At 31.7% G+C, this 121,896-nt stretch overlaps 2 protein-coding genes and 1 long non-coding RNA gene across 3 annotated transcripts; 1 reads left to right on the forward strand and 2 right to left on the reverse strand.

Moving 5' to 3' along the window:
- Positions 1 to 8,885: 8,885 nt before the first annotated feature.
- LOC139527871 (uncharacterized) lies at positions 8,886 to 13,103 on the reverse strand. The gene is made up of 3 exons (XR_011665474.1): positions 12,956 to 13,103; positions 10,362 to 10,519; positions 8,886 to 9,177 (listed from the first exon to the last, which is right to left on the reverse strand). It is a non-coding gene; the product is annotated as an uncharacterized lncRNA (long non-coding RNA).
- A 45,213-nt stretch (positions 13,104 to 58,316) lies between these two features.
- Positions 58,317 to 121,418, reverse strand: LOC139526480 (uncharacterized). Its single transcript, XM_071321631.1, has 9 exons — positions 121,370 to 121,418; positions 118,561 to 118,732; positions 110,410 to 110,697; positions 105,804 to 105,846; positions 92,583 to 92,665; positions 73,575 to 73,667; positions 70,514 to 70,738; positions 58,945 to 59,205; positions 58,317 to 58,327 (listed from the first exon to the last, which is right to left on the reverse strand). Exons 1-9 carry the CDS (start codon positions 121,400 to 121,402, stop codon positions 58,317 to 58,319), a joined length of 1,209 nt encoding a protein of 402 aa, XP_071177732.1. The 5' UTR covers positions 121,403 to 121,418.
- Positions 80,409 to 81,339, forward strand: LOC139526127 (uncharacterized). Its single transcript, XM_071321268.1, has one exon. It carries the CDS (start codon positions 80,444 to 80,446, stop codon positions 81,215 to 81,217), a length of 774 nt encoding a protein of 257 aa, XP_071177369.1. The 5' UTR covers positions 80,409 to 80,443; the 3' UTR covers positions 81,218 to 81,339.
- Positions 121,419 to 121,896: the final 478 nt, after the last annotated feature.

Raw genomic sequence — 121,896 nt, forward strand, 5'->3', positions numbered from 1 at the left:
AAATCAAAACTTTAGCACAAAAGAGATGATTTCAGATTCCTAATTGTGAAATTTCCGTTTCTATGTATCAACATTCCCGAAGCGCCTGCATGCGGAGTATATATCTCACAATTGATACGACATTCCCGGGCTTGTATTGCCTATCCTGATTCCCTTGGTAGAGGATTGCTACTCAGAAGGAAGCTATTAAATCAAGAGTTCCAAATGGTGAAGCTGAAATCAACGCTTCGTAAATTTTACGGACGCAACCACAAGTTAGTTGACCATTATGGAATAACCGTTTCACAGATGATATCGGTTAGTTCCATATTTCGAAAAGACAATATCCTTCCTTTTTCACGAAAGGGACCTACTGAATTAGACTATTTACCGGATTTGTAATAAATAAGTAACACGACAAGTGCCACATGTGGAGCAGGATCTGCTTACCCTTCCTGTACACATGAGATCACACCCAGTTTTTGGTGGGGTTCGTGTTGCTTAGTCTTTAGTTTGCTATGTTATGTCTTCTGTACTATTATTTTTCTGCTTGTCCTTTTATTTTTAGCCATGGCGTTATCAGTTTATTTTCGATCTACGAGTTTGACTTTCCCTCTGGTATCTTCCGTCTATATTTTATAACCCCTGAGTACAAGGCAGTCCTTTGTATTGATGGATCCATTTTGCAAACCTAAAATGCGATATTATTTTGTGCTTAGTACTTTTACATACAAATTGTGTGTATCCCCATATTAATATTCCAAACAGGATAACTCAACTTTATTTGGTTGACAAGAAGTGCAAAGGAGCTCAGATGCATTTCAAAATTTACGACATAGAAATTACTTGTTCCCGGCAGCTAAATTGGATCCACGGTACTCTCGCCTCTGTCAAACAGTGCACTTCAGTTGTGCTTTACTTTACTTTTTGTTGTTGGTTGCTATTATCACTTATATTTGGTACCTACATTTATATATAATATATACAAAGAATGACGTGTACTTGTATACATTATTTTAAGTTTTTAATGCATAGATTCAATGACATTATATTTATGTAAATATATAAAGACCCTTAATTGATTCAAATACCACAAATAATATAATATGTCTAATAACTTATTTATATTATATATGTAGAACATACCCCAAATCAATATACAATTATGTAAGAACAATGCATATCAATATAGAATGTCATTAACAAATTAAAAAGTAGTGTCATATATATAATCACGCAAAACTATGACTAATATTTTTGGCAGGTCTACATATATCTATTACCAAGAAGTTACACCCATCAGAAATATCAAGCTACGTGAAGCTCTACAAGCTTTACATACATTGTACATGCCTTTTTATTTTACATGTTACCAAACATTTTGCTGCGAATTATAAGTAGATTGTGTATACATTGAGAAATACTATGAGCTAGAAGTAAAATATCAATCATTTCCAAGATTAAAATTGATAATTCCAAGATAAAATTGATAATTCTAAGATTAAAGTTGGAAATTCCAAGATTAAAATCGACAATTTGAAAAAATAAATAAAAAAAGTATGGCCCTTATATGCTTCCGTACTAATACGCTTTCGTAGATTTGACCAGATGAAAAAAATAGTGCATGTTCCTTTTATTCTGTTCTTTATTAGACACTAGCGATATCAAGCACATACATACGTCTCGAGAAAATTCTGTATTGAACATGGATATTCAAAAAGAATATATATTTGGAAATTATAAATCTTACTTCAAAAGTGATGTTTTGTTTTATGCATTTTTGTTTTAAAATACAACAAAAATAATATTTTGGACTCAAACAATTGTTCGTCTTAAACATCATAAGTTTATTCGGAATACCATTACCAACGTGATACTATTAATAAAAAATTGAGTATGTCGAGTCTGATGTGAAAAAAAAATAAATGGTTAAATCTATTAAGTTTGACAATAACAATAAAGCCGGATATGTTATGATGAAGATTTCAGTAGTTGTTTGCCTCGTCAATTTAGTATAATTTCAATACCACCTCTGTACAAAAAATGTTAAAGATAGTAAAAAGATAGCATAGGGATATTTAAACTAGTAAATAGAAAACAAACAAAATTGTCTTGGTTGTCTTCCATTCTGGTTCTCATACGACCACTTAAGTTAAATTCGATGTAAAGGTTTAATTAGGAGGCAGAGGATGCCGTGTCTGTTTCTTCAAATTCTAGTTATAATGAAAAAAGTTTGAATTGCAAATGGAAAGAACATCACCAAATGACTGAATGTAAAATATCTTCTGTTGTTTTACAAGTGTTTGAGGGAAATCCGACGTATATGAAAGTATGAGAAGTTGTAAAGAAGAGGCACACAGCTTGTTCCCATAGGAATGCCGAAAAAATATTGAATTAGTCCACTGCTATATTCAAAACATGTAACCTATTAATATATTTCTTGAAAAAAACATTTAATGACCTATCATTTTTAAATTGAATCAAAAAACCCTAGAATTTCATTTACAGGGGAAATTAACAAAAATAAACCTAGTTACAATTTTCCGTAACTTATTCACTCCTTGTTCTATGGCTATGTTTTATTTTCTATAGCCAAAAAACCAAATTGAACAAGAACAACGAATGGAAGATATAAACGGCCTCGACTGTCTATACAGCCCTCGCACATTTGGTAAAATAAGAACGAGACGCCTTTGATAACGACTTTGACGCTTCTGTTGAAACTGTCTCGGTGATGTTTGAGAATAAATCTTTCTCACATTCAAGTACATATCAAACACAAATTGTATGTCATTTTGAAACTTTTAGAGTTAAGTAAAGTTTGTATTAGACTGAACAGTTACTGTTTATTTTAATTTTTTTACGCTTATAAATTATATTGTTTTTGCAACCTCAGATTATAAGACGTATAGCAATATAACATAAGCATATACCTTCCAAATCGATTTTGAACATGTTTAGTTCCCCAAATACACTATTGATGCAAGTTAAACGAAATACATATTCAATGAAACTGTTATGTATTCATCTATGCAGAAATATATGTTTCAATGCTGTTGTGTTATGTAAAAGTTACACACTAGAATTATTCTGTTCTATTTAAAGTATTAAACATAATACATAACAGTAAATTCTACCTAGTTATTTGTTCGTTTGTTTTAAAATTCATAACAATGTTTTACATGTTTTACTAAAAGCGAATTGTTAATATTTTAGTCCATACTCAAACGAACTCGTTCACCATCGAATTGGTTTCAACCTGCGTTTTGCATTTGCGCCAATCCGCATTTCAATTGCGCCACATTTCTTTCCTTCACTTGCGCCGCTTTTGTCTTTTATTTGCGCCGATTGTGTACATGTAATTTGAAGGTGAATGTTATTTTTTATTCATCATTATTAACCTTTTCCATTCGCAAGGTGTACATATGTTTTGAACCGTCAATTATGACATATATATAACCTGTTGTCTCCTGCTCATCGTTGTAATTCGAATAAAATGATTCTTGTGCGTTATTCGTCTTGTTACAGTTTTTAATGGGTGCAACTGCCGACAAATGAGGTTGATAACATAAAGTTTTCAGTTCGTAGTCTAATAATGCATGTCATTTGTCATCAGAAGCTTAAGGCCCGTTAGACATAATGTCAAACGTAATGTATCTGGATGATTTGTTACAACTTCGATTCGTACAAACCATTTGTGACAACTTCGTTGGTTAATTTGTTCCAATTTTTTATTTTATTTTTTTATTATAATTGCTTAATGTATTCTAATACTATGCGCTTAACAGTCTTTTATGCATACATTACAAATATAAACCAGGACTCAGCGAGGGTCATAATTTCTTGTACGGAATATATAACATTCACTTGTAATTTACCTGTACACGTTTGGCGCAAATGAAAAAATGAAATCGGCGTAAATGAAAGATTGAGTTATTTTTGTTAAATCGGCACAAATGTCATACATTTTACGTCCGTTTCAAGAGATCCTTTTTTATTGTTTTAAAATTAGGATTTCAACGAGTACCAACATGATTTTCGACTAACCGGTTTCCTGTTAGAACGTAGTTTTCTTAAACCTAAACAGAAAAATATGTTTATTGAGAGTGCCTCCCGGAAAATCAAATATTAATCAAAGTTAATGAAAAATAAAATACGATTAACATTTTTGCGTTAAATTATCATTTAATATTCCTCCAAACAAAGGTAGGTTATGAACAAGAGCATGTTCCCAAGGCTTACATGTTAAGCTAATCTTTACAGTCTACAAACTTTGACAAGATATTATTTTTAAATAAGAACAAATTCGTTGTACCCTCCGAAAATGATTAAAATCATCAGTAAGTTCTTATCATCCCCCTTTTGTTGATCGTTATATATGTTTTAACGGTTCCCAAATACTGTTGTTTGAGCAATAATGTTTCTATAAGTTTGAATTAGTTAATTATTTTATTGCAATTTATATCATTAATACATGCAGCAATTGAGCTACCAATATTGTCTATGAAGATATGCCAGGAACTATGACATGTAATTTTTACCATTTAATAATGTGTAATGATAAATCATTGAACATGTCAAAATTTAAAAAAAAAAAAATTTTTTTGGATTACCCGTCCATCCGTTCATTTCAATTGTTATATCCATATTTCAAATATGCAAATTTACGTACTATGGAACCATTAACATCCGTTCTCGTTCATACATGATTTGGGAACAAATCATTATGTTCACAAACGAATTAAGATAAAGAATTTTAAACTAAAAAAAATGTAAATAATACATCATGATCATTTAGTGTAAAACTGAGAACTAACCACGTGATAATTTTGTTTTTGCATTTACCCAATGGACAAAAAACATAGTCAAAGTCTTCAATGGTCAGCTTTATTTTGAGGCTGTTATGACATAGTTTCTCAAGAATTTCATTATGCATGAACAGAAAGTTTATGAAACGTTTATAATCAATCATGAACTCAAATTCAACTAGCTGGGACATCGTCCTCGTGTTAGTAAATAAAAAAAGCGCTAGCATCCGAAGCGGTTTTCTTGGTATTTTAATATAAGTAACACTAAACATTTAAAATCCAACGATTACATTAATCAAATTATACCGTCCATTGCTTCTTGTGCTGAATGATTTCAACAAAATATATATTTTAAACGTTACAAATTTACTCCGCCCAAGTTAAAAGGTCGTTTCAAAGATACGCAGGTTACACATATATTTTTGAATACAAAAAAAGTACATGCAATAGGTTTAAAATGTTAAAAGACACCTTGTGTACATGCATTGACAATCAAGCCGAACAATCTTTCCGTCTCGTATTGTCTCTATTTTATGTGTCATGTGTTATCCCTCAGTTTTAGTTTGTAACCCGGGTTTTTTTTTCTATTGATTTGTGAGTTTCGAACAGCGGTATACTACTGTTGCATTGATTTATGTCGTGTCGACTTTACTTTAATCTATTTAAACAAAACCAAGTAGATAATGTTAAATGTGTCATAAACAATCTTGAGATAACCTTTAAAATGTACTTCTTTATATACCTGTATACTGTCGCTGTGTACAAAGGTGTAAGGTGTTCACATTGATTAGTTTCCACGTATGCCTTATGCTTTCTAAGAAGCAATAGTTAAAAGATCTAAATTAAGAACGTTAGAATGCGAACAATTTTATGATTTTTACATTCTTTGTTTCCGAGTGTGATACAATACAGACAACAACAACAAGAATGTTCTTTACTTTGTCACTTTTGTCAGTCAGTTATTTAAACATTTAAAAGTTACAATGTACACATGCGTGCAATGCAGAAACAGTTATTATCCCTTTACTGTATTCGCTGTTTACCTATAATGTGCGTCAAAAGAATATAAAGAACAAAATAGAATTAAACTATTGGATATATCATGTTTTAGTAAAAACCATTCAGTTCGCTAGAATATTTAAAAACTGATAACCAACTGAAGGTAATTGTAAATAGAGCACTTATATGGCATGCCAACATCAATCTCAAGAGAAAATCTAAGCTGTTATAGAATTCCAAGAAAGATATAATTACCTTAATGATGAATAGTCCTTGAGGAGATTACTCTATCCACCCACGTAAATCCTTCTCCGTAGTCTAGATTAAAGTGTTTGTCACGTGGCTTTAGAATTGTAATAGGCAACCTAAGGGAGATTGAGTGTTACATCGTGTCAGGTTGATTTTTTTTTAACTTTTTGATATTAAATTTGATTAACTGGTATTATTATTTAATAATACAAATTATTATCTTTGTCTTACAATAATATCTGTGCATTTTGTTTTGAAATATAACTGTGGCCTGTAATCAAAGTAAACTACTATTCAGGTCAGGTCAAGATTTCAAACAGGGACTTATTGCAATAAACATCACCACAACATCGCATAGGTTGTAGTTTAACAAAAAATACACCCGTGAGGATTGCATTGGTGTAAAAATAACAATGTATAGTCAATATGAGCTCTATCTATGTTCATCTAAGGTTCATGGCGAATTAATTACAAGTAACACCATCCGTGATAATTTATTTAAGCAGAGTGTATCAGATAATGCGTTGCTAATGAACGAATGTGGTACTTTCAGTAACAACAAAGGCCGATAAATAGAAGCCGGCATTGCTACAATATTATTTATACATGCGCACTTCAACAAAAGTAGTGCTGCTACAAGATTAATCGAGATATGTCGTATTTCCGAAATTCCGGAAGGTTTTGCAAATATAGCTAAGGTATTTTAGTCCTAAGGTAGTAAATCCTTAATATTTCGAAAAATGGAACGTTTTATAATTATGAACATATGAATGATTCATCACCTCAACAAAATAGCTGCCTACTCGATGTGTTTTTATAAGCAACTCTGTCAATGTCTGATTAAACAAAAATAGAACGGCAAACGGTTACCATCATGTGCTGTAAAGTAAAGCTTTATAAATGATAAGGGAGAAGTGATCCATTAAAGTACATCATATCTTTAATGAAGCTTTTCAAATTTTCTTTTCTTAATTTTTCTGACATTTTCGGGAAAACATATGAAACAATTTACGTTGTATACTCACTAACATAAAGTAAAACAAAATAGGAAAAAAGTATATTGAATATTACATTGTATAATAAATCACTACTTTTTTTACCATTCCCTTATGCGGACATATTTTATCTTCAAATCCTAATTTATTTACATACTACACTACCAATAATTTACCCACACTTTTTTGGTACATTTCTACCCTCGTGCATATCAGTACTGTTAGGAAAGACTGAAAACTTATAATGTTATACTTTCAATGAAATCAGTACTGATTTTGTCAGTACTGTTTCAGTACTGATTTTGACAGTACTGTTTCAGTACTGATTTTGACAGTACTGTTTCAGTACTGATTTTGACAGTACTGTTTTAGTACTGATTTTGACAGTACTGTTTCAGTACTGATTTTGACAGTACTGTTTCAGTACTGATTTTGCCAGTACTGTTTCAGTTCTGATTTTGACAGTACTGTTTTAGTACTGATTTTGACAGTACTGTTTTAGTACTGATTTTGACAGTACTGTTTCAGTACTGATTTTGTCAGTACTGTTTCAGTACTGTTTCAGTGCCGATTTCGCCAGTAATGATTCAATAATGATTTCGTAAGTAGTGTTTCGTTACAGATTTCTTCAGTACTGTTTCATTATAACACTTTTTAAATCAGACTGTATCTGTATAGTGATGCCTAGTTGTTTTGTATATTTGGGGTGGGTTAATTCTTCTCTTTGACACTAACCCCATTTCCATTCATTTTCTATATCGTGACATGTTAATGTTTTCGTTATGTTTTTTTTTTATTTCTCTGATTTTTGTTGTCCTGAAGTGGTTTTGCTTTAGATCCAGCTCTTCGACAGTTACTTTAGCCTTTTTTTTTAAATATTCTGGCTTTATGTCATATTTATTGTCAGAATTGCATCTTGTGTGGTCTATAAGGTTTATGTTTTTAATACTTATTAATACTTCTATTTGACAATACCATATTACATGTATTTATATCTTGCTTGAGTCAAATCAGAACATATTGAACATTGGAACTCGGTATATTACTTTTGAGAAGATGGGTGGATGGATTGATGTTATGTGATCCAGTGGCAAGTTAAGTGCAGGAAGAGGACATGATACTCAGATATAAATACAATGTAATTAACATACTTTGTACAGAACTAGACCAATAATGCACTGAGCTCCTTTTTAACATGCTAGTTCACCACAAGGAGAGAATCTGCTATAAGACATGTCCCCCTACATGAACAAGTACCTTCAGACTGAACAGTGTATGTTTTTCTCCTTTTACTGTGAGCTGAGCGAAGATTCAGAATACGACCACTTTTTTAGTCTAATTTCTCATAAATAAATTTCCAATCATATGCTCATTGTAAGATTTTTAATGGTTAAATACATTTATTGACAGATTTCTTTTTTTTTGTATACATTAATCATGCTGCAATTTCATTCACTTGTAATGAGTGTATTGTGAATAGTAACTTAAATACATGTGTATGCATAACTCTTGTACTCTTTCCTATAAAACTGCAGAGCGTATTTTACGAACAGAATATATGAAATTTGGTGTTACAATATTTAGGCATCCCGTTAACGGGGAGTTGAAAGGGTGAGAACTACATTACTCAGTATAGCATGTTCACATGAGTACTGATGACTTTCAGAAACTCTTGGTTTGTAGTTCCTCAGAAATCTCTGATGGATTTGAATCTTACAGACATACAAACAGAGGTACATTTTGTAAAATAAGTATAAAAATTTAAAGAAAGATTTCCAACAGACTGATTAATGTCTGACGGAGGTCATTTGGTACATAATTAACCTTTTTGATTTTTGAACATATATGGTTTGCTTTTCAAAATTGATTTTTATTGACTGAATAAAAACAAGCTGAAGAACTCAAATTTTTAGTTCTATCTTCTTATCAACTGCAATAACTTCCATTGCAAATACAATAAACAGTAATCTTAAGAATGAACAGCATTAAAAAGTAAAAAAATGTGTTTTTCTCTCTCTCAATTTAATGTTTTTTAAAATAACTGTTTCATAATTCTGCTTCAATGTTATTTTCCACTGCTCTTCCTATGGTACATTTCTACCCTCGTGCATATCAGTACTGTGATATATATCTTTGCCAACTTGTTTCTGGAAAGGAAAAAGTGGATTATAACATTTATCATTTTGTTAAAATCCAATAATAAGATTAAACATAGGTCAACCATGACATAATGTGAATCAGTGTACATGCATTGCTAAAGGTGGTATAACGTTAATTATACAAGGTTTATATTATACAGGGAAAAAAATGAAAGAAAAAAAATGGAACAATGTTTGATTTACCTACTTGAAAACTGGCCTTGAAGTCATTAAACTTTCGAGTCAGTTATTTACTCAAACTCCAAAATCAACAAATCAACCAATCAAAATGCTGGATTTCAATTTTCGACCACGATTTTTTTTCTCCGGGCACTGAGAAATTTTTTTATGACCTCAGGGCCTGATCTTATACGATTTGGAGAAGAAGTTTAGCGTCCCAAGTCTGAGTTCATGGCAAATCTACATGTTTTCAATACGGGCTGCACTTTTAACATTTTTAATTTGTTTTGTTATAAATTAGGTCGTTAATTTTTCTAAATTAAATTGTTTCATATATTGTTTATGTCATAGTCTTTTGTAGCCGACAATACGGTATGGGTTTTCTCATTGTTGAAGTCTGCACAGTTGTATATTATTGTTCACATTCACATCGTCTCAAATTTGGTGGATAGTTGTCTCAGTGACAATCCTACAACTTTTTATTATTTTATATGTGTATAGTTTAAAAAATTAATAAAAGTATTCTTTTTGTGAATTTTTTCATTATTAATACCAGTGGAAATTCTCATTATAATATATTACTATTTTTTAAATCTGTTATTCGGTTACAGAGAAGGAGATGTTTGTTTATATTTCCTTTAGGTTTCTAAGTTCAACTATGTCCTGCTGTAACACTCTGACATCTTTGGATCGGCACCAAAACACATGTGTATTAATATAATCTGATTATTCGAGCACAATATCAATGCAATCTGTGAAACAGTTAAATGAGAAGTTGTGTGTACGAATATGTACTTCCCGTAGACTTTTTTGTTAACTTTAATGATATCTTTCAATTGTTGAAGAATTGTATTTCTACTCTTTATTCTTTTGAATTTGCTCGTTGTTGGTTTGTTGTCATATGAACACACTACAACAGTTCATGATATTGAAATAAAATTATAGGAATAATTGCAAATACTTACTTTAAAAAAATCATAATTGAGTGTAAAACTATATATATATATACCTACCTTTCAAATTATGTCAATGTTCTACTGTCACCTTTCATACCAGTTCTATCTCTATCTCATATTTTATCTGTTCATGACAATTTTTAGTCGTTGATCTAAAACTTTATTTTCCTCATAGACTTAGTCTTTGTGTTCTGGTGGGATCCATTTTTAGATACCTATAACAATAGACCATACTGCATCAAATACTTTGCATGCATTTATAAAAAAGTTGTTTTTCCCAACATGCATGTTATGGTATTAATTATGGACGTAACACTTTGTAAATTGTCCTTTGAAAAAATACATCATGAGATAAAGATTGTATCGATGATTTACAAAATTCTGTAAAGTGGTTCAGGAGTAATTGATGACACTTACGTGGGACATAAGGACAAGATTTGTTCCATATGTGAATACATTCTCACTAAGAAAATGTCACCAGAAGTGCAAGTCTGTCATCACAACGGATAATGTTTATGTGATACAGTAAAAACAGTAAAAACATTGGTAGTAAAATTGTGCGGGATGTTTAATTTTCAACAAATGTAAGATTGGTCACCTTTAATCGGATGCCTCATATAGCATGTATAGAAAGAGAGTGCCATGATCTCTGCAGGTTAATAACTATTGCAACAACTCTTTTAGAGGCCATGGGTGGCCTTTTGTCTGAATATGCAGGAGGGCAAATTCCTGTCCACCTTCAAATTTCAATATGCTTTCGTTGTCCAGTGGCAGTCCAAGTTTCATTGACCTTCTTTCACCCCAGATGACATCTTTTACAGGACTTACCTATTGTACTTATTTAACAATTATTTTGAACATGCATGTAATATTTGCCACTGGACATTAAGCAAATTTTTAACACATGTACTCCAATATGTTATTATTTTGAGGAATCTCAGTAGGATCATTTTAAACTATTGGGATTATCCTCTTGAAATATAAATATTATTCATACAAAGTATTGCTCAATAATTATGTGTCGGATTACTAATATTCGTGTGTCGGTCCAATGGGTCGTCGGACTAATAGGGCGTCAGGCTATTGTGGTGTCGGACTTATATGGTGTCCGAACAGAAAGATTTAAAAGGCAAAAAAAAAAAAAAAAATGTGCAACTTATAAAACGTATATATACCTCGACCTCATTTCATGGATCTGTGAACAAGGTTAAGTTTTCGTGGTCAAGTCCATATCTCAGATACTATAAGCAATAGGTCTAGTATATTCGATGTATGGAAGGACTGTAAGGTGTACATGTCCAACTGGCAGGTGTCATCTGACCTTGACCTCATTTTCATGGTTCAGTGGTCATAGTTAAGTTTTTGTGTGTTGGTCTGTTTTTCTAATACTTTATGCATTAGGTCAACTATATTTGGTGTATGGAAATATTTTATGATCTATATGTCGGTTACGCAGGTTTTATTTGACCTTGACCTCATTTTCAAGGTCCATTGCTAAGTTTTAAGTGTTTGTGTTTTGGTCTGTTTTTCTTTATTTATAAGCAATAAGTCAACTATATTTGTAATATTGAAGAATTGTTAGCTGTACATGTCTGCCTGGCATGGTTTATCTGACCTTGACCTCATTTCCATGGTTCATTGATCAATGTTTTAATTTTCTTGGTTAATGTTGAGTTTATGTGACAGTTGTAATAAAGCTTTATATTAAGGTCTATCAAGATAGTAGCAAGGATTAGTAAAGAGGGCGAGACATTTCAGTGTGTGCACTCTTGTTGTTATTAGTTGTTAGTGGCTTTGAACTAGCTGTCAGTAACTGCAAGTACTCTCAGATCTGTATTTAGTGACTTTTTTTGTTGGGTAACGGTAACGTCCATTATGTTTTTGTTACTGAGATGTATTTCTATTTGCATTCATGTTATTTAAAGTTAAATAAGCCTTTTTCAACTGAATTTTATAGTTTGGTGTTATGTAGTACGGTTACAACTCTGTTCCAGGTTTAGGGGGGAAGACCCTAGCATGTTTAACCTCACCACATTCTGTATATATGTTCCTGTCCGAAGTCAGGAGCCTGTAATTCAGTGGTTTTTGTTTGTTGGTGTGTTACATATTCATTGTTCGTTGATTTTTGTACATAAATAAAACGTTAGTTTTCTTGTTTAAATTCGTTGACATTTGTCATTTTGGTGCCTTTTTTAGCTGACTATGCGATAGGGCTTTGCTCATTATTGATGGCCGTATGGTGAACTATATTTGTTAATTTCTGGTCATCTGATCTGTTGTGGAGAGTTGTGATTATTCCACTCATTTTGGGTGCCATGATTGGCAAATAAAATATATGTTGTTGCTGTTGTTGTTGTGTCGTTGGCAATAATACGGCATCTTTTTTTATAAACAAATATATATATATATATGTAAATCGAATGTTCTGTTTTCCCTTATGAACCACATTTGAACTAAATTCTTGAAGGGAAAGACATTGTTTTTGTATAAATGTCAACAGAATACAGAATGTTGTGTCAACAAAATACAGAATCAACATTCTGTATTCTGTTGACACAGTATACAGAATGTTGATTCCGGCAAAATATATGATCTGACAGGATGCTCACGGAATAAAACTTGTGATGGAAGAAGACATATGTAAAACATACATGAACAATAGCAATCCGTAGATGATTCGAAAAGGATCCGCCATCTCTGACTTGTCGTAACAATCGTCTCTTTCTGTAACTTTAAGACTTTCTGCAAGTGGCTGGTAAACCGATATTTTCTCTGCTGTATCCTATCCTTCCCGGCTGATCTGCTGTTGTCTCAAATTTTGCCGTTGATGTTATTATCGTAATCACAAAAGCGCGTCAATATGGAACATACAATTGCCTATTGTAAAACGTTTATGTGATTGAATTTACACATGACGTCATTCATTGTTTACAAACGTTATTTTTGCACTCGCACTGACATTTCAACAGTTCAACAGTTCAAACTTCTTCTGGATTGAATACCGAAATACCACAATGGGATTGAAGGTAGATCAAGGTATAGTAGTACATTGAATATTTTAAAACTGAGAAAAGTGTAGAATAGCTAATTCAAAACATATTACGTTAGTTAAAGGAGGAGAATACGCGTTACACAGTGGCGGACCCCTGGGGTTCCGTGGGTTGGAACACCAAATTATTTTGGACGTTCAATACATTATTCTATATAATACTACTTTTAAAAAATATTTTATTTCCCCCATTTTTTCGCTATAATTATGAAATCTGTAGGCGACTGTGTTGGGACATATAGATGGAACCCCTTTTTTTCCTTTTATCCCGAGTGTTTGGAACCCACTTTTAAATCAATGGGTGGATCCGCCTCTGGTTACAGAACTTTCTGTAAATGTCAAAATAGGTATAAAATAGCGGGTTGTTTTGGATATACATATTATTACTTCTTTACCAAACCTTATTAAATAGATTACAGTATTAATATTTGTCAAATTCATATTTGAGAAATGATCAGCCTGACTTTCTAAACATATGATTGTTGCAATTAGTTTGACGTTAAACTTTATTTTGACTAGACTAAAAGGGAGGTGCGGTACACCCCTCGGCGTAAGAAGGGGGAGGGGTCCGAAGGTTGGACCCCCTTTTTAACGATAAATGCATAAATTTGAAAAGGGAAATCTATTTGGAAACCCTATCTCCAGATTTGGAACCCCCTTTTAAAAATATGTTTCCTATTTTGATTGGATTTTTTTTATACCAATGCTTCATTTAGTTTGGGAAACATTTTAATATACAAGTCCTAGGTGCCTACAGAATTATTTCATCTCGCCACATTGACTGCTGTGTTTGTTGCTGTTCAGTTGTTGCTGCATATATATATATATTTTTATATATAAGTGATATCGTTTGAAATGGTTTTACAACAACATTTCTGTTACTTCGGGTTTTTTTAAATATTTTTTTAACATGCTATGCGATCTGGGCAATGCGATATATGGGTTTGCTCATTGGGCATTTGATGTGGTAAAAATCATCCAACAGTCTTCCTATTTTTATATTGTAAAGAAAGATGTCTGTGAAATATTTAAATTTCTATTTTATTTTGGTACTGGCTATGGTTACATTGAAATGTAACAGTCATAAAAAAGTTATTGTTACAATGAAGTTTAGGCTATATCGCCGGAATGCAGGCCTAGGGTTGACTAAGGAACTGCATGAATACTTACGAGTGTAACAATGATATTTATGTCTACGGTTACATTGTGTTATTGTTACGTAAATGCACTCAAATGAAAAATTATTTTTTACAATATTTTATACATTTTTTTAATTTTAATTTGATTGTCAGTGTACACACAACCAGTATGTTGTTTCAGTCCGATGCATTTTTGGCCCGGTGTAACCACTCTCAGTGGCGGATCCAGAAATTTACATAAGTGGGGGCCCACTGACTGACCTAAGAGGGGGCCGGCTCCAGTCACGCTTCAATGATTCCCATATATAAGCATCCAAATTTTTTCCCAAAAAGTGGGGGGGGGGGGGTCCCCTGCCTCCCCTAAATCCACCTCTGACTCTAGGCAGCCCTCACAAACGAGTAACTGGGGTGGATGGGTTGGGTGGCTCAGTGTTGTATTAATATATAAGAAGATGTGGTATAACTGCCAATGAGAAAAGTCTCCTGTTCATATAAGTCGTAATTTGTAGAAGTAAACCATTATAGGTCAAAGTACGGTCTTCAACACCCTGCCTGCATGGGCTCTCACCGAACAGCAAGCTATAATGGGCCCCAAAAGTGACTAGTGTAAAACCATTCAAACTGGAAAACCAATGGTCTATAGATATAGGAAAATGTGGTATGAGTGCCAATGAGACAACTCTCCATCCAAGTGACAATTTTAAAAGTAAACAGTTATGGTCAAGGTACGGCAATTCAACACGGAGCCTTGGCTCACACCTAACAGCAAGCTGTAAAGGGCTCCAAAAAATTATTAGTGCCACGGTAAACTATTCAAACGGCAAAACCAACGGTCTAATCTATACAAAAACGAGAAACGAGAAACACTTATAAACCACATATAAAACAGACGACAACCATTGAAGGCTCTCAATAAAATTTACTAGTGTAAAACCATTCAAGCGGGAAAACCAACTACTGAATACCAAACTCCTGACTTAGGACAATAACTTTTTTTGTATTGTTACAATCTCAAAAACGTGTCCGATAATTTAAGAATGTGTCCGGTTAAAAACGCCAGAATATTTCAAAACTCATATACCCCCAATGATACTCTGTAAAGTAAAAACGCAATTCAATATTAATGGTGTGGGATACGATAGAACCCGTATTGTTCGGTTGGATTATGAATGATTAAAAAAAAAAGTCGAAGCAGGTGCCAAAAAAAATCTGGAGGAAAGGTTTAGTAATCAGTACAGACAAATGTCCAAGGTATGCTACACTGTGCACTCTTTCTTCTGCTTGCAGACACAGACTTATAGGTCTGGTTAAAAAAAAAATTGCACAATAAAAAGTTATTTTTATTTGAAGCGCTTTTTAATTTATGATTTTCTTTATCAATATGATTATTATTATAATAAAGTTCAGACAGAGGTACTTCACAATTTAGAAAACTAATACATCATGTACATTTTATATTGTATTTTTTTCCCGGTGCTTGACCATGTAAAATAAATTGTTTACTGTATGTCATCAGCATTAGTTTGTTCAGCATAGGTAATTCATAACAAGCATAACTGCAGGCTAAGTTTACAACACATAATTAACTATTGATTACTTAATGTCCAGTGGCAAATATGTCATGCGTATTTAGAAAAAAACCCATTAACATTTCATTTAATACGTTTTGTAAAGTTTAAATCATCGTTTAATAGTAAGTAAATTCTATTGTTTTAATATTATCCGGTGATGCCTAAATGTCTTTTTACAAAATGTATGTGTATGAGGGTACTGCTCGACCGGCTTCCCGCAGAAGTGGTTTCGCCAATGCAATTTGACATGTTTATCAAATTTTTGACGTCACATTGACGCGTTTTGGAGGAATCGGACACGTTTCTGTGTGCTACCATAGATAGATGTATAACATCTCTGGTGCTACATATATGACTATGTACGATAAATTTTCAATTAAATTGAATTTCCACTTCAATCTATTAAACATTAATGTACTTTTGTATAAAGTAGTTAGTATATATTTAAATGTCTTTTGTCGTTGTTTCACGGATCTTATTATAAAGAGCACATAAATAGACCGATGGTTAAAGCTACACGTGTATGAAATACTTGCCACTGGCAAACACCAATACTTTGATGATGATGAATTAAATTATCATATTTTCCTTTTTTTTTTATTTAGAAACAAATTTCAACTTTGATTGATTATAATATATACATGTAGTATCAGAAGTCCAGTCCATTACTCTGGTAGTATATAAAGTAATCAGTAAATTTTGACGTCAGACCATTCCCTTCCATAATTGTGCATTCTTTTTATTTTTACATAACACAGAAATGAGGAAAGTTTTAACATAAGAAAATTTATAGTAGCCTTTATAAATTCATTACATTTTCTTTCCTCAGAATGATAAACAGCAATGGAGACAGGAGCAGACATGGGAATGTTTAATGTGAAAATTGAAGACCTATAAACAAAATGATGTATCAATATGACACTCATCAGAAAGAAAACCCAACATTTAATCATGAACCATTGAATCCTAAGTTTCGTACAAGTACCAAAACATTAAAGGTGGATGCTTAAAATGAGCTCATATTAGAACTAAAGTGTCCTCTTGAATCACCACTGTACATGTAAAAAGACACATCATATCCGGGACTGAATTGAGGAAAAGAGCCAGGAAACTGACACTCAACAAAGCATTCCAAAGAAAAGATGGCATAGGGGGAGAGCAATGAAACATGATACATGCAAAATTAATTGTTTCTTTGATTGTTTTTTTTAATGAGCTTTAAAGGGTCATAAAATAACCAAGGGGCATGAAAATGACAGAGATTTTTGCCACAAACTTTACATGTTGGTATGACATTAAATGTTTTATTATATATTAAAAAATGGTTATGATAAATAAAAGAAATTCCAGTTATGATTAAAAATAAGGGAATCGAGACATTGTTTTGTGTTGATTATAATGCATTGCCTAACATAGTAACATATGACTGCATTAATTACAACATATTTTAAGCAATAGCAAAATACCAAAAAATGAACAGTATTGAAGATTCTAATCTTGTTTGATATATATATAAATTATGCGCTATTATACACATTGATACTGTAAAATATCAGCCTCGAACCACAGTGTGAATCTCCCTGATGTCGAGTGCGTATTATTTTTATAAACACTGAAAGACAGTCACAATCAAAATCAAGAAGTAAGCAAAGAATCACAAAACGAAAGGGCATTTACAACAACACTTTAAAAAATACATATATAAAAAAAACACGAACTCCATTAAAAACCGGGAGTGAATTCAGGTGCTCCTAATGGGTAAAATCCGATAAACTGCTTATCTTGCTTCATTTCTGTTGTTTTCTCCTTCGCTTCAATAGTTTTTCAATAGACGAGAGTAAGCTTGATAATTTTCCTTGGTCATGTTCACGTCGCTAAAAAAATCTGCGCAGCAGGGTGATATAGTCAAAGAGAAAAACGTAACCAGCTATATATATATAAAAAAGGATAATAATAATATTGTCACAGAATTATCAAACCTATATTTGGATACCAATTGTACTGAGATGCACATTGTAAAAACTTCTCTAATAATAAACACTTAATCAGAGATATCTACAAAAGATACAAAATATGCCACAATTATTATATAGCATACTATACTTACCTAGTTTAAAAGTTTTCAGTTCCAAATATTTTTTGAAACAATACATCTTCAAGTTAAAAAGATTAACAACACCAAATCTACTGAAACAGTACTGAAAATAACAATACCGAAATAGTACTGACAAAATCAGTACTGAAATAGTACTGACAAAATCAGTACTGAAACAGTACTGAAATAGTACTGACAAAATCAGTACTGAAACAGTACTGTTAAAATCAGTACTGAAACAGTACTGACAAAATCAGTACTGAAATAGTACTGAAAAAATAAGTACTGAAACAGTACTGACAAAAACAGTACTGACAAAATCAGTACTGAAACAGTACTGAAAAAATCAGTACTGAAATAGTACTGACAAAATCAGTACTGATTTCATTGAAAGTATAACATTATAAGTTTTCAGTCTTTCCTAACAGTACTGATATGTACGAGGGTAGAAATGTACCAAAAAAGTGTGGGTAAATTATTGGTAGTGTAGGAAAAAAATCGTCGATACGTTATATGCTTACTTGCTATGGCTGTCTCATTATTGTCAACCCCATTAGTTCAGCGGATATCAGAAGAATTGATCACTTTATTGTAAAAGCTTGACACTCAGCACAATGAAAGGTTAAGGGGTATAAACAAAAGTAAGTTATGGTGCCACGAACAAATATCCAAAACGGCCGCCAAATTAAAGATGGCTGACATAAGGTAATATTTTGGGACAATTGATCACTTTATGGTAAAAGCATAAAACTTTGCACAGTGTTTGCTATGATGCTTATAAAACTTTTTGTTTATGGAGCCATAAAAAAAAACCACAATGGCCCTCAATTTCAAAATAGCCACCAACAGTCATGAGGTAGAGTATAAAAAATGATATAATTGATCATTTGGATATAAAGGCACAAAACTTTACATATTGCTAGTCATGATGCTAATTAATCTTTTCCGAATATGGAACAATAAAAAACTTCCATAATGGCCGAAATATTCAAAATGGCTGCCAAAAATCAAAAGGATGAGTCCAAAAAATTGTTATAATTGATCAATTTCTGGTAAACGCATGAAACTTTTCACCGTGTTACTTGCAGTTATGATGCTCATAAACCTTTTGGGATATGGAGCCATAAAAAAATATTCCACAATGGCCAGCAACTTCAAAATGGCCACCAACAGTCATGAGGCAAAGTTAAAAAAAATGGTATAATTGATAATTTGAATATAAAGGCACACAACTTTACATATTGCTAGTAATGATGCTAATTAATCTTTTCTCAATATGAAACAATAAAAAAAATCCATAATGGCAGAAAGATTCAAAATGGCCGCCAAAAGTCAAAAGGAAGAGTCAAGAAAATAGTTATAATTGATCCCTTTATATAGTCCAGCTGACAATATTAAGAAGTTTCATGAATTACGGTTGATGCCTGAAGGCATTTATGTGTGCATTGAAAACTAAGAGGAGGGATACAAAGTATGTTGGCACAAATCTTGCAACTTAAACCTCAACAAAACAAAGTTGAATAGAGCAGAAAACGAACCTCACACGAGAGAATAGATGATAAAGCAACCACATCTAAAAAGAAAACTTAACATTGCTTTTCCGTTCAGTCCACCAATAACCAATCTGTGTGCTTCTTCTGTAATGAAAATGAGCAAGAAACCCTTCATGAGTTCTCAACGTTTGGACAAGATACACGCATGAGAAGATGAGTAGTAAATTAAATGACACGTTGTTACTTGTAAAGTAAAGCGCTGGTGATCTAATTGCACATGAAGCAAAGAACCATTCTAGATATTGAGTTTCATTATATAATCGAGCATCTCGAATTGAAATGAAAAATTATATTGTGAAATCTAAGAAGGAAAGGTATATCCATGGCATTGGATTTTCAGAACTAGTCTCTTATATAAATGAAACAAGGTCATGCGATGAGACCATAAGTGATTAAAAGTTTTCAGATCTATGTAAACTTTATATGGAAAGAACAAATTGTTTCATTTCGAGTTAATAGTTCTCGACTAAGAGACAGAATTGTATCTAATTTCCCTGACTTAGATGCTTACAAACAACGTGAAAACATTCCTACTTTCAAAGATGGTACTGGTTTTGCATCAAAGAGAGTCGGTTCAATCCACCATTTTCTACATTTGAGAATGCCTGTACCAAGTCCGGAATATGACAGTTATTTTCCATATGTTTGATGTGTTTTATCAATTGATTTTATCGTTTGGTCAGGGACTTTCCGTTTTGAGTTTTTCTCGGAGTTCAGTATTTTTGTTTTTGTTCATTTTTAGAAGACTTTGATAATAAATTTGTCAACATATTAAAAGCTGATACGTTTTTTTTGTAAAGATATTTTCGAATTAAATTCGTAATTTAAAGGAACCTTTCCAAAGAAATATCAGGAGGCTTCTGTATCCCATTGCTTTCTTTAGTCAGTATGATAAAATGTGGACCCAACATCCAGGTTTGTTCATATTCAAAGTCTACATTAACAATAGCACAGCTTCTGATATATAGTTGTACAAAGAAACTATCCAACCGTCACATGAAAGATCATGGACATCCAGATTGTGCGTGTTTGGGAATCATGATCCACTGTAAGACGTGATCTAGTAGAAACTTTTTTCAAACTTGGACCATCTGTCTCCTACGACCGAGTGTTACCAAATTCTACTTCCATGAGATATTGTTACTACAAAATGTATTTACTTCATCTGCTGTAGACAACATTGACCAAAATCCAAGCAGTATATCGTCAAAAGATTAATTCCATGGTACATGTATATCTTTACTGAAACATATTTCAGAGGATGTTCAAGGCGTTGTTCAAACATTTGAACAATCTGAACCTAGGTTGAAATTCCAGTCAAAGAGAGTTTCTCTTTTACCAGAGAGTTATTCATATCCTTCACCAGTTGTACTAAGATTATTAAGCGAACCAGATATCCGATTAGTTGAGGGAGAACTTTCAATCATATGTTCTCATTCCCATCTGCATCAAAAGAGGAGTTCAATTGCTGAAACATGTGTTAAGTGTTAAGGCTAGAGTGGTAAATAAAGGCAACAGTAGTATACCGCTGTTCAAAACTCATAAATCCATGGACAAAAAACAAAATCGGGATAACAAACTAAAACCGAGGGAAACGCATTAAATATAAGAGGAGAACAACGACATAACACTAAAATGTAACACACATAGACAAAATCCCACGAGAATAACAAATATAACATATATATATAACATCAAAACCAAATACATGAATTTGGGATAGACAAATACCGTGACACGTCTTATCGCAATGTGAATTTACACTCAAAAATAAAAGAAAACAAACGACACAACGTTATAATGTAATACACACAGAAACGAACTATAATATAACAATGGCCATATTCCTGACTTGGTACAGGGCATTTTTAAATGGTGGGTTGAACCTGCACTTTTATGGCCATATGAAATATAACATCAAAATGACAACACAGGACTACAATATAAATAAATTGGAGAACACAATTGACAAAGAATCACACGAACAACAGCCAACAAAAGGCAACAAGTTCAAAATTTTAATACGCCAGAAGTGTATTTTGTCCACACAAGACCTATGTGTGACGCACAGATACAAAAGTTTGAAAGCCGAAACGAGTACAAAGTTGAACAGCATCGAGGACCAAAAGATCAAAAAGGTTGTGCCAAAAACGGCAAGGGTTTTCTGTTAAGTTACCAGAAAATCCCTATAATTTAGAGTTATTTATACTTTTGCAAACAGTAAATTTAATAAAATGAATATACAAAAGATGTACATGATAAAGCTGAAGTATTAACTAATTACAGGAAACAACTGAAATACATTTACATAACCAGACATTTGAAACACAAAAGTAGACATATCCGAATACGTTTAAACCTCTACGCCAAGTGACGTCCTATTTGAAACTGAAAAATGACGAAAAAATGACGTCATTTGAATTAGTAAAACAGAGCATCAAAAAATGAAAAATGACGTCACATAAGAATGAATAAGATAGAATTAGGATTAATTTAAGATTATATATTTGAACTAAATACTGATATTGCATTTAATAACAAAGCACATTTTAATTCTTATTTATATAAAACTGAGGTAGCAATTAACTATATTATAAAACTTTGTTTGTTATGAATCTAACTTCAAACGTAAAATATCGTACTGATTACTTTGAACGAAATCAAATCTGATAAATGAAGGCGGTGATTAATTTTCTTTACCATAACACATAAATATAATAGAAAAGACGTCAACACATTTGACAAATATGTCATGGTCCACCTATCATGCTGCGGTGCTACCAGATGGAAAAAATACCAGTAGTGTCTGCTCTTCTACCTCTGATCATGAGCAAGCAAAATATGTTGCAATAATTCAACATTCATTGAAAATTATTTGTAGCGCTGTAAGAAAGCTAAATCCAGGCCAAACTCCAGGCCAAACTCCAGTTGTTGTTTTTGACCAACCGTTTTTTCACAGTAGCCTAATTAGTACAATCGAACTGGCCTCAGATGAATGGTGAGGAAAACTCTATAATGATGTTCGGTGGCCTACACATTGAAATGGCTGCGTTCAAAACTCTTGATAGTTGGCTTGAAGATAATGGATGGACTACAATGTAGTGTTTTAGTAAATGCACAGGTTACATTATTAGGTACAGCCGATTCATTCCGAAAGGCTTTTCATGTTACAAAAACCCGTAGAGCACACCAAGTTACAGTCTGCACACTGTTTCCTCTATTGTTAAACGCTTACTGCCAGTACAAAATAAACTCATTATAGATACCAGGACTACATTTTTGTATATTCGCCAGACGCGCGTTTCGTCTACAAAAGACTCATCAGTGACACTCGAATCCAAAAAAGTTTAAAGGCCAAATAAAGTACGAAGTTGTAGACGGTAAGTACCAAAGATGTATTGAGGGATGATGAGGTTATCTTAGAATTTGAAGAGTGGTGTTTGGAACGATCTAAAGAATTTCGTCATTTTAAATTCTTTGTTAATATTTATAAGGTCTATACGTGAGGCTAACTTTAATTATATATTGAAGCCCTCTAAAAGATCATCCCTTGGTTCCGTGTCTTAGATCACACTTACGTTTTCACGATGGCTGCCAATTCATCTGCGTGATAGGCTTCATTTCACCAAAAACGAATCCAGAAACCCACAGAGCATTCCTTTGTGGCAACTGTGTTGTCAACAGGAAAATTGTGAATTTTCTAAGATCAGCACCTGTAACTGTCAAAAACAAGAACTCGCCAAAGACGCCATTTTGAGTTGTATCGGCCATTTGATTTATAGTTAATGTCACATGTTATATTAAATAATAATGTGTTTGTATATACGTGCATGTATTGAAATAAATGATCCATTACTTTTTTTATTAATTTCATCCATACTTTAACAAACATAAAATTTTGACATGTTAAACGGCACCATTTTTAATATAGCCACCATTTTGAAAATATAATCTATGCACCAATGAATTAATGATACAGTTTAGGCCTTTGTCGATATCAAATGATCAGTTTTATGGATTTGATAACTTTCTATTACACAATGATGGTGTGTACATACTAATACTGCCAAACTCAGACATTTTGACGCGACATTTTGAATTTTGACGCCATTTTGATAATTTCAGTATTATAAAGTTTAAGAAAATAATAATTTACATATCTTAATTGTATTTCTATAAGTTTGTGACATCTTCTGGACTCATTAAAATTGGAGTACTTCCATCAAGTGAATGATGTTATACCTATGTCAGCCATCTTGAATTAGGCGACCATATTGGATTTTTTTTCGTTGCTTTATATCTGAATTTTTTCTAAACCCCTTAAACTTTCACTTTACCAAGTTTCATGCTTTTACCATAAAGTGATCAATTATTCTGATATCCGCTGGACTAGTACAGGGATTACAACATCAAACATCTAATGAAGTCTACCAATATGCAAGAGTTCAGTAGATACCACAAAGTTTAGGAAATACATATAAGACATACTACAGATTTTTGGTTACACCGTTACATTTGCAGCATATTGAAATTAATCTATTTCAAATCTTGTAAAGTTATGATTTTCAAACATGGAATGTTGTGATCTTTATTGGTATTATTTCTGCACCAACACTATAAGTACAAATCAAGTACTGTTAAATACAAGTTCTTGAATATTGCAATAATTTTAAAATATAGAAATGATACTAAATATTAAAAGAAAATTTCAAGTACTACATATTTTAAGTACAAAAATAGTACCTTTGCAAATGTAGCAGTGTAATAAATATTGCCGATACCATACAAAATGGCGTCTCTAACAAGCTCTAAATTTTCAGTTTTAGATAGTATTTTTTACATGACTTCCAAAAATGTACCGATGAAAAATATGTTATACACCTTACAAAGATACAAGACAATTAGTATATTTGGCATAACAACTTTATAGAACAGATTCAAATGATTGATAATCAAATAAGATTCAAATTTAGGAAATCAAATGTATCACAGTTTCCCTCTCACAGTCCGGTGAGCGTTGACATAATGCTATGAATTTTAATACTGTTTGCATGACCCTCAAAACAATTTCGTACAGCTACAGTGGATTCGTTCAATATATTACATCGCAGCTTTTACAAGTACTGAACAAAAAGGCACCCATGTATCATAAAGTTTTTGCCAACCAGATGAATCTGGTGATGACATATCAGGATTTGCAACTGAAAGATAACCCAAAACACCATTAACTTGGTAAGCTGCACTTCCTGTGTCATAATAGTGCATCTGGTGTTGGAGGGATATTGTCAATTGTTTTTGTCTTCTGTGTGAAATATTTCTTTTTCTATATTCACTCACTGTATTAAATAAACTAGACTTACCATACAGAATCACAGGATATCCTTCTTAAATTTTATAACTTTTTATTTTTCCACTTTATTTGAATTTTCAAAATCTGCAAAATGATTCTTATGATTCTTAATACTATAGACCATGTGTCCAAGGCTGATTTCTTATCTTTATAAACAAATAACTGACACTGTGTCACAGCCAGTGAAGGCATGGTATATTTGTAAGTCTTTCTATTTTAATGATCCAAGAGCAAGTGATAATTGATGAACTGAAATATCAGTTAAGTCTCTGAAAACGGATTTCAAAGTCCACAAAAAATTCAGATACATTTTCATGATTATTTTCCAATCTATCCATTTGAGCCATAAGGAACGTTCATCTAGCAAGTGCGCCTGGATTTAGCTTTAATAAAATAGCAGGACTATCTGTTTTAACTCATACCATACTTAATAGCCATACCAGAAAATTTCTTCTCTGTTTGGTTTATAACACAATTTCAGTCAAGGAATGCTTTAATAATTTCTTGATTCGTTTTTAGATAAATAAAGCATGAATAGTTGACGTGATTCAAACTAATTTTTGCGAGAGCTTCCCGAGAAACAAAGAAGGTAGTCTCACATATATAGACCTTACAAATACAAATACTGTCAATTCAAATCGCAGGATAACATACAATTACTTGAATTATATTCTTAAGAGCTTTCCAAAGACCACCTTTTGAATTCTTAGATTACCCTAACATCACTTAAAGAATATATGCACCGGCAATAAACGGTCATGCTGTTCTTAGTGTGCTGTACATTATTTTGTTAATTGAGAAGCCTTATCGAAAGAATCTACTTTACCGGATGATGTAATTAATAACATGGGCATATACTAAAACACTAGTCCATTCACTAATTGTATCTCCAAGCCAACTTTTACATCCGAGGCCAGTTCCATTCTATTATTGATGATACTTTGTATTTGTATTTCTGATGTGCCGTTGTTTTCCTCTTATATTTGATGCGTTTCCATCCGTTTTACCTTGTAACCCGGATTAATTTTTTTCTCAATTGATTTATGAGTTTCAAACAGCGGTATACTACTGTTGCCTTTATTAACCTTGTTGTGTTGGATACCCAATCTTGGTTCATCTGCATGTTCGATTAAATAATTCTCCTTTAGATTGACTAAAATTATGTCTGCAGTGAGAGAGGGACTTCAGAAGAAATACTGGGAAACTGGTTAACCGCGTAATGGTATTAAAGTCATAATTTGTAAAAGTTAACCATTATAGGTTATATATAAAAAAGAAGATGGGGTATGATTGCAATTTTAACAACTCTCTAAGAGAGACCTAAATAACAAAGAAATTTATAACTATAGTTCACCGTACGGCCTCCAACAATGAGCAAAACACATACCAGATAGTCAGCTATAAAAGGCCCCGAAATGCCAATAAAACAATTTGAACGAGAAAAATTACGGCCTTATGTTTGTAAAAAAAACGACAACCAATGAAGTACGTTCTTCAACGGAGCATTAGCTAAATGATTTATTGCATGATCCACAACTTTAAAGGATTAAGCAGCGGTCAATTATATTCAACACGACCTTCAATGTTTCGTATACTTATTGTTCTTTATGTTCAATCAGCAAATAGAATAAACAACATAATGGGTTTAAAAATCATTACTTATCAGATACATGATACTTTCTTTACATTGATTTATTTTCCTCTATTTAATACTTAGCGATTAAATCGTGACGTTAACAATTAGCATTCAGAATTCATCAATTAGTAGTATATCGTATCCGTTCTTATAAATGTCAATCTGTTATGACATTTGACCAGAGTTGTTATGTTCTGCTGTCACCCGGTGACAAATAGAGGTCCAGTCATTTCAATGTTAATGACTGGACCTCTATAATTATCATTTGTACAATAGTCACTTAAAAAGCCACATTGTTTTTTACATGTACAGGTTATACATGTATGTTATTTGTTCAAGTAATGTCATTGATTAATAATAGTACATACTCTTTTATCTAATGATTGGAAACGCCTTTTGTGTATTTAAGATTGGTCAGGGTCTTAAGCATTGTATGTTACAAAAGAGATTTGACAATGTATTGTGCAACAACTTAATATCTTCTTTATCGCGTATCTTTTTCTATTTTTTATTTTTTTTAAATTAATAATTATTCAGTTGATTGCACAATTGGTTGTTAACAAATACCCTAAAAGGTACAACTATCCCAAATAGGTTTATCCTTGTGTGTGAATTATCAAATGAACCATATCTTTTTTCTCTCTTATCAAGTAGTCAATTTGAAAATATGAAATTATAAATCACGAATTTAAAGGTTGCATTTCTGTAAACATGTACATTGACAATGCAATTTCCCATAGTAACTCCTTTTACGGCTAAAAATGTACCACTTTTACTATGAAGTTTTGAAAAAAATATAATCCTAGAATTGAAAGTTCATATGCGCCACAATTTTTTTCAAAGGTCAAAATATAGGGCTATGTGGCATATTTTCTACGTTTATATGCCCTGAACTTCTCAAAGTTTAAACTAACACAAATTTTCTTAACTACCCCTACCTTGAATGAAAGGTTACCACATATTTTAATGTAAACAATATGCACGTGTATATTTACTGGTAACATTCCCAAGTTTTGTCTCTGTGATATGGAACACAGAGAGCATAACTGGGAACCACTGTGTAAACAAAATTATTTTCTATAAATATTGAGGATCTCCCCAAAAGAGGCGTGTTTTGAGAAACAGCTGTATTTACAAAGTGCAACCTATAGTCCATATACATGTACATATGCATATGTGTCTTCCTCACATACGCTCACATGAGTATAATCGATTAATATCAAACATGGTGAGATAAAATAGACCTCGCAATATACTACTTGCTTGACAGTATGTTTTTAGACGCATTATAGATATATCTAGTTAACCTAAACGATAGAACAACGCAGCAGTTATAAGGTTTCAACCCCATTATATTTATCGATTTGATGATTTTTGACATTTTAACAGCGGTATACTACTGATACAGAATTGAAAGTTTCAGAACAGCTTATATTTTTTTAACAATAACAAAAAAAAGAGCGATAGATATCAATGCGATAATCAAACTTATTGCTTAAAAACAGTCAATCTCATGGCAAAACAATCGACGAAATACAAACAGCGGTTTACAAAACAATACCTTAAAGTTGACGACTATAAAAACTAAACCAACAGAACAGAGTGGTCGCAAGTGTTCTTTAAGAAAAGCATATCCAGTCACAAATAAGGAAATCGTCGTGCTGGTCATTTAAAGATATATTACAGATTGAAAATGCATGATTATTGTTAACAGTAAACATAGAATCTCCAACTTTTTCACATATATATATGCTTTCCTGTAATGAAATGAAACCTAAGTATTACTAGTATCAATACTAGACTTTAACTCATTTATTTGCAGCTACTTGTATCGAAGATTTCATCGGAAGACAACTCTGTATATTGTAAGATCTATAACTTTGATTATTATTTTATAAAAGCGCCTGACTATTTTGGCTTGGATTATGTTCAGATCAATATATATCGTTACAGGCGATCAATAGGATGGGCAGCATTATATGAGTATTAAGACAATATAGGTGTTTTATGTTTGATAAATTCAAAATTCCTTCACAGACATAGTTTGTTTTTAAACCAAAATCAGCAAGTTATTAACTGAATTCCTTTATCTTGATTACATAATCTATGAATATGGTTATGGTTCGAAGGCTGACGATACTTTGCCGGTTCAGAATCTTATGCATTCTGGGTAATATTTCAAAAGCGTACACCAAAACATTGTGATTGGTTTAAAAAATACTAAACAATGGTAATTCATCCAATGACGCGACTTTACTTTCATGTTGGTGTACGAACAATAAAATTACCTACAGTCCTTTAGATTCTGAAAAGGCGAATGAAGATGCTGTATAGAGTGGTCATATATATAAAGTATATATATCACTGGACCTTGGCACGTTTATGCAAGCAGTTTAATACTGAAAAACTGGTGTGTAACGCTGATACTGAATAGCTTAATGTTTATGGAGAATTAAGAGGGACGAAAGATACCAAAGGGACAGTCAAACTCATAAATCTAAAACAAACTGACAACGCCATGGCTAAAAATGAAAAAGACAAACAGAAAAACAATAGTACACATGACACATAGAAAACTAAAGAATAAACAACACGAACCCCACCAAAAACTAGGGGTGATCTCAGGTGCTCCGGAAGGGTAAGCAGATCCTGCTCCACATGCGGCACCCGTCGTGTTGCTTATGTGATTACAAATCCGGTAAATAGTCTAATTCGGTAGGTCAAATTCATGAAAGGGAAGGGGATTGTAGTTACGACGTGAGGAACATATCCGATATCATTTGTGAAATGGTTATTCCATAACGGTCAACCAACTCGTGATGGCGTCCGTAAAATTTACGAAGGGATGATTTCAACTTCACCATTTGGAACTCTTGATTTAATAGCTTCCTTGTGAGCAGTAACCCTCTATCAAGAAAATCATGATAGGAAATGCAAGCACGGGAATATCGTATCAATTGAGAGATATATACCCCGTATGCAGGTGCTGCTGGAATGTTGCTACTAAGAAATGGAAAGTTCACAATTGGAAAGCTGAAATCATCTCTTTTGTCGTAAAGTTTTGTCTTCAACCGACCCTCATTGTCAATTTCTAGATGTAAGTCAAGATATGAAGCTGACTTAACTGTATCTGTAGTATCCTTTATCTCCAATTCGATGGGATAGATGCGTTCCACATAGTCACCAAATTTTGAATTGTTTAGTGAAAGAACGTCATCTATATAGCGGAAAGTAGAGTTAAAGGATATTGCTAACTTCTTATCTTTCTTCCTAAGAAGTTCCTGCATGAAGTCAGCCTCATAATAATAAAGAAACAAGTCAGCAAGTAGAGGGGCACAGTTTGTTCCCATTGGTATGCCGACAGTCTGTTGAAAAACACGTCCTCCGAACGTAACAAATATGTTGTCAATCAAGAAATCAAGCATCTTGATAATATCGGTTTCAGAGAATTTTTTTTTTGAATCAGAGTGATTCTTTACAAAGTAGGATTTATCCCTCCCTAAGACAAGATACTTGTATCTACGTTGGCCATTCTTTTTTATGAAGCAAAGTAATACCAACTCTTTTAATTTGTCTTTAAGTTTGGAATGTGGAATACTTGTGTAAAGAGTAGAGAAGTCAAATGTTTTAATACTGTTACAAGATGAAAGAGAGTTAGATTGTATGTACTCTAAAAGATCTTTGGAATTTTTAAGTATCCACATCTGATTCACGCCACCTCTAGAATAGGCAGTTTCACAATAACTTTGAAGCCCGTCTTTGATTGCTGATAAAACGGATGTTAATAATTTAGAAAGAGGTTTTGTGGAGCACTTGGAAGACCCAGCAATATACCGCTGTTTGTAAGGACACTTATGTAGTTTAGGTATCCAATACAGTGATGGAAGATCCAGTTCTTCATCTTTGGTTGAAATACCAAAGGAACAAAGAACAGACCTATGATTATCCAGGATTTCCTCTTTGGTAAGTGTCGTGAGGGTATATGTTGAGTTTCCAAGTGAATTGTCTATACCTAATTCGTTTATCAAGCAATTAATGTAATGACTTTTACAGACAAAAACGATGTTATTTGGGGCTTTGTCTGCGGGGACAACAACATATTTATCATGGAGGTCGGATAGGTGTTTAGCAACATTTGGGTCTTTAAAAATTGACGTAGCATGGGCATTGATGGACCCATTTAGTTTCTTAATTCTGATTTGTATTAAGGACCTCACTGCCTTTATCCATTCGGATAGAGTGTCTACGTCTTCCTTCTCGCGCTTAGCCCATTGCCTGGCATAATCCTCGACTGAATCCATCAAAATTTTAAAGTTGTATTTCCAATTGATGGATTTAGGCTCACGATATTTCGGACCTTTCGATAACACGTTTCGTAGAGAAGTGTTATTAACAATGTTAAGGTCACCGGTAATAACGTGGCCAGCGGGATTATATGTGAATTGGGAACTAGCACAAGTGCAATCAGGAGGTTTAGACTTGAAGTCGTCAATATCGAGATATGAAGAGACGTTATGGTAAACATTGACATGAACAAAAAGAGTTTTAAGTATAACTTGATAAAAAAAACACAACCATTTAGCGCTCGTGAATAGTCACAAATAAAGAAAACAGCAAACAGAATTATGTATTACATATCCTTTTCAGGAAAATGTCTTGACGGCCATTTGTGTAACAGAGATGCAATCATTTCATATTGAAATTGTGACCATTTTGTAATAACATCACTTTCTTTAACATATCATGTGTATTGTCTTCTAAATCTAATTTTGAAACAATTGAAAATATCGAACTGAGAAAAGATATTAAATTCAACGTACATTTTATAATTCAGTGTTGTTTATTTGAAGATAATAAAATCATCGTGTAGGGAAATATTATAGAAGTTTTCTGATATTGTAACCACTAGGGGTATTATCAGCTGATTTTACAACTATACGTCCCATGACGTGTACGTTATCAACCATAGGTCTTCGTGTGAACTTCAACAATGACTGTGAACTGGTAGCAAGCCACATATATTCTGTATATCATTCTTTGTTTTTAAAACAATCTCTTTTCATTTGACTATTACAGGAACTCCAAAAATCACAGGGTACAAGTATGATAGGAACTTGACGCTCGATTCCTTACTTAATGGTACTGATGTTCAAGTCGAATGTATAGCTACAGGCATCCCAAAACCCAATATCACATGGACAAAGGAAGGCGATGAACAGTTTCTGTCAGTAGTAAGTTTGTATAGGTAGATTAAGTAACTGCCGGTCGCCATGAATATTAATAGACGACGCTTGCTTTAATTAATTGTTTTTGGTTATTTTGTAAGTTTCATAATCAAATCATTTCTTCAATTCTAATAACTACATTTTCAAGTGCAAACATTGGAGTTTAACTTAATTAGGCTAAGAAGAAGATCAAAATGGTCTTAAAATGAAGATAAACACCAAGACAGATACATAAATAAAAAAAATAAAAAATAAATAAATCAAAAGGATAACCCAATTAGTTGAAACTAAATAGCCATAGGCATCACATAACCCCCTATACGCTATATGTAAATTTAAAAAATGAAAAGAGTGACAATTTCTGCGATATAACAATAGGTAAGGCAATATGATCGGTAGTCATTGTATATTTGAGGAACGACCATTAAAGTCATGATCTATTTAAGAACAACCATTAAAGTGATGGTATATTTTAGGAACAACCATTAAAGTCAAGATATTTTCAGAAACAACCATCAAAGTCATGGTATAATTTAAGAAACAAACATTAAAGATTAATAAAATTATATAGTTCAGTATGTCATACGCTCTTCTTTCTTCATCAAAAACAGTCGCACACTCTTTAAAAAAAAACAATTTGTGACGCCCTAATTAAAACAAAATGACTAGGAAGCTGATTGATCGGCGAAATTGTATTTCCGAATTTTCAAGATTAAAACAGTCAGGCAATTCCTAAAGATTTCGTGCAAACTTTGAAATCTTGCAGAAACCAGAATTTGCATTATGAAAGTAAATTGAGATATCAAATGACCTTGAGATCATTAACTTAAACAACCAAAAAATCAAACCATCAAAGTTAAAACTCAATTATGTTCGTACGGTTTTAAATAAAGATGTATCTCCAAAATGTCAAATTAAGTGGGAGGCAATATTTGGAACAAATATACCTTGGGAAAATATGTGGTCGGGATTGAAATATTTGAAAATTAAAAATAAAGTAAAAGAATTCCAATGGAGATCCTTGCACAATATTTTAAAGATTAAAAAAAATAAAGACATCAAATGGAAAATGCCACATTTGTCAAAATGACAATAATATAGAAACCCTGTATCACTTATTTTTCAGTTGTTGTACATCACAGTTAATTTTAAAAAACCTCCAAGAAATACTGATCAAATCAAACATACTAGGAATAAACAATCCGTTTGGTGAAATGGACGTTTTATTGGGGAAAAACACGGGAGAAATAAAATATGATAATTTTTTAAACATAATTATCTTATATTTTAAATGGACACTATGGAAAATTAGGAATTCAATAAAATTTAAAAAAAACGCCTAAAACACCGCAAGATATTTATAAAATCTGGAAACAAAACTTGAAAATTAATCTTAAATTTGTTTGTCTTTTGAAAGGCGTTGATATCATTGATAAGACAAAATTGGAGTCTGTAATGAACAATGATGAAGAAAATTTAGACATTTGATATAGTATACATTTTTTATGGTTTATAGTATTAGAATATCGATTGTATCAATTTATATAAACATAAAAAAAGTGATAAAAAAGTATTAGCTTATCATGTTTATTGTAGTAAATGTAAATCTTTTATATGGGTATCTTATACTTATTTACTTACTATGTTGTATTTAGTTTAGAGCTGTTAGATGCTTCTAACATTATATGGTTATATTTTTTACACTAAATGTAAATCCAAGGTTAAAAGTGGACTACTTTTTTATTGCCTTCTATTTCCCCTGGATAGATGGTCTCACTTTGTAAACAGGGACCCTTAGCCTGATCCTAGACGACTAAGGTAATTGTACACAGGAAATATTTAAGAATAAAACGTTTATATGTGAGCAAATGGTTGAATTCACCTTTTTATCTGGTGGCTCCATCTATTGAGAAACTCAATTGTCATTAATGGCAATTGGACATAAAACAAGGTAGGTCAAAATAGCATTTGTTTTCAACGGATGTCGTAGATATAGTGTGTGCCACGGTGATTTAAATAAAATGATGATCGTCAATTAATTAAAAGGCATATCCCTATTTCAAATAAACGACCTGCTTTAACCCTAAAAAAATCCATAAGAAATATGTTCATTTACTTAGTATAATTGTTGAAGGTGAGAACCACTCTTAGCCAAAAACACATATTTTCGATTGAACAATTGATGCTGTTGATACTTTGAATCTTTTGTTAAATTTCATGTTGCTTTGCCTATTATGACAGGGTCCCCTGTTAACTATTCCATCAATGATTCAAGGTGAGAATGGAAGATATTCTTGTATAGCTGAAAATAGCGTAGGAAGAACAGAACGTTGGTCAGAAAAGATTGAAGTACACACATTCAAACCGACGATGAAATATGATTCCGTTCCGATTCAGACATATTAAGAAAATCAAATATTGAATGATGGGTTAGATGGAAAAATGAAAGTATTGGTTCATGGTAAGTTTACATAACGACAAATTTGAAATAATATAAAAGGGTTTAAAGTCTTTGTGTTTGCTCTTTACTAATACCAATAGTATGAACAAAATAATGATATCATATGTAATGTATATGTCGTTTAAGCTTGTGTTCCTAATACTAATAACACGGGTTTTAAAAGACACAGGTCGCGTACACAATATTGATTGAAATTCGTTATCAAGCGTACCAGGCTTATAATTTAATACGACAGATGCACGTTTCGTCTACATAAGTCTCATTAGTGACGCTCAAATCAAAATAGTTATAAAGCCAAAAAAGTACAAAATTGAAGTTTAATAAGGACCTAAAATGTTTAAACAAAAAAATAATTGAATAAAGATCTATACAGAACCCAGATTTTCTGATATGAACCTCTTTTTTCAATGCAGTTGGAACCTTAGTTTCGTGTCATTTGTTTACGTAATACTGTGAATTCGTTACAATTCGTTGAATACCAATGTTCGTGTTTATCGTGGGAACAGTTGAACCACGAATTTAAATGTTCATCAACAAATTTCAAATCACACTTTAGAAAAACCAATAAAAAAAATATCAATGAATCCATATTATGCCGAAAATCCGAAATATTATTTGCTTTATTTCACTTGACTTGGTTGGGTATTAGCGGTTCTCTTATCATATATTTTATCATAGATCAGTCTATATCTGGATAGGTATTTTGGACAAATACATCAATGAAGTTTCCAGTTATTGTCCGATAAATATATATATACACCTTATGTGTATTCGCAGAGTAAGATACGACACATCCATTGATTTTCTTGCGTATTTAAAAGTTTAAAAACATATTGTAATTCTTAAACATTGTGACATCCTTTTTATCATAATTTGATTCGTCATGGGAAATATTGTTATTCGAAGCAGGGGATACGTTGCAAATGCTACTTCTATCTTCTTCATAGACTTTCACTGAGAGGCAGTCGGTGTACATATCATATTTATTACATCTATATTTGGAAAACACCTTTTATAGTAATCTCACAATTACAAAAGTTTTAAACAAATTATTTAATAAATAGCTTTAAAATACTTAGCACGTATACACTGTTGCATTCTTTACATAACTTACCCTCAGTTCGAGTGCTATTTGTTTAGTGACAGTTATGCAATCAATAATAAGTATGACGACAAGGAACCTGTGGCTATGTAGATCTAATCATAGGTTCCTCCCGATCAGTTGAAATAACATTAGTAATAAATACGCTGAAACAATAGAAATGTTATGACAAAAAAGGGACATATGTAAAAATCTGAAGAAAAAAAAATTCCGTTAGTATTATCTATTTCCAAATAATGGATAAATTCAATAACGTCATTAAGCAAAATTCATAATTTGGAATCATAAAGAATACATGTCAAAAAGGAATTTAAGACCGCTTTTTGAAACACACGTCTCTGTATCACAAAATGTAGCATATTGTCAATATAGCTGTACCCTTTAATACTTTTTTAAGTTATATTCAATCATATTGTTGTTATATTACTCTCATATTAAACTTGACTTTTCACACTCATTATATATTACTTAGTTATCTATATTTATGTCGAATGTTTTTTATAGGATGTCCTAACCCAACTGTTACTTGCTGGAAGGAAAGTGAAAATGGTAGAACGGAAATAACCGAAGAAAATAATAGTATTGAACATGTCTTTTTTGTTGAACATGGATGGGAATTGTATTGCTTAAAAGATACTGTCGGAAATGATGAACACAGCTTAAAAATGCGTAATTTAAAGAAATCAGATCTTGGAACCTATGTTGCTTAAGCGGAGAGTAGTCTTGGTATAGTTGAGTTCAAGTTCATAATCAGACGTAAGTTTGTCAACAATGTTAACCTGGTTTAACATGTGAAATATACCCGCAATTGAGAGATGAGGACAAATGTATGATTCGCCAGATTCATATTACAAAATATTGGTTTAACACGATTAATTAACTGTAATTTTTCCCAATGGGTATCATTTTCATCACAACATGTATTAACTATTTGCAGAGGCAAACACAAATTATCAGCCGTTTTTGTCATTTATTATAAACGACCATTTAGTGTTCTTTGTATATTCTCCCAATCGACAAGAAGAAAAAATAGCTCTATATTGATACATCACGACGACATCGAGGCTTGGAGTTTTAATTTACTGCGTTGCAACTGTTTAAAGACTTTTTGACTGAGATTTGAATGAATGCACTTCCTATTTCTAAAGGTATAATTTTAATTGAGTGTTTAACATACAGACACATTTGTCTTTTTTTCTTAATACAAATGTCAAAACAGGGTCAAACATATACAATATATAGATATTTATTTAATGTTTTATGCTGTAACACAGGTCTGATAAGCATTGATTTGTTTTACATGTCTTATGATAAGTTAGTAAAACGATTGTATATCTTCACTTATGTGGTTTTATGCATACCAGCCACTATTGACGTAAGTATACTGTGTGTACTAATATTCTTTTACTATTATAATGAACTATGAGAACAGTGCTTTTACCTATAATTGTTTACTTTTTAAAATTGTGTCAGTTGTCTCATTGGTACTCATACCACATCTTCTTATATCTATACAGTATGTATGGTATCATATCATTGTTAAGATAAAAAGTACAGAGCCACGTCAAGTCAAATATGTAACGAAGAAAGACAATTATAAGTCATGTTTTTTAGGCGATTTAATCTATTATCAAAAACAAGTGTTTTGCATTAATCATGTTAATTACTTAAGTAATAATATTTTCTATCTTATATATGCAATACAAAATGACAACTGCAGTGAATTCAAATATTTTCTAAGCTAACACAATATGTGAAAGAAAAAAAATATTGTATATTTTTTATGCTTGGTTTTGTTGATATACCTTTTCTCATGGTTATTGCAAACCTGTTTGCCTTGTTCATTGGATACAAAGTATTCGGCTGGTTAGCATGGTTAATTGATGTTTTTTAAGATTATTCCCAGAATAAGGTCAAACTTACATGAATTTGATATTATGACAGAAGCTGCTTTAACATATCAGTTATACAAAGTTCTAAAATTTATCTCATTTTGAACTTTCTATCTAGAATGACCCAAATTATGTTTCCGTTCTAGTGTATGGAATAGGTTTACCTTATTTACATTCTTTTGTTAACAATGTTATTTCAACTAATCGGGCGGAGCTTATGTTTTCATTTGCACATGGACAGTCTATTTTATGATGTGTGTGATAAGGATGATAACCGTTAAAATTATAATTGATTTCTAATCACCTATCAGTGTCACCAAACTGAAATAGAAATGAACTGAGTGTATGATATAGGACGAAAAACTGGACACTTCATTGGTGAGTTTATTCCGAAACACCTGTCTGTAGATGGGATGGTCTTAAATAAGAGAAACGGCTGAATCCCGCCTAGTCAAGTGAAGTAAATATCATTATCACTAAATGAACACGTATAGATTATTAATCTTACAAACATACTTTTGTGAAATCAGTGTCAATCAATGCCGAAAATTGATCAATTATTAAAGTCTTTTGTAGCTGTATGTTTTGTAGTACGTATCTATCACCGTACAAAGCTACTTCGGTTGATAAAAATAGCGTTTAAATCATATGATTTTTTACTTCACAATCAATTTCTTGATGGATATTAATGCTATGTAACATACGTCTAACATTATAAAGCTATTAAAGTTCTTTGCATTGTGTATCGATTAGAATTAGGAATATAAATGGGGGATGTGTTAAAGAGAAAACAACCAAAGAGCAGAAAACAGCTGAAGGTCACCTATAGCTCTTTAAAAGAGAGAGAAAATCCCGCATCCGAAGGCAGGCTTCAGTTTGCCTGTAACAAAAATGTTTGTTGATTGCAAATAGTCGTCAAACTTTTGTGAGAGCTCAACCCCCCCCCCCCCCCCCCGCCCCTATACCTCTAGCTAAAATAGGTAAAAAAACACATCAATACGCACAGCAAAACTAGCCTAAAAAGAATTCCGAGTTCGATGTCAGAATAGGTAACAAAACACTCACTTATATGACAGTAGCATGTTATTCCATTCGATTGAGAACGATATGTGATACAATAAACCAAATATAATTAAAAATGTCAAAAACAGAAGTACAGAAGTCAACGTTTTCATCCTAACTACTATAAAAAAACACTTAATGATGTAAACAAACATTTACCAAGGCGCAAAGAACACAATGACAACCGTCATTTGAAACAAAGAAACAAATAAATGCATAGAGACAATGCATATTAGCAAAAATGATGGACAAGAATACACAAACTATCGTCAAACAATTAAACAATGACGAGATATATAGGTATATACCCACGATATGTGTAAAAAAAACCCACAAAAACGCATATAGACAAAGCATGTAAGCAAAAAATAAAAGACATAATGCAAAAAAATATCATATAACAATAACACAATGACGGGATGTAGAAGAACAGAGCAATGTCGAATGGATACCACCAAAACAGACTATAAGCAGTAAAACTTATTGTCATAAATACAACCAAAAGAAGTATAAGAAGTTATTTAGGTTACATTTCTGTAAATACAGACAATGTAATTTTCCATAGGATCTCCATTTGTGGCTAAGTACATGTATGATGTGACACGTTAACTATGAAATTTAGTGAAAAGTTATGTCCTAGAATAGAAACTTGATATGTACTTTCATTTTTATTCGAAGGTCAAAACATAGGGCTGTGCGGCATATTTTCAACATTTATATGCCCCGAACTCGTTAGAGTTTAAACTTATGATAACATTTTATACTACCCCTACCTTTACTGTTTGCCTAGTTCAAAATATTTTTTCCCCGCAATAGTATGTTTTATACTTAGTCTGGTAACTGTCCCAAGTGATATCTCTATTGGATGAAACATAGAGATCATATTTGGGAACAAGTATGTCATCAAATCAAATTATCTATAAATATTATATATCTCCCAAAAAAGGCGTGATTTAAAAATGAGTAGTTTTACAGTTGTGAATTTTATATCACACTTTATTCAAATTAAAAACAAAACATCGTTGAAATTCCCGGATACATGTATGTTTCGTTTAAGCTTGGCCTCCGTAAAACGTCGATTATACTGTGACAGTCGAAAATTGAGTTTACCTAGCGACATGTAAACGGATATTCACGACATTAAAATACAGTTGTACGATGTCTAATCTTCAAATACGATAAAGTTATTTCCATTTTTATGCTCCTTTTTTAAAAAGTCCATTGAAATGCCACATCATCCTTGAATTCTTGAACAAAAGGACGTCATGGATATACTTACTTACATTGTCATACATAAACACTAGAGTTATTTATATTGTTGGTGTACTTCTGAATAGTAGAAATATTGTCAAAATAAAGATTTGAGGAAATAATGTGACTTTTGGTTTATTTTTTTTTAGAAATAACAGACCAAACAAAATGCAGAATTCAAAATAGTGACCGTTCTTAAGTGCAGGACTGGAAGAACGTAGAAATCAAACACTTCAAAAAATATTTGTCAACTTGCAATGAAAATTATCGTTACAAACGAGTTGAATTACAATCATATCTAATAAAATACACGTGGTCTCTAAGCATAAAAGACAAAACAGAAGTTTCAAAATGCTTTGAAATGTTTCTCCAGCTACAAAATAGCTTTAATCTCTCACAAAATTTGCATTTGAGATCTGGAACTAGGAAACGTACTTGATTGGGATACATTTGAACACCCTGTATGAGCTTTCGAAACCATGTGGAAAATATGGACAGATTACACATTAATGTATGAACACATTAGCAGTGTTTCTTTTATCTTTTCTTTTTTAATCACGGAATAAAGCATTGTCACTGTTTGCTAACTGGACAAAATAAGAAACAGGTTATAACCCACTTAATGCACTTAAGAAGGTTAGAAGATATCAACGTATAAACTGAATCAACAATTTACAATAACCATTTATTTTGTATAATACACACATTTTACAGAACGGTACAATGACTTAAATGAAGAAACACGTTATATCTAAAACATAAACAAAACATAGAAATCGTATTACTAGAAAATGAATACGTATAATCAATTTGAAGGTAAAAACAAACAATAATTAAAAGAACTGTTACAAAATAGAAATTTGTAGTACAAATAATTAATGTAACTCTTCTGGGAGAAAATAATAAATCAGACTTTGCAGCATAATCGATCGTCAACATCGAGTTCAGATAGGTATAAGTACCTTACAAACACTCTCTTAACACAGTTTAGGTAAATTATCAAACAATAATAATTCTTATGATAGAACAACTATAAATTATTTTATACAAATTGGTTGTTATTTTTATTAAGTCATTTTGAATTTATGTGTTAACAAGTATCATATAAAAACTGTATACAGTAACCTATTTCTAATGCTAACAGAAAGAAAAAGTTGACCAATGAACCCGAGAAATCAGGTCATGGCAATTAGGAATCGTGTAAATAATGGACATGAATTGACTATTGATATATGACACATTGCTTATTGTACGTTCGAATCAACAGACGTTTTATGAAAAAGTAATTTTTTCTTCACTTCAAGCAAAAATTCTCGTTTATTTTCATCAGTCATTAAATCAGTGTCTATTAAAGAAAGATTATAGATTATATCATCTGTTAACTGCCCTGTGTCTGCAGGAGTGTGCCGTGCGTTCGTGTGACGCTCCACATTGCCTTCAAATGAATAGCCATCACACAAAATGCATCTGAAACATTTTACTAACCAATCTGGTTGAAGAATAATATATTTCCTAATTTCATTGAAAAAAATAATTTTTCCAATTTTATGCTGATAATTCAAGAAACGTTCAAGTTCAGTGTTTTCAATGAAAAGATTGCGACCACATTTTGTAACATCATCCCATGGCAGTACATTTTTCTGAAATTTTCTTAACACAATGAGAGCCTGTTCTAGTTCTATCCAATTTGCTGGAAGTTTTTGGGCAAAATATTTCCGATCTTTTGCAATTTCTAAAATTCTTGTTTTCAATTTGGAAATGTCTGTTCTTTCTACTTCAGAAGACGTTTCGTTAGAAATAAAGAAGATCCTTTTTTCGTAAAAATCAGCACACCGACTTCCAGACTGAGTAAGCTTTTTGAATTTTTCTATAATTTTATTTTCTTGTTCTTTAAACTGAAATATATACACATCTAAATACGCATATCTTAATAACATAATCGGTGATAACATAGTGTAGAACATGTTCAATTGTATTGATATAATTTGCTTATTTTTCTCAATTACAAATAAATCTTAACACAACAGATTACAGTGAAAAATGAAAATATAAAGTTGATATTGTAAATTTAAAATCAGCATACAGTTAATAGTGAGGGCATGTGAATTATGAGTTGTCTAATTGTACATGTTGTAAATGTTGTATGTTGTAATGTATTTGAGAAAGATAATTAAACTTGAACAAGAATATTAACTTTAAAAAAAAGAAAAGAGAGGCAAAATAAACAAAAGGATCAGCCAGACACATATTAAGAAGTAAAACAAAACCTGACAATCATGCTTATTCTGTGTCTTTTGGTCTCTTGTTGAGAGTTGCCTCATTGTCAAGAATACCATATCTTCTTGTTTATATTAAATTATATATATAAACACATTGTACATGTCATATGTAGAAGTTGGTGTCAAGTGTTTATATTATGTTTCTCATTTAATGTGTATTGTTTAAATATATAACTAAGTGATAAAAGATATATGTAGTTGGAAAAACATAGCTAATTTTTAAGATGCACCCATTAAAGCTGTCAATTCAGTTAAACAGACACAAAATGTGAAAACTTTAATCCTTCGTCAATTCTTAGTCAAACAGTAGTTTATAACTAGTTCTTAGTAATACTATCTTGATGGACATCAAAATGTTACAATATACGTTCATTTTAAGAACCAATGTGTCATAGATTTGTTTACCATCTACCTTCTTGCAAATAGCTTAATTAAACACTTATGATAAATGAGTGAGCACAATTAACCGTGTCATTTTCCTTCTTAAGCATAACTTCTTATTCAATGATATCTTCATGTGCGGATTTCATACCTGAAAATCGTATCGATCTCATTTAAATGCTACAATTGTTAAATCAAAATGTCAATTAGCAAAAAGTTAGGCACCAATTCATATGATTGGTTAAGATGTTCTAAGAATTACCATGCAATATTAGTTTTTACTGCTGGTTTTAGTATACCTTTGAAAATATAGATGAATACATGTATGTAACTCTTTCTAGACGAATCAACTTAGTTTAAAATATGTTCAATATTACACGAAATAATTATAACTCTTTTATGTTGGTGACATTCATAGAAACAGCGCATTTCCATTATTGCATTTGCTTTGGAAAACCTATATTTACCTTCAATAAATGATAAGGTAATTAAATATTGTAGATTTAATTTTTATAGAGAATGTACCAACTGAAGGTGTTCATATTGTTTGTTTAAAATATCAACCAATCATTAAAAAATATGCATATCTGAAACTAGGGTAACTCTTCAATACCTTGTGAATTCTGAGTCTGCACTGCACTTGAACTTCGTTAATTGATTTAGCCTTTTCATTTTCTTCATTCGATAACCACTGATTAGTCTTTTGTAATCTGTAATTTGGTCTGACGTACAACATGTTTATGTACAACCATAAAATCCTGGAATCTTTTATGACTTTTTCTCCATTTAATTGAGGTTATTTATAAATTAGTTTTATTTAGTTTCTTTTGAGGTTATAACTATATTCAATGTAAATTAAATGAGAGTGGCGGGAGATATAAAAGGGACAAACACAAAGGTCAAAAACAATCTAACAACGTTATGGCAAAAAAACCGGAAAAGACTGAAATACAAAAGGCAAACGACAAACAACAATATGCAACACACAGCTGTTAAATTGATAACTGAAGACCGAGCAAATCTATCATCACAACAAATATGAGTAGATCTCTGGCTGCAACGGAAAGGTAAAGTCAAGTTACCAACATTACACCGAGTACTCAAGCTGCACCTAGTTAGAAAATTAAAAGTAATAGCGGAAATCCTTCAAGTATTCTGAAAGGCTGAACCATTTTTATTTTTATGATTTGATAGTATGCACGGTTTTTAACATATTAGGTAAATACAATTGAACATACACTTAACGTTCACAGTATACATCGACAGACGAAGCATTCACTAGAAAAATTCAAATGCAAGGAAACGTCGCTATGTGACGTTCACAAAACGTTTGTCTTTTAAAAATAAGGAAATGAAACATGTTACAAGCCCCCATTTCTAAAAATATAAATAGTAAGAATAAATTATAGTCAAATTGTTGGAAATGTTTGAAGAAACAAAATATCGAAATTTCAATTGTTTAGGATGTGAATTAAAGCAATCCAGTACTCCTCATTACAAAATCATGGATAATTTTGGGGTCTAATCGAAGGTATACCAATATTAATTGTAAACTTAATTGGCGGAAACATATAGTGATTCATCATACATCTGTAAAATTAACACAGAATGGAAGCGTGTTTGTGGATAATTAATAATTTTAGGTCAACAAACTGTCAAAATAGATGCCATTTTGGGTATCCTAACGTTAAAAAGTACTTACACTACATATGATTTCATTAAAATGTTAAGATGATACAAGAGTGTAGTTAACTGTTAGGCTAACAAAGCAACCGATTAGTAAAATTAATGGTACAAAAGCATATATTATTTTTCTTTAGACATAATGATTTATATTTCTCATTATCACCCGGTAGATCAAACAAGCCAACCTCTTGTTTCATAAAATATTTTATTTTGTTTTTGCAGATAATATCGTTTTTTATTCATTTTGGTAAATAAGAATTATAAAACGAATATCAAATTTTATAATATTTGGTGAAAGGAGTACGGTAAGGGCCCATTTCGGCCTCCAATTTCAGGTTCACCTAACGAAAGATTTTGGACACTTTTTTAAACACTTTTAAGTGTCTATTTCAATTGATTCAATTAGTTTATGTGGAAGATTTATGTGATTTAGTCATTAAAAACGCTCCGATTGAAGTAATTTAACACGACTTGATGATGCTAGAACGCGATATTTGTGCATTATATTGTCAAAAACAGCTCATATGTATGTAGCAGAAGCATTTTACTTTACAAAATATAGCTTAAAGATTACATTTTCACAATTTTCAAAAACTGATATATTTTGGGGCCAAAAAGGGTTCTTACTGAACCTACTCCTTTGTTCAGCTAGAGGAAAACAAAAAAAAATTGATTTCAGAAAACATGTTCAACCCTGCCGCATTTTTGCGCATGTCTCTAGTCAGAATCCTCCGGCTTTTGTAGAACTTGTATGTTTTATTTTTATTTTCGTTCATTTATATGCATTTGAGTGTAAGGTGACGTCCATTTTCACTGACGTTAACATAGTTAACATTTTTCTGCGGGCTTTTTTCACTGTGTTGGCTGTTTTTGGCTTTGATTTGGTTGTTGTCGTTTGACACTTTCTCCATTTCTATTCTCAATTATATTATAACTAAAACACACTCGCGAAATCGCGGACATTCAGAGCGGAGTTAAAGTGTTGTTTGAAGTTTTATACCTCCTCCTTCATTTCCAAAATTCCCAATTTTTGGTATTCTATCAATTTCAATATGATTATACATTAAGTATGTTATGAGCATTTAAGAAAGGAGCCTGTAGTTTAGTGGTTGTCATTTGTTTGTGTGTTACATATTTGTTTTTCGTTACTTTTTTGTACATAAATAAGGCCGCTATTTTCTCGTTTGAATTATTTTACATCGTCATTTCGGGGCCTTTTAAAGCTGAGTATGCGGTATGGGCTTTGCTCATTGTTGAAGGCCGTACGGTGACCTATAGTCGTAAATTTCTGTGTCATTTTGGTCTCTTGAGAGTTGTCTCAACATGGCAATCATACCACATCTTTTTTTGTTGTAATCAATGAATTTTGTAAAATATTTAATGAATGGAGAATTCAGAAAAGGTATCAAAAGTTCACATTAGCGCTTATCTGTATATTACTATATAAATAAAGTGTATTTACTTTCAATTCTTAGTTTAGTAATCGATCCATGGTGGTCAATTGACATAATATACAGCCCCTCTCCTTTTAATAAACTCTGAACAGAATTAAAATACACTTTATTCGTACTATTTATTTGTTCAAAGTATACAGAAAAACGCAAACCGGAAGTTTTATCTGACTTAAAATTTCGTCCAATGACGGGACAATATTCGGATGCCTTTTTTCTCGTTTTTCTCCCAAAATAACTCAATCTGAATAATCATTTGAATGGATTACAAATGCGACTATGCACTGTATATATAGGACACAGAGTCGTGTTGATTAATTTATTGTGGAAAGAAGAGAAGCGACACCAAAAATGAGGTCTTCTCGTTTAATAGTATAGATACTTGTTTCTTAATATGATATACGCTCGGAAAATGAACGACAAGTCATTTAAAGTCAAGATGGTAACTAACAATCTCTGCTGCTATTCCGGTATCGGTAACATGAAACTGTTGGCAAAGATTTATAAGTTTTTATTGGCGTCATTAGTAATATGGCCATATCAAATATATTAATGTCAAGAGAAATATGCTGTCTGCTGGGCCAATAGTACGTTAGACGAGATGTACAGGGTATCAGCATTGGCATCGACCATGTAACTGTAATTAAAAAATCGGTACACCAAACACCTGATTTGTGTCTATCAAAGGTTCACCAGTAACGACCGAACAAAACATTTACCTGTTGCGTTTAAAATGTAATTTCGGGTCCTCAATGCTTTTCATCTCTGTACTTGATTTTTCCTCTCAACCGAGAATAGTAATTTATCGTCAGAAATTACCTGAATATATCACTAATATTAGTTTGTGTTTAAAAAAGTTCGTTTCTTTATAATGAACAGTAAAAAACATTTGTTAGATTTGCTTCAAAACACAAACAAATTGATGAATACTAGCATAGTATACCTTTTTCTCAGTCCCATTCCTATCATGATTTTTAAAAACCATGATTATGGTAGGTGGGTTGGATATCTCCATTTCTGATTCTAAATACATACTGTTGAGACAGTTGAAGCATTGATCTAAATGTTCTAAAAAGAAAAACATAGTAATAAAAACTACCTTAATCATCTTAATCATGTTTTGACAAAAGACATACAAAGACAAGATCCTGTGAAGTTAAAGGATTTTTATATCAAAAGCTCAAGATTATAATTGTATGGAGTAAAAATAAAGTTATTTTTTTTTAAAAGAAGAAGATCCACAAAAGAATAGTTTTGACCTTAAGTTTGAAGGCCATCTAATGTAAAGTATCATGTTATCAAATAATCAATTGTCTACTTCGTTCAATTCAAATAGTGTCTCAAAAAGATTAAAGACTCTCAACTTCATGTCACCAAGATACACTCTCTGACTTCTGGATTAAACTACGGGGATAAACGAATTAAAGACTTCCGAATAACCTTGTTTATTTTTTTGATAAAAAAATATTTTTTTATATTTCAAAATTAAGCAAATCACAAATTTAAATTGTATAATACAATATTGAATAAAGATGGTACGCATATATTGACTGATTAAAACATCACATTAACAATGCATGTGACTTCTTTTAAAACTGATAATAAAACAAGCTCGGTCGTTATACATGCACAGCAGTTATCAGATCACTAGTAGTCCAGTCAATCTAGCATACATTTGACCTTAACCTGAAAGTATTTGCAACAGCAGATTTTTAAGTTCGAATCGTTAGCATTATATCCCAAATATACACAGAAAATTTCCCATAGAATCTTACTTGAGGAAGACTTAAAAATCACCATTTAAAATTCCTATGGAGATTTGCATTGAAAAGGGAGATAACTTTTGCAAAAAAGGCAGAAATATCAATAAAATATAAAATTATAACTTTACCGCTTCTATTCATCAGAATGTATTCATTCTTGATGTTTTAGCGGTCTTTAGAGTATAACAAACAACTCTAAAGGTGTTTTCATATCATTAAACAAGCTATAATCTAGATTTCGTAATTCATTAGTTGATCATTTATTGAATTTTTCAACATGTCAATGTAAAGAATCTCAAATTTAATAAAAAAAATAAGCATGTATTCTTCTTTTTGTGGTTTGAAGTTTCTTTAGACAAGTAAGATACTGAAAAAATATAATATACAGATATCAACAATACCAAATTTTCACATTTGTTTTCAAAAAGGTCACAAAGCTTCAAATTTACAAAACGCATAGTAAAACTCAGTTTAAAAGATGTCCGAGTCCGATGTCAAAATATTCAACAAGCGAAACTAAGCAAAATGACAATTATTCATAAAATAACAAAGAACTACTACTTGTTACTGACATGCCAGCTCCAGGCCTCAATTAAACCGATTGAAAATGGTTTAGATGTGGTATGAGTGTCAATGGGATAACTCTTCATCAAAGTCACAATTTGTAAAAGAAAACCATTATACATTATAGGTCAAAGTACGGTCTTCCACACGGAGCCTTGGCTCACACATAACAGCAAGCTATAATGGGCCTAAACAATAACTATAGTGTTAACCATTCAAACGGGAAAACCAACAGTCTGATCTATATATAGATGAACGGAGGATCAAACAGACTCACAGACCGAAAACCATAATGCCTATAAATGGGACATAAACAATGTGTTGAAAGTGAATTTACATGATAAAGGTCTGGTAAATCTCAATAAGACAGTCATATCCAGATAATTACATTAGATGTATGTTTCATTATAATACTTTATTCTGATTGGCTAACTGCACATCACGTGTTAGTCCTAAGAATTGCATTACTCAATAAAACTTTTCATTCATTATACAACAAGGTCCCACAATAAAGTGGACAAGTGAATTTAATAAAAAAAATAAAATGATAAAATTCGTGTTTTCATGATCCTAGCTAAAAAGTGTAAGTATAAGTATTGAATGTTTCTTTTTGTAACTTCATATGGTTGTAAAAGTGTTGAACGTGGGCACATTTTTACATTTTTAGAAGCGCTTCATACAAAATGTACTTCGATCATTGCTTTTACACCCCAATGAAGTTACAAAAAGAAGTATTCAATTCCTAAATAAATACTCGAGCCACTTGAATTTCATAGCTCATAATTAACGTTTTTACCCAATATTTTATATAATGTTTTAATAGAGTTTAAATAGAGTAGTTCAAGATTATTTGCTTCTCAAAGTGTACCCGTACGAAATTATAAGGCGTATTACGCCTGGAAATAAGGCGTAAACCAGGCGTAAGTGGTAGTTACGTGTCTAGATCCAGGCGTAAGGGAGCAGGAAACGTAAATTTGTAGTCCTTACGGGCGTAGAAAAAAGCAGTCAACCTGGCGTAAATTGAAATAAGCAAGGTTGAAGTTTTCTTACGGGCATAAATTGAAATAAGCAAGGGGTAAATTTTCTTACGGGCGTAAAACTGTTGGTATGGCGTAAATAGAAATACCCATAATGCTTTGTTTAAAGGATCATGGGATTTTTTTTCAGAATTTGGCTCTTTGGTTTTAGTTTGCAAGAGTTAGACACATGGCAGCTTCATATATATTAAGGGATAATTAGCTTGTTTTGTGCTTTTTGGAAGAATCTGAAATTGGAAATACTGAATCAAATAGATTAATGAAAATTGTGAAATAAAAGGGAAGTAGCAATACATGGTAAATAATAATAATGTGAGTATAACTAAGTTATTAAGTATTATGTTCTATCAGGAATTATGAAATCCCAAAACCTTTATCCTTGGATAATAACATTAAAATCGTTTACTTGAAGTTAAATTGCAGTACATGTATTATCATTTATATTTTACTTCAAAAGACAAAAATTTTCAAAAACAACTTAGTTAAAATGCTTAACTTTTATTTCAAGATAAAATAATTGTCATAATTCTTATTTCAACTTAAACTTCTTTGAGTCAGTGTCTGCCTAAAATCTATTTATTTCTATATTAGCTAATCTTCAATGGTTAATATTTCAAGTTTTTTGTCAAACAATAAGAAATAAAAGCAACAGTACAGAAGTTTGTATCAAATACACAAAAGTACACAGCTAGGTTAATACACTGAACTAAAATAAGTGTAGTATTATATAATATTACGCCTGGTTTATTTATTGACCAGGCGTACTCATTTGCATATTACGCCTATTTTTTTGTGAACCAGGCGTACTCATTTAAATATTACGCCTAATTTTACGCCTGGTTTACACCTAGTTTACGCCTCAGTTACGCCTTGTTGACGCCTGGACATGCATTTTGTAAACACTGCAATGCCGCCAGGATAAAGCATGATTTTTACGCTTGGTTTCCGTGTCATATACGGGCGTCACAGTTCGTACAGGTAAGACGCAATAAAAATCGTATGCTTGAATCATCTCACCCAAAAACAGATTTAATTAAGTCCTGATCATTTCGACATTTGTTTGTTTATTTTAAGCAAAACCGGTTTAAACAAATCACAAGTACATGTTAAGATCCGACTAAATACCTATTTTCCGATATCGTCAGGTAAATATGCTACATTGTTGATTTCAATGTGATTATTATAAACATGTGTTTTAATTGTATTGTTTGGATATGGACAGTTTTGAGAGAAAACAATACAATTATATGAAACTATACTTTGGAATGGCATCTATATTTCTAATAAACTTAAGTAGTATGTAAATGGAACTAAAAATAAAACTAAAAGAGACAGAGTAATTGAATGGATTAAATGTCAAAATAGTTCTATTTATTTTTTAAAAGAAAATAATTTTGATGAAAACATAGAAACAGAAATAAGAAACAATTCAGAATTTGATATATTTTGCAGTCACGGAACGACTTCTTGTAGGGGTATGGCTATTCTCATTAAACGGTCACTGAATAATAAGTTGATAAATAAACATAACGATATAGATGGACGATTTGTTCTTTTGAATGTATAAATTGATGAAAGCGTTTTTTACACCAATGTGTATATGTTACAGTGAATTTGTATAATCAGGGAATATGTAGAATCCCTGAAATCATTAGTACTTATATATAATCCCTGAATATGGCCAGTGATTTTACATAATCACTGAACATTTTAAAAATTATTCTACATATTCCCTAATATGATTTCAGAATTAATAATAATCATAATTCCCTTTATAGCGATAACTTTACATGTATTGTTTGTTGCTATTTGTAAATCCACAGAGCTTGTTATTTGGGGTACATCTGTTTTGTGGTGGGTTTTTTTTTTTGGTTTTTTATTATTTTTTTGTCAAATGAACAAGAAAATTCAAACTGAGAGAACTTATGCATTTAAATGTCATGATGATAAAACAGGCAGAACTAAGGATTGATAAATAGAACACAATTTTAGAGGAAGCTGGTATTTGGTGTTATATTATCATAGCAATTCCGCAGGGAAAAAAGAAAAGGGAAACCCAAAAAAAATTGGCAATTGTTCACAAAAAGTCTGAAAAAGAATTCCCTTTTTTTTTGGGATACCTTGAGATGGTTTTACTGAACACTTTATTTTTCTTAGGCGTTTTGAAAAATTTGATGCGATATGTGAAGAAAAAGATTTTTTTTAAATGTGAATATTATGATAGAAACAGATGTGAAGCACATTATTTTAATATGAGGCAGGCATTACCTGTGAATGGGGACGAAGTCTGTATTAATTTTTTTTTATTAAAACATGTTGATCATGAAAGAAAGTGAAATACCGTAACGTTTCTGGTATTGGTTCTGTTGTTGGGGATTTAGTTGTGACGTTATTTAAGCTATGACGTCATATTCAATGTAAACAAACAAACTCTGTTATCCAGGTAACATTTTTTTCATATCAAACAATTATTAAAAATGATTGGGTGTTGAATTCCTTCCTATATTTGTTGATATGTTGATGAATATACATGTTATGCAAAATCTCATGCAAACAAGACCGGAAACGGAAGTAGATCTGAAAAAAAAGTTAACACTTTTGAGTTCATTAGTAGAATGACAAATTCGGGAAATTTTCCGAAATTTTTTTTTTCTTTTTTTTTATTGATTTTTCTACCGTAATTGGGGACTTCGTCCCCATAATATATATTGCGTTTAACATTTTAATATATTGTGCCTAACATTTTTTTTAAATGGGGTTATCATTTTGATATATTTTTCTTAACATTGACAATTTATGTTAATATTGATGTTTTATATGATTTTATAGAACAAATTATTTGGCTTTTATTCTTTTTCTTTATAAATAAAACTATTTCTTCATTTCAGTTATTATGTATAATCCCTAACATTTTTCAGGGATTCTACATAATCACTGATTATACAAATTCACTGTAACATATATATGCTCCTAATTGTAAAAGTAATAGAAATATATTTTTCGAAAAAGGAAATAATATATTAAAAGAACAAGGGATAGGAATTTCGATAATGGGGGATATTTCAATGATATGATGAAAGCGATAGACAGGGAAAATACTCGTTCAGAGGTAAAAAAAAATCCAATCAGTAAATAGTTTAAAATCTTTAATAAAAATAAATAACTCAACAGACCGTTAGAGATATTCAAATAAAAATAAACAACAATATACTTGGCGAAGAAAAAATAAATCTCAAGCAAGTAGGATTGATATGATTATGAAAGGTTCAAATTTCATACCACTAGTAGAATGTTGTAAAATTAAGCCTGCAGTTATTGATTATACGGATCATCAAAGTGTTTTTATAAGTTTAGAACTGGTGCATCAGAAAAGAGAAGGGGGTTCTGGAAAATAAATAATTCTATATTAGAAGATAATGACTACATACAATTAGTTAATAAAGAAATGGAAAGCTGCTTTATGGGTAATCGTAATTTAAAAAACCTTGGTTTAGCATGGAATATATTTATAATAAAGGTAAGGGAAGCAACTATAGCTTATTGTAAATCTAAAGCAAAATTTACAAGAGAAAACTTACGAACTCTTGAAAAAAAAATCGAAATAAAATTTAAAATTAAAGATGAACAAGAATCTGAGAATAACGTTTAAGATAAAGATAATGAAGAACTTGAAAATTAATATTGCCAAAATTTACGAACAAAAGGCTAAAGAGGGTCAAATGAGATCTCGAGAGAAATGTGTTGAATTATTGGGGAAAAAATAACTCGTACTTTTTAGGTTGAGAAAAACAGAGAGAGGTAAAAAAGTCAATCAATAAATTAAAGGGGGAAATGGGTAGACTTCAACGAATCAAAGTGATATACTATGTAGTATTAGAGAATACTATAAAAAGTTATACTCGACGCAAAGCCCTGATAAAACATCAAGCGATAAATATATATTTGAGACAAAACTGGATAAAGAAATGAATAAAAATGACAAATCACTCTGCGATGGAGATATTACACTGTAGAAGAATGCTCAGTTGCTATTTATAAAATGAAGCTCAACAAATCACCTGGATAAGACGGTTAAACCGTTGAATTTTATAGAAAATTTTTGGATCACTTAAAGTTCATATTAGTAAACATTCTTAATATTGGATATAAAGATCAAACACTTAATACATATTTACAGCGTACAAGTGTATTAACGCTTTTATTTGAAAAAGGTGATCCATTGTCACTAGATAATTACCGTCCTATTTCTATTCTAAACATTGACATGAAACTTCTATATTACGATGTAGCCCAACGATTGAAAAAAAATCTTACCAAAACTTATTAAAAAAGATCAAACTGAATATGTTAAAAATAGATTTATTGGTTTTAATCTTAGACAGATACAAATTATCATTGATTTTACTGATTCATACAAAATTGAGGGGGCTATAGTCTTACTATCTAGAATGGAATTTTATGTTTTCAGTTTTAAAACATTTTGGATTTAATGAATCTTTTATCAGATGGGTTAGACTTTATATAGCAATATTCAAACATGTGTAATGAATAATGGTTGGATATCTGAGGTCTTTAAAAACACAAGGGGTACACGTCAAGGGTGTCCTTTATCTGCGTTATTATTTGTTTTTTTCTGTGGGAATTATGGCTTCAAGATTAAGAAGCAATACTGATTGTAAAGGTATCAGAATCTAATTAGATTGCAAAAACCATTCTATAAAAATTTCGCAACTGGCAGATGATACTACTTTATTTCGTTGTTCTAAATGTGATGTTTACTTAGCTATGAATGAAATTGAAATTTTTGGTTCTTTTTCAGCACTGGAATTAAACAGAAACAAAACAGAGGGGTTATGGGTAGGAACGCTTAAATCATGTAAAACCAAAATTGAGGGAATCAACTGGAACAATGGACCAGTTAAAACTCTCGGCATTTACTCTGGGCATTGTAGAGATGAATGTGAAAACTAAATTTGAAAATAAGATTGAAAAGATGAATACATTATTTAATTGTCCTTGGCAAAAAAGAAATCTCACTATTTTTGGGAAAAAATTGATAATTAAAACATTAATTGTGCCCATTTTAACTTTTGTGGGATCTGCTTGCAAAGTTCCAGAGAATTTTTTACAAGAAATAGAAAAAAAAGTTGTTTTAAATTTGTTTGGGATAATAAACCAGATAAGGTAAAAATAAATTATTACCATTATAAAATACTTTATTTTCTATTTATCTCAAAATCATTGATCCAAACTATGTTAGCGAAGTATTACTTGAACTGTGCCTGTGAATCTTGTCAGAATAACAAAAGAAACAAAATCAAACGTTTAAATATTTGTTTTTAAATAAATTGTAAACGAGAGGTCCTTTCGTTCTTTATTTGGCCTCTTTAACATTTTTTTTATTCGACCGCCACTGATAAGCCTTTTGTAGACGAAACGTGCGTCTGGCGTTAATTTAAAATTTCAATCCTAGTATCTAAGATGATTTTTTAAATGTAGAAATTGTTATAAAATGATGCTCTTCTTTATTTCCATTAAATAGTTAATAATAAATACATGGTATCAAAAAATGGAAACTTCATGCTAATTGTCTGAGTTAAAACACAAGTTGATAAGATTTTTCGAGTACAATTTTGTTTAAATAAAATAAACCGTTACCGCTGTTTGTACTATACCACTCGGTAAAATAAGAAGTTCATGCAGTCATTTATAAAACTAAAACCAATGTGTTAGGTGGGTGCCTTAAAGTGAAAAATTAAGTGTCTCTTCTGAATTTATATTCGCCTAATATATGCGTAGCATCAGCAACTACCCATATACTTTTACTAAATTTACGGTAGGTATAGTGTCCGGCTACGATCGTGGTTTTTCGGGCTTTTTCGAGTGTGACCACTTTTTTGTCGAGTGAATACATGTATGAACAAAAATGTAAACAAACAGACTTCATCTCTAACAAGACGTGATATAAACGCTTGTGTTTAATATACAAAGTTAAATTATGTATGATAGTATTTGATATAGAACGATATTACTAACCCGACATTATTTTTCGTTAAAAAAGTTAAAATAAGACTTAAAATGCTTTGTTTAAAAAATACAGAATAAAGCTATCTTTATACACATAACACTGATAATGTTAAAGGAAATGCATTACATGGAATCTATATATCCTTAGAAATACAGAAATACAGACACTTATCCAACATTCTTGTTTTTGCATTGAGAACGACATTTTGAGACTAAATTCATCCATTATGTTCGTTTTTTTTCGAGAGCAGTCCGGGCTTTTTCGAGTGTGTTTAATTTTTTTTCGAGTGTTTATACAAATTGACTATAGTTTAAAATGCTATTTGTCAGTGTATTGACGATTAAAAATAAATTACAAGTAAAGTACTTTTTCAGGCATGAACCAATGCATTCGACATTTTGATAATGGTGTTTTAACACTTACATATTATAAGCATTCGTTTATTTGTATATATTTTACTGTCATATTTTAGAACTTTCATATACAGTACATATTCGTGATGTCAACAATATAATGTGCGCATAGATAATTTGGATTTACATACAGATATTTGTATTCCTGATGAGCTATAAAGTTCATTGTTTATCATGTATAAAATCTGATTCAAATGTTTTTGTCAATTGGAATAAAAATCGAGTGGATTAATGGTGTCTGTGCTTTTTTTTTTATATTTTTCATTCATGTATTTTGTGTTGGCCTCCATTTGTAGAATGTGTTTTATTCCATAGCATTTTGCTGTCCAGTACTGAGATTTCTTATTCCGTTTTTTTTAATAAACAGCTGCGCCATGGTCGCATGATACACTTGTCACGTTTCCATAGTACTCTCTTATGCATGGTTGTGTCTTGTTATCTATTTTTTGCATGAATATACATTTCTCGTATCATCACTACACAGAGTGTGATATGAAAATACGAAAATCTGCATTAATTTGATATGACGATATTACGGCATTTTCACTGGTTATTCGTTAGGTCATTGATGACCTTCAGAGGTTACGACAATATACATTTCGTGTGCAAAATGCTAGAACGACGATTCTCGGAGTGTTAGCCGTATTGTTTAATAACTTGTGAGAATGGGATATCGCTTGATATCAACTCTCGTTATTCAATTCAATTAGAAATAATAAACTCGCCAAAGGCTCGTTTATTATTATATTGAAATTAAAAACCTCGAGTTGATAAAAGCAATTTCTATTCTCACTCGTTATGACCTAAATAAATAATTTTTCAATGTCAAAAACTTAACTTTTACAAAAATTTTCTCGTCTGATAATACTTGATCAGGTTCATTATAGATAGAGATAACTGTAAACAGCAAGAATGTTCAGTAAAATAAGATCTACAAACAAGTCACCATCACCAAAACAGATAATTTTGCCATGAATTCTATTCTTGTCTTTAATGTTGTAGAGTGCCTTTTGTTTGGCATGCACTGCAGCATATAGACTAAGGTGAGTGACACAGGCTCTTAAGTAACTCTATAATATTCAATAAAATACCAGAACTCGGAAACGTAAAATCTATTATTTTTAAAAACTCGAAAGGGATAATACCTCAATAGACAATTCACCGAAGTTTAATGTAAATTGGTTACATCATTTTTGAGTTTTTGTCCGACATATGCATGCTGACGATGGACGAATGGATAACGGGATACCATAATACGTCCCGTATAAAAACTCCATGGTTCACCACGAAATTTTTATTTACTTTGACAACAAAAGTACTAAAGTGGAAAAGAATTAATATAAGTTACAATAACTTGCTTCCCAATCAACTATTAATAAATATGTAATTTTGAGGCCCTTGATAGCTTGTTGTTCTGTGTGAGCCAAGGCTCCGTGTTTAAGGCCGTATATTGACCTATAATGTTTTACTTCAATAAATTGTTATTTGGATGGGGAGTTGTCTCATTGACATGCTTAACACATCTTCCTATATCTACTAAAAAAAATATGATTCTCATGCAATTTGTTCTAAATACCTTTTATAAAGGATCTCATAATTTCTAATTTACGTTAGTACTGGAAAGTTGTTGTAACGATTACAGAACAGAAAACTTTAAAACTAAATTCAAAAAGGTTAGTTTTGGTCAATGTAGTATTATGTTTTTATGATGTATTGAGGATAAACAATATTTTCATTCATTAAATTACAGGTATGAACTAGAACTGTCATTTTTAAAGTCTATATATACCTTTTTTCTTATTCAAGTTTTCTGTAAAAACCGAGACCATTTGTCTAAATACACGGACGATTTCACAGTTGCTCTCGAAAAAAAAAACGGACAATAATACACACTGAACTTTTGGTTTAAATACAAGGAAATAGTGCTTCTTTGTTGATCGAAACATGTGAAGTATTCAATATAAGATGGATAGTAATGTAAAAAACTATTATAATTACGAAATAGCAGTGAATTGACCTTATCGCATGTGTTATTACTCGAGAAAAAAACCGAACTACACTCGAAAAAAAATGGACCGAATCACTCGAAAAGCCTAGAGCCTAGCCGGACATTGTACCTACCGTAAAACTATACATGAAATATTCACAATTTGAATTTTGAATTTATTAATACCAAGGACATTGACCGAAACATGCCATGTTAAAATATATTAGAGCATCCTGGATTTTGTTTTATAAAACACGTTCACTGCAGTTTGAACATGTTTTTTCAGAATACACTTTTATTTTACTAGTTAGTTTTTTAACACATTTATATATTGTCATGTAATGTTAATTTAAGGAGACACAGATATGCAAAATGCTTCTACATGTATGAAATAAGGGTATTTTATAGGACAATATGGTACATGGCACCGTCTGCGCAAGGATAATTAACGTGCGATGAGAGTATAACTTTCTCAGATGTAATATCTACATTCTGACTAAAATTGGCTGCAAATTCATACATTCAACATAGTAAAAGGACGCCCTGCTTTTGCAAAACGTAAATTACACGAATGCCGAACTGCGACGACAATTCAAGAATTTAAAGTCCTTAATGAAATGACAAAATGTAAAAGCCCAAACACATACAATAAATGGATATCAATTGTATTATTCTTGACAGGGAACAGGATAAGCGGATTAAACCTGATTTTTTAGCTAGCTAACCTTGCCACTTGTATGACAATCTAATACAATTCCGTTATTTTACAACGATGCGTAAACAAAACAAACAGAAATACTAGGTAAAAATATAGAAATAATATAGGTACAACCTTGTGTTATAATCATAGTCACTACTAAATCAAACACATATATCAAAAAAGAAATATAAAGTCTTATAGACAAAGCGCAATAGTACAAACGAAATGCAAGACTACCAAATATTATGATACCACAATACCACTGGATGTTTTAGTACTGATCTATGTAAAGTTGATATTACTACAAAAAATAGACTAGACAGTTTGGGTATTTATTTCAAAGACGAACTAAAAATTGATATAACACGTTATTAACATGATAAATAAACGGCATTAACTAGAATCTATACTTTTAAAAAGACTGTCGTGTTATATCTGTGAAAAAGAACATTCATCAACAAGGTCTTGGTATCTTCCGATGAAATCTTAAAACAAACGAGACGTGCTTTAACATACCCTGGTTCCTCAACTTTCGATGCAGTCATTTGTGACCATTAAGTGTTTTTATTCTTGTCGTAGGAAAGAGACCAGAAGTCACAAGTAAGACATATTTTCTTTGAACATTGACTTCCATACTGGTTACTCAGTTAATCTGACAAAATTTTATATTGTACAAGTAATCGTTTGAGTAAAAAAAGGCATTAGTAGTAAAATGTTCAATAGTCATAAATCGATTGATCTGAAACAAATCCGGTTTTCAAACCAAAATTGGAGGAAACACATCAATTCTAACAGGAAATAAAAAAGAACAACAGAAATACTACACTGCTACAAAACTAATCGCCAACATACACATAAACGGACTATGAGATAACAAGTGCCATATTTCTATTTAACAACATTAATTGTAATTCTTTTTATTCCAATGAAAGTGATTCTTATTCTATTATATAAACATGTCTTACCTTCATTAGATATAATGCTTTCGTCAGCGTTGTCAGTTATATCTTCAGATATATTTGCAACAATAATATAGATGGCATCTGGATTTAACAATGTCCAATTTGTGAGATAGAAATCTCTCTGGTCGGTGAAGTCCCACAGACAACATTCTAACAAACCGTCATCAATATGTTTCTTGTGTGTTTTTCTAATTTTCTTAAGACAAGTGTCCATGCTTTTTCCCTCCGGTATCCGCTTCCCAGTGCTTTGTCTTTTTAATACATCTACAATATGGGTTTAAAACAATTATTTTTGGCAAAAAGACAACCTTATAAAAGATATGACATATATCAATTATGATCTCTTCATTCAAAACGAAGGGTTATAAATTTACATATACAACTGGCAAATAGAATTGCAACACCTGATTTTTTCAATTAGACAAATTTCAAACCTAACATGTACGTGTACCATTTTTTTCTCTCTAAAATATGGTTAAATGTTCATAGTTTTGGGGTGAATCTGGTCTTTTTAAAGCTGATAGACATGTTAAACACTGAAAAATGTAATTTAATTATACAAAATTTTATTGTTAAAAAGACATTATTTTTTTAGAACAAATGCACTGTTTGCAACTATTGGTCTACGCGATTCCAATTCCATCGGACAACTTCGAATGGATGTCAAACACACCAATTTTGGTCCATTTTGTCAAGTTAAAACCGGAAATTTCAATATTATGTATAACTTCCGTTCACACTGATCACTGCTTCTTGCAGCCTTCTCATATCACCATATACGTATTTGTTGTTGTTTTAACTGTTGCCATTCATGGTGCAGTGCAAGATTTTGCACAGGTGTTGTAATTTTTCGCACTTTTCGACCGATTGTGTCCTAAATGTGCTCTAACGGGTTTGAATCTAGATACGCTCTTACAGCCCGCAATCGATGAGATCGTGCATTATCGTCCATGAAAACGCCCTTGTCCTCAACGGGTGATTGTCAAAATGCGGCACTACACTTGCCTCAAGGATTTCCTGATGGTATCTTTGGCCATTAAAGTTACCACGAACAGTTTTCAGGTCCAACTTGTAGTCATAAGACACGCATCCGACTGTCTAAACAATGTTCCTTCAGCACTGCGGTATTTTGCTACCGCTAAAGACGAACTCCGTGACATGCAACAAAAATCTGCTTTCGTCGGACCAATACACCCTTCTCAAAGATACTAAATTCCAGCGACGACGAGCTAAACACCAACGTAACCGTTCAGCTTTGTGCCAATGGCCTTTTCATGGGTCTTCGGGAACCGTATCCTGCCCTTTTGAGTCGATTTCTCAGAGAGTGCACTATATGAAAACCACTGTCTTTTCAATACTGCACTGTTAATGAAGTGGTTTCTTTGAATTATTTGGCTAAGAGCTCTTTTTTTCACGATCAGAAGTTACTGAAGGTATTCTAGATCTGGGAACGTCCTTCACATAATTTTTATTTTTATGTTTAATTACAGTTCTGCTGATGCTTGAATGGTGGTGGCCCACGCCTCGGGCAATCTGCCTTAACGACATTCCAGCGTCCGCATGCCAATAATTTGCCATCTGACATCAGTAGAAAGTTGAGGAGGACCCATTTCATAAGTTTTCAACAAACAAATTACATACATCATACATTTTGACCCGTACCTTAAACTTGACTTTTGAAAGGTTTAAGTGAGGGTCACGCACGGACAGCACATGGGGTAATGCATAGGCGAAAAATAATTAATTTAAGGTGAGTTCGACTCCAAACTTTTTTTACTAGGATTGTCAGTCTACATTTAAATGGTTGGTGGTTATTTTCGGGCACTCGCTTTCTCCACATATAAAATGTATTCTCCTTTTTCGCATCCATCTAGGATATTAACATACAAAATGTATATTACGGATTACAAATGTGTCGAGGTTTCTGATTGGATAACAACACAGAGATGTCAGTATATATTCAGGAAACTGCCGGGGTATATACGACGTTTTTATCCCCAATTGGAACCTCAAAAACGTCATCATAACACCGGTTACTATGTGACGTAGTCATAAGCTATCAGACTGTCAGAGGTTCACAGAGGGAAAATAATGACGTGCTTTAGTCAATAATACATTTTTGATACAAAATCACGCAATTAACACTTTTAATACTTTATTTTGATGTTAAAGTGTTATTATAAATTAGTACATACACGATAAAATTATGTTCACAGAAAATTAGAAAATCCTTCACGTATGCCGAATATATCAGGTTGGGTTTTTCAATATATATGTGTTGTCAATAAATACCTGCACTGGAAAATAACATTAAGTCAGGGGTAATCCGTAATATATGTGTAATTCAGGTCTCAGAAAGGGTATATACTGTGACATTCCCGGCTTAGGGCTTATATCCCCTTCGCCTTCGTCTCAGGGGATATAAACTCTAAGCCGGGAATGTCACAGTATATACCCTGTCTGAGACCTGAATATATTATATTGTAAGTATTTATAAGGATCTCCCATGCACCTTTTGTCAAAAGCTATATATCTGTTTATTGTGTATTGTCTATCTTCTGAGCGCACATTCATGTGCATAATGTTTAGCAAGTCAAGGAGTATGTATTTTGGCATATTAGTATTTGTAAGCTATACATTTTCCATATCATGTATATAGTGTAACGCATTTTCGTATACATGACAGTTACAGTTCATGCTTGCAAAACACAAGTTTGTCTTGTTTGTATAGGAGAACAACGTGAAGCGTTCATTTTTACAATTATACATAACCTATATAATGTTATAATATATGGTACCATATTGTTTTTTATATGGACTTTCTTACACTAGAAAGGAGGAGCCTTATGCAGAAAACTATTAAGAACTATAACATTATAAACATATAGGGCATGACAATCACTAAAGAGACTGACATATGTTAATGCTATCACTTACGTGTTCATAAAAAAATGCGTGTGTTGAAGTTTACACGGAACAAATCTGATTGCATCAGTTAAACTATATGAGAAATTGTTATATTACATTACAAATATGATATTCATTTTAACTATATTGACGATGATATACTTATCATGTAGCTCAAATACAAGATGATATCCCTGTTAGTATATATTTTCCTTCAATAATAATATAGTATAGTTATGTTATAATAATCCATATATAAATACTGACTTATATACAGTATAAATATTGATATACATGTTTTATTTTTTTTGGTGTATAGTTGAAACTGAAAATAAAAAAAAATCCATTTCTCATAATAGATTTGATCATTCCAGATTAAATTCTTTTAAGTAAATACATGTCTACCAAACTTACCTTTTCAAATAACCTTTTTTTCCCCAAAATCATAAAAAAAAATCATAGACTTCTTAAGGGTTACAAAAATTAAAGTTTGAGTTCATGTTTATTTTCTGTTGTTTTAATAACTGTTTGTCTAGGAGAATGAAGGTGTAAAACATTACGTTTCAATGTGCATATTTTCTTTTCATTATCGGTTTTTATCAATATATATTTTTCCATATATTGAGCTTCAATTTGTACATTTTCATATTTTAATATTCTGTGCCACTTACATGTATCATGGCACTTGTTTTGTCATATTTTAATAACATTGTATACATTTGCTTTTTATCATTTTTTTTCTTTCTAGTTCATGTTTGCAATTATTCATTTCATTTACATACATTGAGTTATTTGTTAAAGGGGCACTAGCTGTAAAATTTACGGTCACGGACTCAAATTTTCATATTTCGTTTATAACAATGTAAAACATTTATCCAAACTATCAAAAGTTTGAAATAAACAGTTTACAGAGCATAGGGTCCATTATATGTAGTTTCGTTTCGTGTGAATTTTAGTCTAGACTCCATCTAATTTAATATCGAGTTGGCCTCAGATGACCATGTAAGCGATTTAAACATAAATATACTAATGATTAGATATAAATAGATTTAGCCAACACGTGCATTTGAAATTTTATAGGTCTGTTTAATTTTATTTTATAATTTAAAAATACATGTCTGTCGTCGTTTTTACGTGTAGAAGAAAGTCTTTTAGTGGATCGAATCAGTCATCACTTTCAATGTTGACATTCCTTTTCTTTAAATAAACAGTACACGTACAAAACATGCTTTGTCCATCTCTAGTTAAGGGGTTAAATTGAAGTTCGAGTGAATACGGATGTAATGAGGTCTACTTATTCACTGTCATTATCAATATTATTTAGCCTAATTTGACGAACTTGATCCATTTTGTCTGCTAAAAGCGAATTACTATTTCACTTTTATTATTGATTGAACAAAAACAAATCATACTTTAAATTTGTATGCATCTCGAAGCTAGTGCCCCTTTAAAACTCTTTTTCTTACGCTCTTCATTTGATATTTTAAACCATTTGTTTCTGGAATGCTATTCCCTAATTTTTAGATGTCTGCTATCTAATTCAATTACCTTTTTAGTTTTTAAAAGTTTCAAAGATGATATGCTTTATGAAAAAGAGTCTTTGTGACTTTTAAAAACTTAACAGGTAATCAGTTTATACAAGTGGTATGACCGTGTATTCATTTTTTTATTTGTATTTTGACATTTGATCAACTGATTTCTTAACGGACACGTTTGCAGTTACTTGGATATTTAGTTTTAGTTTGTGTTTTGTTGAACCATACTTTAATCATATCATGTAAAAATTATGTAGTTCTTTTAAGTTAGTTTTTGGTATAAAGGATACATAGAATTATTCATGTTTAAATTTAATTTGGTCATCATTTATTGAAATAAAATGTTGGTATTTACATCGACAGAAATCTATCGCAGGTGATACTCTTTAACTCTACTTTCCGCTATATAGATTATGTTCTTTCACTAAATAATTCAAAATGTTGAACGCATCTATCCAATCGAACTATAGATAAAAGATAGAACAGATACAGTTAAGTCGGCCTCATATCTTGACTTACATCCGTAATTGTATTTCCTATCATGATGTTTTTCGATAGAGAGTTGCTGCTCACAAGAAAGCTATTAAACCAAGAGTTCCAAATGGTGTAGTAGAAATCATCCCTTCGTAAATTTTACGGTCGCCACCACGAGTTGGTTAACCATTATGGAATAACCGTTTCACAGATGATATCGGACATGTTCTTTACGTCGTAACTTCAATCCCCTTCCCTTTCATGAATGTGACCTACCGAGTTAGACTATTTACCTAATTTGTTATAACATAAGCAACGCGACGGGTGCCACATGTGGAGCAGGATCTGCTTACTCTTCCGGTGCACCTGAGATCACCCTTAGTTTTTGATGGGGTTCCTGTTGCTTATTCATTAGTTTTCTATGTTGTGTCATGTGCACTTTTGTATGTCTTTTTCACTTTTAGCCATGGAGTTGTCAGTTTGTTTTCAATTTTTTGAGTTTGACTTCTCTCTGGTATCTTTCGTCCCTCTTTTATCTTCAAACGTTCTATATTTGTATCCATATTTACAATTTTTCGCCATCGTCGTAGTTTTTTACAGTGCGTTTAACTTTTTCTGTCTTATTATTCTTTGAAGTTCATGAGTTTGGTTTTTATGATTGTTGCCTAAAGTTTAAGCTGTTGCAAAAAATGTATTATTAGGAATAACTTAAAAGTTACTAACTGTTATCATTCCTATCACGGAGAATTTTGTTTTTGTTAGTTAAATATTAATTTTGCAGACTTTTCTAGCTATTTCTCATTCTATATGGTCTGAAATATCATTAACATTTTTTTAGAATGAGAAAACCGATAATGTGTTTAATTATGGTTTGTGCCTAGAATGTTTTTTTAGTAATACATTTACATGTAGAGAAAGAGAAATATAACATTTTGTATCAATTTGAATTCCCAAACCATCTTTTCTTAAACAAGAGAAAATATCCAAAGAACAGCCAAAGTTCCAAATAATCGGACACAAACTTGAAAAAGACTGAATACTTCATTAGTAGTAGTCTTAGACATGTTAGATGCAAAAGTGTTTAATCAGTTGGTATTGGTTTTGAATTAACTGTCAGTAACTGAGAATACACTCAAATCTTTACTTGTTATGAGGAGGTATATGTACGCATGCGCATGTACGTCCCCTATGAGGTTTACGTAGATACATTTTTATTTCTATCCATCTGATGCGTTAAGAATTTTATGATTTGTTTTGATGTTGTAGAGCAAAACCACTGTTCCAGGTTAGAATAGGGTTCGCACAATCAAACTAGTTTGTTTCATTCACATTCTGTATGTGCCTGTCCAAGCGAGGTGCCTGTTATTCAGTAGTTCTTGTTTGTTGCTTAGTAACTATTGATTTTTATTTTCTCACTTTTCGTACATAAATCAGGCTGATAATTTTCACGATTTCACGATTAGATTGTTTAACACTTGTGATTACTATGCGGGATGTGGTTTGATAATTGTATAAGGCCGCGTACGTTGAGATATACCTTTAGTTTAGTTCTGTGTTGTTTTTTTTTTATACATAAACGTTTCATACCACATCTTCTTTTTATGATTATTGAACAGCAAGGATATTAACAACTCTAACGAATGACCAAGTGACATGAACACCAGCAGATCGAGGATCGTGAGATCTTATTCCATATACAGCAACATAATATAAGTTATATAGTTAGAATATAAGTTATATTATTATACCTTACATATATTTCAAACAATTCTATTGGGTGAAACGTAATCACGTGACATGGAATAATTCAGTTAATTTTTATTCAACTGCAAGGAAGGACGAATAACCCTAAAAATTTACACGAGCGGTGAATAACCCTAAACATTTACACCAGCGGTGAATAACCCTATTATTCACCGGTGAATAACCTTTTGAGTTTGTTGATTTGTACTTGAGTTACCTCCCATGAAAATGACGTCACAGACGTAAATAAACAAAATGGCAGCGTTCACGTTACACCTATGTAAGCCCATCGAAAGACGAGGAAATAAGGCATTGGACATGAAAAGAGCTGAGAGTGCCAGCAGCCGATAATATCTCTTATAAAGGGCCATCAATATTTTACAAAAAGATTCTACTTTTGTTGTAAATTCGAGAAATTCGAACACAAATGTATTTTCAAACGTCAGTCTGTGTGTTATGTTAAAAATATAGACACTATAGTGAGTGTTCGAAATGCCCTTCCACTGTTAGTTCGGTATAATAAAACAATTATGGCCCCTTAAAATCGATGAATATCGAAAATTGTCAACCCTTAAAAGTTATTTCACTTCGGGCTGCGCCCTCAGTGAAATAACCTTCTCATGTTGACAATTTTGGATATTCACCTTTTCAACGGGCCATAATTGTATATAGTTCGCTATTGAACCCCTACGGATCCATAAAGGGTCAGTAATAATCCATATGGGGTAAGGCCAGTCCTTAGAGGGTAATTAGTTAACAGTATAACGCTGGACCTTTTCTGCTGCGTTTTGTTGAAAAATAAACAACGAAACACACCAACATTATTAGATGACGTCACCAGTAACAGTAGATGTGACGTCATGAACCGCCTATGAAATTAACAACCCACTACGGATCAATAGGGGTCAGTATGTGACGGCTTTGAATCAATCAAAACGTGATAATTTACCGGCGTTGCGATAAGTGTTGATCATTACGTTGGAAGTTCTCATATAGTGTTCAAGGTTTGCGAAAAGGGAAGGCATCATAGGTACAACTGTTAAACATATTGGTTGCAGTGGACACAATTGACTTATAGGTACCCTACTATGGTAGAAACAATAAAATAAGATTGCGAAAAAACATTATGGGAACCACAAGCTTCGAAGTTTATTTCATATAAATGTCTTTCTTACCGTGAGTACAACGTCGAACCGCATTAGTACAAAACAAATAACTTTTGTCATATGGAAAATTACGAACACCATGAATTGAACAGATGATAATTACCCTCTGCACCTATGTTTATATCTAACTTGTGTTAGTTTGTGGTTATTAATTGTCTTCTACATAAAAAAATGATCGACAGTTTTATCATTTCTTGCTGTTAGGGTATAATCATTTGTACTTTACATTTAGACGGTCGATTGAAAACAAACCGTTACAACGAAATAGTTGATTTCAGCTTTGAAATTTCGATCTTTTCGTTTCTATATATATATAGTAACATTCCAGCAGCGCCTTAATATATAGAGAGGACATTTTGTACATGTATATATCCCCAATAAATACAATATTTCCGGGCTTATATTTTATATAATGATTTCATTGATCGAAGGTTGCTGTTCAAAGTCCCGTTTAAATTTTTACGAATGTGACCCGTTGAACTAGACATGTTACCTGGTTTTGACTATTCTGTGCAACACGACATGTATCATATGTGGTGCGATATCTGCATATCCTTTGGAGCACGTGAGATCACCCCAGTTTTGGTTGGATTCATATTGCTTAGTTTTAAGTTTTCTATGTTGGGTTTTATATACTATTTGTATTGTGTATCTTTTTATTGTTGAACCATAGCATTGTCTGTATAGTTTGACATATGAGTTTCAATTAACCTCTATTATGTTATATTTAGCAGCTCTTTCGAATGTTGTTTCAAGTTAGACTTTTTTATATCTCTTTCTTATGGGCTTGTATTATATTTTACTTCCGGTTTATATAATCCGTTCATCCTATTTGACTATTTAAAATTCAAGGGTCTAACCAAAGTTAAATTAAATGGCCTTCCAAATACTTTTTGAGCCCTAACATCACTGAAGTGACATTGATTGTTGAATTCCGGATATGGTGTGTGTAAAACATTTAGCACCTCATGTTGTGGTTTACCATCTTTGCCGCAAGTTTATTGTATTCTACTTGGTATTAGATTAATATAGAGATCCATTTTGTTACACCCTGTGATTAATGTATTTGGCAATCGTCAATGACAGTCAGCAGGGTTTAAGAACATCTGTTGTTCGACCTGTTAGTCAAATGCGTTTTGTTACAAAATATTTTTCACTCTTTTGGTCTTTTAGAAAATGTTATCTGTGCTGTATTTGAACCCTTTTACAACGAAATTTGTTATATGCCCACGTATAAAATTTGCGGTTTTTATCCAACGCTAGCATAGCCGTGAACGTCGTTTTCAATTTAGAATTGCTTATTAATATATATATATATATATATATATATATATATATATATATATAACTCGTCTAAACATCAACCCAACAATGTTAGATCTGTAAATTTGCTTTCGCAAATTTTTGGTTCTTCCCTCGCCGGGATTCGAACCCATGCTGCTGTGATATCGTGACACCAAATCGCCTGCACTGCAGCCGTCCCGCTAGACCACACGACCACCTGGGCTCTCAAATAAAAGAGCTTTCGGTGGGCATGTGTTACCTTTCCACGTCAGTTTTAATCTAGCGGCGTACTACAGTACATGATATATAAGGCATGAAGATGTTATTGTTACAGATCAGCTGAATTATCTATAGTAAAGGATCCTACAAATTAATGTAAGATACAGTCACAGAAAATAATTATATTCATAAGTACGTCTGAGTCAGTGACAACCCTACAACAGATGTATCCATCGGATCGCCATCAATGATGGTGATACATGGCTGTGTACATAATGTATATACAACTCGTCTAAACATCAACCCAACAATGTTAGATCTGTAAATTTGCTATATATATATACAACTCGTATAAACATCAACCCAACAATGTTAGATCTGTAAATTTGCTTTCGCAAATTTTTGGTTCTTCCCTCGCCGGGATTCGAACAATATATATATATATATATATATATAATTCGTCGAAATAATAATCCAACAATGTTATATCAGTTACGCAAAGCTTTATTCTTCCATAGCCGGGATTCGAATTCATGCTTCTAAGATATTGTTGCACCAAGTCGCATTGTACTATGCCCGGCGCGCGCAAGAAAACCTGGCAAATTACAATTTAGCGCCGTAAAACAAGACATTTATATGAGGCAAGAAGATGGAAAAGTAAACATCACCTAAATTATATATCGTAAAGGACCTTTCAAAATTATATAGGATGCAGTCATAGAAATACGTATATTATAAGAACATTTGAATCGGTGACACCTCTACGAAAATTGTTATTCATCTGTTTATATTACAAGTAGTGTTGTCAACGGTTAACCGGTTAACCGGTTAATCGGTCGAACGACCGAATACCGAATACCAAAAACGCTAACCGGTTAACCGGACTTTTTTTCAATTTCGATAGATTTGTTATAAATTCGTGTTGAAAATCAAATCATTAAATAGTTATGTTTTATTTAAAAATTGTCGTCGTGGTAATTAGTTTGACAGATCAATTGTCCAGTATATTGATTGCTATTGTTAATCCTAAAAACATAAAATTAATTAGAGTTCGGGGAAGGATCTTTAAGAAACATAATTAGTAAACATGTTTTTTTAACAGTAACTGTAAATCAGTAATGAGATTTAAATTTACTAATTACTTCATTATTTCGTTTTCGATCTAATATTGTGTAAACCTACATTTAAATGTGCAACCTCAGTAGTTAGTCTAACTTTCAATTCAAAAATTGTGGAATGCATACCCATGTGAATGTACTCAATGTATACGTGAAAGTACGAGTAACATTCTTAATGAAAAAAGCAAACACAGTGAAGAAACAGGTCGTACAGCATGTACAATGACCTATAGTTGTTAATTTCTGCGTCATTTTGGTCTCTTGTGAAGAATTGTCTCATTGGCAATCATAACACATCTTCTTTTTTATAATCAATCATTTCAAATTGAAACACATCCCATTATTTTCGGAGACAACAAGAGAAAAGGAAAGAATAATATGTTTCAGACATTTGACATATTTAATTCTACGAGATTAAGATTTTTTTTGGGATTTTTTAATCTGAAGTTGGTACAAACGCTAAATTTGATACGGTTTATTTGATTATTAAAAGTCAAACTTCGCCAGGAATCCTCACAGAAAAGCCTTATAATGCTAAAGGAAAAACTTCAATTCTAAAAGCGTATTTATGACTTTGATGAACGGTTGTCAAATTGACACTCATACCAAATCTTATATCTATATGTAGGGTTCTATTGAAAAGGCTTTCAAACACCAACTTAAATTACCGGCTAACCGGTTAATCCGTCGAACGATTATCCGAGTAACCGCTTAGGCAAAAGTGTACGATTTGACAACACTAATTACAAGTGATGGCAATACAAGGCTAAACAGAAATATTGTATATATAATTGGTCTACCAACAGCCAAACACTTTGTATTCTTTTATCATATATTAAGCATTACAATATATTTTGTTGAAATATATGTTTACTATGTGAGTTAGGGGGAAGAAATCAAGGTGATTTTAATAAAAATACATGTGTACGCCATCATCACAATTTATGATATATTTTTCGACGAATACTACAGAAACACAATGAAATTTGATAGAAAATTGCTTATAAATCTCGTAAAGAAAGAAAAAAAAAAACTACATTTTTAGTGTCTTATGATTTTTTACTACTGAAATAAAGACAATGCCATCAATTGAAATTTTAATTTAAAATAACTATGTGTAACATACCTTTACCAACAATCCATTCATAATCATGTTTCCTAATATGAAATCTGTTCACACTATATACTCCATCACTGACTACTACATCACTTGAGTTTTGTCCAAGTAAGTTTCTTACAAGACTAGAATTGTCCCCAGTGTCTCTTCCAATTACATTAATTCTGACATAACGTCTGTTAATTGTTTTTGGCTTAGTGTTTTTAATATGCTGTGAATTCTCTTGTGTCATACCTTTAAAAAAAATGAAATATTTATGGAGGTGAGCATCAAAAATTGATAATAAGCATGCATCTTGTAACTATCCTCCTAATATATAGACTGACACAATCAAATTTACGCATTGTGAAAGCGGTATGTGGATGAGAAATAAAAAAAGTAATATCAATCTGAAACTAGTGATAAACGAAGTTACTTTGTATGCTATAATTTGTGCGTTTGTATATACACAAGCATAAGTAAAGCAACGTTGATGATTTCATATTTAGCCACAAAATAACACAGTTTTGAATACTATTAGCACTTGAATATATTCAACATTTAATATAACCAACACATATGAACAAAGAGACTTCATTTACACATGTTAATTTCTTTATAACATAGTATCATGTAAAATACTTTTTCAAGCGTAAACATACCAATGGAATAGAAAAGAACATTTCGAAGTTGGTTGCACATGGCGTATTTCATAAGTAGAATTGAGCTGAACATATAATTCAGTGTGAGATGGTAAGTTATCGAAACCTGGATTAAGCCTTATACCAGATACATAATAAAAATATGTTTCAAAGAACCAGTGTGCACAAATTATAACTTCATACGTTTCTACAAAAAAAAATGTGGTATGATTGCCAATAGTACAACTCTCCACAAGAGACCACCTGACACAGAAATGAATTTTAGGTGTAATACCACCAAATCATGGTACGTCACACCGGTTGTATACGAAAGTAGGTCTAAAAAAATATTCCCTTGAATTTGACAGTTAACGAAAATTAACTCTGCATTTCAATGCACTTAAATTGTTCTGAATCATAAACATGTATGTTGGATGTCTGAAAGCATCATTCCTTTTTATTTGATGGTCTTATAACATATTTTGGGAAGTTAACGTTACATAGTTACCAAAGCTAGTATCCAGTAAATAACAGTTTAAAATTTGGGTTGTTTACTTCCTGTGATGGTTACTTTCTTATATGCAATGAATTGTAGTGTGACATTATAACTGTAGCGCTGGAAATGATTAAACTTTATTCATGCAAAGTGTTTCTGTGGTTGAAATAAAGGTAAATACTGTACATTTAAAAAAAAATGCCAATTTAACAAAGACTAATAGGGGAAAATCAATGGAGGTATTGCACCTATTAAGGGAAACTACATGTGCACTCATGCTCTTATTGTACTTTAATTTTTAAAAAATATTACTAAACTAGTTCATACATTGTAAACATGGACTATTCGGAATGGATTGAGACACAGAAAGCACGTTTGAGGTAAAATTGCCTTGAAATGGGGGTTTTCGGGTGTTTGCTAAGTCAAATGTGTAGACAGACGAAGCTGTATACTGTTTATTGTGTCAAATTTTAAATCTTCCTTACAGTTTTGTTTATACAACATGTGAATTTTCATTTCAGTGTTAAACATGTTCTGAAGAGCATTCTTTTGAAAAATCTTATATGTGAATTGGTCAGCAGATGACACTTCAGCTTTGAGGTATGTATCAACTAATGTCATTTTTTTTTTATGTTTTGGCCGCAAAAGTTTACAATTTGCCATTGTGCCGTCTGAATTTTGCACTGACAAAACATCATCTAAACACTTATTTGCCCTGGATTTATGCACATCAAAATCCAGTCTCACATACTTCAACTTTATGATTTTTACCAATTTAATTTTTTTACCAGCTTCTAAGGGACATAACCCTTTTTAAAAACATTTTGAGGTATTTTTTTATTACTCTTTCTCCCCATTTTCTAATGTAAAATACAAGAAAGTTGACTTTTTGTGTTAATCTATTAGAATATACTGTTATAAGTAAATAAAAAGACTATGATACCAGTAACAATAAATGATTGACTAAAAGGGAACCGTTATTTGTCACACTAGGGGAACAGACCAAAAACTCAAGTAACACATAAGGGCTTATAGAAACTTCCGTGGAGACTGTCAACATGTATGGAGACAGTTCTTTCAGCTAACACTTTAATTATTGATTTAACATTTCATATTCCATTTATTGGGAAAATAATCACATTTGTTTTCTTTTTTAGACAAAAGATATCAAGTTTTGATGAAAAAGAAGGAAGAAGGACAAATGGACCATAATAGACCAAAACAGACCTTTAAATGAACTGTAAAAGGTGGAATAAAATTGTTTGTCATCTTAAAGTTGTCTTTTGTATTCTATTTAATTGTTTGAATGCATAGAGCATGAGTATATGATCAGATATTAGTTAACACTGCATTTTATAATGATACACTGAAAAGAGGATTTTTCGAAGAAATTAGACTGAAATCGCCGTAGGATATGGCCTTACATTATAGTGAATTTCTCTGAAACTATAGCTCTGTCTGAGACAAAACTTGACAGTTATGCTTCAAATAACTTGCAACTGGAGGGAACACAATTACATTAAGTTAATTTTACATTTAGTTGTTCTTTATAATTGGCCTACAACAATCAGCAAAGTACATACCCCATAGACAGCTATAAAGGCCCCGAAATAACAAAGGTAAAACAATGCAAACTAGAAAAACTAACGGCCTTATTAATGTATAAACCAGGTAACACATCCACAAACGTTTTGATTATAAAACAAATCGAAGTTATGACAAATAAAATCAAATGTATTAACAAAAATCGTAGGGCAACTAATGTTGCACTGAAAAAACTGTTTACTAAATAAACTTTTACGTGACAAGATTGATAGACATAATCAAAGACCAGATAATAAAATGGTTACAGATACGCATGTCAACGAGTGATATTTTGTTAGAAATGTTTGAGGCCAAAAATATACCTGATCAAACAAAGAACAAAAAAGTCTTAAGGTTTTTAGAAACTTACCGTATAATTTGAATAAATAAACAACACTAATCAAACAAACTATGGTCATTAATATTGTGATAGCCCATCTGCAATGCTGCCGATGTGTATTTCCTAAAATAAAAATAATTTAATTATAGTTTTACATTTAAAATGTTGAATATAATTGTAACGTTGCAATTCATTATATTTTGGATCTAATTAAATGTTAATGATTTAATCATATAGCATAGCATCTTATCCTGACTCTCACCTGTCCAGTACGATATCTATGTGTAATTGACTCATCTTTGAAATATTCCTTCAGTCTGTATTTAGTACTGTATTAAGTCAGGAATCTGATGTGCAGTGGTTGTCGTGTGTTAATGTAGTTCATACGTGTTTATCAGTTCTCGTTTTCTATCTGGATTTAGTCGAGGATTATGCCAGGCAATGGGCTAAGCGCGAGAGGGAAGACGTAAACACTCTTTCCGAATGGATTAAGACAGTGAGGTCGTTGATACAAATCAGAATTAGAAAACTAAATGGGTCTATCTTTCATCTTGCAATAGTACTAAAACATTGGACTTTTCTACACTTTTTTTTTACACAAATATTCCACATTCCAAACTAAAAGACAAATTGAAAGATTTGGTGTTGTTTTGTTTCATAAAAAGAAAATGGCCAACGTTGATACAACTATCTTGTTTTAGGGAGGGAGAAACCCTACTTTGTAAAGGATCACTCTGATACAAATAAAAAAAATCTCTGAAACTGACATGATCAAGATGCTTGATTTCTTGATTGGCAACATATTTGTTACTTTCGGAGGACGCGTTTCTCAACAGACTGTCGGCATTCCAATGGAAACAAATTGTGCCTCTCTTGTCGACTTGTTTCGTTATTATTATGAAGTTGACTTCATACAGGAACTTCTTAGGAATAAAGATAAGAAGTTAGCAATATCTTTTAACTCTACTTTCCGCTATATAGATGATGTTCTTTCAATAAATAATTCAAAATTTGGTGACTATGTTGAACTCATCTATCCCATCGACTTAGAGATGAAGGATACAACAGGTACAGTTAAGTCTGCCTCATATCTTGACTTACATCTAGAAATTGACAATGAGGACCGGTTGAAAACAAAACTTTACGACAAAAGAGACGATTCACCTTTCCAATTGTGAACTTTCCATTTCTTAGTAGCAACATTCCAGCAGCACCCGCATGAGGTGCATATAGTTCCCAATTGATACGATATTCCCCTCCTTGCATTTCCTATCATGATTTTCTTGATAGAGGGTTGCTGCTCACAAGGAACCTATTAAACCAAGAGTTCAAAATTGTGAAGTTGAAATCATCACTTCGTAAATTTTACGGCCGCCATCATGAGTTGGTTAACCGTTATGGAATAACCGTTTCACAAATTATATCGGATATGTTCCTTACGTCGTAATGTCAATCCCTTTTCATGAATGTGACCTACAGAATTAGACTATTTACCGGATTTGTAATCACATAAGCAACACGACGGGTGCCACATATTGAGCAGGATCTGCTTACCCTACCACAGCACCTGAGGTCACCCCTAGTTTTCGGTGGAGTTCGTGTGTCATGTGTACTATTGTTTGTCTGTTTGTCTTTTTCATTTTTATCCATGGCGTTGTCAGTTCATTTTTTGATTGATGAGATTGCCTATCCCTCTAGTATCTTTCGTCACTCTTCTATATAGATTAGACCGTTGTCTTTCCCGTTTAATTGGTTTCACACTGTCTAGTAATTTGTGGGGGCTTTTTTATAGCTTGTTGTTCGATGTAAGCCTATGCTCCATGTTGAATACCGTACCTTGACCTATAGTGGCTTACTTTTATAAATTGTGACTTGGATGTAGAGTTGTCTCATCGAGACTCATACCACATCTTCCTATATCTATAGCTGGTTTGAACAAATTGCTGATTGAACACTATAGCGGACAAGAAATATCAATACCTTATTGTTTGAGATGTTCTAGTATACAATTTGCAATAGTACATGTACATACTCAATGAAGTACACCTCAATAAAGTATGGCCAAAATAAAGTAAATGCGTTGCTTAGTATATGTAATGATTAGGCTGTTTTTATCTCAGTCTGGAATAAATATACATGTAGTTATCATGTTTGATACACAATATCAATGTTTATCTCCACACTGCGGATTCATTGTATGTTCGTGGTACCGTTGTTAGTGGATTAAAAAAGATGTATATCTGTTTGGATAATTTTGTTGATACATAAAATGTTAATGCAGATCTCAAACGGTACGTCTATGTGTACGTCAACATATGGAGCAACCTAAACGTATCCATAGTAAATATTTTTCAACCTAAAACAAATGTAAGATATCTGCTACAAACACAAATGTGCCGTTTAGTAGAATTGAAATCTTTATTTTTATAACATTAAGTTTATAAGTGTTGAGTTAAATCATGTGAGTGTGTATTTGGATGTGCACTACTTTTACAAAACTATATATCCGTGGTGATCATCTCCAATGCTGATGCTTATTATGAATAGATAAATGTAGGTAAAATATATATAAAAAAATCATGCGAAATATTTCAACACATGTAAACGTTTTATTCTTAAATATTTCCTGTATACAATTTCATACCTCGACTATGTAATAGGCTATCGGATCTTATATTGTAAAAAGAAATGAGCCATCTATACATGGGTAATATAAGGCTTGACAGTAGACCAATGGTTATTTTGCATTTACAAATACTTTCAAAAAATGAATACATAATTTTAGAAATTACTTTTTACCTATACATGTACTTCATTATAGTAAGTTATCGAGAAGGCATCCATACAACACTTTTATATAATTTTTTTATTTATGTATATTCTAATACAATCTATCATTCTATAGTCTTATAAAATAAAACATAAACAACACATAAATTCGTTGAAAGATCATGTTATTATGATTATATATCTTGTTGTATAAATTGCCATTATCAATTAATTTAATTTTGTCTTATCATAATGTCTATGCATTTGAATTGAGGAACATATATATTTTTGATAATTTTGAAGTTATATTTCCAGAATATATATATACTAGAACATACCCGCGAAATCGCGGGCATATAAAGCTTGTGAACTGTTGTAGGATGATTTTTTGTTAAAGATATTATGTATGGAGAATTACATAAAAGGTATCTCCCTTTTTCCAAAGTCCGATATTTGTTTCCTTTCTGTTAAATTCAATTATATTCGTGTTTCTTCTGGCCTACGACCACAATTATTCTTCTTATTTGCTACATTGCATCGTTTGGTAAAAGTAAAATCAAATTAAAAATTTGCACCGTTTCAAACATGAAATAAATGTAACTGTTTATATATAGACCATTATTAGTCTAAAAAATATGCTTCTATGACAATCAATCAGTGCTTTTTTGAGAGCCGTATTAACATACCAATTGTAGAATTTGAATCATGTATAAATGACTTATACCGACTAAGGCTAATTTGAGGGGATGTCGAGGGATTCTTATCCCGAAATCCCGTGCTTAAAACCATGAAATCCCGAGATGCAGAATTTAAAGAAATTCATATTCCGAAATCGAAAAATATTTTCCCTGATACCGTAAGGATCAACCCCCTAATCCCGAGCTTATACACCCGATCCCGACGCCCTGAAAAAGGTCCTGCCTCCCTCTAATCTCTACCCTACTTTCATTTTTGCCAAATGACTATTTTCCCTTTTAACCATAAATTTTTATGCCCCAATTATGGGCACTATTTTTTCTAGTCTGTGCATCCGTGCGTTCGGTCGTCCGTCCGTCCGTCTCGTCCGTCTGTCCCACTTCAGGTAAACAATTTTGGTCGAGGTAGTTTTAGATGAAGTGGAGCACGTTTTACTTATTTTAATATATATGCAAGTGATTTGACCCCTTAAATAGTAAACATTTCAAAGAAAACAGTAAACAGAATCAGGGACTTTCTATACTAACATAGAAATGGTCTGACAGAATACAGAGAGTCTCTATATATTAAAGTAGTATCATCGTAGTTTACATGTAGATAAACCCGAACAATATTTGTCCTCTCTAGGAGGTATAATAGTTGTGATTTTTACGATCTAAAAACCATGATATGGAGAACGCTCTACGATTGGTAGTGCTTGTGTCGCATGTTTTACTTATTTTGATATAAATGCAACTGGTATGACCCCTTAAATAGTAAACATTTAAAAAAAAACAACAGTAGACAGAATACAGAGAGTCTCTATATATCAAAGTAGTATAATCGTAGTTTACATGTAGATAAACGCAAAAAAAAATTGTCCTCTTTAAGGAGGTATAATAGTTGTGGTTCTTGCGATCTAAACACCACGATATGGAGAACGCTCTGATTGGCTTATCTATTTTTCATTTTTGTTATCTATCAAACGATTGGTTGTATTTGTGCATGTTCTAAACCGGAAGTCTTATCTATGACTAAAAGTCAGTCTAATGACGGAATCATATACGGACTCTTTTTTTGTCGTTTTTCTCCCAAAATAACTCAATCTGAATAATCATAAGAATGGATGACAAATGCGACTATGCATGTTACCTATAGGACACAGAGGCATGATGATTGATTTATTGTGGAAGGAAGAGAAGCGACACACAAAATGAGGTCTTCTCGTTTAATAGTATAGATATTGGAAGAACAAAAAATTTGCGAAAGAAAATTTACAGATCTAACATTGTTGGGTTGATGTTCAGACGAGTTGTATATACATAATGTACACAACCATGTATCACCATCACTGCTATCACCATCACTGCTGGTGATCCGATGGATAAATATGGTGTAGAGCTGTCACTGGCTCAGACGTACTTATAAATATAATTATTTTCTGTGACTGTATCTTACATTAATTTGTAGGATTCTTTACTATAGATAATTTAGCTGATTTGTAAAAATAACATCTCCATGCCTTATATTTCATGTACTGTAGTACGACGCTAGATTAAAACTGACGTGGATAGGTAACACCCGGCCACCGACCGCTCAAGTTCATTTTTATGAAGCCCAGGTGGTCGTGTGGTCTAGCGGGACGGCTAAAGTGCAGGCGATTTGGTGTCACGATATCCTAGTAGCATGGGTTCGAATCCCGGCGAGGGAAGAACAAAAAATTTGTCTGCGCCAGTGTCAACTCTACAACATATTGATTGATCCATCGGATCAGAAGCAGTGATGGTGATACATGGCTGAGTACGTTATAGATATTTCATATCTTTTGGATAGTTTTATGGTGTTTCGTAAATTATACCATAGTTTCTGGTGAATCCCCCGGCAATAACCCCACGAGACGAATCGCAGCTTTCACTGTTGAAAAAGTATATTGCATCGTATTATAACTTTTTACTTTTACTTTTGTTTTTATAAAAATCTGCTTAATTTCCCCTTGTTGTGCCTAACAAATGAAACCCGCCCATTTTTTCTAAAACGCACGGACTTCAAAAACGGCGCGAATATCAGTTGGAAAAGAAAATTCGACAGTGATGGCAGCGTTCATTTTGGCCTCCGATAACATGGACAACGTTTTTGATCAAATTATGATGACAGATCTGGACGTAATTGATATGTTGTGTGACATTGACACAGATATAAGCCTGACACAATTATGTGCAGATATAAGAACAGACCAATTTCTAGGCGATGATGATGAAAATAACAGTCCATCACAGATTGCCGCCCAAGCAGAAAAAGAATTTTTCAAAACAGAAGATACTTTGGATATTAATTTTGATGTGCCTATTCCTAACCTTGATAATATTAGTTATTGGGACTTTCGTATTGATGCGATAGCGGATTTAAACAATTTTGTCAATGCCGAAGTCTCCACAGACGATGAAAATTCTAGATTCGGCAACCTGACAACAGAGGATGATATGAATGGGTTAATATCCGAGAATATCCCGAAAAACACCAAAAAGAGTACAAACTGGGCAAAGAATGTGTTCAACGCATGGAGAAATTATAAGACATCCCGAGGGGAAGGAATTCCAGAAATTGAGGAGTTTTCAGTTGTTGATGTTAATAAAGTGTTTTCCAGATTCATAGTAGAGGTTCGGAAAAAAAATGGAGACTTTTATCCACCAAAATCACTGTATCTCTTATCCGTCGGGCTATTGAGAAGTATCAGAGACGCTTGAATTAGCATGAACTTAATGGAAGAGAGAGATGATACATTTATAAGATTTAGAAGAGTACTTGATTCCCAGATGAAAAGTTTAACTGCAAAGGGTGAGTTATTTTTTTTCAAATGACAGCTCTTCAAACTCCATATGTGTTATTCTATTTTTTTTTTTATTATATACTAATTTTATGAAATGAATTTCACGAAGATTATTCCTAGAATTTAAATAAACCATGATACACGTTTTAATTTGAGACTAGTCCTATAATATATGCCTTCGCATTATATATTCACTATTCAAGGTTTAATTGATAATAAAGAAAAAAGAAAAATAGAAAAATCAGTAAATTTTCGTCAACACTTTTCTATGTATTGAGCCGATTACCAGAAACAAAAAACATTGAAAATTAAAATCTTTTATTAAATATTGTCAATTATTCTCCTCCAAAAAGGTTTGAAAAAACATACAGAAACCATTCTGTCCGTCCGTCCGTGTCACTATGTTTATTATGCATAACTATGTTCCTGTGACCTTTGTTTGGTCAACTTCGTATGCGGTGTAAAGGCTGGGATGGGGATGCCAATTTGGTACCTTTCTAAACACATTTTTTATTTTACCTTAGAATTTAAAATTATTCAAAAGAATAATAATATGAATTTAAATTTGATCGTTTTAGGCTATGGTATGACAACAAAGCATGCGGACCCTAATTAGCAAGAACAGGAAATGATGTTATGGAAAAAAGAAGTTGTTGGGTACGATTCGTCAGCGGCTCTTTTAAATGGTGTCTTCTTTTATGATTGCAAACTATTTGGGTTGCGTGGGAGAGATGAACACCATAGCTTGGATGCATCTCAGATTAATATAGGAACTGACGATAAAGGAAAGTATATTCAGTTCATAGAGACAAACAGTAGAACATTTAAAGGTGGGTTAAAGCAGAAAAATGTTGAGAACAAGAACATTAATCATTACACAAATGCGACCAGTGACAAGGATTTGTTTAAGCTATACGAGCTCTACATTGGACATTCTGAAATAAGTCCGGAGGGAAATTCAAAGTTCTATAAACGTCCACTACGTGATTCATTGAGATTCTCCAAACAAAACCTTGGCATCAACAAACTTGAAAACCTTATGAAAACCATGTGCATCAAAGCTGGACTCTCTGGCAACTTTACTAATCATAGCGGGAAGCGTACCTGTGCAACTACTATGTTCCAGTCAGGAATAGATGAGCAAACTATAATGTCGCGAACTGGCCACCGCAGTGTCCAGGGTGTTCGAAAATACAAAAGGCCTTCTGATGATCAGCTACGAGACATATCAAACGTTTTGGAGCCAAACTGTAAATCATCTAAAATTAAAACTGAGAACAATTCTTCTGACGGAAAGGAAAACGAAAAGTGCCATATTGTTGAACTTCAAAGTCAGAGTAAGAGTTGCGTACCATTCGGAGGATTTAACAACTGTAATGTTACCTTCAACATTGGGAAGTAAGAATGTAGTCGGTAAACGCGTTGTAAAAAATACTGGAAATACCGTTTTTTGTGTGTTTCAGTTTTAAATTTCAGTTGTGGAATCCTGAGATTATCTGATTTGTGACAGTTAAATTACTATTTCCGGAATATTGTTTTCTGATTAAAGTTTAAAAAAAACTTTACTTTAAGGGAGGTTGATGTGAAGTAATTCTCAATAAATCTTTTGTTTAATCTTTTTATGAATCTGTTATTAGGATACATACAATTATAGCAAAAGTAATATGTTTAGTTCTTGAGAAATAATTATGGTATAGTCTGTTGTTATCCTCAGATATTTTGTATTAAGTTAAACGTAAAAAATAATATTAAAAAGATCTTGTATGCTTGCCAAAGAGAAAAACTACATATCAGAGACAAAAATGCATAGAAACTATAGGTCACTATACAGCCTTCAACTATGAGCAATATCCATACTGCATAGCAAGTCTGCTGCTTCTCTATTCTGAAAAAGAATGTATTTTGTATGACAATTACGGTATTTTGCTAACAGTGCTTCGTCATATTTTGAGAATCTGAACATAGTACGGTAATTTATCTTGTCCTATCATTTCTAAAAATAGATCTAGTGAATTTCTTTGAAAGTCATGTTTTTCTTATTTGTATTCAATTTTGCCTTTTCATTCAGTTTTATGCACTACAAAAGTCTAAAAGTCTGAAAAGACCAGTTTTTGTCTTGATTTGCATGACCTTTTACTCGACATTCTCCAAAAGTATGACTTGTGTCTTAATTTTTCTTGACGAATTCTCATTTATATCAAATTTGTATGAAAATTACTTGACACATTCTTGACATTCTGAATATGGTCTTAAAATTTCTTGACAAATTCTCGACATTTAAATACTGTCTTGAAATTTCTCAACATGTTCTCGACATTCTTATTTTTTCTCAGTATGGCTTGACATATCCTTAACATTTTGAATTGTGTCTTTAATTTACTTGACAGTTCTGAGTTTAAACTAATGTTTAAAATAATTTAAATTTGGATGTGTTGATTTAAAACAATTTAAAATTGAGTTTTTAAATAATTACAAATTTTGATTCCTAGATCTTATAAATTAAATGATTAAAACCAATCATACTGTAGACATATTTTATTCTACATTCATAATATTAAATGTTTATATGGTAAAAAATTATTGTACCAAAATGTGGTTTATATATTAATAGCAAATTATGATGATATACAAATCATTCATTTAACAGAAGAAAAATTGTGTAATGTCATCTGTTGGAACATATATTAAGTATTACACATGGACAGGATGTTCCACTTTAAATTAAGGTATTCCACATCCCCAGAGTACACGCAACTGTCAAATAGAAATTACTGCTTTACCTGTAGCCATACAACTTATCACTTGACCGACCATGCCACTACAATTTAAAAAGTTTGTTCATAGACGAAAATGAAAATCATCATTTTGATGAAAAAAATGAATTGAAAATTGAATATTTCCCAAAGATTAAAAGAAAAGTATTATCTACCCCAGGAATAATAAAAAATGTATTTATAATGGGTGCATTTTCTATAGAAATCATTGGTCTTATGAAATGGATCCCAAACAGACATGCATAATATAGATCTTAACATTTTTTTCTTTTCCGGAAGGTCAGTTATCAAAATATTTATTTTTGTTAAAAATTTATAAAATTCAACACTCAAATTGGAATAAAAAATGTTTTTTTGGTTGTCCTAAAAAATGAACAAAGTTTTTGAATCAAGATGGGAACTAATTCTTCGACCTTCACGAAAGCCCACCCCCTCTTATTTCAGCCACACAAACCCAAAAGATGAATTTTGGGGTCCAAAAGAGACGAATGGTCAAATTTTAAAACTGCCTTAAAGACACCTATTTTAGTAAAGCAAATTTTACTGGCAGCTTTGCGAATGGCAAAAATCTAAATGCTGTTTGTCAGCAACTTCAACTTATATTCCAAGTGAAAACAATTAATTAAACGTTTAATAAAAATAAATCAAAATTAAACTACATGGGGGATTATTCAGGGTATTCCAACTAAGTTGCACCAAAAGGGTATCTTACTAAACAAAATTAATCCTTGATTCTTCAAAATTTAGTTTAGCCATAATAAATATATAACAGCAAAAGAATGTCACAAACAGTGCAGAATAAGTCTGTTCACATTTTTAGGCGAAATTTATACTGTTGAGATAGTGTCAAGACATATTTAAGACTGTCAAGAATGTGTAGAGACATATTCAGACAATATTTAGAATGTCAAGAATATGTCAAGACATATTCAGACATTATTAAGAATGTCAAGAATGTGTCAAGACAGATCGAGACATTATTAAGAATGTCAAGAATATGTCAAGACAGATCGAGACAAATTTAAGACAGTCAAGAATTGGTCGAGACTAATCCAGACTCTTATCAATTGATACAGGAAGTGTCGAGAAATTTTAAGACAATGTTCATACTGTCAAGACACTTGTCAAGTAAAATTAAGAACCTTATGAGACAAATTCATCCAATGTCAAGATTTTTTAAAAATTATTTAGACAAATCAAGAATGTCGAGTAAAAATTCATGCAAATTCAGACAAAAACTGGTCTTTTCAGACTTTTTGACTTTTGTAGTGATGGTTGTCATAAACCTTATTTTGCTACAACCAAAAAATGATTGACATCTGCTTTTCATAAAAAAAAATAAAACCGGAAAACCATAACAGGAACAGAGCTGTTCTCACAAACTATGGTATAATTGTGAAAATTATACCATAGATAGCTATGGTATAATTTTCGGTTATTGGGATTTATACATGTTATACTCGTGTTGCATTCTCATAGGTTACATTGTACACTATAGGTTAAATTATGTATAAACATCAACCTATATATATATATATATATAATTATTAATTAACTACACTGTTATTGGACTTAATATGATGAAAACTGCCTATGCAATATAATGTGTAAACTAGGCCAATATAGAATAACTCGGCCAATATAGATTTTTTGCTGTATTGGCCGAGTTATTCTATATTGGCCGAGTTGACATAAGTGCAGGATTTCGGAACGTCTCTAGATTTTACATCGAAAGTCACGATAAACACAAACTGAAAGTAAACAGTTGTTGTCATTTAGTTATCTTAAACATGCTGACAAATGTTGAACAATTCAAACGAGAAAAACAACGGCCTAATTAATGTACAAAAAAATAAACGAACAACAAAAATGTAACACAGCAACAAATGACAACCACTGAATAACAGGCTCCTGACTTGAGACATGCACATACAGAATGTGGCGAGGTTTAACATTCCAGTGGGCGCCCAACCCTCCCCTAACATGGGACAGTGGTGAATATAAAAATAAGATGTGGTATGATTGCCAATGGGACAACTTTTCACAAGAGACCAAGTGACACAGAAAATAACAACTATAGGTTAATGTACGACCTTCAACATCCCATACCGCATTGTCAGCTATAAAAGGCATCAAAGGGACAATAAGGTTTATTTTAAATGGTGGTAGATCTAAATTGTTCTTCAAGTCATTGCATGCAGATCAATTACAGATTGTAAGAAATGTCTTTGTGCACCTTAGATTAAACATATAGGTTGATAAGATTTGTAGGTTCAACTAACTATTCACTATCGCATTACATTGATTTTGATTAGGAAGAACATCATGACAAAATGTTTCTAGAGGGATCTTTTTAAAATCCATAGACTGTGAAGCAACTTTGTGCAGGATCTGTAAGTGACTGAAGAGGCAGATATAGGAAATATTTTGATGCCCCTATTTACCAAATAACAGATATTGAAATGTTATTCCAGGTTGCAGCATATTAAAATCAAGACTTATATTATTTTTATTTCTATAAGGTATTTTCCTCATGTCAAACATGTATTTGATGAATTGTGATTTCAGACTGGAGGCGTTTCTTCAACAAAAGCTACAAGACAATACAAGGGGTTGGAAAAAACATGCATGTATGAAGATTTGCCATTCTTGACACATCTGTTGCAGGGGAAATTAAGCTTAAATCCTAGGCAATAAGCTAACGCATAGGTAATCAGTTATAGCCTAAAATGTTCAGGCATCAAGCTTATTTCCTGAAATCTGATGATGATTATTCATCCTATTCATTTTATAAATCTTGAAAATATTTAAAAAGTGATTATATCCAACTAAATAAGGGAGATATTCAATTGAATAGAATGTTACTAGCGATAAAAACTAACTATAGCATCAATATTTATTTTTCACGTAGTATTTGAATTATGAAAATAGTACATTGTCATGTAACCATAATTGTTTTTTAGATAAAGTTTTTTGTATTATTGAAACTTTTATAATATAATTTTTAAAAGAAATACCTATACGGTTCAAATACTCATATGGTCTGGCCCATTAATAACCAAACGAGTATTATACTCCATATGGTCCGAGTATCCGCATATGGTCATGACCATACGCGTATGGTCCAAATACTCATATGGTCCGGAACATTTACATAGAAGTCTTGTTTAACAAATACAGGTAAATTTACATGGCTTGTGATGATTTTGTTCTTTTTTAGAAATATGATCTGATCAAGAATTTATGACGAAAGACTATTTGACTTTTTATTTTTTGATACAAGTTGTGCACATAAAAAAAATCTCTCGGAAGAAAAGGACGTTGCTGGTGCTACTATAACAAATATTGTCCTCAGGATAAACATATTTATGTTCTAAATTGATTTTATTTAGTATTACGAAGGGGATATTTCAACGAAAGTGAACGGAAATATGAAGCAAAATATTTCAAGATGTATAACTGGCAAACGAGTATCCGAGTACTAAAACTGTACTCGAGACCTTGGCCTTCCGAACGAGTAACCGAGTACTCGATTACTCGTTGTCATCCCTATTTAAAACTAATATTTTTTTTAATGATTAATCAGTTTTTAAATTAAAGAAATTGGCTAAATTTCATACATTATTTCAATGTTTTCATTTGCTATTTTATCGTACACCAATACTTAGGACATCGGTTGGGACATCCTAACTAATATAATCCTAAGATAGCTTCGATGTGCATGCTGAGACATGTCATAAGTCTGTCATAACTTTATAATGATTTCTGTCATAAAAATATCTTATAGGACTGTATGGAACGCCTCAGCTGCCTTATGATAACACTAACCATATCATTAAGAGTAGAGATATATCATGAAGAACATGTTCTATACTATAACGGCATTTGACTATAATACTCTGTCAATTCGCTATATCACTAACATCAATTTATATACTATAACGGCATTTGACTATAATACTCTGTCAATTCGCTATATCACTAAGATCAATTTATATACTATAATGGCATTTGACTCTAACATGTATTATACTCTGTCAATTTACTATATCACTAAGATCAATTTATATACCATAACGGCATTTGACTATTATAATCTGTCAATTTGCTATATCACTAAGATATATTTATATACCATAAAGACACTTTGATACAACATGGAGTAAGCTTTTCATATTATTCTGTCATTTCACTTTGTTATGAAGATAATATTTCATACTAGGAAAACATCTTGATATAAAATTTCACGAATTCATCTAGTGTTTGCAAAGACATCGTCTGGCCAGAAAGCGGGTTGGTTGCACTTCAATACTCAATTGATAAGGGATGCTGCTGGGGTTCATGTACGCTACCCTTTTCGTATAATCAAGATTTTTGAAATGTATAACATTAAGACATTATGCGTAAAAACTATGTGAAAGTGTAACCTTTTTACATTTTGATTTGGTTTCATATGGTGTGTTAAAAAATGACTACCAAAGTGTCAAATAGGGACTATTTATGGATAGAAACACAGTCATGCAGACTTTCGGCTGTGAAAAAAATACCGGGCTTATAATATAACAAGTAATGGGAACTTTCATATCATATATTTTTATATAATCTACCTATTCACATATTATTTAGCTGAAAAAAATGTGACCTTTTCCAGCTGAAATAAAATTGAGAATGGAAATGGGGAATTTGTCAAAGAGACAACAACCCGACCATATAGAGCAGACAACAACCGAAGGCCAATAATGGTTCTTCAATGCAGCGAGAAACTCACACACCCGGAGGCATTGATGTTTCGATTTTTTTTTTATTTGAAGTTGTTTCAAAAAAGAAGTGTTCAGGTGTTAATCTTTGATTTACGTACCAAACGGAATGTTAATCCCCGCAACAACGTCAGACAGGAACGATACTATCGAGGACATATACAGTGTGAAACGAAATAGAAACGAACGAAAGAAACCGAAATAAACGAAACAAAATAAAAAATTTAATCAAATATATAATATTAAACATCGATGCGAAATATATATATACTATATCCCGTTGAGTTTTGAGTTTTAGACTGGATTGTTAATTGAACAAAATGGATGAAAATGATGAGCTAGTGTTTAAGGTCCAGTAACAAATATTACATTCATATCGGAATAGGAGTCAGTTATGGTGGTTTGTGATTTTACTTTTGAATATGGACATGTCTCATACAAGGCATACATATTGAGTTTGATTTTATACGTGTCAAGTGTACAAAGACGACATTTCATCCTTCCAGGACGCATTTTTCCTACACATAGCACACATGCTCTCCCTGCTTAACTGCACTGACACGTATATAATAAGTAAAATTTCAAGTTGATAATCATAACAACAGAAGAGGTAGGCGAAAATATCAGAAATATATAAGATTGAAAAATAAATCTTATTTCTTGTTAAATAAAAAACCAGGTATTTTTTCATAGCCAAAAATCTGGGTGTTCATGGCTGTGTTTCTGTCCACAAGTTGTCCCTCTCGTCACTTTGGTAGTCAATTTTTCAAAGCATCATGAAACCAAATTTTGAAATGTTATGCATTCTAAGAATCTTAATTATACGAAAAGGGTAGAGCACCCTATCAATTAAGTATTGAAATGCGCCCCTCCCTCTTTGACCCGAAGGTGTCTATAAAACGCTAGATAAATTCATAAAACAAATAGAAAAGTGAAGATTTGTCAACTTTCAGCATTGATTTGTTCAATTCATTCTACAGATCATTATGCTTTTAACAATACTGTCAATTTAAATATATGCCAATCTGGCTCTCAGCTTTTTGTTCATACTGTTATTAAAAAAAAAAAGCTAAATTATTATCACGGGGAAAGTTTGTACAGGATACGGCTTATACATTGTGCACCGTACGTGTCAACATAAATTGCAAACACGTGCTAAAAGTAAACTATCGAAAAAAGACAGGTTGCTTTCATGTTAAATTTTGGGGAAAAGAATATAGGCCATCTTTTTGTTTAAGGCTTGTATGTTATTAATTTTTTTGTTTATTCGCTCACCTTTTGGACATGTAAGCTTTTCTCATCACTTTGCGTCCGTCGTCCGTCGTCATCGTCGTCGCCGTCCGTCGTCGTATGTTAACTTTTACATAAATCTTCTCCTCTGAAACTACTGGGCCAAATTAAATCAAACTTGGCTGCAATCATCATTTGGGTACCTAGTTTCAAAAATATGTCCAGTGACCTGGTCAACTAACCAAGATGGCCGCCATGGCTAAAAATAGAACATAGGGGGAAATTGCAGTTGTTAGCTTATATCACAAAAACCAAACCATTTAGAGTAAATCTAACTCAGGTAAAATTGTTTATAAGGTCAACATTTCCCTGAAATTTTTAGATGAATCGGGCAACCCGTTGTTAGGTTGCTGCCCCTGAATTTGTAATTTTAAGGAAATTTTGCCGTTTTGGGTTATTATCTTGAATATTATTATAGATACAGATAAACTGTAAACAGCAATAATGTACAGCAAAGTAAAACCTACAAATAAATCAACTTGACCAAAATAGTCAATTTACCCTTCAAGGAGTTATTGCTCTTTATAGTAAATTTTTTTAACAATTTTCATAAAATTTATAAACTTTTACTAACTTTTCCCACTGTAACTACTTGGCCAAGTTTATTATAGATAGAGATAATTGTAAGCAGCAAGAATGTTCAGTAAAGTAACATCTACAAACACATCACCATCACCAAAACACAATTTTGTCAAGAATCCATCCGTGTCCTTTGTTTAATATTCACCTAGACTAAGGTGAGCGACACAGGCTCTTTAGAGCCTCTATTTTTTTTTTAGAGGTATCGACCTGTAAATTAACTATGTGAAAATATCTGATTTTGATTGTATTGTAATTTGTATGTGAGGGCCACAGGGAATGTTTGCTTATTGTAACTATCTGATATGAAGAAGCCGAAGATTTAGTGTGATTGTCAATGAGACAACTTTCCACAAAAAACCAACTAACACAGAAATTCTATGTCACCATACGGCCTTCAGCAATGAGCAAAGCCCATACCGCATAGTCAGCTATAAAAAAACCGCCGAAATGGTCGAAATAACAATGTAAAACAATTCAAACGAGAAAACTAACGGCCTAATTTATGTACAAAAAAATGAACGAAAAATAAATATGTACATTAACACATCAACAAGCGACAACTACTGAAATACAGGCCCCTGACACATACATGAAGAATATGACAGGGTTACACAGGTTAGTCGGATCTCAACCTTCCTCTAACCTTGGACAGTGGTATAACAGTACAATATAAAAACAAATTATAAAAAATCAGTTGAAAAAGGCTTAACTCAATATATGGATTGAAGAAATACAAATACTACAAATACTAGTGGACGTGGCTGGGTACTTGTACATCCCAACAACAAAAAGACGCTTTTAAGCACAGATCTGACAGTACTCGCAGTTACTGACAGCTACTTCAAAGTCACTTACAGCTAATAAAAAAAAATTCACGCATCTTAGACTAAATTATCAATCAGTACACATCCAACATCCAATGGATTTAGCCGGTGTAAAGACGTCATATACAGTCAGAGAAAACACGACGTCACCTTGTACAATGCATGATACAGGTATCGACAGATTGTAGATCCATGAATGTGTATATGTATAAAACATAATAGAAATATTTAGTTTGCTTTTAAGTTACTGAATGATAACAAAATCAATATTAATACCAACAAGCATTTTTTTATTTAGCCTTTCAAAAAGGGCTAGTCGTTCCTTGCTGATGAAAATGAAAAGTGCTCTCGCTTTAAAGATTAATTCATTTACTAGAATAGCCACGTGCATCAATCAACAAATTTTACCACACACTAGAGGTCACACGTTATGAAGTAGTATATATCGTTTAACGTTGTTGTTTACGAAACTCCAGAAGATTCGGTTATTTATAGATAAAAGTAACCTGTGAACCAATATCATGAATATATGCATGATTAATGACCAGGTAAAATCTAATTGCTAAAAAAGAGAGGACAAATCCGATACTCTACGGGATTGAAGGACATTTACTAGGTTTAGATTGTCCTAACCAATCAATAAACTTTAATTATTCACGTCTCGTAATATCTTCCAATCAGGTAGTAAGAAGCATTCACGCACTGACTGTCCAGCGTTCAATCTAGGAGACGATAATAAAACACAATATTTAATGATCTTATTACAGTTTTGAATTTGTAACTTTTTAGAATGAATTTACTAGTATTTAAAGGATCGATAAGTGTACCAAAATCGTTTTTTAATTACCAGGCACGGTGGTGCAGGAAAATTGGTACCGTTAATGTTATTAACAACATCCGTAAAAATGAGGATGTGCTATCCCGTTTGAAATAAGTTTTCTAAAGGTACAACCAAACTTCAAAACCAAATCTTTAATTATATCTATGGAAGAAATTAGTAAAAGTTTTAAGTATTTGGTGGTAACGAAATTCCTGGCTTGAGTTTATTCTCTTTAAATAAAGATATATTTTTTTTTATATTATTACTATATGTGTCGCCTTTCGTGTCTTTTCAGATCCGCATAGCTTAAGTCGATAAATCCATTCATCTTGAAAGCGATTTCCTATGGTCCGCAAAACAACTTTCTTCACGGTCTTCTTTTTTTTTATTATTTACAATTGATGTTGCTGATGAATTTCGCAGGGAATTTTTGCCGCTATTAATAGATTTGTCTTATGAGAATAATATGAAAAGCTAACTCCATGTTGTATCAAAGTGTTTTTATGGTATATAAATATATCTTAGTGATATAGCAAATTGACAGAGTATTATAGTCAAATACCGTTATAGTATATAAATTGATCTTAGTGATATAGCAAATTGACAGAGTATTATAGTCAAATGCCGTTATAGTATAAAACATGTGCTTCATAATATATCTCTACCCTTAATGGTATGGTTATTGTTATCATAAGGCAGCTGTGGCGTTCCATAGGACTGATTTCATGACAGTTTTGATAAGTAGACCTCAGTTCTCGTAATGTTGATATGTTACAAATATATTTTTATTTCAATGAATCATTTGAATAACTGTTTTTTTATTTACTCATGTTACTGGCATTTATAGTTTAGGCATTACGCTTAATGCCTGTACATATTTTTTTCAGGAATTAAGCTTAAATCCTAGGATGTAAGACTAATGCCTAACATCATTAAGACAATAGACTTACTGCATAGACGTTAGCTTATCCCCTAGGATTTAAGCTTAATGCCTATTTTCACTTATTGCCGCTAAGATATACACAGCTGCTTTACAAACCAGGTCTATGCTGTTGAGATGTATATTATTTATATATATTTTGTTTTGTTTACTTACTGGTTTTAAGATATGATATCTATGTTTAATCTCGTAGAGACATGATTTTGGAATGTTGTTACTATAGATACGTTTGCATAAGTTGCAAATTTGGTATCGGTTTTGTTATGCATGTACACTTCATTGGTAAATAGTTATATTATTTGCCTAGTTGGATAATTATCCTACATTTCTTTACTTTTATATTGTGTTATTTTCTTTTCGTTATAATTTATAACAATATATATAACACCCGTCCTTGCAAGTATTATATTGTTATAGAAAAGAGGAAGTAACGTTCTAAATAAACAAGTACTAAACTTAAAGAAACTATAAAAATAAATCAACCTAAAATGATGACAATTACTGGAAGCATAATCAAAGTATTTCAACTCAACACGTTTCATGGAAAAATTATATACCTCGTTAACTACACCCATGAGTGCATTGATAATTTATATTTTCATGAAACAATTCTGAAAATTCTGAAAAAATCAGTTTTTACTAAATAAAAGTCGTACACAAATCAAACCACGAATGCTACACTAAACTAACGCTGCATACTCATATTACGCATTTAATAGTAAGATGCAAAGAAATAATTTGAATGTGTCAAACAGAGTTAAAGTTTAACATGCAACTCACCGTCGTTACCATCAACAAAAGTGTACCGCATATCGACCATGTTGGCTTCTATCAGAGAATGAGGCATGTTGTCTTCTGCTGTTCTGTAGGAAAAATATGTATGAATAACAAAGATCTATACAAACACAGGCCATATGATATATTTAGCATACAATACGTATGCATATTTTGTTTTAAAAATGGACACGTTTATTTGTCGGCTGTTACGAAATTTAGGTCTGTGCACCCGTCCGTCCTCCAGTACTGGTCATCATGTAAACATTAGAAATTGAATCCCAAATAAAAGTTTGACCCGGATTAATTTTTGTGCAATTGTGATCATGGAAAGGGGCATGGTGACTGAATGCCACACATTCGTGATGCAAATATTATGGATAACACTTCGGAAGGTTTATTTTATTTCAATATGCATAACACACTATTGGTCTTGTTTCGATCGGCAGCTACACCAATGCAAAAGTGGACAGTCATTTGGTTGCTCTGGATGTAAAATAACGCTGTCCCGTCCGATCAGAGTGACACGTTCAATCTGACGCCTCTTGTAGTAAAATATCTTCTCTCTCTGTCCGTAGTTATGTAGAAAAAATTTGCCAAAGAACATAATTAACCAACTATCAATCAATCGACCGTAGAGTAATTTTATTTCGGGTGAGGCAAATAATTTGAATCTTGGCAATTAAAGTTTAACCTTGGTTAAAATACGTCAATGTCTGTAGGACCTGGATGGTAATTGAAATATGAAACGAAGAACAGGTGTAGGTGATCATACTCTTGATAAGTCACACACCAGGAAAACACAGACTGTCTTTGAAAAATCCAGATTTGTGGGATAACATCATCCTTTTTGATCGCAATAAACGAAAACATTAAAAAAAAAACTGCTGGTTAAAGGTTTAGTTCTTAGTGTTGAGACGAGTTTTGATATAAACAATATTTGAAATAATTACATGTATTGCTCCCACACAAATGCTTTTTAACAGATTTGGGGCTATACGGTTTAAGATCCACTATATCTTGGAACTTTATACATTTAGCTTGTTTCCCAAAATGTATCGATGATAAAAACTGGTTGCACTATGATGATTTGCTTATATCAACAAATCTGATATAGCACTACATAAAATGTTGGAATTCCAAATGTGTCCAACAACAATAACAAGGTCGTTATAAAAAAAATTAACAAAAACAAGCATCATATTAGTGTCAACAGTTGTTGCTAGGTATACTTGCATCTACCTTGTTCATTTTATAAAAGTTTTAAGACGTTAAAAATAAGGAATGAGTGAGTACTCAGTATACTAGTACTTTATACTATGACGTACAATGTATATAATTCTCTTTATATCTCTTTTGTTAAATGGCTAACATTTTGGTGAGGGGATTGCATCATTGCGTCAACGAAAGCTATACTGCTACGCGAGTAGAGGAAGTATTGGGCTCTATTCTCGCCCTTTTCAAATTCGTAGATTTCTGACAAGCACGCAATATTTAGGAGTTAGCGGAAATATCGATCGGTCCGGGTCAATCTCATGAATAGGATGATATGCTATCATGCTGTATAATACAAACTGTTTACAAAATTTAGAATTTTTTGAAAAACTAAGGCTTTTCTACCTCAGGCATAGATTACCTTAGCTGTATTTAGCAACACTTTTAGGAATTTTGGATCTCAATGCTCTTCAACTTCGTACTTTATTTGGCATTTTTAACTTTTTGGGATTCGAGCGTCACTGATGAGTCTTTTGTAGACGAAACGCGCGTCTGGCGTATATATAACATTTAGTCCTGGTATCTTTGATGAGTTTATTTATCATGTTTATACTCATATTCTCGTCCTTAATACGTGTATAATTTTTTATCATATGTAAAATACCTATGCAACGAACACTTATATATATGTGACGACGTCTGGCAAAATGGGCCCAGATGCGGTAAAACTTTATTTGGCTATGACGTTGCAAAGTTAACGTCGACGAGCACCTGCGAATTAATTTATTGCTGACTAAAAACAATGTAGCTTTACTTATATATCGTGATAGATGCTTACTACGTGTGTGATTATCGCTATTAACTATTTAAATTAAAGTCCGCAATATATATTTTTAACCTGCAGAGATTCCGTATTTTAGCCTTATCCCATATAATTACTTCCCTTTCCGAAATCGAAAGTGGAAGTGAAATGTCATCGTCATGAGTCAACCTAGATTTGTATCGTTTTGCTCAAGTATTCCATCGGAAATAACAGACAAACAAGACGATGAGTTTATTGAAGAGCTACATATTGTCGACGAATTGTATTTTGCCCAAATAGAAAGTTCCCAAAGTGAAAATCTGAGCGATGATGACGGAGTCGGTGTATGTTATGTTAAGTGTTTTAAACTAGTTACATGTATCTTCAAGATCTATCTCTGCCTCGGGTCTTTTCTTCTTCTTCATGATTCAAATAAAGTGTTTGCGAGTTAAGCAATTAACCAGTAAGATATTGTCACATACTAGTATGGAAGTAAAGAAAAAAAGAACAAAAGAACAAAAGAAAAAAAGAAAAAAAGGATAAGGTAATAGCTAATAGAGAATAATATATCATAAAACGCTTTCAAACAAGAGGAAAACTCAATGAAACTGTCTTGCATATTGAACGACAGATCGTACACCTCTCTTTTCTCAAAGGATAATAAATGCAACCAACCAAAATCAAAACACTTACAAATGTAACATACATGTAATAAGAACATAATGTCTCTATAACTTCTTAAACTAAGGAAACATACAACATTAAGTTAAACAGGGGGTAGTTATTAAATGTCGTCGATCTTTTTAATAATTTGTGTCAAAATGTATTGTATACAGGCAACAGTAGTATACCACTGTGCAATGGTCATTAATTGATTTAACTGAAACAAATCCGGATAACAAACCAAATACTGATGGGAATACATCAATTATAAGAGAAACAACGGAACAACAGAAACACTGAACTTCTACAAAAACAAATGCCAACATACATACAAACGAGTTATCAAATAGTATGGATCACCGTTTTTTTTTTATCAAGATATAGGTTGTGCAAAATTACTTTGATTTGTATAGAATATACCTGGAAAACCTACTTTTATTGATAAAAAGAAAACTACACCATATAAGTTAGATAAACTATGAAAATATATCTCTATTAACATGCTTTCAGTTAAGAAAATGAACAAAATGGGGTTACCGGACTCGTTTTTTCGCTATATAATAAAATAGTTAAATTAACACAACACATTATATAATGAAAGTTACTTTATCTGAGTTTTCTCCTAATACTAACAAATTCAAAAAAAGGAATATTTTTTATGTTCTTAATAAGAATAAAAAGTATTTAATATCAATTACTTTATAAAATTAGGACCGATTGGTATCTTTTATTTCAAAATATAAGATGGACGAAGACATCTAAGCTACCTGAAGACGATTTGCAGTTTTGTATTTTGCTAAACTTATAAAAGTTAATGATTTGACATTTTTAAGGTTGATAGTGATTAATGTTTTTGTCCTATAAATATATTGTATAAAAATTGTCAATGCTGTAAAGTGATATTATGTTTTTGTATATAATCACGCCATCAGTATAATATATTCGTCCTAGGTAAATAGTTTGCAGATGTGTTGTATGAAATGACGCATTTGATAAAAATTTCGATCAGAATTTAGAAAATTAGCATAGCTGACATATTTTCACATTTAACTTAAAATAGAAATCAGTGTTCTGTTAAATTTCATCATTGTTAAACGAAACATTTATATATAGCCTAAATAACCTCTTCATATTCAGACTGGTAATGGGTAAAAATAAATCACACTTATTTGCAATGCATTCTCTGTAAATGCATTGTCCCCTACAAAAAAGAATAAACTATCTCAGACTTTAAATTTAATGATTCCAGTATATACACAAAGAGATGTGGTACGATTCACGGTGAGACAACCAACCAAGTGGGTTTAGTCTCGCACTTTTAGCTCTCCTATGGCGGTCGTTAACATGCTTGGTGTACATTATCCAAGAAACATGTATTTTTATTAAAGCATAAGGTATTTGATTTATGATTTTTAAATTAATAATAAATATATTATGCTACGTTCCAAATGAAAACATTTAGGCAACTGTTTCAAATATGTTTGGTATTTTATTTCGAAAAGTTATCTAGGATGACATGGATTAGCAGCGCATGCAGTGAATACAGCAAAGCACCTTTTACGTTTGATTAAAATGGTCTTCATAGTCACTGAGAAGGGAAGCATTTTTACATAGTTGTATATTTTTACACAAGGTGTAAAGGAATATTTATTGTTAGATAAAAGCAACAGTAGTATACTACTGTTCAAAAATCATAAATCGATTGAGAGAAAACAAATTCGGATGACAATCTAAAACCGAGGGAAACACATCAACTACAAGAGAAAAAATAAAGGAACAACAGACACACTGAAGTGCAAGAAAAATAAAGTGCAAACGACAGGAAATTTAAAGAAAAACATGGTGGGTTGAATCATGATTAATGGTTAGCTAAATAAACTGCGTATATAGCAATATTAAAAAAACATCGCTAAAATGACAACATTACATGACAGATATACACCACAAACAAACATGACAAAAACAAGAACACTCATTTCTGTGAAACGAACAAATGAGTATCATAAAAGTCGCTACTACCTGTAACCACAGAATAATAGCAGTAAGGTCCCTTTTCGATATATACATTGTATCGTTGTTGTTTTCTCTTTCGTTTAAAGATAAAGACGATTTTTGGTTTATTTTTGGTTTATTTTTGTTTTGTTTGGATATTTTATTTTGATTTGGAAGGGTAATACAATGCTGATACAGAGCATGAATTGAAAATACGTGTGATTTTGTTATACCATGACCATTCTTAATCTGAGAATTTTTTAACAAAGATGCAACTTTTATTAGTAGAACACCGAATTTATGTTTCAAATTAAATGTGAAACTATGTCACCTGTGCTAACGTTCTAAATTGTGACCAAAACAATTATTTTAACAATGCGTCATTAAACATTAAACACCTGTAATTTACATTTATCAAAGTCGAATATATGATACTGATGTCGTGATTTTATACAAAAACATAATATCACTTTACAGCATTAACAATACTATTATAGTTCTTTTAAATGAACAAAAAAACATAAATCACCTCTAAACTTAAAAATGTCAAATCATTAACTTTCATAAGTTCAACAAAGTACCCGTCTTAAAATCCTCTTAATGTTGTTTTTTGTAAGTATTCATAGAGACAGTCAGTTCTTGTCATATTAAATTTGAAATTGCATTGATGGGTTAGTTGCAATTATTATTTATTGTTTTTTTTACATAATGATCCATATAATTATGATATCAGATAGAAAATAAACTTTATTCGAAGTATATGTATCTTCAAGGTATACAGAAAACACAAACCTGAAGTATAACCTGACTTAAAATTTTGCCCTATGACGAACACTTTAGCCGAACACCTTTTTTCTCGTTTTTTTCCCAAAATAACTCAATCTGAATATTCATATGAATGAATGACAAATGCGACTATGCACTGTACCTATAAGACACAGAGGCATGATGAATAATTTGTTGTGGAAAAAAGAGAAGCGACACATAAAATGAGGTCTTCTCGTTTAAAAGTATAGATACATGTATACATGTCAACATTTCTAGTACAGTACTTTCAACCTTAGGCGTTACTGTTTGACGTGAACTTGACTGATCGGTGAATGATCGGTGACGGATGTTTGACTGATCGATGAGTGATCGGTGATCGGTGACCCATAGGATCCGTCAGATAAGTCAAATAACCTATGTGAGAGTTACCCTGACAACTGTCACCGATCGATCAGTAAATTAAATTTATTCACGGATCGGACGGATACGTATATATTTAAAATTCTTATGTAAACCGAACTCCACAGTGTTTCTTCTTCTCTAAGTAAATTCCTCCGCAACAATCGATGAACGCGGACCTCTACGAAGACACCTTAATTTACACGTTATAATTTGTAATAAAATTAGTTGCAATACAAAAGTAAAAATAGTTCAACAGAATAAGATGCTTAGAGCGTTAAATTGTTTGTGTTGATTAATATTTTCGTATTAAATATTATAAACATCAGAAACATATAATACATAATTGTATTATATGACTCTGTTAACATGAACTTATTTCTACGAAAATGGTTATTGTTGACCGCCATTGGATTTTTGAACTTTTAATAGTTTCGAATAGGTTGTTTTTTCATGAAATTAAAAGAATGTCAAAGAAATGATATTAAAAGTTTGTTCCCATTGTTTAGAATAACCAAAATTAATATTCTTTTTATCAAATATTGTACTATTTTATTTGCAATCACTTATTTTTACCATCTTGAGACAAGTCTTCTAATTAGAATTGAGATATAATGAGAATTAAAATACTTAAACTTTTATTTTTGTGGAATAAGAATGCAGTTATTGATTTATTTTGATGCAAATTATTAACCATCATATGATTTCAGTACTTTTTGTACATAATGATTGGCTGTTCTTCATAAAATAATCTTACTTTTAGGAAAAAGATATAAAATTTTTGTACGCGTTGCCTAAAATGCAAATATTTCTTCATTTTACTGAAAAGTATTGACCGCCATTGGATTTTTATACTTTTTATAGTTGAGAATAGTTTTTTTTCATAACATTAAAATAATATCAGAAAAATCATACTAAATTTTGTGCGCATTGTTTAAAATAATCAAAATTATTCTTGTTTTTATCAAAAATGATACTATTTTATTTGAAATCAGTTATTTTTACCACCTTGAGACAAGTCTTCTAATCAGAATTGAGATATAATGAGAATTAAAATACTTAAACTTTTATTTTTGTGGAATAAGAATGTAGTTATTGATTTATTTTCATACAAATAATAACCGTCACATGATTGCAGTACTTTTTGTACATCATGATTGGCTGTTCTTCATAGAATAATCTAACTTTCAGGAAAAAGATATAAAATTTGTGTACGCGTTGCCTAAAATGCAAATATTTCTTCATTTTACTGAAAATTATTGACTGCCATTGCATTTTTGTACTTTTCATATTTAAGAATAGTTTTTTTTCATAAAATTAAAAGAATGGCAAAGAAATCATAATGCAATTTTATTCGCATTGTTAAAAATAACCAAAATTATTCTTCTTTTTATTAAAAATGATACTATTTTATTTGAAATGAGTTATTTTTACCATCTAGAGACAAGTCTTCTAATCAGAATTGAGATATAGTGAGAATTAAAATACTTAAACTTTTATTTTTGTCGAATAAGAATGCAGTTATTGATTTATTTTGATACAAATTGTTAACCGTCATATGATTTCAGTACTTTTTGTACATCATGATTGGCTGTTCTTCATAGAATAATCTAACTTTCAGGAAAAAGGTATAAAAATTTTGTATGCGTTGCCTAAAATGCAAATATTTCTTCATTTTACCGAAAATTATTGACCGCCATTGGATTTTTGTACTTTTTATATTTAAGAATATTTTTTTTTCATAAATTAAAAGAATATCAGAAAAATCATACTAAAATTTTGTTTGCATTGTTTAAAATAATCAAAATTATTCTTCTTTTGATCAAAAATGAAACTATTTTATTTGAAATCAGTTATTTTTACCATCTTGAGACAAGTCTTCTAATTAGAATTGAGATATAATGAGAATTAAAATACTTAAACTTTTATTTTTGTGGAATAAGAATGCAGTTATTGATTTATTTTGATACAAATTATTAACCGTCATATGATTTTAGTACTTTTTGTACATCAGGATTGGCTGTTCTTTATAAAACATGCTTACTTCAAGGAAAACGATATTAAATTTTTGTATGCGTTACCTAAAATGCAAATATTTCTTCATTTTACTGAAAATCATTGACCACCATTGGATTTTGTACTTTTTATAGTTTAAAATAGTTTTTTTGTTCATAAAATTAAAGGAATGTCAGAGAAATCATACTAAAATTTTATTCGCATTGTTTAAAATAACCAAAATTATTCTATGATACTATTTTATTTGAAATCAGTTATTTTACCATCTTGAGACAAGTCTCCTAATTAGAATTGAGATGTAATGAGATTTAAAATACTTAAAATAAATGATTGCATTACTTTTTGTCTATCAGGATTGGTTGTTCTTCATAAACTATGTTTACTTTAAGGAAAGAGATATTATTTTTTTGTACGTGTTTGCAAAAATGCAATGTGAATTATTCAAGAATAAATCTGCTTATTTCTTTCTTTTTAAGGAATATATTTATGTTTAACAACATTTGATTTTTGTACTTTTTATTGTTTAGGAGTAGTTATCTTCTTTATTAAAAAAAGACTATCAGAAAAATATAATGTAATGTTGTTTGCATTGTTTAAAATTATTTCTATTTCTTGTTAAAAAATACAGCAGTTATTTTTGTAATTTGATATTTTAAATGCTTCGATTGTGACGAAAATATAGAAAGTCCGTGATTATGATAAGTTTTTTTTAAAGAATTGTATGATGATAAGGATACAAAAATTTAAAATATTGAAAAAAAAAGACTACATTTTTCAATAACTGATTCTTTCATTTTGTTTTTCCCGAGAATGTTTGGAAAATGATGAAATAAAAATCTCGATGTAGACACCGTTTTAGAACTCGCCGGTTTTGAAAATATATAACCTAAATAAAACGAAAAAGACCATTCTTTAATGATGACATTGTAATTTAGGTTTTATCTGTACATCTCTTTTCATTTCAATTCATAAAACTTTGCTAAATAATTAATAAACAAAATGTATCATTGAACGTTCGATTTTCAAGAGTCGCCATTTTAATTAGATTAAACGAAACTAAGATTCCGTAATTTGTATTAGTTTATCATGTGACGCATTAAAGTTCAATCCGTCATCAAGGTCGATCGGTACTATCCGTCCGATCAGTCCGATCAGTCAATTACTTTTACTATAAGTCTGACGGATTGCTGACGTGAGTTTGACGCGAACTTGACTGATCGGTGACTGATCGATGACCGCTGACTGATCGCTGAAATAGTAACGCCTAAGGTTGCAAGTACTGTATATCCATTGCAGGGAAAAAAATTCATGTCACACCCATTCTGTATTTCTTGTCTCTTCTAAATACATTTAAATCAAACTACATGCACACTACATGTTGATTGTGTAATAGCAAAAATGTTGTTATATCTTGCAGATTGCAGAAAGTATGAACAAATCCAGCAGAAATGGTCATAATATTTCCCAGTTAGTTAAAGATATGGAGATAGTTATCAAAAGTACCAGGATTATAATTTAACCGGTCATATTTTATGATTGGAAGAAATACCTTCAGCAGTATTTTAAAACACTTAAGCATATTAGCACCTATCACCACTTCATAGTTGATTCAACCAAACCAGGATTATGTCGTTTTTAAAGAGTCATGTGACTCTGTACCTGTAACCATCAAATTGTTAAAAAAGAACACTAGAATTTCAAATTAACTATGCCAAACACTCAAAAGGATTAGATGCAGCCAGACAGTGATATTTGTACGAACAAATCAGGGAATATTGTTATAGCGAGGCTAATAAAGATGTTATTTGTCCAAAGCCAACAATTGCCAAAAGTGAGGTTGACTTGACCAGTGATGTGGATACCAATAAGCACAAATGTCCATCAAGGAAGCAGAATCTACTTAGTTAAAATACACACAAATAGATTTTTGTCTTCTTTTCTCATTTAATAACAATATCAAAATTATGGATATCGTCAACAATATAAAATATAAGAGCTGTGGTATGATTGCCAACTACCCATCAAAGGTCAAATGTTGCGGAATTCAGCAAGATCAAATGCTGTGGATTGTTAAGCATTGGCAAAAGTACAGTCTTAAACAATAACAGAACCCCATACTGCATAGTTGGCTAAAAGGACCCAATATAACAAATATTAATCAGTTCAATCGAGAAAACTAAAGACATAATTTGAAGAAAAACAATTTACAAAAATAAAATATGACATACATGTACCAACGTCAACCACTGCACTACTAGCTCTAGCCTTCGGAAGGCATCACACAACATTTTCATTTATTTAATAACAGATGTGGGGTAATGATATGAAATAGTACAATGCTATAGAAACAACACACAAAACAGTATGACTTTTGTAAAATATAAGACAAAAGCTAAAAAACTGAAAAATCATATAGAAACCACATATTTACTTAGAATGGCAACTTTGAGGTTGGAGTCATTTAGTACATTCAAAGTGCCAAAGAAAATAAAGAGTCAGTTTTTTTTTTGTTTTTTTTTTTTAAATTTATGTACCCAATCGATTCATTATTAGAATGTGCTGTACTTTCGAAACCAGTTAAGATATCATCATAAAATGTTGTATTCATGGTAAGCACATTAGCAGCCTTGAAAAAATGAAAAAAACTGAAAATATGTATAAATCTCATCTGACCACATTTTCTCAGTCACGGTCACATATATAGCACTGCATCCTATCAATACTTGTTTTTTTACACCCCTCTCACGTTGCCTTTATCCCCCTTTCAGAATCCAGCATTCGCATCTGGCAACGGAAGCTCTTTAAATTATGTTTCGCAATGTGTCTAACCTTCCACATTTCCATTAATGATATATTTAGTAAAATGAATTGTGTAACCCCAGTTTAGATGATTTATCAATAAAACATATAGAATACTATAAGTTAAATTTACTTCAAGGGATATAACCCAATAACCTCGAAATGTCTTAAGTATTTGGGTTCCGATAGCGTTCTCGTTAATCCAGAATCATCCCTAATAAAACACACTTTAATAATTTAATAAGATTTTTTTTTAAATAAAGGTTTTGCAAGTGCTGTTTATCAACATTTTCTAAAAATTGTAAGAAACAAATCCTTCTTAATATTTTGCACTCAATAAACATAACAAAAAAGAAAGAAAAAAGATAAAAAAGATTAAAAAAAAAGAATAAAGTATAATAGACGTTCATTTACAATGTATATAGACAAATAATTGTCGTAATCAAAAACATGAATGATAACTCAAAACGTACAGAACGAATGATAGGTATGACATACGTGTGTATATACGTAATCTTATGTCAGTCTTAGTAAAAGTGGGAATCTTAGGAATTTCACGTGATACATTTAAATATATATTTAAAAAGAGTTTTCTATCATTTTTCGTTATGATAGAATTATATTTTAGAATGTTATATGCAGGGTTTCCCCTGGATCTACCTTTTTTTCTATCCCACCCCCCCCCCCCCTCCCTTACACAATATGATTTTTTTCCCATTGTGTCTAGTGTGTGACTCATTATTTTAGAGTCTACATTTTAATGAATAAACACTAAACATTTACTTTAAAACAACAGATTTTTTTTTACTTAAATGGAAAAATATTCATTGTATTTTAAACAACTTTTCTAAATGAGGGTGCCACTATACTTTTAATAATAAAGAAGATATAAGTCCTGGAATATAACAAAATTCATGGACATGTTTTGATCATATAATACCAGTATAGTTCGTTGAAAAAGTTTCTTTAAAAGAAAAATACTGATGAGCCCTTTTGTACTAAGAAGTGGTTTTTACAACAAAACAAAAGCTTGTTTGATCCCTCATTTCATGTGTAGTCATTACATTGAAGGGTTACTCTCATTCGAGGGTATGTTCCCAACCTTTTGGATAGATTTCCTTATAACGACAGTTTTCTTTTCTTGACCATCGTACATGAAAAAGTTGAGACATAAAACTTTGCTTGAAACACGTGTGTCACTCAAACGATCAATTACCTATCTTAAAGTCAAAGGATGATTAAAGTTTTTCGTCACAACAACAGCTTTCTTTTCTAAACTATCTTTAAAATGAGAGGAGATGTCAAAAGTTTGCTTCAAACACGTGCGTCGCAAAATGGTAAATAAACTTGTTATGGGACATTTAGCGGAAGCCATTTAACCATATCATTTTGTCAAACAATTCCATCAACACCTTTATTAATTAGTCCTTTGTTGTCGATAGCTATAAAATGCAATCAGCTGATTATTGATTTTCGAATCAAATCTTAATGAGGCCAAGGTGAATTCCGAGTATTGTCTGATCGGATAAAGTCCGAGAAACTCGAAAAAAAGTAAATAAACAAGATGCAGGAAAATAAATCGTTACATATATTTCTTTCGCCAAATTCTTTCGCAAATGACGATTTTTTTATCGCCACAATTATAATTTTGTCGCAATTACCGAAAATGGCGACCGGAAACCCTGGTTATATGGACAAAAATTGGAATACTTTTTTAAACTTGGGCGAAGTATTTAATCAAGTCGAGTAAAGTTCGCGTGTCATTTCATTAGAAGTCGCTATTACCACTTAGGATTTCATTTCATCCCTTTTGAATAACAATAACTGAAACAGTTCAACTCAATATCATACAAATGGAACATGGAAAATATTTCCATAAATGTTTACAGAAAAACAGGCGATTTACAAAATAAAAAAAAAGTTCTATTAGTTTTCGGAAATGTATTTCGTAGATTTGGAAACGGACTTCATGTTATAGATTCTAGTATATCAGTTTCAACCGGACATCCAAGGGCATTATTACTGACGCACAATGTTTAACATTACAACTGCAAATTTAACCCTAAATTGAATGTCCAACTATCTCAGAAAATGTGCAAAATATGTTGTATTGATGGCCGTGGTTTAACTGGCTGTTTGAATGGAGTGAAATGTAATGTCAGCGGAAAGATAGAGATTGCATTTTTGAAAAGGCTCTATAAAAATCTATTTTGGAATATACATAAATTTGAAAAACAAGTAGATTTTTTCTCTGATCTTTACTTGCATTTTATAAACATTAAGCATACAATTGATTGTCATCTTTTTGAATGTATTTTTTTCCTGTGCTATAGAGAACCCCATACGACGGAAATATCATTGTCTTTAAAGGTCAACAAAAACGAGAGCCGTGATTGTACATCGTGTATCATTATAATGCTGCACATAATTTTCAGAACGTATGTTTTTCATCCGAGAGTTTGTTATAGTGATTATTAACATTAATTGTTACATTTGATAAACCTGATACATAAAATGCTCAAATAAAGTAAGCAATAACAGCTTGGTATATACAAATAATTTAAATCCCTTACGGTCTTTTACTACTTTTATCTTTGTCTTGAGAACATTGTTCATCTGTGAATAGAAAAAAACCCAACTATATATAACCTAAAGGAATTAGTTGTTTCTGAAAACATATATTAAGGTTATATAACGGTTATCAACAAAATGTAAGTCTTAACTTTGAAATAATCCAAGATTGAAAATGAATATATGTAATAAAATGACCAATTCTTTAACTTACTCGTCACAACTCTGTATAACGGGAAATATTACAGTAAACAAAAGGGGATCCCGAATTTGACAGGTACATTCAAATCTGTTGGTATTAGATCATACTTCGACATTTAAAAATGTTTAGTAAAAAACAAAATGTGTGTAGCATAGTGTACAAAAACATCAACTCATATTAAAACAATTTTTAACACTTAATCTAATAAAACCGATAATGTATATGTTCAGGACAATATGAGTATTTGGACCATACGCATTTGGTCATGACCATATGGGTATATACACATATGGTCGGGGTAATAAACAGGTTTGTTACTTCTAGTTGCCACGCCATTAAAAAGACACTACCAAAGGTCAGTTTAGTATAGATCTATTAAAAAATGATAATAACTAGATTAATAAAATAAAATAAGCAGTTTCACACAGTAAAATCATCACTAGTCAAAACTACAGTAAACGCATTTTTGTTTTTTTCATTAACGATATGTTATTTCAAGTGAATGGCAAAATGTCGACCTGGGAAGATAACTTTTAAAAATATCTTCATGAACTGTTACACAAGAAGTCAACTGTTTTACTATAAACTGACGTAAAAGTCTACAGGATAAAGAGTCTAATAATATGCTTACTTTTGAAACTTTATACAATTAGCTTTAGCAGTGCAATATTCAGAATTTTTATACTTAGACTTTTTTTTTAAATGAATGACGTCACCGGCAAGGACCCTAGTTTAATTTTAAAAGTTGTCTGGTGATAAGATGTACATTGTACCTCAGTCTTGTTACGATATTGGAGATCGTCCTGACCCAGGACTCAAGAAAAGCTATAGCACCGTGTGGAAGACATGCCATCCAACGCGTACATTCAAGAATACAATTAGCGATAAAAACCAACTTTGGCATCAATATTTAATGTTATTTGAATTGTAAATAATACAATTGCATGTAGCAATCATTGTAAGTTTTCTAATGCATATTATTGACAAAAATACCTATATGGTCCAAATACTCATATGGTCCGGCTTGTTAATAACCCAACGAGTATATACTCATATATGGTTCGACCATACGCGTACGGTCGGACTATACGCGTATGGTCAGACCATATGAGTATACGCATATGGTCATGACCATACGCGTATGGTCAAAATACTCATATGGTCCGGAACATATCCAACAACAACTCAATAACAAGTAAAATATCAAACAATTAAAAGCCAATTGTTCAGAGAACAATTGAAGGTCTTTCCACCAGTTAATATCTATTTTGATATTAAAATATAAAAAATCAGTCTAAAATGTCAGTTCATATGGCTTTATGATGTGAAGATATGAATTTAAAGCAAAGGTCAAAATCTAGAACGTCAAATTAACCTATGACCTTGACCTCAATTTCAAGGTCACAAACTGAGGATCTCAAATCAAAAGACCCTTGGTCTCTAATATGTATGGTTAATAAGTTATATCACTTTACACATAATTTAAGATATGATAGGGGCAAAAACTCCCATTCATTGTTTACGCACCCTTTCAACTAAAATTATTTAGTTACCACATGTCACAACTAACAATTTATTCAAAATAATTTGTCGATATCTTATAAGATAATGAAAATGAGTGACAATAAGACAAATTCAAAAATTAGAATATGACCTTGACCTTTGACCTTGACCTTTTTTTTTCATTTTTTTGGACCAAGGACCTCAAATCAAAAGATCCTAGGTCTCTATCACTTATGGTGTTCCAGTTTAAAATACATTTCAAAATTTCAAATACAAAAGGGAAATAACTCTCATATGGAGCGTTCATATTGCTTCGGTCGAAATTGGACAAATCATGCGAATGATATAACGAGCAATTTTATAAAATAAATTTGTCGTAATCTTTTACGGTTGCGAAGGAGTCGTGGACACAAACAAAAAAAAACAGTGTTTGGGGAGATAACTTCTACAAAAAAAAGAATTCGGTTACGCAGGGTAAATTTCAAAAGTGCATAAACTGTTCGATATCATATACCAAATATCTAAGGAACATATTGATAAACAAATGTGTATCGCAAGAACAAAATTTGGCGGAAGAAAAAAAAAATAACCAGAAGAAAAACAATAGGTCTTTCCACAGAAAAGTGGAAAGACCTAATAAGTAAACAAGATAAACATATACTATAAATACTATTTTAAAATGAAGTATTAACATGATTAAAGGAGTAGGTTCAGTAAGACCCCTTTTTGGCCCCAAAAATAGAGCATTTTTACAAAATTGTGAAAATGTAATCTTTAAACTATTTATTGGAAAGAAGAATGCTTCTGCTATATAAATATGGGCTGCACATATATCGGGTACTAGCATCATAAAGTCATGCTAAATACTGAAACCTTCACAATTTTAGCATTTAAGGTAAATTTGAGACGGTTTCCGTGTAAAATGAAAGTGGTCGCATTCGTGTTCGTTCATAATATTGAGATGTAAGTTGTATTTGATGATAATACATAACATATAACATATATAAAGTTTGAGGATGAACACGGATGCGGCCACTGTCATTTTTGACAAGTACCAACTGAAAAGTGACGTTTTTAGCATATTTGATAGATTTTTCATATTTAAGCTTTAATCAGAGCGTTTGTAATGACTAAATTAGTTAACATCTTTCACATAAATTATTTTAAAGAATTGAAATAGACACTTAAGTGATTAAAAAGTGTCCAAAATCTTTTGTTAGATGAACCTGAAATTTGAGTCCAAATTCGGTCCTTACCAGACCTACTCCTTTTGATGTCATACATGTTTGGCACAATTTATAATAAAAGGTTTAATTCAATAAAAAAATCAGAATGATGTTTATGCGTATACACATGCACATGGACAATGATGGAGGGACTTATTAATTCACTTACTAAATAAACACAGTTTTCTTAAAACTGATTGCTTTTTAGTAATTTGGTTTGTGAGAATAAAGATATACTGAATTATTTGCATGGGCAAAATAAGTGTCGAACATCTTCTACATAAATTATTTGGTCGCCATTTTGTTTTATGTAATTTTTGCTGCTTTAACGTTTAAGGTAAGACAATTATTGAAAAGACACGCTTCCAACATTTTTTTCGATTTTCATCGTACAAATCTTTAAAAATATATATTCTCATGTCGGCCCAAGCTATCAATGTAAACTGCATGGTTCATGCATATAAATCTTTATTTTAAGTGTGAGAGACTGTTTCTAATAAATATATTAAAGAACATGTGAAATAAAAAATTTCTTAAATACAAAAAGACACACTCCGATAAATATTTGAAAAAATACTTTTTGATTTATAACTAAATGAATAACGGGATGTCGTGTCGTTGAAAATTTCCAAGAGTGGCAGCCATTTTGAAAATATTGCTAACGAACGCCAAAATATGAACTTTTCAATCAAATTTTGAAGCAAACAGTTTGATACCTAAACTGATATGGATTTTGATTTCATTCAATGTCGATCTTTTAAGGGTTGAGAGGATAAAAGTAACAATAAATAAGTTTGGAAAATTGATAATACAAAAAGATCTTATTGCAAATTTTATCGAGTTTAACGAAGAAGTCAACGGAAGCTGTGTTGTTATATCACCTCAATTTTCAAATTTATTTCGAAGCACGAAATCATATATCTGAAATTGAAACTTAAAACATTTTTAATTTTAAAATTTTGTATACTGTAATTACATTAACGGTACCAACTTTCCTGCACCAGATGTGCATTTCGACAATACATGTCTCTTCAGTGATGCTCGTGGCCAAAATATTTGAAATCCAAAGCTTAAGTAAAAGATGAAGAGCAATAATCCAAAAGGTGCAAAAAGTATACCCAAATCCATGAAAGGAATCATGCATGAGGGAGATACATTCCTTAATTTCTAACATTTTGTAACAGCAAATTTTAATAACACAAAAAATCCGTGGGCTGGTGATACATGTACCCTCGAAAAACGCGGGGTTCGGAGGTTAAATACATAATATAGCAAAAACGTTATGAACGTTTGATATATGAACCCCGTTCAATTGCATTGATAACCACTTTTTTATATATAAAAACATCAGGACATTAAACCAAAAATTACAGCATAAATAAACATATATGCATTCATTTGATATATAACATAAGAAGGACAATTTATTAATTTAGAATTAAGGTGTGTATTCGACAAAGGTCATTCAGAAAACAGGCTTAGTAAGAGTAATCTTCGAAAGATAAAAGTACTTGGCAAATTTAGAAAATATTCTTTTATAGTTAAATAAAAAAAATCGCAATATTTATAAATTTATTTTAAATATCTATATCTTATTTGTGTATCTATATTCCGTTTCGATGTTACATATAAACAAAAATGTGAGAGATAATCAATAATATGCTTGTTAAAATTTACCATTATAATTGCAAGGCATTTTGTGACAGGAACAGTCTTCTTCTAAGGGTACACAATAGCGTTTGTTCTTAGGTTTGGTAACAAATGTATATCCTTTTGCAGTGAAGCATCCGCAGGTTGTGTCACTTGATAAATTACCTTGATGATAAACATATTGACCTGTTTCATTACACACGGACTTTTGATACACACATCTACTATTTCCATCAGTTGAAAATTTGAAAGGCTGATACCGTTTGTGATGACAAAGCGCTTTGTTTAGAAACGGTTCAAATATAAGTTTGCTTCCTGCAATTGAAACGAAAGAATTAGTAAGTCACAATCTGAACTGGTAATGAAATTCAATTATTAAAGAAAAAAAACCGCATTGTATTACATCTAACAGTTTTAGATCTGAAAGTATACATGTATCTCTTCTATCACACATGATGAAGGTAACTTGTACTTTCACTTAGAACATTACTACTGTATTGAAATACATTGTATTATTTTCCAGTATCAGTAAATTCATCGTCTCTATAAGAATACATTAAAAAAAAAAACGATACCTTTAAAAGTTATAGGTTTTAAAAACCTTAACATGATTTTTTCCGTATGGTTTCAAGAACCAACATTTAAAAAATGTATCTGTGTTGAGCACCCTTTGCTGTCTTGATCTCTTGTTTAATCTAATTTCAAAAAGAGATTTCAAATATTCTGTTTTGATTTACGTTGTAACCCAGGAAATCATATTAAGAGTCTCTGTATTGCATTCTTACTTCCTTCCCTGGGGAAATTTGTGAGATCAATGAACTTCAATTACGTTTTTCAGTTAAACTTAGAACTTTTTTGGAGCAAGTGCCACTGTTTAAAGAAACGCATATCTGTTCTACCACATGTTTAGGGTACAATGTATATAGGATGAAATAACAAAGGTAAAAAAACAAAATGTGTTCTGATTGTACAATCAGTCCAATAGACATGATTGACTACAAACACTGAAATCGTTCATTGAATTAATAAATCACTAATTTCTAGCCACCTGGTACCAAGGTAAACAGGGGTATTTTTGAAACCATGTTTATTATGTTCGTGTTGCTCTACGAATATTAAAACATACAAATAAACTCATCAAAGATACATGGATTGAAATTTTATATGTACGCCAGACGTGCGCTTCGTCTACTAAAGACTCATCAGTGACACTCGAATCAAAAATGTATAAAAATCCAAATATAGTACGAAGTTGAAGAGCATTGATGACCGAAAATTCCTAAAAGTTCTGCCAAATGTAGCTAAGGTAACCTAATTCTCAGGTAGAAAAGCCTTAGTATTTAAAAAAATTAAGTTTTGTTAACAGTTTATTTATAATGATGAACATATCAATGATAACTCAAGTCAAATCAGAAGTGCTGACTACTGGGCTGGTGTTACCCTCGGGAAAATAAATCTTCACCAGCAGTGGCATTTTCCCAGTGGTTGCAAATAATCTCATCAAATATGCATGGATTTAAATTTAATATATACATTAGACGCGCTTTACGTCTACAAAAAACTAATCAGTGACACTCGAATCAAAAATGTTTCAAAGGCCAAATAAAGTACGAAGTTGAAGAGCATTGAGGACCAAAAATTTCTAAACGTTTTGCAAAATACAGCTAAGTTAATCTAATCCTGAGGTAGACAAGCCTTAGTACTTTAAAAATTCGAAGTTTTGTTAACAGTTAATTTGTAATGATGAACATATCAATGATAGGTCAAGTCAACACAGAAGTGTTTACAAATGGGTTGGTGATACCCTCGGAGAAATAAATCTCCACCAGCAGGGGCATTTACCCAGTGGTTGCAAATAAACTGATCATATATACATGGATTCAAATTTTTACATATACGCCAGACGCGCGTTTCGTCTACTAAAGACTCATCAGTGACACTCGAATCAAAAATGTTTAAAAGGCCAAATAAAGCACGAAGTTGAAGAGCATTGAGGACCGAAAATTCCTAAAAGATTTGCCAAATAAAGCTAAGGTAATCTAATCCTGAGTAAGACAAGCCTTAGTTTTTCAAAATTTGAAGTTTTGTTAACAGTTAATTTATAATGATGAACATATCAATGATAATTCAAGTCAAATCAGAAGTGCTGACTACTGGGCTGGTGTTACCCTCGGGAAAATAAATCTCCACCAGCAGAGGCATTGACCCATTGGTTGCAAATACACTCATCATATACATGTATACATGGATTCAAATTTTATATATACGCCTGACGGGCGTTTCGTATACAAAAGACTCATCAGTGACGCTCGAATCAAAATGTTTAAAAGGCCAAAAAAATTACGAAGTTGAAGAGCATTGAGGACCGAAAATTCCTCAGAGATTTGCCAAATAAAGCTAAGGTAATCTAGTCCTGATGAAGAAAAGCCTTAGTATTTAAAAAATTCGAAGTTTTGTTAACAGTTAATTTTTAATTATGAACATATCAATGATAACTCAAGTCAACACAGAACTGCTGACTACTGGGATGGTGAAACCTTCAGGGAAATAAATCTCCACCAGCAGTGGCATCGACTCAGTGGTTGCAAATAAACTCATCAAATATCCATGGTTTCAAATTTTATATACCTCAGTCGCACGTTTCGCCTACGAAAGACTCCACAGTGACGCTCGAATAAAAAACAAGGCCTTCAAAGACGACCGTATTAGAAGACAGCCGTATGCCCTCTGTAAATTTGAAAATCACAAAGTTTTTTTTAACTTTATGAAAAAACATAGTTTATATACTAATATTCAAAAGATATTATTTGTCATTTCAGTGTCTTTCATAGCAGACTATGTGATTTGGGCTTTGCTCATTGTTAAAGGCCATACGTTGACCTAAAGGAGGTAATGATTGTGTTATTTTGTCTCTTTGGGAGAATTATCTCATTATGAATTATACCACATCTTTTGGTATAGCATGTCAGATATCTGGACTTTTTTTCAACTGTGTCATGTATATTGTATAAAGGCTCCTAAGCTCAGCAATTCAACTGTCACACTATTATTATTTGAAGCATTGTCATTTATATTTATATGTTAACAACATTAAACAGGTTAAAAGATTTAGATGGTTTCTATACAGGTATAACTATTTGTAAAATATTGCTATGGGCAAGACTGTTTCTTAGATTAGTTTAATCATCACATTTATTGCTTAAACGTTTTGATGACTTATAAAGGCAACAGTAGTATACCGCTGTTTAAAATTAATAAATCCATGAACAAAAACAAAAGCGGGGTAACAAACTAAAACTGAGTGAAACGCATTAAATATAAGAGGAGAACAACGACACAACATTAAAATGTAACACACACAGAAACGGACTAAGCATTAGACAAAATCCTATGAGAATAACAAATATAACATCAAAACCAAATACATGAATTTGGGATAGATAAGTACCGTGACACGTCTTATAGTAATGTGAATTTCAACATGCGAGTGGCATTACAACAAGTTGAAGTGACCATAGTATAAGCCTGCTTATCTATTAGTAACATCCTCATACCTAAGAAATAGTTAACATGGTTAAGTAATTACAATCTTTACAACTTTATCTCTAACTAATAAAGGACATTGGTGGAGATGAAAAATTACTCAATTACAGGCACATTTGTTCTTTACATAATTGATATTTTCAATAATTAACACACTCCAGGTCTTATCCGATACCAAAACCAATAAAACCGCTAATCTGTTCTCTAATATTTTCGTTCATTTCTGTCAGACGTACCACAAAGCGATCTATTTAGGATAAGCGTGGGTCATAATCACCGCGAACCGAACATTGTCAAATGCAGATATTGACACTACTTTATTCCAACATTGACCGATAACGGTGTATGACAAATACAAGACACATTGTAAGTAATTTATTGTACCACTTAGTTTTTCTATTTGTAATGTCATTTCTCTCGCGAAAAAGTGGTTATTTTTTTAACAATTTTAATTAAATCGATTGAAAAATTCAGAAAGATTGTCTTTTGAAAAGCAATACATTTTATTAACAGATAATCAGGATATAATTATATACCCTCCGCACCCGACCCTTTTCTGAGTTACGATTAATGTTATTCAATAGAATATAAGATTATCTTAATCATGTTAATAGTTGATCATTTGATAGAGTAAAATGTATACATAAATTAAAAAAAAATTAAAAACTGACACAAAGACGAATATAAATACATGTAGGTTCCAATATGATTTCCTATTCAGCGTTTATCGTCCTGAATATGCATGAAATATTTGCCACTGGACGTTAAGCAAGCACCCAAAAATCAACCAACCTGTTCAGTGTGACTCAATAAGATTTTCAAAATCTAACACATGAATATGTTAAATCTGGCTTTTTATTTATGAAAGTCTATATTACAATTCATTTCACATATATGATAATGTTTCTTCATGGTAGCGATAAATTAACAAAACTTCACGTTATTTGTTTCTAAAATTAAAATGCGGGCAATGAAGGTTTCTTTTACATCTATCGTCGATTGAACTTTAGAAAATATATTTTCAAATCGGCAACAAAAAACTATCAGACGAATAAAATTTGGAAGTAAATTATAGATTGCATTTTTAACAGGTCATTATTTTATGCCTTTGAGCATATTTCATTGAAACATGGTATCGTCCGGGTTGATTCTGAAAAAGAATGACCTGTCGTTCTGAAATATAGGTATATAAAAGTCAGATAATGCATATTTTAAGGTTTTTCTTGTCGTAGAACACACCTCGGGGTGTCAGGATTGCTCAAAGAAAAACCTCTTTACGGTCGGTCTTTCATTTGATACATGTATATCCTGACACCCCTCAATGTGTTCTACAAGAAAAAAAACCTTAAAATATGCATTATCTATAACTTAATTGTAATTGATAGGGGTTGCTACTGGGTTCGTGTTATTCCACCCTTCTCATACAATTAAGATTTCAAAAAGGTATACCTTTTCATATATTGTGTAAATAAAAAAGGTTATGTTTTCCCATAGTGTGTGGGTTTCTTTTGGTGTGTAATGTAACAATGAAATACCAATTGATACAAGAGAAAACTGATTTGACAAAGCGCTGCCGAGAACACCGATGCATGCGAAGTTCTGGAAACTTTATTGTCCTTATCATATGTTTTTGATAGTTTCCCGACCTATTCGTATATTTTCAAGCTTAAAAATGGTGACTTATTCCAGTGGCACGTCCAATCGACTTGTATAAAGGAAGTGAACCCCAAAGGTTTATTTAAAGGATCAATGAGTTTGCTAGGAGTGTTTCCAAATTTGTAGGTAACAGTAAACAACATATCCGTAAACATGGTCAAATAAGGATATAATAATAATTTTCGACAAGTACAACAAAACCTTAAACCAAATCTTCATATCTTTGAAACACATACAGTTGGGTGCAGACCAAGCATAACGTATAGACGGACGGAAAAACTAAACGCAGCCTTAAATCGAGTGCACTTCAAGTTAACGCCGCGTTTACTGTTTGTTAAATCCGAAATGTCAGTAGACAAACAAAGTAAACGGACATTTACCTCCGTGTTAACGCAAAATCAGCGCTTCTTATGACCAATTATTTAACCACCTCCACCAAAACTGGCAATTTTTGCTCTTCACTTTGTAAATATTATAGTTGCATATATATAGTAATTCAGTAATATTTATTATGTAAAAATGGATTGTATAACATAAATGATAGCAATATAGGAATACAATGACTACACAATTTTGTTTGCATCAATTTAGAGTGCCAGCATGTCCTATTTTTGTTTAAAATATTAAATCGTAAACAATTTTGAGTATTTTTATTCATCAGACTGACTTATCATTGCTCATATAACACACTTATTGTCCGCATCAACCAAAACTGACCATATTTTCACTTTATTATTGGAATCTTTATCTGTTTATAGTTACATAATGAACTGTCACTAAAGTCAGTAGTTCGGGATTGTTTGTAAAACAAAACTATTTAACGGCATCATCCAACACTGTCATGACTAATTCATGTAATTTATAATGAACAGTAAAGGAAGTTCTCTTCTTGGAATTGTGTACTGTTAATATATGTAGTCGGTTGATTGATTTCGTTTGTATTATCCATTTGACTTCAATGTATTTGCAGAAAAGAATTTTTAAAAAATCAATTTTTATTTACTTATATTTTATTCCTTGATGGATGTTAATATATGATACATACGAACTCTGACTATTAATTCCATAATTTTTGTTCAATAATTAAAAAGGTTTCCCATTAGGTGTCTATGTTAATTTTATTTTTTTAAGTGTTCATTACCTGATTGAGTAAGTATAAGTAGTGTAACGGCCAAACAAAAACAACATACATGTTACAGCTTAAATCATGTAAATCGAAGGCAAACAAGGTGAATAACGATTACAAATACATGTATGAAATTCATAGAGTTATGTTTAGGAAGATACTAAAAATGGGGAACGACGCAATATAAACCATGATGTTTATATCACATCATGTACATGTAACTTATCAAAAGGAAAAATAGCACACCTGCTTGTCAGTAAGGTTAATAAAGGAACTGATTTTGGATAATTAATAAAAGTTAATATGATAATAAAATGGTTTTTTTTTAATTATTCTGGTTTGAAAAACATATAATACGTATTAAGATAAAATTCATTTTAACGAATAAACAATTAATTTCTTAATTTACACAATCATTTAACGCGAAAAGTAAACGCGCGTTTACTTTCAAGTGCACGTAATACTATAGTTGTGAAATCTGTAGTGAACTCCCGTTTACATTTAAGTTAACGTAAAAATAAACTTTTGAACCCTGAAGTAAAGGCGTTTTTCAATTTTGACCACATTAACGTAATTATAGCATGTATAGTAAACGCATATGTTGAAATCAACGAACAATATATGTGCACCCAGCGTTAACAAGCTTTATGTAATGTTTGGTCTGCACGCAACTGTTAGTTATTGATTTAAGTAATGTGGGGTTACGAAATCTCTGACATAATTATTTACCAGTAATACACAGATCACGTTTATTAGCATCCGAACGTTACAACAGACATCGGTATAGCTAACGAGTTACGATACATAAACACCCTCAGATGATACCAAAGAAACAGCACCATCCCGTAATGGAAAATCAAAAATAGGCAACAACAAATTGTTTCTTAAATATTTGTGAAGGGTTTATTGTGGAAACAAGAATATTGTAATCAATTAAAGGACAGTTAATACCGTATATATTAGATTTGTTTAAAGTCAGTTCTTTCTGGTAAATGTCGGCAGTGTATTTAAACATATTTGGTTATTTAACGGACAAATTTCATCAAGATAATGGTTAGTATTGTTGCAATTAACAATTAATTGTAATTAAAACGGGTTTCTGAGTTTGGTCACCAACTGTGATGCATAACAGTATACAAGTACAAGACTTTTACAAAAGATGCACAATACCATATAGTGTGCATAGGAATACCTAAAAACTGTCGATGAATTTGTTCGCAGAAACTTTCATAAATATGACCTACTGATGACTTTTGGGTAATTATACAGCTTCAGTCCTCTCATCACATGTATATTTTACATGCAAATTTCAATTTTAGTAAGGAAACAAGAAATGGTTCAAACGGAAAGATTCTTTGAGGTTAAGGTTGACGATTTTGAAAGCAAACAAAACTACGACATTATAATCAGCATGACGTTAGCAGTTGACAATATCAATTTTTAAAACCAGGCTTATATAAAGCGTGCATGGGGTCTTCAATTCAGTTACAAACTCGCCATGTTCTTGTAATAAAAGTGTCCTTCGTAATTACTTCTCTTGTTATGGTTGATTTGTGCTGGTTTCAGATACCTTGAATAAATTTAGCGGAACAATTGTTTTCCAGTGTTTTATCGTCTCAGTAACAATGAGTTATGAGCGCTTTGTCACGGTCATGACTTTGAATATTAACAATTTAAAGATCCAATCTGTTTGATTTACGGTATAAAATAAAATGGGCATTCGGTGTAAAGTGTTATTTCAACAAACAAACCTCATCAACAAGATAACTTCTAATATAAAGCATATCACATAAAGTGTACACATTTCCTCGCCTAATTAATTCGAAAAGGCAATATTTTGTATTCAGTATTACCTGCACTGCTCAGGTCTTCCCCATCACAAGACTCATGATATGTATTCCTTTGGGCATGAAACAAACACACATATTCACTAATATTGCAGTTAAACTTTTTCCTTCTCAAATTCCATTCTGATGCAGCCGGACATCTCTTTTTGTATTCTATTGTCACAGTAAAGCGAATCACCTTTTAAAATATAAACATTTTTCAATCAAGACAAGAGAAACAATCACAGCTTATGTAATCAGCTGGTTAGTGTTTCAAAATTATTTAGTGTTGATTATAACACTTAATCATATTTAAAACAATAGAAAAAATGACAGAGTTCGTATTGTGACATTCACAGATAATTGTTTGTTCTTGAGGTCATCCATTGCAACTTAAACATACACGTCATAAATGAGTTTTGTCTATCCATGATTGTTCAACTCACATGATTTTGATTCTGTTAGATTGCTGTCTCATTATCAATCAGACGACATCTTCTTATCACATTAACCCTAGTGATAAAACAGTTTACCATTTTGTTTTCCTTTCAGTTCAAAATTCGTAATAACATCAAATCAAAACATTTATATTCGCGTTGTAATACCTAGCTATAGAAGCTGAGGTATATTCATATGGCAACAGAAGGATCCTTGATAATGTACGGAATGTACAAGTACGATGTTACCTCCGAAATATTTAATCTGATGTATCACTCTTGACACGTTCAAAATCTTTTCAACAACTATAGAGGGGTCTGTAGTCCCAGGTGTCTTGTTGCTTTGACCATTTCAAGCAACAAATACATGGGTTTTGACGGATGTTTGTTATTGTCGTTGGTTGTAGAAGGTGATATGTGTATTCGCATATTGGGGATTTCTTTTTCACATATTATGTTGTTATGATTTTATTATAAATTGTTTTAGATTGTTTAATGATGGACTGCTCTATCGTTATCCATACAGTATTTATTTCTCTGATAGTTCCAATCCATGTCCTGACTTAAAACTGCTAAAACTGACTTTATCTTTTAGAAAAAGAGGGACGAAAGATACCAAAGGGACAGTCTATTATAATAGTATCAATGGCAAGCATATCGCATCTCTTTGTGTTAAGGAGGACGTACTACGGTAAAGTTTGTGAATATGTGTTGGTTGTTTTTAGTATCAATAGAGGTGAAAATGTTTTCCCCATTTCCATCAAAAAGTAAAATTGAGTTACTAAGGATATACATATGTTCAAATACCAACCACCCCTAGAATTCATCTATAAAGCTTTCGTAAAGGTAACATCAATTACGTTCATTGGAGAAACCATTATACATATGTAACACTCCCAAACGTGTCCATCCCCCCAAACGTGTCCGATTCCCTCAACGTGTCTATTCTCCCCAAACTTGTCCATATTATTCCATGTTGCCCAAACGTGTCCGATTTTAGTACCCTCAAACGTGTCCGATAATTGTTATCTGCCCAAACATGTCCACTTTTAAACGTCTGAACGTCTTACGTCTTTTAGCGCTATTACATGTATGTCAAAAAGGACATTGATAACATTTACAGCTGTTTTATGACAGTTGACGGAGTGGTCATTTGTTAACATTAGTTTGATAAATGCTGGTTGTTAATGATTATCATAACAGAAAATTTAATCTGTAACATATAAATTAACTTTTGACTGAAATTACTTATTGTTCAGTTGTATTTCTTGCTCATTAAGAACGTGCATACAAATAATTTGAATACAGTTGAATTAATCATTTACTATGTAAAAAAACAACAAATATTATACAGTTCTGGTATCTTTAATTAATGTTAGAGAACGAGCATTACCAAAGACACAACAACAAGAGACATAACGTCCAGTGCCAAATATTTCATTCGTTATTCGAACGACATTATGTTAACAATATATTATGTAGTTAGGTTCTATTATTATACTGGGAATTCAAGGTTTGGCTTTAATTTTTATGGATATTTGTGATTAACACTAGTTGGGATTTTAATCTAAAAAATATTATGCGAGTAAAAACTGATTTGTTTATAACTTCAGTAAAAAGCAGGCAGCTACTTCAATATATGTTATGTAATAGACGCCGTTTTAAACAGAAATAAAAAAAAATGTTGCCTTCCAAAATACAACTGATGGCACATAATGAAAAGTGGAATGCTTCAAAGGTTTTAATACGCGGATAAAACGCCTATAGTAGGTAGTTGATTTTTATCTTTTAATAAAATAGTTAAAGATCGTAAAATGAGTATACAATAAAAAAAAAAACCACCAAAAAACCTACGTATTTATAGTATGGACACAGATGGTAGTTCCAGTTAAAGAAAAAAAGCTTTAGATGGACACGTTTTGGGGGATTGGACACGTTTGTGTGGGCATTAGAAATGGACATGTTTCGTCGTTTATACAAATGACATGCTTTGGCGCCCTTTTACAACTAGAAATGTTTTGCAGTTCATTGACGTCAATGTGGACACGTTTGGGGGAATCGAAAACGTTTGGGGGAAAGGACACGTTTCTGAGTGTTACACATAAACACAGTTGAAAACCAGACTTCATACTTTACGTCAATGTTATACATTAGATGACTGATTTTTGTTCAACAGTATATCTTACTTAACGAGTCCCACAGCGATGTAGCTAGACATGTAGCTTTAATTGACATACTGATATGTGCATGTAATTATTACACGGATTTAACCTGCTAATAATGATTACGAATAAAACAAACTTTGTTTTAGACTTACTCCTATATGCAGACGTTTTTCCTTTAACAATTGGAATGTATTTGTTTGAAATGTAAATTTATATGAGATTATAACAACTTACCTGAATCAACACTAGCAGCCATGTCACAGTCATTCTGCAACTGTTCTTACATCCAATCAATCTAAATAAAACACAAGACTTTTCGCGTAATATGACGAGAAGCATTTGTATTGCAAAGTATATACATTTTCATATTTACATCCTTTTTGCCAAAATTGTTGTTTTCATCTTAGATACGTGTTATCATCATGCTCAATATAATATTTAATATTTAGATACATCAACAAATGGAATTTTTTAACGACCTTGACTGGCTATAAAGACCTTGTACGGTCTGTTTAGATACATGACTCTATAAATGAATTATTATCAATGAAGCATGAACATATTTGAAATCTGGAACATGACACATCACTAAACAATGCTAAACGACAACAACTTTACAATATGTTCCTAAATTAGGATAGAAAAACAAATACAGCGGGTGTTAACGTTTTAACAGGCAACAACCTTCCGTATAATCTGAAGTAGTGGTGTAACATTATATTATAGAAAGACACACTATAAAATATCTATTGAAATTGTTG

Source organism: Mytilus edulis, chromosome 6 (genome assembly GCF_963676685.1).
Source record: "Mytilus edulis chromosome 6, xbMytEdul2.2, whole genome shotgun sequence".
Taxonomy (NCBI): domain Eukaryota; kingdom Metazoa; phylum Mollusca; class Bivalvia; order Mytilida; family Mytilidae; genus Mytilus; species Mytilus edulis.

Bases quoted from the DNA above. Each gene is read 5' to 3' on its own strand.
- LOC139526480 (XM_071321631.1), bottom strand. From the start codon at position 121,402: ATGACTGTGACATGGCTGCTAGTGTTGATTCAG. The intron at 118,733-121,369 runs GTAAGTTGTTAT...ATATTTTAAAAG, and splicing joins GGCTGCTAGTGTTGATTCAG to GTGATTCGCTTTACTGTGAC. The intron at 59,206-70,513 runs GTATGTTACACA...CCCATATTGTAG, and splicing joins TGAATGGATTGTTGGTAAAG to ATGTATTAAAAAGACAAAGC.
- LOC139526127 (XM_071321268.1), top strand. From the start codon at position 80,444: ATGATGTTATGGAAAAAAGAAGTTGTTGGGTACGATTCGTCAGCGGCT.